The sequence below is a fragment of the Peromyscus eremicus genome, chromosome 19 (genome assembly GCF_949786415.1).
Source record: "Peromyscus eremicus chromosome 19, PerEre_H2_v1, whole genome shotgun sequence".
NCBI lineage: Eukaryota > Metazoa > Chordata > Mammalia > Rodentia > Cricetidae > Peromyscus > Peromyscus eremicus.
In genome coordinates, this window is record NC_081435.1 from 19,445,869 (window position 1) to 19,590,047 (window position 144,179).

The window sequence follows — 144,179 nt, forward strand, 5'->3', positions numbered from 1 at the left end:
AGGTGTCCTTTCTGTACCCAGAAAAAAGATGCATGTTTGTCTCTGAAGACAAGATCACAGAGAGGAATCTTAGTACTCAAGCCTTACTAAATCTTCCTTAGTTTATGAGCATTCCATAATTGTCTATGTCCAATTATAATTCTCAACAGTCGAGTGCCCCACCAATCTACCAGGAAAACCTACAAGTATAACCTTTTCTTTACATAGTCAATACCTTATGAAGGGTCTAGTATCACAGAAAAAAATGATCCTAAATAAGCTTTCCATATTGTAATGTTTTGATATTAGATAGGTTTTTCTTTTATTTATAAATCTTAATTATAAAGTTATCAACCATGAATTTCAGATAGCTAGAGATGTCTTTTCCAACTATAACATGGCATTCCCACTAGTTTTGTCAACTTGAAATGTGGACATACCTGGAAAGAGGGAATCTCAATTGAGGAGTTGCTCCATCAAAACAGACTCTGGGCATGACTACGGATTTTTTGGGTTTTCTCTCTCTCTCTCTCTCTCTCTCTCTCTCTCTCTCTCTCTCTCTCTCTCTCTCTCTCTGTGTGTGTGTGTGTGTGTGTGTGTGTGTGTGTGTGTTTCTAATTGATGCAGTAATGTCATTCTTACTTTTCTACTGTTATGATATTACTTTTCTACTTTTGTGACAAAGCACCATGACAAGGACAACTTATAGAAGAAAACCTTTAATGGGGACTTAGAGTTTCAGAAGTTGAGTCTATGGCCATCATGGTAGTGATTGTGGCAGCAGAGAGGCAGTTTTGGTGCTGGAGCAGTAGCAGTAGCTGAGAGCTTACATCTGATCCACAAATACCAGGCAGAGAGAAAACTAACTGGAAATGGTGTGGGGTTTTGAAACCTCAAAACTCCTCCTCCCCACTCCCTCCAATGAGTCCATACCTCCTAATCCTTCCCAAACAATTCCAACAAATGGGTCTTAACCATTAAATGTATGAGCCTATGGGGGACATTCTCATTTAAATCACCATAGGTAAGCCCCAGTTCACTCTGGGGAATGCCAGCCCTGGAATGGTGGGTCTGAACTGTGTGAGAATGGTAACTGGGGAAGCAAACAGCGTAAGTCAGTAAGCAGCATTGTCCCATGGCCTCTGCTTCAGTTCCTGTGTTGGCTTTAGTTGATGATGGACTTCAATCTGTCAACTGAAATAAACCCTTTACTCCCCAAGTTAGTTTTAGATAGTGTTTTATCCCAGCACCAAAACTTAAACTACAACACAACTTAGTACCAGAAAGTGGGTATTGCTGGGATAAGCCAGATCATGTGGCTCTTATGCTTTGGACCATATTGTGGGAACAAACCAGTAAAGGATTCCTCCACGGTTTCTGCTTAAGGCTATGCCTTGAGTTCTTGCCTAGGCTTTCTGTGAAGAGAGTCTGGAACCTGTAAGATGAAGTAAACCCTTTATTCCTTGTGTTAGTTTTGGTTGTGGTGTTTATCACAGCAACAGAGAAGCAAACTAAAACAATACCAAAATGAATATCACAATGTCCAACATGTACGTTGCCCCACTGATGTCAAACAAAACAAGGCTCCATCTTCTTGCTTCAGATATTATATGCTAAACAAATGACTTTCCTACAGTCTTTTTTTTCCATTTGTGACTTGTTTTGTTTTGTTTTGTTTTTTTGAAACAAGGTTTCTCCTTGTAGTTTTGGTGCCTGTCCTAGACTTCGCTCTGTAGACCAGGCTGGCCTCAAACTCACAGAGATCCACCTGGCTCTGCCTCCCAAGTGCTGGGACTAAAGGTATGTGCCACCACCGCTCAGCTTCCATTTGTGACTTTTGTTGGGTCTTCCCTGTTTGAAATGCCTTCCAAATCAAACACTTCGATGCTGTACTGTTAGGTGCTTATAAGTATAAGAATGTCGACATATGCCTTACTAAGGAAACCCTTATGTTAGGTGGCCTTCCTTCAGGCAAGAATTAATAGTGCTATTTTCTAATAACTGAGCACTACTTAATTGAAAATATATATCAAACAAGTTGCCTTTAAACACAAACACACAGAAAGTGAATTATACATTGGTTAATGAAGATAGTGTGATCAGGGACTTGCGGAAATCTGACTCTGTATATACTGCTGTAGTAACGTTTCTGTGTTTGATAGCTTACTATTTACAATATTTTGTAGCACATCACTTCAACAAATAACTACATCCATCTGTAACTAGCTATGATAAGTGTAGGAAGCACTACACGGACCACAAAAGCTCATCCTTACAGTGCTGATAGGCAGATGAGAAAGGGGAAGAAAGGTTAGGTGGATCGTAGCTACTAAGGATATGTACACATTGCTTAGATAACTGAAAAACACAACTGGTCTGGGTTGGGGGCTGTGTTCTGGACAGAGAAAGCAACTTGAGTTCCTTGAGAGATGATGGTATGATGGAATCATGACATAAGGAAGGACAATTAGTCATTTGGGATAAGTCCACAAATACCACTCATGCTGTGCCTTCAGGAACAAGATCAAAGCCAACAAGGTTAATTCCATCAGAGAACTATGATAAAGAATCTATTTCATACTAATTTGGTTTCTGGTGGTTTGCCTATAACCTGTGTGTTTCTTGGCTTACATGATTCCACTTGTATATCATACTCTCTGTGGTTGACTGAGTCCATATTTCCCTTGTTTCTAAAGACAGCAGTCATACTGGAGTCGGGGGACTTCTGTATGACTTCTTAACAATGCAAGTCTGCTAATATCTTTTGTTCAAATAAGGTTACACTATGAAATGACTGGGAGCTAAGAGTTTAAAATCAAAAATTTTGGGAAAAACACAGATGAAGCCACACAAAGAAAGAAAGACAGAAAACAATGATTTAGAGATTTGGTGCTGGGGCCTGCCTAAGAATTCTGATAAGTGTGGACTTGACTCTAAAGGCAGTGTAGGGGGGAAATGTGCTTTAGTAGAGAACTATACTCTGCCTAGTGATACTTTTCAAGATTATATGATGTTAGTTTCTTATTGTCTTTGACCTATTTTAACATTTCGCAGTATAATTTACAATGCCATATAATTCTTATAGACAAATACAATTGACTCATCAAAATAATGCTTAAATTTGTATTCATAATTTGCATATAGTTATAACAGCTGTTGGATTCCAGTACCTTCGTTGATTAATGAGCAGAAGATAATTATTAACACATGTTCATTTCTATATGTAAATAAAAGTTACTGTTTTTGCCTTGTTTTGAAAACCATCTTGCACAACAATGTGAAGCCATCAATGAGTAATAAGCCAACAAAGGGAAACATGCTATACAGTAGATCCACTATTAAGAGAAAAGAAGGTTTCTTCCTAGTCAATGAGGATGAACTTTACAAGTCTCATGTTTTGGGAGATGAAGGATGGTTGAGAAAATTAGACACTGTGATGAGGTAAATGGCTTACCTTCAAGAGCCATTTTTGCTAATACAAGATTATGCCTTGATGATACAGAGACCCTCTGGCATCTCACTGATTGTCTGAAATGTTTGTCCTCCCCAAATTATCTAGATACGGAGGTGAATATTGTTGTGAAGGTTGACCAAGACCTTATATAAAGGTTATATAATTAGTTCCAAATTAAAAAGTTCCCCCACCAAGCCGGGCGGTGGTGGCACATGCCTTTAATCCCAACACTCGGGAGGCAGAGGCAGACGGATCTTTGTGAGTTCGAGGCCAGCCTGGTCTACAAAGCAAATTCCAGGAAAGGTGCAAAGCTACACAGAGAAACCCTGTCTCGAAAAAACAAAAACAAAAAAGTTCCCCCACCAAAACTTGTCTATTCTTTACTATAGAAGTCTAGTATAAGCAACTCTGCTAACCAATTTTAGTTTGGAGTGTTCTTAGTATTCAATAATTTGAATAAAATGCATTTCTTTAATTGTTAGAATCCAAAGTAGATTTCAAGTGCCTTCAAAGAACTCTGGAAAGATATCTTGGGTTTAGTAAGCAGATTCAGAGAAATTCTTTCCTTTCCCTCCTGTGTTACAATGACAGCTCTATACCTCCCCCACCTCGGCCCCCCTTGCCACTTTTGCAAGGGGTTAATGGATTTAAGAGAGTATAACTGAGCCGGGCGGTGGTGGCGCACGCCTTTAATCCCAGCACTCGGGAGGCAGAACCAGGCGGATCTCTGTGAGTTCGAGGCCAGCCTGGGCTACCAAGTGAGTTCCAGGAAAGGCGCAAAGCTACACAGAGAAACCCTGTCTCGAAAAACCAAAAAAAAAAAAAAAAAAAGAGAGTATAACTGTCTGTCCCAGTATGGGCTTAAATATACTATGCACTGAGGATGACTTTAAACTCACAGATCACAGAAATGCCCCTGCCTCAGTCTCCAGGTACTTGGATTACAGGTGTGCACTCTCACATCAGAAAGTTCTCTTTAGATATATGTAGTTTTCTTCATCTTGTAATTTTTCATCTTTTGATTTTTTTTTATAACCACTGGGTAATTTCTATTGTGATCATCTACAAAAGTACTGGTCTCTCCCTGCTCAACATTCCTGTGATAAAAAAAAAATAAAAACATCTCAATATATTTAATTATTTATAACTTAAGCTAAAAGTAATTTACAGCTATCTAAATAAATGGAAAGAAAATGTCTGCTGGTGACATTGAGCTACATGGTGTTTTGATCTTTGATAGCATTTGGTGTGTAGTGCTTCATGTGATCTGAATATGTTTTGAATGCTTCTCTACACTCATATTAACAGTCAACTCCACAATTCCTGGAAATTCTTTTCACTGTACCAAATAAAAGTTTTTCCTGTGGAAGGAACCCCCTTCTAAAGACTAATCTTCTCCACCTTGATTGAACAGCCCACCCATGACTTGAGAATCTTTCTATGGAACTGGAAACACGTACAGTCACTCAGGCTCAGAAAGGCAAACATCCTATCTCCTCTCTCATACATAGAACTCAGACTCTAACTGTTAAACATGTGTGACCACGTGGGCGTTAACAGAGATAAAAGGACAACAAACGAGAGAGGGTCTGAAGAGACTAGGTTCAGAAGAGGCTTCAAAAGAGGCATTAGAGAAGACAGTAGATCAAAATAGAAGGGGGAATACTGGGGGCTGAAGAGTACAGCAGGGAAAGGGGTTGGGAGATGGTATGAAGAGTCAACCAAAATTCTACGTATGAGCTGGGTGGTGGTGGTGGCAGCGGCGGCGGCGGCGGCGGCGGCGGCGGCGGCGGTGGCGCACGCCTTTAATCCCAGCACTTGAGAGGCAGAGGCAGGCGGATCTTTGAGAGTTCAAGGCCAGCCTGGTCTACAGAGCGAGATCCAGGAAAAGTACAAAGCTACCAAGAGAAACCCTGTCTTGAAAAAAAAAAAATTCTACATATGTGAAAATTCCATATGGAAACCTGTACTTTGTAAAACAACTGAAAATAAAGTCTCAGCAGTCATCTGGAAGATCGGTGTTTCTCTGTAAAGACATTTAATGAAATCTTGCACAAAGATTACAAAAAAATGTAAAATAAAGTATCTTTATAAGTGATTTTTTTCTGTTGTTTATAATTCTTTTTTCATCCTCAGAAACAATCTCATCTCAACAAGAAAGAGACCTCGACTTTTTCCATTTCATTTGAACCAGGGATTTGCATGTTCTATGGATGAGATGATTACAACCATGAAAAGCAAATGTATATTTCAGGTGAGTATTATACATAAGTCATAAGCTTTACTTATTCAGCATCTGTGTGGAACACTTAGAATTCATAAGGTGCACTGCTGTGTCTGTTGGTACTTTTTATTTTATTATTTGCTATTGTTACACATGCATTTGCTTTTCCAGCTCATGCCCTTCAGCATAGGATATGAATCTTGCCTTCTAGTAGTCACTAAATATCCAAGAATAGTGGCAGACATTGACACACAAAAGAAAAATGATTGATGCTAAATTGCTTATCTTTTGAGTAATGGCTTCTTGATGGGTGACAGTGAGAATTTACAAATCCCTGTGTTTATTAATTGTTAATCTTTTAAATAGTGGTCTGAATAGTAAACTAAATAACCTCACGGCATCCCATTGGAGAAAACTGGATTAAAGTCATTTTTTTTCAAAAGAAATACAATGAATTCAATATTTTAAAAAAGCAGTAATCTTAATTTCTATTGTTCTTTATGTGAAAAGGCTGTAGTGGACATAAGAAGGCTGAATTTGAAAGTTCAATAGGTTAAGAGATGGAGCCCAGAATTGGAGATAGGTTTGCAAAGCAGTGGAGGAATTCACACCTACAGAATAATTCTCTGAAACACCAAATTTGATGCAGAAGGAGGCTGGTAGGGCCATTTATGTGATTTCAATCTCAGAGAGACTTCATAAAATCATTTTGTCTTTCTTCCCCTTTCCTCCCAACACTCCAATCAGAGGTTGTATCTGCACAGAGATAGTCTTCAAAGTTGAGAAGCTGGGCTGCTTCTTAGGTGTAAATCTCTATTTCAAAAGAGAGACATATCATTGTAATAATAATTATATCAGAAGAGGTCATGGATCCAAGAAGGAGTTTAAGGGGGAAGAGTTGGAGGAAGAAGGAGAAGTGGAAATAGTGTAAATAGCATACAGTTTACTCATGTATAAAATTCTCCAAAATAATTTATTAAAAATAATTAAAAGGAATATCAAATCATATTTAGGATAAACAATGTCTGCAGGCTATAATGTTAGAGGTGTGTGTGTGTGTGTGTGTGTGTGTGTGAGAGAGAGAGAGAGAGAGAGAGAGAGAGAGAGAGAGAGAAAGAGAGACAGAGACAGAGACAGACAGACAGACAGACAGACAGACAGACAGAGAAACAGAGAAACAGAGAAACAGAGAAACAGGGACAGAGGTTCCTGGGGCTAGGTCATTCTCTGACCTTAAGCAATCTTTCCTCCCTTAGAGGAGTGCCAGGACACAGCTCATCTGCCCCAGCATTACTTTTTAGTCCCAGGTTTTTGCACCTTGAAGGATAGCTTTCTCCTGTACCTACCTAATGATTACTACCTGTCAGTCTCAGACTGGAGTTCATGGTGGAGTTCAACACTGATTGGCCAGTGGCCAGGCAGGAAGCAGAGGCGTGGCTAACAGAGAGGAGAATTGAGAGAATTCTGGGAAGTGGAAGGCGGAGGAAAGAGACTGCCAGCCACCACCATGACAAGCAGCATATGAAGATGCCGGTAAGCCACGAGCCACGTGGCAAGGTATAGATTTATAGAAATGGGTTAATTTAAGCTATAAGAACAGTTAGCAAGAAGCCTGCCATGGCCATACAGTTTGTAAGCAATATAAGTCTCTGTGTTTACTTGGTTGGGTCTGAGCGGCTGTGGGACTGGCGGGTGAGAGAGATTTGTCCTGACTGTGGGCCAGGCAGGAAAACTCTAGCTACAAAGTCTCTATGTCTGAAGCACACTTCCAAAGCCTAGAAAGAGGTCTTGAGCAGTACCTTGGCTCTGAGTGCAGTGACCTGTCCCCTCCAGTCCCTCAGTCAGCTCTAACAGGTAATAGAGGGTGACCAAAGTTATAGGGAGGAAGGGTGTGAATGATGAAAACTCCAATTATTGTTTTGGCTTTGGCCTCAATTGATTGCACTGTTTCTGCCACAGCTCTTTTCATCCAGGCTGATAATAATCCTCCATTGAGCCTATCCTTCCTCAATGCCTGCAATCCTGTGGTTGAACAAGAAGTTCTGTATGCCAATCTTACCCCTAACCCTTTTTTTTTATTGTTTAATTCTACACACATGCACATGTACACAAGCTGCAAGCCACAGGAAAAATGTAATGGAATCCAGCTACTATGACAAAAGCTACTAGTTGTAAAGGTCAAGGACATTTCTGAAGGTCAAGTCATGGCTTAAGGAGTTTTGGTGATATTTTTAGCTTTTGTATATATATTAGCCAGTTCCTACAATGATTTTCTTGTATGCTATGTGTACTTGCAAGAACTCCTAACAGTGTATTTACCTAAAGTGCCTATCAAGCATCCAAGGCCAAAGGATCTCCTGAACTAAGGTTAACACCCTTATGGAAACAACGCCTGTCTCCTACATCAGGCAGATAGCTTTATTTCTTGTGCAATTTAAGCTGAGACCCTCCTTTCTTATACAGCCTTAGTGATATTAATACTAACATTATAGACTTCTAACATTTTACCTAACCACTTCTAGGAATGTAGATTGAGCACATAAATTCCTTTTTTGATTTATCAGCCGATCTTAGCTCTCAGTTGACCTCCTCTTTTACCACTCCCTTTTTGGGTCGTAAAAGAAAGCCCGATAGTCACTGCCTAAGGAAAATTCTTGTGTGTCTTTATGACCCTGTAAGAATTCAAGCCTGGTGACCTTGCTTGGCCAGATGATTGCTATTGCTCGGGTTTATAACTGAATACCTCAGAGACTTGGTAAGAACTGAGAGATATAAGGAAACTTAGAGGAGGATTTTGACTAGAGAACTTGAGGATAAGATGGAAGATGAGGAAGAGTCAGACGGGTAAGATTGAGATGAGAAAGACCAAGATGGGGCAAAACTAAGATGAATTAAGATATAACATAGAGGGGACAGCAGATAAAGGTAGAGAGAAATCAGGCAAGAAAAGAGCTAGGCATGAGAGCAGAACTGAAGCTGCATAGATAGGATTTTGTCCTAGAGGAATAAAGTAGACTGGCAAAGAGCTCGGCATACTTAGATTCTTTTCCCAAAAATAAATCTTGCCATTCATAGCTTCTCTTCTGGGTCCCTGGGAAGAAGACTATTAAGGCTGGTCCTTAATAATATCAAGATACACACACACACACACACACACACACACACACACACACACACACACACCTGCCTTCGCCATTCCAGTATTTTTCAAAACATGATGTGCCAACTCCAGATATTACAGTATAGATTACAAAGAAAACAGAGTGAATGAATCCCAAATAAATGGGTCCTGAATGAAGAAGGGCAGGTTCCTCGTCCTCAGGTGCGTAAGTTAGGGAAGGACGTGTTGACTCTGGTCACAAAGCTTGGAAAGATATAGATGGAGATCTGAAGCAAAGCCATATATGACTCTGGGACCTGTGGCTTATCAGTCACTTCCTTTATTTGAAAACATTGAAGAGTGTAATGGATGAGTGTGTCCTATAAAACAAATACCACTCCAATTGGTTATGGTCACTTTTCTTTTAACTTTAAAAGGAATTCAAATATTTTCCAAATCCCCACAAAAATATAGTCTAAGGCCATGTTCCTGCTGTGGCAGTGGAGAAGCCAGTGCCAACTTGAAGGAGGATGAAGGAGATATGGTTTAGAGGAAGAGTGAAGACCAGGAATATAATGCATCTGCCTCTTTGCTCTCAACTGAATTACAAAACAGCAGAGAAACACCAGGCTATGCAAGGGAGGGATAGTTTTGATCCAGAGACAGACATGCTGCAGAACAGCACAGAGATGAGAAGTCATTCAGAAGTGAGGCAGAGCCTTCGTTCTGATCTCACAGCACAATTCCAGAAGGCTCCTTAAAGGATTGTGAGGGGAAGAAGAGAGAAGCAGCTGGAAGGGAACTGAGTCAGATCGAGGACAGTGCAGCCAAGTGAACGTGAGACTTCAGGTAATGATGGATGTAAGTACTAAATGAAAGAACTTCTGGAATGAAAGAGAGGTGGGGTCAAAATTGTCACTCCAGAGTCTTCAATTTCAGGTATGTATCACTTTCAGAACTCTGAAAGCAAGTTCTCCTACTGTGAAGAAAGGAAGGCTTGTCTAGGGTGGAGATGAGATTTGGTAAGAGAAAAAAAAAGATTCAAATGAAAAATAAAACAACTGGACCTCCATGTTCTTAGAGACACCAAGTCAAACCAGGGTATAACTGTGCAAGTTTGTCTCTTTTGTCATAAAATAAAATGGAAGTATTATTCTGCTTTGGCTCTTCACAGTAACTTGTGTGACATGGAGCCATGTCTTACTTTTGAAATTATTACCTTTTTTTTTTAATGTTTGAGGATGCCAGTTCAGAATAATATCCTTTCTCATATATTCAGATCACACCTTTATCTTTTCTCAGTAGTGATAGATTTCATCTCCCTTTTTGGTAGCACTATAAAGACATGGTGAACAGAAAATTTGCAAAACCTGAACTTGTTGCTGCCAGGTGGAATCAGGGCTATGTTCCTAGAAACCTCTGGCACAATATTGTCATTAAATTATGAATTTATTGACTGCTTGGTCATTGTTTTATTGCTGTGAAGAGACCTCATGACCAATACAACACTTACAAAAAAAAGCATTTAATTGAGGACTTACGTACAGCTTCAGAGTTAGTCCATTATCATCATGGTTGGGAACACAGCAGCACACAGGCAAACAAGGTACTGGAGAAGTAGCTGAGAGCTACATCCTTATCTTCAGGCAGCAGACAAGAGAGAAAGACCCTGGGCTGGGTGTGGGCTTTGCAAATTTCCAAGCCTATGTCCAGTGACACACTTCCTCCAACAAGGCCATACCTATTCCAAACAAGGCCATGTCCTTCTCCAAGAGTGACACTCCCTGGTGATAAAGCATTCAAATACATGAGCCTATGGGGACCATTCTTATTCAAACCACCACATGGACGTCTTCTATATTTCTGCATAAAAGCCTCTTAATTAATATATACTATTGACAAATTAACACTGAGCTTATGGTCACCAGTGCTGTAACTACTGTCTAAAGAAAATTTACCCAACTCAGGAGTTTCTGCATAAAGCACAACGTAGCTTTGAGTTCTTAAGAACCACATAGGAGGGGCTGGAGAGATGGCTCAGCAGTTAAGAGCACTGGCTGCTCTTCCAGAGGACCTGGGTTCAATTCCCAGCACCCACATGGCAGCTCACAACTGTCTGTAACTCCAGTTCCAGGGGATCCAATACCCTCACACAGAGTATATGTGGGCAAAACACCACTGCACATTAAATAAATAAATAAATCTTTAAAAAAAAAGAAGAAGAACCACATAGGAAATCCATTTTAAACTTTGAATGCATCAACATAAAGCACAAAATTACAAGTGCACAGTATCAAATAAAGCACAAAAAGGACACGTTTACAGAATGAAAGCTGAAAAGGGAAAATCCATGGTTTAGCCTCTGCTGAGAATGTACATTCCAGTCTTCATGTTTTTCCACTCTACATTAGTGTTTGTTGTGGGATTGCAAATACATCTAATCATGTAGACAAATTTGCAGTTGTAGCATCCTTGAGTTATGGCAACCAACAGTATTTTTCCTTAGAAGGAAAAAAAAGCTCTATTCTAGGTATGATCCACTTAGAAGTTCTTCCAGAAATGAGGATCATGATCTCACAGGTGTGGATTTATTCAGTGAGCACAAGGGTCTTCATTTTTCATGAAAAAGTCTCAAACTGCCTTGAGCATACTAATCTGGATTCCTCATTTCTTGTCCTTTGCAGCTTCAGAAATTTAATCCTGCATCAAACATAGTAAGTTGCCCATGGTCATGCTCATAGTTATGGAATTATATAGCTGCAACTTCAATACAGTTCCCACAGATTTTACCCAGGTGATGCCTCTCTGAGTTGTTCCAGGCACTGAGTCATTATGGTCCAAGCAGTCAAGGAAACTGTGAGTTGCCCTGGCTACTCCTTGATTCTACTTTTCTCTGTCCCTTTCTTCATATTCTTTGAGGTACTTGAAGATATCTCTAAACTAGGAAGAGTCTTCTCACACTTTTTAAATGCCTTGAAAGTTTTCTAACAAGTTATGATAAGAGATAATTCCATTTTTTCTATCAGGTATATGTTTGACACATTTCACACCTTCTGTGTCCTTTCTGTGCTCAGTGCCTTCCTATGGCAAATCTAATACCCTAGAATAAGCAGAACTTGTGGGAGTGGCCAACCAATGACTGGTCCAACTTGAGGCCTAGCCATGAGAGGGAGCCCATGCCTGACCTTGCCTGGGTGGATAAGAACCAGAGGCTGGACAGCCCAGAGACTCAGGAAAGAACCAAACACAACTGAAAAAAGAAAAATATTTCAATGAAATGATTCCTAATGATATTCTGCCATATGCATAGATCAGCGCTAAGCCCAATTGTCATCAGAGAGGCATCATCCAGCAACTGATGTGAGCAGATGCAGAGCCCCACAGAGGGGGAGGGAGGATTGTAGGAAGCAGAGTAATCAAGGACACCATGAAAACATAGCCCCAGAATCAACTAAGCAGGGCTACTAGGGGGTCACAGAGACTGAAGCAACAATTATAGACCCTGTATGGGTCTCAGCTAGATTTCTGCAAATGTAGTATGGTTATATAGCTGGGTATTCCTGTGATACTCTTAACAGTGGGAGCTGGGAGTATCTTTGACTCTTTTGCCTGCTCTTGGGACCCTTTTTCTCCTATTGAGTCGCCTTGTCCAGCCCTGATATGAGGATTTGTGCCGAGTCTTATTGTAACTTGTTATGCTGTGTTCAGTTGATATCCTTGGGAAGCTTGCTCTTTTTTTGAAGGGAGATGAAGGAGGAGGAGTGAATTTGGGGGGACTGAGAGGAGAGGAGGGAGGGGAAACTGTGATCAGGATGTAATGTATGAGAGAATATCAATAATAATAATAATAATGTCAAGTTTTCTTGTAGGGAATATTCCATCTTCTAGATTCTTTCTTTCTATCTTTCTTTCTTTCTTTCTTTCTTTCTTTCTTTTTTGGTTTTTTGAGATGGGGTTTCACTGTGTAACAGTCCTGGCTGTTCTGAAACTCCTTTTGTAGACCAGGCTGGCCTCAAACTACCTGAGATCTACCTGCCTCTGCTTCCCAAGTGCTGGGATGAAAGATGTGCACCACCACTGCTCAGCTTCCATCTTCTAGATTCTTATTTCTGTCTCCTTTGGACACATTTTTTCTCTGCTGCTTCTAAACATGGACATTCCATTTCTATAACAGCCAATGGTTCCTGTTCAAGATATACTTCTTCACATATCTTCTTAATGCTTCATCCTTTTCCTAAAAGCTCTTCCTTTTTCTCATTGTCTTACACCAAGAATTAACTCATTCCTGTAGGCCTCCTCGATCTTCAGACACAACTGTTCCAAACTTCTAAGTATCATTGAAATCCCTGTACATATTGATATGAATATATTTGCATTCTCATCTTATGTAAGTGGCTAGGAGCCAAAATTAATTTATCTTTGTATTTTCCACTTGCAGAACAGCATGCATATTTATTATTGCACCTGACATCTATTAACAGTTTCAGCAGATATTTATTGGACATCTGCCACAAGCCAGACATGCTGCTGGAGAGAAAATAAATTCCAAAATAGAGCCTTGCCTTGTCTGAGTGCATCTCACAGGGAAGGAAATTAAACAGCAACAACAACAACAAAAAAGTTACAGTTGCATGTCTGTAAGGTGATTGTGTTCTTAGAAATGTAGTGCAATTTGAGTGTTGTCATTGTGAAAACATCATAAACTACAGTTACATAGATCTTCATGATATAATCTACCATTTGAAAACTTACGCCTGATATATATATGGTACACATCCTTTAGAATTATCTCTCTGTATCTCTCTATATCTATTCTATATCTCTCTATATCTATATATTTATTTGCATATAGATATATGTATTGAGAGATATCTATATATAGATAGAGATCTAGATAGAGAGAAATGTTTATCTTCTTATATAATATATTATATATTTTATGTGTGTTTATAATACATTATTATTCCTGGAGCCACAATGAGTTCTACAAAGTGAAATTAAATTAAGTTCATAGAAATGATTCCATTGTCAGATGTAGAAAACACAAGCTCTATGAGACTGCTCCTGGTACAACATACCATAATGTTTACAATGAAATTTTTTATAATTATTATTATACTGGAATAATGATAAAGAATATAGCACAGTAAATATTGGAGCCAATTATAGTTTTCTATTATCACTATCAAGTACTACACACAGTGTGTGCTGTATTCTCACATGCTACCGTCCTTAGCCCAGCCACCAAAAATGTGTTGTGCTACAGTATTAAAAAAATCACAGCATTGCTGGGTACTAAGACGTTATTTACTCCATTATACTCTTCCAGGACCTATCTGTGATCTCTCATTGACTGAAATATGTGTATACAGTATGACCAGAGCTAGTCTTCATTACCCATTAATTTCTTACTTTGTTAATTTGTCTACTTACTAAAGTATGTGTATAATATCTGTTACAGATTTAGTTGTCAGTTTGGCATGCCTGATAAAGACATCATGATTTTAAAAATCAGACTTCTCTGGCTTCCCAACATTTTAGGTATTCATCAAAGAAATCATATATTCTGTATCACAATTACTAGTATTTTTGTTCCCAGCACCCACATAGGGTGGATCACAACCATTTGTAACTAAAAGTTCAAGGGATCTCGCATTCTCTTCTGTCCTTGGCAGCATCTTTCCCCACCCATACAAAGAAATAAAAATAGAATAAAATCTTTCTGAAAAGAGTTACTTCACTAATTTATTGAAATCATTAAATAAAATAATATACATACAGCTGTTTGTCCAGTGCTGCCTCACTTCCTCCTTCTTTATCTTCAGGTGTGTTCCGAGCTGAAGTAGGCAATAGGTTGTTCTAGTGTCTTAGTTCCAAATAACTACTGACGGGCAGCTTAACCACCACAGCTATGGATGCTGGAGATAGGATGTCACCAGGATCGGCGCCAGAGGCGGTTTGTTTTCCAGTGGCAATCTATCAATTCTCATTGTGTCTTCTCATAACAACAGTTCCAGAGAGTTCTTTGGTCTCTTCTGGATTAATTTTTTTTTTTTGAGACAGGGTTTCTCTATGTAGCTTTGCGGCTTTCCAGGAACTCGCTTTGGAGCCCAGGCTGGCCTGGAACTCACAGAGATCCGCCTGCCTCTGCCTCCCGAGTGCTGGGATTAAAAGCGTGCACCACCACCGCCCGGCTATCTTCTGGATTCTCATGTATGAGTTTTCATCCCCTTCATGAACATTCTACTCTCATGGCCCAATTTATTCACCTTTGCATTGGTGCTTTGATTCAGCATAAGAATTTTGTAAATGCAACGTTACTTTCACAAAAATTAGCAAATAAAGTTGACATAAAGCCATTTTTAACAGAGTTTAGAGTTTAGGGTTGGGGGTAATTTTCAACCAAATTTTCATAAAAGCGTATTGAAAGTGCTGTGAAAAACAAACATGTTGAGGGATTGCTTGTATTTTTGATATAGGGCTTTGAACTTATAATCTCCTCCTGAGTGCTGTTTTTATGGGACTGTGCTTCTCATCCATATGAAAGGATAGTTTTTTTGAGTGATATTACTTAGTTGTATTGTGCAAATAATATAGCACTGAGAGGCTTTGCGTGACTCAGTCTACTCATTTATAAACTCTGGTAGGTGCTGGGGAGAAATATGGAAATTACTCCAAGGTGCACAGTAGTTGAAGGGTCTGGTCTTAATGAAGTTTGGAGATTTTCATTAAACTCAAACAAGTACCTAAAGACGACAGTCTGTGCCAGGACATAAAATTTACTTTAATGTTCTACTAAGATTAGTAAGCTCTCATCTACAGTAATAAAAAAAAATTAAAGTAGCCTAACTTCAAATATAATTATGATTTACCTCATAAGGAATCTAGATGGAAACAACTGTACCATTATTTGGTAACTCCATTATGTTGCCAAAGATGCAGGGACCTCATATCCTTCCCTTCTGCCAACTCTAATTTTTAACTTGTATTATCAAATCACATCTGAAAGTCTCCATATGGTCTCCAGACTTCATTTTATTGTGACATCCTTGTATGTGAGAAGGCAGGGTGAGCACAGTTATTTACAAATTAAATTCAAGCTCTACTAACGAAAGAAGGGGGGTACTTAAAACTCAGCAGGGGGTATAAACAGTGAAAACTCTTGTTCACATCATGTCGAGAACTTTGGAGATTGTTCTCATGAGACATAGAAAATGACAACAAATGAAAATGGCCAGACCTTACACAAAAGGAACTGTGACCCACATTCTGCACCAGCCAGTCCAGGAGGCCAAACAAAGCCTCGGTAATTGCCTAATTGAAACAATCATGACTTAGTGACTACCAGCCTTCCTGGCTCCACCTGCTCCCCAGCTTCCAATTTTGGAACAACCAGAGAAAAACAGGTATCATACCAGCCAATCATAAACCATGCTTTTATCCAGCTGGCCTGCAGCTTCTCCCTGCCAACAACTTCCATTCAGGTCATGCTGAAAGATGTCCATTTTCTCAGCCTTAATCCTTTACACTTCTCTGATTTCATTTGATTTTTCTACTAAGCACAAATGATGGTGGTTAACTTTTTTGCTATGTCAAGTGAGCAAATTGCCTTTGTAACCTCTAATAGAGGTTAGACTTCCCTTGCTGCCACATCCTAAAGATTTTTCAGAGGTCTTAATCAGAGAGATGACAGAATGAGGCTGCAGAAGAGTGGACATGCACCAAGTAGTTAGGGAGTTTGTTAGCTAATGTAGCTAAAGATTTCAATAATATAACCCTGAACCTCACTGTTTACCAACAGGAAATGTATTTCTAATTTATATCACAGTCCACATAGGTTTCTGTTTCCCAAGCATTGATTTAGAGACTGAGGGTTTTCCTATACTGTGGCTTGCCCACTTTCAGAGCTTTATACCATTCTACATAACTTCTGTATCCAAGGAGGATTTAAAACAGAGACAGGATATGCTAAATGACACTGAGGTTTGATGGCCAAGACTGCAAGAGCTATACTTCTTCCCTTCTCCAGTTTTCACCTTCTAGGTTGAGTCTCCTGGCTTATAGTCTGTCTATCAGTAGGAGTGAGAAATCTGGTATTCCAGATGCTTCCAGAAAAATGATGAAATTCAGCACTTACATGATGTCACCTTTGCCACAGAAAGCCACTGGAATAGCTCAGGAAAGAAACAGTGTTTCCTGGATGAAAATGAAAAGAACTTGACAGGATCCAATATCTTGAAGACAAGGTATATGGTATATATGGTTATAATGAGTCGTATCATAGTCCATGATACGATCCTACGTTTCTAGTTTATAATGATGTGTGATGACAAGGATCAGAAAACTTCTATTTGTTTAAGTGGAAATGCTTAAGAAGGATGGAATATTGAAAAGTACCTAGGAGGAGAAGAAAAGCCAATGCATGACCACAGATTTCCTAAGGAGATGATAATTTAATAATTAGGAGGTGTGACCATGTGGTAAGCCTGGAGGAAAAAGCAGGCCTAGGATCATGACCATGCAAAGAGTCACAAAGTCATAGAGAAAGTGAAGCAGAGCTTGTAGAAAAAGTGTGGTCAGCAGACTAGGGACCCAGGAATCTATACCAACAACTGCCAGCTTGTTGTGAATTTTCTCCATGAATAATATAAAAACATGTAGTCATACTGCACTTCTCAGAACTTGGATTTTATTGTGTCATTCTATTCAAAGAGAAGAAAGAGGGTACTGTTAATTGTTAGTCATAAATATGCAATGTATGGGATGTAGATAAAACTGGTCTTGCCTCTGGAAGTTGGGATGTTAGATCTGTAGTAAATTAGAAGGTGTGCCATGCTTGAGCCAGAAAGAACACATGGTGAGGAAAACTATAATCACAAGAAAGCTATGGATCATTGTAACAGCAAAAGAGTTATTTGTGTTATGTTTATAGGAAATGGTTGAGTTAGCAATCAGTGAAAATGCTCCTTATTTGTCAATTAACAACTAAGTAAAAAATAAGTGAAAGTTCAATGACTCTAAAATACAGAATTGGGGCCTCGGGAGATGCTTTAGTGTGTAAAGTACTTGCTATGCAAGCATCGGGATTGGAGTTCAAGTTCCTGGGACTTACGTAAAATTGGGCACAGTAACACATGTTTGTAATCCCAGTACTGGGAGGTTGGAGGGAGATGAATCCCAAAGACTCTCTGGCCATGTAAGACAATAAGCTCCAGGTTCAGTGAGAAATCCTGTTTGAAAAACAAAAACAAAAGCAAGGTGGAGAGCAATAAATAAAAACACTCAACCCTGATAACTAGCCTCTACACACACAGGCAAGTACACCTACAAACACATATTCTAACACATACATACAACACACACACACATACACACACACACACACACACACACACACACACACACACGCATGCACCTGCTCAGTGTGTGTGTGTGTGTGTGTGTGTGTGTGTGTGTGTGTGTGCGCGCGCGCGCGCGCGCGCGCTCGCGCGTGCGTGCGTGCAAGTGTAAGTGCATGCATCTTGAAGGCAGACATCAACTTTAGGCACATTCCCCAGAAACACCATTCATTTAGTTTTTCAGACAGGCTCGCTCATCTATGTCTATACCACATTGAATGTGCCTGATTTCATCTGAGCCAAGTGCTCTTACTAATTTGGAGCTCCCCAGTCAGTCTAGACTGGTTAGTTTCATGGATCTTTCTGCCTTCATCTCAACACTGGAATTACAAACACACACCACTATGCCCAGCATTTTACATAAGGACCAAGGCTCAAACTCCAGTCTCCACCTTGCATAGCTGAGCCATCTTCCCAGATCCATAATCAAGGTCTTCTGATTATGCTTTCTAGGAAAATAAGTCTCATCCCATTCCTGCTCTATAGCTGAGATGTTTGACAAGGGTATTATTCAAATTCAGGTTTTCTTTCCTTCCTTGTGCCATGAAGAAGGCAATTTCTTATTCATAATATGAAATGATTGCAAAGAAATTTACATTTAAGTATGATACAATATTTTCAGAATAACCCATTTTTTATCCTTTCCCTTTTATAGCTAATGTAAATTATAGTCTTGAATGGAATCCCCTGAGCCTTGGGGGCTCCTTCACTGAAATGACTGGTGGATATTCATTAAGCCCATGCTTTCCCACATTGTCACTTGAAAAAATTGTCAACATCTTAAATTAGGGTAAGACTTCTAATGTTTCTTAGCACTATTGTATGTTCTATTAAGTTATTGAATTTTAAAATACTTTAGGGTATTAGGAAACTTATAAGGGAAATTTTAATTAGAGAAAAAGGATTTGTGAGGCCCTCTTAATCTTACAGTATCATAATTGTTCATGATAGAAGCCCAATAATAGACAGTTGCTTTTAAAGCTCTAATTGCATTTTTTAAAATTACAAGCTAGAGAGAATAAATTGGATCTTAGAAATGGGAAAAAGCTAAACTGATTATCACTGTGAGTCATGAGCAATTGGAAGAAGAGATCACAATGAACAAATTTCTAAACCATTATTAAAAACTGCTATTAGAATAATTAAACATGAAATTGAAATGAAATGGAAAACAAAAACAAAATAAAAACTGCACCTCCAAAGGAAAATTAAGTGCCAGATCACATAGTCAATGGGATAGGCTATTAAACAAAGAAAGCATTCACAGCTGTGAGCTATTTTTCTACAGACAGGCAATTGTGGTTGCCTGCAGTACAAATTGTGTTGCATTATTATTAGTGTGTGTTATATTCATGAGTGGAAAGGAAAAAAATAATAATTTCAGAGTGAAAATGCCTGAGGCTCCCATATTCCCTATGGAAGCTTCTTGCCAATTAGATGTTAATACTAAAATCCACCAATAATCTGATTTATGTGTCGTCTATAAGAGACACTATCAGTTTGAGTTTTTGGGACTCTTACCATGCATACATGGATTACCAAGACAGTCCCTAATGGTGCCTCTGCTTTTCTTGAATTATTAATACATTTAGTATTGTGCTGTGTTCATGATTACTTGGGGTTCAGTTACTATTATTTTAATTGTTATAAGCTAGTGGGGGAAGGATAGAGTTAGAGTAAAATAAAAAGATACTTTAGAGCCAAGTTAAAGCCAAATAATATCATGATCTTGTTAATCTAGACAGAAAAGAGAGGCTAGAAAAAGGAACTTTCTCTGTATAATACAATGTAGACTTGCTAAATTTCAAAGAGCTAGTTTAGTAAGAAGTCAATGTTGGATTCTGTACATGTTGCAAGCCATAGAGTTTCAATAAAAATTTGTAATTTACTAAATTCCTACTCTGAAGTGTTTATATTTAATTCATATATTTATTTGGTTTTACATACACATATATTTAAAATTGTAAGTTAAATCAAATCATTCCAAAGACAATTTAAGCTCTAAAACCAGACAATTTAATTACTTTTACATGTCAGGATTCCACAGCGTTAGAGAGGTGGTCTAATGGTTAAAAGCATTTTTTGCTCTTTCTAGAAGATCTGAGTTTAGCTCCCAGATCCCCATGGGGCATTTCACAACATTCTATAACTCCAGCTTCAGGGGATATAGCAACCTCTTCTGGCCTCCATAGGCACCTGTATATACATGATAAGCACTCACACAGACACATACACACACTTTCCAAAAAATTACTGATGTTTCAAATACCTGATTTAAATTCAGTTTCTCTGTGTCTGTCGAAAGTATACCAAAAATGGAGTACTTGCCACATTTGGTTACTGTTGCACAGCTCTGATGTTTATAAATTCTTTATTTTATTATTGAAAACATGTTTTCTGTCTGTCCTATTTGGTAGTAGTTACACATAGACAGAACTCACATTTGTTCTTGTTTGTTTAGTCAGTTATAGAAGGGTAATCATCATGGTCTTTGTTAATATACACGTGGCCTTTGTTGTATCAAAGAATAATTTTTAGAATTTACTTTGGGGACAATACCGTGCATTTACCGTTTTCCCCTTTCTAATCTAAAGAGCAACAGCCCCATTCCACTCAAAATTTCTTTGATTTTTTTTGACCACTCAAAATTCTAAATAACTTGTATCTGTGATTATGTGGGTGTTATTGTTTTAAAATGTGGTACTTAGAAATAAATACACAGGCCCAGCAAGATGGCTCAGTAGGTAAAGGCATTGTTTACTAGGACTGACAACCTGAGTTCTGATCCCCAGAACCCACAAATGGAAGAAGAAAACCAGCTCCCCAGAGAGTAGTCTTGTCTCCACTCCACTTGGTGTGCTCACACCAGCACTGCTTCTCACACAATAATGTGTGGGGGTGTGGTGCATGCATACGTGTGTGTGTGTGTGTGTGTGTGTGTGTGTGTGTGTGTGTGTGTGAAATTTGAGAGACATCCAAAAAGGCAGACTTTTTGATAGAACCTGCAGAAAGAAATAGGAATTATTAAAATCAGTAGTGTATTATACTCAGAGGGGGCAAAAAACAGAAGCAAATAGCAAACTATATTTGCTTTAATTTTTTGTTTTGTTTTGTTTTGTTTTGTTTTTTTTTGTTTTTTTTTTTGCTTTTCGAGACAGAGTTTCTCTGTGTAGCTTTGTGCCTTTCCTGGAACAGTCTTTGTAGACCAGGCTGGCCTTGAACTCACATAGATCCGCCTGTGTCTGCCTCCTGAGTGCTGGAATTAAAGGCGTGTGTCATCACAAATTTTTTAAATATACTTGTAAAAGAAGACCAAAATGTTAAGATTAATGTTAAATGTTACAAGAATAAATTACAAGAACTCAGAAGGTTCAGAAACTGAGTTCCAGTTATTATTGGCAGCTTCTAGAAAATAGCTGTAGAGTTTGGTCCTGAATTGCTAATTAGAATATACCCAATAGAAATCACTGAAGCACAAATATTGGAAATGTCAAAACAAAACCCAGATGTTTTTCCGTTTCTTTGTCTAGTCCTTTTTCTCCTCTCCACTACACAAAAAGAACTTGTGCTGGAAACAACCAATTAATAATCAAATCTCTTTTTTAATGGAAACTGGAATTTAAATTAGGCAAAATAGTTTTGTGCTTCTTCTCTATCTGGCTTGCATCAGGCGAATGCTACTACATTATTTTTATTTTTTATTTATTTATTTATTTATTTATTTATTTTTTTTTGGTTTTTTTGAGACAGGGTTTCTCTGTGTAGCTTTGCGCCTTTCCTGGGACTCACTTGGTAGTCCAGGCTGGCCTCGAACTCACAGAGATCCGCCTGGCTCTGCCTCCCGAGTGCTGGGATTAAAGGCGTGCGCCACCACCGCCCGGCTACTACATTATTTTTGAGCCGAATTTCTCTTCTGACTCAATTGGGAAAAAAAAAAAAAAAAAAAAAAAGTTTTGTCAAAGCAGGAAGACTGGCATGTAACCACACAAGCCATGCTTCCTGGTTTTTCCATTTGCCCTTAAGCAAGATGGCTGGCCCTACTTGCACATGCGTACAGCAGCCCGCCGAGGGGCTGTTCCGTCGCATTTGATGGCGTTACGGACGAGGATTGCTAGGTTACGGGCGGAGGGGCGGGACAGGAAGTTTCCGTGTTTTGAGGCACCGGCGGATCCTTGCTGGAGTCTTTGCGGTGTCTGGCTGGTTGTGTGGGTTCTGCGCTCCGGGCTGGCCATGGGGGAGGCGGAGAAGTTCCACTACATCTACAGCTGTGACCTGGACATCAACGTGCAGCTGAAGATGTGAGAGCCACGGCGGGGAGGGGGCGAGGGCGGGGAGGGTCGGGCTGCTGCCCGGGAGAGGGGCTGCTGCCCGGGAGAGCGGCGGGCTGCTGCCCGGGAGAGCGGCGGGCTGCTGCCCGGGAGAGCGGCGGGCTGCTGCCCGGGAGAGGGGCTGCTGCCCGGGAGAGGGGCTGGTCCTGGAAGGGAATCTGCAGTAACCCGCACAGAAGTCCCCAGAGGGCCTCCGAGCAGTTGGCATTTTCGACTTCTGTGCGACCACTGCTATCTGATTTTTACGCAGGAAGAAATCAAAACTTAGGAAACGAATTTCCCCGCCTAAGAAAGAGGAAGAAGATCTTTCCTTTTAGAGCAGGGCTGGAAGGTGGAATGGGGCATTTCACAGTCGGGACGATGGGCTAACTGAGCACATGGGTGCAGTTTTAACTACGTGCGGAATGATGGAGACGTAGATCGAGCCTTTGGGCAGTTTGACGTTTTAAAGGTAGAGACGCTGAGAGGGAATCGGGAACAGAGTCTTTCAGTAAAACCTTGGGGCAGCATGTTTAAAATAAAGGTCAAGAGCATGACATCTTGAAATGAGAACTCTAAAATAGGAAAGAAGAGTTCCCAGAGATGATAACTTCAGAATTGTAGAAATATCTGGGTAACTAGGGAAGCTCACTTTTCCAGGCAAGAGCAGTTTTGCTGTGTAATTTACATACTGTCAGAACGTTGACCTGTGCCATTTCTTGAGGATAGGGAGACAAATTTGAAGGCTGTTCCTGATGAGAGCCTTCTTGATGGTGAAGACTTCAGACTCCTACATTTTGCATGCTGCTCTTTACCTCTTTTGCTCCTATCTCTCCTACGTGTCATTTAGTAGGTTTATTTTCAGGCATTTGTCTAAGAGAGAGAGAGGCCATGTCAGTTTCTCTTGTGATGGGAAAACAGTTGGCTTTGGACTCCTTGCTCTGGCTCTTTTCCTCAGCTATTAACTTTCCCATCTTGGATAATGAGTTTGATCTCTGAGTTTCTACTTCTTCATTTATAAAATGAGAACGTGGTTTTAAAAAGCACACATCAGAGCCGGGCGGTGGTGGCCCACACCTTTAACCCCAGCACTCGGGAGGCAGAGGCAGGCGGATCTCTGTGAGTTCGAGGCCAGCCTGGTCTACAGAGTGAGTTCCAAGACAGGCTCCAAAACTACACAGAGAAACCCTGTCTCCAACCCCACCCCCAAAACAGACAAACAAACAAACAAAAACAACAAACAAAAACAACAAACAAACAAACAAACACAAAAAGCACACATCCGATTCCTAGTGTGATTACTAATGTAATATTGATGTCCAAGACATACTTCTGCTTCCTTAATAATATCCCTGAATATCTAGTATGGCTTACAACACTATGTTTTTTTTTGTTTGTTTGTTTGTTTCGTTTTTTTTTTGTAGTATGAAATGGTGAGATAGTATGAGTATATAGTTTGGAAAAAATGAATAAAAAATAATACCCAGGTAAAAGTAAGTTTGAAGACAGGTTCTTACCACGTGTCTCTGACTGACCTAGAACACACTCTGTAGATCTGACTGCTTCTGCCTCCTGAGTGCTAGAATTAAAGGTGTGCACTAGCACACGTGGCTTAACAGTTTGTTGCAATACTGTGCTGTGTATCTCTTTTATTTATTTATTTATTTATTTATTTATTTGTTTTTTCGAGACAGGGTTTCTCTGTGTAGCTTTACACCTTTCCTGGAACTCACTCTGTAGCCCAGGCTGTCCTCAAATTCACAGAGATCCTCCTTCCTCTGCCTCCCGAGTGCTGGGATTAAAAGCATGTGCCACCACCGCCGGGCTTATATTTATTTATTTTTATGTGCATTGGTGTTTTGACTGTGTAAGTGTGTCCAGTCCCCTGGAACTGTAGTTACAGTTACGAGCCACCATGTGGGTGCTAGGAATTGAACCTGGGTCCAGTGGAAGAACAGTCAGTGTTCTTAACCACTGAGCCATGTCTCCAGCCCATGTATCTTTTCTGATGTTTCTAGTCTATACCTATACATTAAATGTTTGCTTAAAAATTGGGCAAGTAAGTTGTCATTTTAATTCAGCAAAATTTTGTTTTGTTTTGTTTGTTTGTTTTTGAGACAGGATTTCTCTGTGTAATCCTGGCTGTCCTGGAACTCTGTAGACCAGGCTGGCCTTGAACTCAGAGATACACCCACCTCTGCTCCCCAAGTGCTGGAATCAGTAAAATTAACCTTAAGGCCTGGATCAAGAGTGGGTGACAGGGCTTAAAATGAAACTCGAAGAAGAGAAATCTTTCCATGAAGTTAGAATAAGCTTAGCAGTGTTAGGATTTTCAGAGTTCCTTATCATTTGTAAAAGTGGCATTACTTTTAGAAACAGGAAGTTATTATGAGATGGTTTATGGTTACTTTAACTGACATAAACTTCTTGTCTTTATATATATATTCATGCATGCTTTAGAACTATCCATCTGAAACAGTGTTTGTGCTTTCAGAGGAAGCTTGGAAGGGAAGAGAGAAGAAAAGAGCTACAAAGCTGTCCTGGAAGACCCAATGCTAAAGTTCTCCGGGCTGTACCAAGAGACATGCTCCGACCTCTATGTGACTTGTCAAGTTTTTGCTGAAGGGAAGCCTCTGGCCTTACCCGTCAGAACATCCTACAAGGCATTTAGTACAAGATGGAAGTAAGTTTTTTCCTTCGTTGTTGTTATTTTTTTTTATTTACCATGTGAAAGACTATAGACTTCTTCCATAGCCCTGTTGATATTCTGAGTAGAGACAGTTTAGCAGGGATCACCAGGAGTTTCTTAACTGTAGTTGACCCTTGGAAGCGTGTATTACACAGGTGTAGATAGTTCTGTTGATGTGCTTTTGACTCTGTTTGTATTTAATATGTTGACATTTTGCAGAGTAAGTATTTTACTCTTTTACAACATGAACCAGAACACAGCCATGTCTGTGGCCTTTAACACAAATACTTTAGATAGTTTGAAATGGCCAACCTATTGTTTGGACTTTAGAAGTAGATCTTATATCATGTGCTCAGGTAAGATTTATATACTTTTTTTGTTTTCCAAATGAAACTTTCATTTTAGGTTTATGGTTTATTCATGTATTTGCATAGTATATTAGCAATACATTGTTGGCATGTAGGGCCAGAGTAAGATAACATGAAACTGTTTTTTGGAATAGTATTGTGACTCCTTAATCTAAGGTCCCGATATTTCTTATTTGATAGACTTTATGGGGCGTTTCTAGTGTTTAGTCAGTTTTATTCCACAGTCACAAGGGATGACAGATGCATAGGTATTTGCTACTTTTTCTTTTTTCATGCACGTGTAAAGTGTTTTGCCTGTATGTATGTATTTATGCCGTGAAGGAGTGTTAAATTCCCTGGAACTGGAGTTAGAGATAATTGTGAGCTGCCACATGGGTACTGGGAATCGAACCCAGATCCTCTGTAAGAGCAGTGAGCATTCTTGACCACAGAGTTGTCTCTCCAGTTCCAAGTGTGTGCCCATAAGGAATGATCTATGCTCACAGTGTCCTGGAAGACACATGTCATGGCCACATGCACAGTCACACAGCTCTGTTGATATACCGGAATCTGGGAAAGGCTTTCCGAGAGAGGAAGTTTGAACATTACTGGTCTGACTCCATCCAAATTAACTGTTTCAATAGTATAATTTCTCTAGTTCTCTTTTTGGAGTCAAATATGTATAAATATCATATCTATATAGCACACACATATTTACATTTTATTCTGGAAAATTTCAACTATATAAAAATATAGAAAATAATATGGCCAGGCATGGTGATGCATGTCTTTAATCCCAGCACTCAGGAGCCTATAGCAGGTGGATCTCTGTGAATTTGAGGCCAGCCTGGTTTACAAAGTTAGATCCTGACTCAAAAAACAAAAACAAAACAAAGCACAACAACAAAAACATTATTATAGTACTATCATTACATCTAAAACAATGGACCAGAGTTTCTCAGTTTAAAATATATTTAGATGTAGAATGTCATTGTCTTTGGTGAATACCACCTTTTTTCCCCATTTCTCTTGCTATGGAAAACTTTTATTTTCTGTTCTCCACACTGCCCAAAAGAACTTAGAACAAAGACAACTTTGCCTCCTCTCATTTGCTAGTGCATTCATTCTTTGTTTTTGCTATTATATGTTTACAAGGTTGTAAAATTACACAAACAGAAAAAGAAAAAAACCTTAAAACATTGATCACTAAAAGATCTAAGACAGCCGGGTGGTGGTGGCGCACGCCTTTAATCCCAGCACTCGGGAGGCAGAGCCAGGTGGATCTCTGTGAGTTGGAGGCCAGCCTGGTCTCCAAAGTGAGTTCCAGGAAAGGCGCAAAGCTACACAGAGAAACCCTGTCTCGAAATTTAAAAAAAAAAAAAAAAAAAAAAAAAAGATCTAAGACAATTGTAGAACATAGATTGAGGAAATATTTAGGGTATGTAACAAGAGAGTAGGCATTTAAAAAAAATAGACTGAAATAGAGAGAAAACAGATTTTTTGCAGTCTGCTCTTGGTATTTGAAAGGTGAATTTATTGCCAAACTCACCAAAATAAAAACAATGAATAAACATTTTCCACTTCCATTGTCCTATATAAGTAGTTCCCTACCAGAAGTGGTCTATAAACTGGGAGAAAAAGTTATTTTGTAAAAGAACCTCTTACTACTTGAATTGCTACGTTTCCTTGATTTAGTTAATATTTTTAGGGGCATAATACGGTTCTGCATTACCTAAATGTCTGATTGACTTGTGTGAGTTCTAATAATAAGGAATTCACCCAGAATGTTTCCAAGTCTATCTCAATGCGTCCTCCTCTGTCACGTCCTACAGTAAGCTCTCCTAAAGAAGGAGAACATGGCCCAGTGAGTAAAAGCACATCCATCAACCCTGACAACCTGAGTTTGTCCCTGGACTCTACATTTTGGAAAGAGAGAACCTTCTCTTAAAAGTTGTTCTCTGACCTTAATCACAGTTAATGCTGATCTTCAAGGTTTCATTTTTAGTTTTCTGTAATTCAAATTAAGAGATTTGTTATTGTTACTGTTATTAGGATTGTTCTTTAGGCAGGTTTCTTTCTTCCATTCTTTCTTCTCTTTCTCCTCTCCCTCCCCCCACCCCCCTTCCCTACACAAAACTGTGGCTTGAACTCACAACTTTTTGCATGCTAGGTAGGTTCTCCAACACTGAGGTACAACCCCAGCTCCTTAAAGTTTTTAAAATTATTTCGATTCTATCCTGTTCTCTAAAACATATGAAACAGAGACAAAGAAAGAAAGAGAGTGAAAGAGCATGCGAGAGGTGGGAGGAGAGAATAATAGGGTGGTATTAATTTAACAATTTCTATTTCAAAGTGTATTCATCTCTGGAGAATAGTCCAGTGGGGGTCATGATGGGATTGCAATATCCAGATTAAGATCTTGTAATCTGGACAAGGATTATTAGGGATTGGACTAGTTCTGGTGGATGGGGAATAAGATGACACAGTGATGTTGAGAACACACAGCCTTTTGATGTTTGCATAGATCCTTTCATAGGATTTGCAACGTCTAGATCAGCTCTTTCATGTGTTAGCTGGAAGACCATTTTCCTCTACAACTCGAGCTGCAAAAACCCAGCCTGTAAAACATTGAATCGAAGTTACTTTGATTTAAAGAGCTCTTGGGGCCAGGAGTTAGATAGAGGAAGATTTGAGGGAAGGACCACTTGATCAAGGTCCTGTCTCCCAGAATTTAAAGGGTAGACAAAGAGATGAGAGGTTCCACAGATGAGTTTGGATATTGACACTAGTTTTTCTCTTTAGCTTTACCTCTTGGTAATTGTTTCCATGTCAGTCAGCTGCTGTGGTTTCTTCATCCACAGTTGATAACACTGTTCAGTACTTCTTTTTAAGTCTGCTCTGCCATGTGAGTAGTAATTAACTTAGTTGCTTATACTCATCTGTAGAGATAATGACGCTCTTAAATGTGCAATTTGGTTTTTTTTTTAAGAACTTTATATAAAAAAAGATTTGGTGATGTTTTGCTTCTAATCAGAATTGATGGATATCTCTAATTTTCTTGGAATTTCAAAATTTATGGTTGGCCATAAGTACTTTTGTTGAGTCTTTGAAACTTTTGTTGTGTCTCACTGATGATACATGTGTATTTGATCTAAGATAAGCTGCTTTCAGGATAATTGTGAGTGAATAGAGTTCTGTCTGCTTTCTGGTTATTCATGTTATTTGGGATTCTTTTGGGATTTTTAAAAGCCATCTGCTTACGGTAGTGGCAATTATCAAATGAATCCATTTTAAATGCTGAAGAATATCTACAAAGATGAGTATAGAGTAAGAAATTGCTGGTTCTTTCTATATTATTAACAAACACATTAACAAGTTAGCATTTGCAGGCATTCTTAGGAAGCATAGAATGCTAATAGCTAAGTGTCAGTCAAATAAATCGAGGCGCAGTGATCAAAATATAGTGTGAAAATCTTTAATAAGAAAGAACTTAATGAGATAGAACATATGTGCAAGTTGGTAATGTCCACGTGTTATAAAAGCAAGTCAGCTTTGGCTTGGTGAGGTTTTGGTTATTTTGGGTTGTCTTATTACCCTCAGGAATGCTTTAACATGCCATGACTGATTATTTTATAATTGCAATATGATTTGGTTGTTTTCATAATGTAAAATTGTGTTCTAGAGGATTATTAAAGAAAATGACAGCTTGGTTTAAAATTTTTAACATATTGAAACATGTTTCCGGGGCTCAGAGGTTAAGAGCACTGGCTGTTCTTCCAGAGGTCCTGAGTTCAATTCCCAGCAACCACATGGTGGCTCACAACCATCTGTAATGAAATCTGGTGCCCTCTTCTGGTGTGTAGGCATATGTGCAGGCAGAACAGTGTATGCATAATAAATAAATAAATCTTTAAAAAAAAAGAAACATAAATAAACATAAAAAATAAAGATTTGATTATTTATCTTTATTTTTCTGCTGTTCTATTTCCATACATCTTAGTGCTCTAACTTTTTCTTTTTCTCTGCTTTTTTTGGGGGGTGGGGGAGATGGGTGTAGCTGAATTTCTAAGCGGTCTTATTAAATAAAGAACATGGAGCCAAATATAGGAGTGAAAGCCTTAGAGATCAGGGAAATAGTGAGAGCCACCAACCACCTTACCTCACCAGCTCTGTAGCTTCCAAAATGCAAGCTATTTCCTATCTAACCTATGCCTTTATTGCCTTGCTGTTCTGCCCTCTCATTGGCTCTTAGCCCAGCTACCTCACTTCCTTGTCATTGCCTGTCTGTACAGACCTTCATGTCTCTGTAGTTTTTATTGGGATTAAAGGCGTGTGTCACCAAACTTGGCTGTTCCCTAGTGCGTCCTTGAACACACAGAGACCCTGCCTGTCAAGTGATCAGATTAAGGGCGTGTGCTACCACTGCCTGACTTTTGTGTTAATGGCTTGCTATTTCCTCTGATCTCCAAGCAAACTTTATTTATTAACATACAAATAAAGTATCACCACAGATGCCTATCACTTTGTAGCTTGGGCTGGACTCAACCTCACAAATCTCTTTAGGCTGGTCTTGAACTAACAATAATAATCCTTCTCCCTCATGCTGAATTCTGGGATTATAGGCATATGTCACACAGCTCAGCTTGAGTGTCCTGATTAAATGTCTTGATATAACAGTGCTATTTTTCAGGAGCTATATTCAAAATTTATGTGCGTATATTTGAACAAGCAAAAGTGAGGGGGTTTCCACATTGTTTTTTAGCATACAGACCTAATCTTTTTGGAGTCTTCTCATCTGGCTGAACCATCTTTTATTGGTTAATTTGAAAGAAAGATACATATTTATTCTGTTGACTTTGTTTCCATAGTTGGAATGAATGGCTAAAACTCCCTGTGAAATACCCTGACCTGCCCAGGAATGCCCAAGTAGCCTTGACTATATGGGATGTGTATGGACCAGGAAAGGCTGTGCCAGTAGGAGGAACAACTGTGTCGCTCTTTGGAAAATATGGGTAAGCGTTCTGCCCACTAGTCCACAGAGGGCTGTTTCTTGTTCTTTCCTAAAGAAATTTGATTGTTTATGCAGTCTGGTTTTCTCTATGAAAACCAGTTAGGTACACAGGCCTACATTTCTGAGATTGGACCTGAAATGGATTTCCTACAGGATATGCTGTATTAGTTACTCTTTTCACCACTAAATCAGTGACAAAATTCCCAACAAAGGCCACTTAAGGGATGACAAGTTTGAGGGTCCAGTCCATCATGGTGGGGAAGGCGTGGCTGGAGGAGTGTGAAGCAGCTGGTCCCATTACACCTGCAGTCAGAAACACAGAGAGATGGAAGCTGATGATCAGTTTCCTCTGCTCGTGTAGTCTGGGGTACCAGCTTGTAGAATATTGCTGCCTACATTAGGGTGGGTCGCCTGAGTTAACCCAATCTAGACACTGCCTCACAGACATGCCCTAAAATTTGTCTCCTAGGAGGTTCTGCATCCTACAGATTTTATAAGCAGAAGTAACCATCACAGCAGCTAAAGGAACCAAGAAACACAATTTGTATTACTCTACTGTTAAGTGAATGCTACTGTCATTTCTATTAGAATGGAGTCATTGTGAGTGAGAACTCAGGGTCCAGATCTGGAAACTGAAAGATGTAGTGCCTTTCAATGGAAAGTCCTAGTGACTTTAACTGTCTGGCTGTTACCAGATGCTTTGATTTTTGTCCAATTTAAAGTTTAAAAATATTAACTTACACATCAATACATATAACTGAGAATTATCTTAATAGGTTTCTTGACTATTTTCTATAAATTGCTTTAATGATATCTTTTTCCCATTTAAAAAAAAAATACAGTTATTCACACAAGTAGTGCCTTTTTTGATGTTGTTGAGACAGGATTTGACTGTATAGCCCTGGCTCGCCTAGAACTCACTCTATAAATTAATCTGGACTTGAAGTCACAAAGATCTGCCTGCCTCTGCCTCTTGAATTCTAGGATTTAAAGGCATGAACCACCATGCCAAGCTAAAAGTGCCTTCTTTCTAATTGTTATTTTCTTAGTGATGTGTGAGGAGTCTTTGAACATGGAGGAAATTAGCCATTTGTGTTCTGTGTTAACAGTTACTTTAAAAACACTAGTATTTCTTTTGGTTTGTTTTCTGAGATATATATTTACTAGATTAAATTTATGGAAGCCTTTCTTCCATTACACTTTTATTCCTTTATATTTAAATCTGTAATTGATCTAAACTTTTATGAACAGGGTGATGCATTATGAATTGACTTTAACAACAGAAGCCCAAATCTGAATACATTTGTCTCAGTTCTTTTACATAAGCCATCATCTATGACGATTTTAAAAATCCGTCTTTATATCTGAATCTAAGAAAAGCAGTAGTAGAGTGTGTGAGGGAGGGAGGTTGTGGAGGTGGTCACCCAGCTTTAGATGCTGTTTCTTCAGTATCTGGTCTCCTGGGACAAGTTAGTGAATAGCCTTATGCCTCAGTTTCTTCACCTGTAAAATGAAATAATACGTCCACTTCATCATTTAAGGTGATTATCTAAATAACATTTAATGAGCCTAGAAAATGTTTTATTTTTAAGTGTTTTATTTATCAATAGTACATGTGTTGGGTAGTTGACTAATGATTGATGTGGAAGGGCCCAGCTCATTGTGGGTCGTGCCAGCCCAGGGCAGGTGAGCCTGAGTTGTATAAGAAAGCAGACTGAGCAAGTCAGGAGGAGCAAGCAGGTAAGCAGCCTTCCTCCATGGCTTCTGCCGGGTGGAGAGGCTTAATTTGGTGTGGGATGGGTCTGGAGGTTATGGGCAGGCTAGGAGGGTCTTACAGAAGCCTAGAGATAGCTAGAGAATGCAGGGACACTGGATGTTTGGCCTGGGATAGATCTGGGGCCTAGGGAAGATACATGGAAGAGAGGATTAGGCCTAGACCTAATCCTCACAGGCCTAGACCCAGGCAAAACTTGTCTGCAATTCTTTGTATAACTCACTGAGTGAAATTGCTTTTGCCTCCTATCCAAAGGGAGTGGAAAATGTGCCTAAAAGACAAATTAAATCACAAGGTTCTCCATAAAGTTAGTAGTAATAATTAGGAGTTCAATTTGTTTTCTTGACATGAGTTAGGATTCTAAATTTTAGAAATCTGTTCATGCTATTTATCCATGTCCTGTGCCATCACAGGTGTGGGATTTTTGGGCAACAGTGCTTTAGGCCATCATTTTCTCAGATGTTTCTTTAGCAGTAAAATGTCACCAGTGGCCTCTTCTTCTGAAGGACCCTGGCACACACTTAGTAAAGTAGCCTGTAAAAGTGGCCCTTAAAGCTTTTAGTGGAAGGTGGCACAGTGACTACCAACTTGAGCTCTTTGCCAACATCTGTTTGGTATATGTGAGTCAATAAGGGGGAACATTTTAGCCAGTGCTAATAAATAATTTAAAGACTGATCTTTTACTATAGTTCTGCTAAAGCAAACTGTCTTTAACTTGAACATCTAGCTTCAGAGATTTCTAAGTAGCTTAAGAGCAAATGCTGTGCAGGTGTGTGCGAATTCTGAAGTCATGGCAGTGGCTGCTACGGTGGCATGGCCCTGCCAGCTAGAGCCGCATCGGCAGCTGGTACCGAGCCTCTGATGGAGCTGAAGAAGGACCTGCTGTGCCGTTGCCCTGTCTCGTCTGTTTGGCTTAATTTCCCAAGGGGACACAAGGCCGCACACGTCTTCTGCCTCCCCACCTGGGAGCTGTGTAATTTTCGGCAAGTTTCCATTAGTGTCCAAAGCAAGTGGTGTGATCACGTCCTCATCACCAGTACTCAGCATACCCCTCCCCAGCACCCCATTTTAAATTCTTTTCTAGATCTATCCCAAGGTGCCTAAATCATTTATTAGACTGTCTTCCTGCCAGATGTGGCTTTTTGTCTTTAGTAAATTCAGCCAGAGTATCCACTGAGGAGTGGAGTGGCAGAGAGAAGGAAGGGATGCCATGTGCTGTTTCTGAAGGTGTGTGTGAGGGGCCTCACTTTTAGGAGGGCTCAGTTACATCACTGCAGCCAGTTCCTCGGAGCCTGCCTTAAGGTTGTTCTGTGTTTTGTTTCGTTTGAGACAAGGTCTCATTCAATTGCCTGTGTTAATCTAGAACCTGTGATCCTCCTGCCTCTATCTGATCTGTTTGATATTAAAAGAGAAAGAAATTTAACCTTATAAGAGGCTATGTTTATGTGTTTTTGTAATAACTTAGGAAAGTCTTCAATATACAATTTTTTAAAAATTTTTTTAAATTTTTTTCAGTTTTTCAAGACAGGGTTTCTCAGTGTAGCTTTGTGCCTTTCCTGGAACTCACTCTGTAGACCAGGCTGGCCTCGAACTCACAAAGATGCTGGCTCTGCCTCCCGAGTGCTGGGATTAAAAGTGTACGCCACCACCACCCGGCTATACTATTTCTATTAATGAGAAAACTGGTGTAAGGAGTCAACATTATTTATTCACAGTCACAGCCACACATGCCATAGATGGTACAGTTGTCACCCAAACCTAGGCAGGCTTACAGAAAAATTATGTACCTTAGCAGTTTTCATTTCCATCCTGTAAATGTGATAATATTCTCTTGGCTAGAAATTTCGTATCTGCTTTTCTAAGATGTTTGCTGAAGTGGTTGGTGAGTGCTGTTCTCCAAACGTGGCTGACACCATTTTCATCAGAACAACTGTGAACACTTGCAGAGAGAGATCCCCTTTGATTGGCCTTGTTGACTTGCCACTCTTCAGAGAAGGAGGGTGTAGGGAAAGTCACTGGACCCATACATGGGATTCACACTGTTCCCTCATGCATCTTCCAGCCGTTTGTATGCATTTCTGCCCCGACTAAATGCACCTGCATTGTATCAGGAGGTGTTAGTTTATGTAGACTGTGGAAGGCTAACTGAAGTGAGGCTGCATTAGCGTGACCATGGGCAAGTATGTTCTGGAATGAGACTGGCCCATGTCTAACTGCCTTGTGGTCACTTATGTTCCTATAAGTAATTGCTCGCTTATGCTCTGGATTTTACCTTGGTTTGCTACTGAACCATATTAGAAAGAGGTACACATTTGCTTAAGTCTGCCCAGGAATGAGTTCCCTTAACACTGATAACATATGCATTGAGTTTAGATCATTTCTATAGACTACTCTCATTTTCTGATTATCTGAGGGAGAAAGAGTGGCCTGAGGAGAGATTTGTGGATTTTAGCAGCTCAGCTCAGTGCTGCACAAACCATGGGGGACTCGGAGCCTGGCAAGCTTGACACATTTCTTTATGATGAGCTGCCTAAGTTACTTCTTACTCGGAACTTTTGTCCTTATAGCATGTTTCGCCAAGGAATGCATGACTTGAAAGTCTGGCCTAACGTGGAGGCAGATGGCTCCGAACCCACAAGAACTCCTGGCAGAACAAGCAGCACACTCTCAGAAGATCAGATGAGCCGCCTTGCCAAGGTACACAGGCTTCTGAGACAGAGAGAACTCTGACTGGTGCGAATCAGTGGACCTTGACATTGGGAATCCTGTCAGTTGTCTTCTCGGTTTAAATTAAACTTTAGTGGCAGTTTTGAGATATGATTCATGTACCTTCACTCTTGAAAGGTGTATGATCCATATCCTTGTATTCATCCTAGCTGTCTGACTTCAGGACATTTTCACCTCTAAAAGCTCCATGTGCTTGAGAGTCACTCCTCATTCCATCCCCCCTCGCTTCCTGATGGCTGCTGGTCCACTTTCTGTCTGTGGACTTCTGCACCTTTTATCTAGACTTGCATCAGATTGGAAGTGTAGGTCTCTAGTATTTTCGTTATCATGTCTGTTTTCTATATTGTTCTTTTATGTGAGAAGGATAGCATAGCTCCCTAATAGGTATGCTTACTAGTATAGTCTTTCAGATTCCTTTCTCTCTTTCCAAATGAATAAAACTGAAGATGTATTTCAGCTGCTCATTTCCAGGTCTTGCCTGTCTTCTTCCTGGGTGTGTAGGACAGTTCACAAGCTTCTCCTATGTCTGCCCTCTCGTTAAGAGTTTATCAGCAGCGAACTTTGATTTGGCTACTTTCCGTGACTTATACATAGACATTTTATTAGAATCATCTCATATATACTCTGTGGGCTACTAAAATTTGAAAGATTTGGTTTTTCAGTGTTTCAAGGCTTGCTACCAAAGGATAATGGGACTGTGAAATGAGCACCAACCATTAAAGCCCATGAAAAGATGGTGTTGGGTAATTATTAAACAAAGATTGTCAACTCCAAGCTGGAATAATGCTTTTACTCCGATTTGTTGCTTAACTATGGAAGTTAAATTCTAGCTACAATATGAATAATTAGCATTTGAAAGCCCACTTTCTAAGTTTGACTTTTTTTAAAAGTCCTAGTAATTTTAATGGAATGAATCTCTCTAATGATTCAGACTGTTTTATAAACCTGCCTAGTTTTTCTTTGAGGAAAAATGGCTCTGAGACAGAAGTTATACTGTATAGTGCTCAGCCTAGGTCTTGTTTTTTTATAATTTGGATATCCTAGAGTTTTAAATAGGGAACAGAAAAAAAATGTATGTATTAAAATATGCAACTCCCTACATCTTTCCATCTCTAAACTTTTATAATTGGTGCTAATTTCTGTTTCAATGGATTTGTGAACATAGTAAGAGACCAGACTTGAGGGCTGTCTGTTAACTTTCAGAGTCTGGACCAGCCTCTTGGTAGTGATGGACCAGTGTGTACACTGTTCCCTTCAGCTCTATTTTTCAGCTTGTCATACTGTAAGAATTTTATGATGGGATGCATATCCTCCTGGGGCTTTGAATGTGACCACTGGTCTCTGGCGTTTGATTTATACTGAGTCTGTGTCTTTGGACTTGAAAGGTTAGCGCAGAAGCATGCTTTCTCACTGTCTCCTTCTCATTTTAGCAGCTCTGCGTGATGCCTTCACAGTGTGCTTTCCTTCCTGTCAGTTTGATTAAGAGGAGGCAAAGAGAAAGTAGCAAGGAGATGACAAATGTTTCGTGGTCTGTGTGGAGATAGTTGGGAGTGTGGGGAACTGGGCACTCCAGCAGTGAAGAGCGGAACCAGGGAACTTCACAGAGCTCCATCTGGTCACTGTGGGGTGGGGTCTGGACCTCAGGCTTATGGCAGCAGGAACCAGAGGACAAAAGGTGGACATGATACACAGAAACAGGACAAACAAATACCACACTTATCCTGCTGCCTAGATTGGGTTGCAGATTGTGGGGGGAGTACTCATTTTCTTAAATGTTGTTTATACTTAACTATAGTACTACACTGCACATACTGTTCACATTAACATGGCAGTTTATAAAAACTGAATGGAAGGCATTCTGCCTTCAATCAAGCTATTCAATTATAATCTAAGTCATTAAGAGAAAATACAATAGAAAAATGATAGTTGAAAGTATGAACTGTCTAAGTAAGTGAAGACCCAGTGAAGTACAGACATTTCTTACAAAAAATACACATTTTTAAGGAAAGCATAGACATAGAGAAGAACCAATTGAAAGTCCTTTTAGGGAGTTAGTCCTAACTGAGAAACAGTTGAGACTTGACAGCATACCGTAATGAACACACTACAGATACTGTCTTTGCCTTAAAGTAGGAACACCCCTGTTCACATATTTGTGCTTTAGTCATGGACTTTAGTCATGATGAACAATCTCAACTTCTGTTTTTTAAGTGCTTGTCTTACAGAGAAAGAGAATTATTGACTGATTAGAGTTCACAGAGAAACTCATTACTGTACAAATGGGAAAAATATACTCCTGGCCATAACACTGGGTTGGGTGAAAGAGTCTCATGTTGTCTCATTTATCCCTCTAGATGTTTTTAAAGTGACAGTAATTAAAAAATTAGAATTATGATGATTACTGTTGTGATTTGAATGAGAATAGCCCCCCATAGTCTCATATATTTGAATACGTGGTCCCCAGGTGATGGGACTGTTTGAGAAGGAGTAGGAAGTGTGGCCTCGTTGGAGGAGATGTGTCACTGGGGGTAGGCAGGTTTAGAGATTTCAAAAGCCCACACCATTCCCAGTTAGCTCTCTCTGACTCCTACTTGCAGACCAAACTGTAAGCTCTCAGATGTTCTGCAGCCACGGTTTTGCTCCACCATCGTGGACTCTAACCCTCTGAAACTGTAAGCCCCTAATTAAGTGCTTTCTTGTATAAATTGCCTTGTTCATTCTGTTTTAGGATGGCATAGAAAAGTAACTAGGGCAGTTGCTGAAATTACTCAAGGTTATCAGGCTTGTTCAATGGTACCAGTGACATTACCTAAAATACCATAAAGAATAATTTTTGCTCTGGATGACATACCTTTTATAAACAGCTTGTTTGGTTCGATTATGTCTCGACATTGTTTTGTGTTACAGCCAGGGTTTGGGAATCCCTTGTCAATTATTTCCTGATTTTGCTGAGTGGCATCTTCTCAATTATTCACTTGGCTTACTCACAGTTCTCCAGTACTATCAAAGCCTTTAGACTCGGCTTAAAACAAGTGGCACTGAGTAGACTCTGTTTTAATGGCAGTGTGATATTGATCCCTAAAACATTATTGACTGATGTTCTGAAAAATCTATTCTCTATTTTTACAGCTATAGTTTCTGCCTGAGGAAAAGAAAGTAACATGCTTTTAAAACTAGATTAATCTCCAAGAAGTTTAAATGAAACTTTTATATGGCAAATACTAGTCTTCCTGAATAATGAGACTTATGAGTAATGTTCAAAAGTAAAATTGAAGAATTGTGGACAAGATTTCATTAATCCAGAAGATAGAAAAACAGATGAAACTCCTTTGCTTGCTAAGAATTAAATATATAGGCAAAGGCAGACTCGGACATGCACATATGTGTTCTCACAGTTCCTTTAAGTCTTAGTTGTTAAGATGAATTTTATATATGGCTATATTATGTCTTAGTTACAGATTATTTCATAGCTTATGTTGGATTTTGATATAGATAGGACTTATTATTTTTGTTTATTTCAGAGATACATCTTTAAATAATAGAAATCTGTGAGACAGCCACAGTCTGTCTGTCTGACTGACTGTCTTGCATGCCCCTGACACGTATATTAGGGCCAGGAATAAAACTTTTTGTCAGTATTTAGTTACATCAGTTTGTTCCAGGCTTAAGAATAGTGTTAGGCCAGGAACAATGGTACATGACTTTAATACCAGCACTGGGGAGACAGAGGCAGGCAGACGGATTGAGTTCAAGGCCAGCCTGGTCTCTATAGTAAGTTCTGGGTTAGTCAGTCAAACAAACAGACAAAACAAAATAGAACAAAAAGGAAAAGTAGAAAAGAAAGCAAGGTACTAGAGGTGAAAGAGTCAAGTAATGACCTTTTTCCCCCCTCTTTTTCTTTCTTTCTTTCTTTTTTTTTTTTTTCTTGTTTTTTTTGAGACAGGGTTTCTCTGTGTAGTTTTGGTGCCTGTCCTGGATCTCACTCTGTAGACCAGACTGGCCTCGAACTCACAGAGATCCACCTGGCTTTGCCTCCTGAGCACTGGGATTAAAGGCATGTGCCACCACTGCCTGGCAAATAATGACCTTTTAATTTGAGGGAGTGTAGAGTAAAACAGCAGGAATTTGCAGAAGTACACCTGATAGGATTATGCTGAAAAAGTCCTGTCTATGGTACAAAGCAGCGGGGACTGGCCAGCATGGCTGTATTCACAGAGGTTCTGGGAATTTGAAGCTTTTGTCTGCTGAAAAACAATTTCATTTTACTTATTTACGTGACAGAGAAAAGAGGCAAAACAAAACAAATGCCTGCTTTGAATTACCTGTGGAGCCACGTGAACAGTTTTTTGATGGGGATTTGGCAAGCTGGTGAAATAATTAGCACTGTAAACCGGAATGGAAGAAAACCGGTTTATGTACTGTACCGCACGGTGGTGTCAGAAGTACCATCTGACTGTGGCGATGGGTCATGGGGTTTCCATTTTGGAGTAGATCTTACATCATGGCAAACCTCTTTGCAGTTTTCAGGCATGTAATTGTCACTGTGAAAATGAGGGCAGTCCTGGTCGGGACACGTTCCTTTCTGGTGGTTGGTGTGAGCCACTGTGCACGAATCTTGTCAGGCACTTTCTGTGTGTGTGTTCGAGGGCAGCTATGGGACCTGGCTGAGGCCAATTTTGTTTGATCGTGCCATTCTGCTGCTCTGCTCTTTGGACAGGATAAAGCTTTTTTTCCCCTCCATCTTCCTGTTAAATGTTTTTATTACTTTATTCATTTATATGAATTATTATTATTATCATTATTACTATTATTATTATTATTTTTTTTTTTTTGGTTTTTTCGAGACAGGGTTTCTCTGTGTAGCTTTGAAACTTTCCTGGAACTCACTTGGTAGCCCAGGCTGGCCTCGAACTCACAAAGATCGGCCTGGCTCTGCCTCCCGAGTGCTGGGATTAAAGGCGTGTGCTGCCACCGCCTGGCATGAATTATTATATCACTCCCTTCTTCGACTTCTAAGTCAGAAAAGGTCCTGGGCAGAGATCAAAAGTTTGCAAATATTTATTGTCCGTCCTGTTTGTCATCCTTCTACTTAGTTCTTCTCACTCAGTATATATATAAGTAAGTGATATAAAATACGAGGCTCTGCCAGATTCATGGCTTCAGCACTTGAGCTGCTTCCAGCAGGCCTGGCAGACAGGGAGCTGCTCTGTTTCCAGGGTCCGCTATTTGACAGGCCCTTCCCCACTGCTCCTGGTCTGGAGGTGGTGGCAAGCTGGGCCGCTCTAGTCCCTGTCCTTTGCACTTTTATCAGCACCCACTGACCTGTGATCTTGTACTTGAGCATGATATCTTCCATGATATCTGATAATGTGTGATTAGAAATCCAAGGAGTTTCCTGGCCATGTTGCTGTTGTATTGATTCTAGTCAATTCTTTTATTTAAATCGCCTTGACAACTCCTTTCCGTTTAGTTCTGGATGAAGTTAGGGCATAATAATTATTCCATTATTTGGGGGACACTGACCTTCCAACTCTGTCTGGCTTCTTGTGACTCCTTTAGAATCCCCCATATGTGACAGAGTGACACTTGCTGACTCTTCCTAGAATGGATACCCAACAAAGATGATTACTTCACAGGCGTTTTTTAGTAGGGTGCAGATCTTGTTGGAAAGATGTAGGTCACTGACATTTCAGACTCAGAATGAAATGGAAGTTTATCCCAGGAGCACATACAAGTTGCCTACACTCTCCTTTGTTGAAGTCCCTTTTGATCCTCAGCATCGGTAGAAATGGAGGTAACTAGCTGAGACTGGAGGACTACTCTTGTTTGGATGTTGTTATCATCACCAACAAGTGATGCCTAACATGGGGCTCTGAGGAGCTGCTTTCAATGTGCATAATGGTTATAGTTGTGTAAATCTGATACATGTTAATGCAAAGTAACATTTAATTATTAATTATTATTTCATGGTCCTTGAGCTCTGCCTAAAATAAAAGCCGTTACGGTTTGAAGATCTAAAAGGAACTTTGGGAGCTGAAGCGTATTGAACTTGTTGTGTTGAATTTGGATGAATTATTTAGAAGAGTTTCCCACCAAGCCCACACCATTCCCACCATGGTGTGTAACTTCAGAGAAGCCATTCCGAATGATCCGGCTCCAGCTACATGTCTCTCAAGACAGTAGCTTCTTCAGAAACCATGGGAAATAATGAAGTGAATGCTGTAAGCCTCTAACTGGGCATGCTTTATATTGATAGGTAAATAGGGTAAATGTCTGGAAGACATTTTCAGTAGTAACTATTCGGTTCTGCAGAACTTCTGTAACTAAGTTGAGAAATACCTAGAATTTCTGTAAATATCAAGGTGTAATGTAGCAGCAATTGAACAGTCATCATAACATATGTAAATGGCTCTTGATTTTCCACTCACATTTGAATTCTTCATTATTTTCCTCTGTTGAGGCATACAGACATTACTTACTGTTTCTGATTGCAGCATTTTAGAGTGTATGTGCTCCTGTCACTTACTGAACAGCTCCCGCAATTGAAGTCTGAAAGATAATTTATACTTGACCTTTGTGGTGGCTTTACCAAATTTAGTATTCCTTCTGTGACAGCTGTTTAGAAGACTGAGAAAGGTCATATTTGGTATGAAGCTAGGAAGAAAAGAACACCTAGCATGTGCAGGGAGTGACATGTATTACCAGTGGCATAGATTCAGCTGGTACAAATGGCTACAGAAAGTTCCCGATGTATCTGGATATGCGTAATGAAGAAGAAGGAAACCTCACTTCATTTTCCACCAGGAAACAACTCGCCATTGCCAGTGCTTTCCTCAGAGCAGATCATTGTGGGGACCAACTGTTGGATCATAAACACAGAACTGATGTTTAGTGAATAACAGAAACCAGAGGAGCTGAAATTGTGTAATAACTGTGTACCCACCGAGAGTGGACAGCAAAGACAGGCGGGTGAGAAGTGACTGAGTCTCACCCACATCATTCCAAACTGGCTTTGACAGTAGAAAACACAAAAGTTAATCTACCTTTTTTTGTTTCTGTGAGCAGAGAGTACCAGTAAGGATTTATGTAATATAAAGAAACAACAACACATATATCAGCCTTTAGTACCTGTATGGGATGGTACCACTTTCATGCTTTGCATCTTCCTGCATGTTAGGGCACAGATAGAAAAGAATACTTTTTATTGACATGGGCTCAAAAGTGACAGAGTTTAAAAAGAGTTTGTCAGTGTTGCAACGAGGCATCCAGCTTGCAGTGTAACCCTCTCCTGTAAGCCACACTGCTTGGTCTTTGGTCCTTATGACTGCTTCTTATTCTCGCCTTTGTAGTTCACACGTCCGTCTGATGTTCTACCAGAGCCAGCAGAGTATCTAGCCCTTGCTGTATGCGAGTCATTACACTATTCACTCACCGGTGGTGTTGTGCTTTTATTAATTGTTTAAGTTAGCATAAACACCACGTGTTTCAAGGCAGCATCTCTGTACGTTGTGTCGTACTCTATTCTTACCCTGCCCTCTTTCACGTCCTGCCTCTGATCTGTTAATCTCCTTCCTTCTCCCAGATAGTCCCATTTGCTGTCAGGTCCCACGTGTTCCATTATCCTCCCCTTTGTCCTCTCCCTTCTTAAAGATCTCTTCCTAGTTTCAGTCCATTTATTACTTTCATGTTTTACACACACACACACACACACACACACACACACACACACACACACACCACAAATTCACATCTAGATTCAGCCTATGAGAAAATATGCAGTATTTATCTGAATCTGTCGTATTTCATGTAAGATAATGATCTTTGTTCCATAATTGTCTCTCAGGTGTGATTTCATTCTTTATGACTGAATAAAATTCCTGTGTGTGTATGGTGTATGTGCACATCACATTTTCTTTATCCATTCATCCTTAATGGACTTCTAGACTGCTTCCATTTCTTTATAAACATGAGTAGTAGTTACTAAGATCTCTGTATCTGCTTTCATTTAGAGGTTACCATGGGAGAAAAGGTACTGTTTGCTGGTCAAAAGAAAGTTGATTATTTCCTAATTATTACTTTTGTATTACAATGGACCTCAAACTTTTTTAAAAAGGTTTTATTACATATGTGTGAGTGTTTTGCCTATATCTATATCTATATCTATATCTATCTATCTATATATATATATATATATATATATATATATATATATATACACACTACTTGTGGGCCTCCAGCTCACAGAGACCAGAAAGAAGAGAGGGGGCACTGGGTCCCTTGGAAGTATAGTTACTGGTGATAGTCACTATGTGGGTGCTGGGAGCGGAACTCTGGTCTTCTGCAATAGCTTCGAATGTTCTTAACCACGGAGCCATCTCTCTAGCCCCTGAACCTCTAACAGTTTACATAAGGTTGTCACTCTGAAATGCTGTGAGCTCATAGTTGTGGTGGTGTCGAGGAAGATGAAGAGTACTAGTGCTTATGACTTTCAGTTGTGAGTGAGGTGATAACTAAAGGTACTGTTTGATGTCTTTATGGGCATACTGCCCTGTCATGGACAGTGAGGAGGAAATCGATGATCTAAGGGAAGTGGTGATAGAAGGTTCAGATGCCCAGTTTTGCTTCATTCTGTGAATTTGTTGAGAAAGTTTTGATATATAAATAAGGCTGGCGTTTAAAATTTACGGAGTCAATACCAAAGGTAGTTCTAATCTGAGGACCCTGTAGCTTATCTTGACTTCTCTATGAATCTTAAAAGCCACTATGAGATAATTTATGAAACTAGGGCAAGACAGTGTGGAAAACCTCAGTGCACTCAAACATTGGTAATGTGAGAATTTTAAATCCTTTATTGTTGTTTCCTAAAATAAAGGCACACATGCATGTGTGTGTACTTAATTCTTAGAATAATGATTTATTGGTCCCCAAGAATTGCCTGTGTATAGCTCATTTTTTTTTCAGAATATTTGTTACATTATAAATGAGAAGAATAGAGAAAAGGTGGTTTATTTTCCCTTAGAAGACCTTTTATTATAATTTCATGTATGATAATCAAAATATAAGAGCTACAGAACATCTAGATAACATTCAGGTAGGACTATGTTCTTCTCTTGCTTAGTAACCATGGCAAGATTGCAGGCTTGATTTTAAAGACTTATTTTTAATACTTTTTTTCATTTTCAGAGAAAGGTTTGTCTCTTGCCTAGTTTCTTATTCTGATATTGTATGTGGTTTTGATACATGAAAGTGGTTTGTATGTGGGAATCTGAGGTGCAGGAATGGTTCACATGTGGAATCTGATGTTCTAATGTATGGATTTATACATAGTTTGTAATGTGTAGGAGTGCTTCATGCATGTAATTGGATGTATAGAAGGGCTTCTTATGTGAAATTGACAGTACAGGCTCAGGATTCTTCATCTTAGATCTTTGAGCCCAAGTGTTTTGAATTTTGGATTATTTCAAATTTTGAAGTATTTGTACATACTTGATAAGAGTATCTTGAGTGTAGACCCCAAATATAAGGATAAAATTCACCTATTCTAATCTACATTATATTGTCTTAAGTGGTTTGAGAATTATTTTTAATGTACTGTATACAGTGTCCAACCCTATGAGGCCGATGTGGAGTTTTCCATTGTGACCTGCTAAATTGCTCTGGGTTTTGTAGTATTATATATTCTTGATTTTCAAGTCAGGGTTGAGTGATCAGTTGCCATCCTTCATCTTCCTTTTTGTTTGATCTGTGTTGAGATTAACCCTGTTGTACTTTCTGCAGCTTACTAAGGCTCATCGGCAAGGACACATGGTCAAAGTGGATTGGTTGGACAGATTAACATTTAGAGAGATAGAAATGATAAATGAGGTGAGTTGTTTTCTTTCCTATGTCAGAGTACATTCTGTATATTACTAAATTAATAATTTTTTTCTCTGTGTAGCTTTGCATCTTTCCTGGAGCTTGCTCTGTAGACCAGGCTGACCTCGAACTCACAAAGATCCACCTGCCTCTGCCTTCCTAGTGCTAGGATTAAAGGCGTGCACCACCACTGCCCAGCTGGAAAAGAATTCTTTATTGCCAGCTAGCTGGCAAATAAGTAAGCCCTTACTTCATAGCTGTGAGTTTTACATTAATAAACAACAAACCTGGCCTCTTAAAGTTAATGTAACTTGGACCATTAGCAGGGGCTGCCTGTCATATGTGAAGGCTCAGAGGGTCCTCGTTTGTGTTCTCACTCATGTTGTTTAAGTTCCTGTCACTGTTCGCTGAGTACTGCAGTAGTACTGTCTCCTCTCTGAAGTTACCACGTGGCATCTTTAGAAGTGCGCTCTCCAGCCCACACATCTGTTTTATTAACTACTTACTGGATGTTGGACCCTCAGTAAGTCTCCATTGTACATAGTCTACTTTTTCTTGACCTTGTGTATCGGTCCATTGTAAACATAAAATTAAAAGATGACTTCAGTGAGTCTTTTTAAAAGTTATATTTGAGTATTACGTATATTTGTTTTAAGAATACCATATGTTTGATACAAGATTTTGTGTCTAGAAAATGGAAACAACTTTATGAATCAATTCTAAGAGGAGAATATCACTGATAATGGTAATGACAACTGTGATGTACATATTACATGACTTAATTCTTCTGATACCTCCAAGGATTCTCAGCAGTGGAGAAGGAGAGGGAGAGAGGGAGAAAGATGGTAGAGATTGAGTGTGAAGAACCACTGTTCTTGTTTTAAATGAATCTGGTAGTGCTTAACATTTATATTGATTGTAAAATTGAGATCTTTTTAAAATGAATTCATATGTTCTCAACACAAACTACTAGAAGAGTTAACTTTTGCACTTTTAATAATAGTTCCATTAAAAAAAAAAAAGTTCATTCAAAACATGTATGTTTTCTTCCATGTCAGTGCTTTGTGTGTAGAAGTGTAGCATTGGGCTTACTTTACCCTTCCTGTCTGCTTTTCACCAGACAGTAGGCTGTACTTGATGGGAATGAACAATTTAATAACACTGGTGTTGTACCTGCTTATGTCTGTGTACCACCTGTGTGTAGTGCAGACAGAGGCCAGAAGAGGGAGTCAGATCCACTAGCAGCTGGAGTTACAGATGGTTGTTAGCTAATTTACAGGTGCTAGGAATTGAACTCTGGTCCTCTGGCAGAGCAGTTGGTTCTCTTAACCAGTGAACCATCTCTCCTCTAAGTAACCTGTTTATACATTATCATTTTATGTATTGGATCTAAAGACATATGTAAAAGTGTTTTGGGAAGATTAATCAAATCATTTTGGTTTATTTATTGTTTTTGAGAGTACATATTACATACATATGCACATAGATAGATTAGCTAGATAGGTGGATGGATGGATAGAAGATAGATAGATAGATAGATAGATAGATAGATAGATAGATAGATAGATAGATAGGTAGAATCTATTTTTTGTTCATGTCGAAAGAAGCAAATAACCTCCAGTGTATATACACTGTTGATAAAAGTGATTAATGACAGGTTATCTCAGGAACATTCAGAAATTGTAAAAATTTTATAAAAATTACTTAAACCTCTTATCTTTGGTTATGAACTTAAAAGAGAAAAAAAATACAAGGTTACTTTTCTGTACCCTTAATAATTCCTGAAGTGGGTTAATTATGTAGTTTAAAGGTGGCGTTCCTGAAAGTTGTTACAAGCACAAATTGTCATCTTTATTTTTGAAATAAAGTAAAATAGTTCTTAAAACACCTTCAAATTTTTAAAATCATAAAATCCAAAATGTTGATTAAACCCTGAATCTTATTGAGATTAGAGATGGTCTGCCAAGTAACATACTCTTCTAGATAAAACAGTGATTCTGTATGGGCTATAACATGTAGATAACAACAAAAGTTAGATTTTAAGTAGTAGTTGATTGAGTCATATATTGCTCAATTGTGGTAAAAATTCTCATTTAATAAGGGTTGAAAATGATCATTTATGTACATTTTTTTCTTTTTTTTAGAGTGAGAAACGAAGCTCTAATTTCATGTACTTGATGGTTGAGTTTCGCTGTGTCAAGTGTGACGATAAGGAGTATGGTATTGTTTACTATGAAAAGGTATTTTCCTTGGAACTCTTTTTGCTTTCTAGCACCAAGGGCTGGGGTAGAGATCTTCCTGCTGAGACTCAGGGTTTGGTTGCAGAGAGCAGTCAATAGCTTTCAGCAGCATCTGCTTCTGCACAAACAGTCCTGTCACATAGCTGCAGCCCATTTTGCTCATGCAGTTCTGGGTCACAAAATTCAATAAGTATGCAAGTGATTAAAACTCTCTGATTAATTGTTCTGCAAGTTGGTGAGTATAGCACTAAAGTAATAGCATTATTTACAGCTATCCATTTGCACAATAAAGTAGGAAATCGTAGTGTTTTGTTGGCAAGACATTGAAAGTTCAGATGTCAGTTGTTTAACCTGTATGTAATATGTTGGAACTATATATGTGTCTTTGCTTATTGAAAGCCTTCATTGACATGCATTTGTATAGTTTATTCAAATTTTGGAGACCGTGTTTTTACTCAACTGAAATAACAGTTGTGTATTGTTCATATTTACTCATTACAGGAAGGATAGCCCAGTGTTCAGGATAGCTATATCAAAGTATTTGTTTTAAATTCATGTTGAAGGGATTTCCTTTAAATGTTACAGAAATACTTATATATTTAAAGGAATACTTATAGACTTATATGTATACTTACATAGGTAAATGTATACTCATATTTATATGTATACTTATATACGTAAATGTATACTTATATAACTTGTATGTATATTTATATCTTTGTATGTATAGTTTGAAACCTCAAAGTAGAGTTTCTTTCATTACTATGGAAATAGTGTTTAAATCACATAAATGAGAACAGAATTCTTGTATGTAACATGAGATGTAAACACTTGTAGCACACAGTATTTATACATGGGGTCATTTGTTCATTAGAAGTAGTAGCTCTTCTAATCACATTTGCATATTAGTATCACTTATTGATGCTGTTTCCAGTGACTTCACGCTTATATACTTTGAAGATGGTTACTTGAAAGGTTTTCATAAGAAAGGATTTGGGTTTGCATTGTTAATTTGTAATTACTTTGAGATCCTTCTCCAGTTAATGTTCTTTTTCCCTTCATAGTTTGTTCTTTTCACTTTAGTGAAAGATTAAGATAATTTAACTTATTTCAGCCTTTTATATATGAGAACGATTGGGAAAGGTGGAAATGAAGGTTATTTGATTGTGTGTATTAGTTTATTAGAAAACATCAGTCAAAAAGAAAGGAAAATGTTATTGAGTAAAATTTTCACCAATGTATTTTAAAATTACTTTTTGTTTTGTGCTGTACGTGTTTATTAAAGCCGTACTGCTGCTCGTGTGGGGCTTCTGCGTGAAGAACCTGCTAATTGGACGACACTTTCAAGCATTGTGAGGGATCGTTTGAAAGGCAGCTTAGCCAGTAGATGGAAAATAACAGAATAGAAATTAGAATTTTCAATATTTTTGAAAGGTTACTGCTTCTAGGGGGTTGCTGGTGAATTAATGCCTGTCTGCCCATCCTGTCATATTTCCACTTAGTGTAAGGATTGCTGGGCCAGTGCATCACAGCCTAATGGAAACAGACGTTCTTGTCACCTGTCTTGCGTGACAGATGGCCTTAGTGAAGATTACCTGTCACAGTTAGGCTGATAAATGTGTTTTCTGGTGTTGTGACCGAGATCAAGCCTGTTAAACAACAGCTGTGGGAATTTGTTGTTTCCTGTAAGACTCAATTACTGAAGTGAAGTCGTAGTACTTCTTTAGTCCCTCCTGATTTCCTTGCATATATGTAAAATTGAGAATGCACTAACCCCTGGAAATAGCAAAACATAATGCTAGGTACACAGTCCCCAGGGAATAAATTTTGACTATAATTAGCCTATTGCAGTACATCTGCTAGAGACATGTATTATGCTGAGTTCAATTTAAAACAAAAGCTCATTCTTCAGGAATGGTGACACCAACAAGGTAAGACATGTGTCAAGAATTAGTGCTATGCTCTTGTCCCTGGGATGGCTTGTGTTGTCCCCTGAGATGCTGTGTTGCCGCTGTCTCTGACTGGCCAGAAACGTGACCCATGCTTGAGTCCTTGAATAAGCTTTGGTTATGACACCTGGACTGATTTAAGTTAAACAACTGTGGTGTTTTCTTGTCCATTGCCATAATAAACCAAGTTTTGAGATTGTAGCTGCAAACAATAAAAAGTAGACTATTTGTTTCCAGATTTCATATCTTTCTAATTGTAATAATTTTTTTCTTTTTCTTTTCCAAAATGTTTTATTAGTGATAGAGATTAAAAAATAAATATGAAATTTAAAGAAAACAAGAGTTTATAAATGGGACGGTGATTTTTAAAAATAGAATTTAAATATATTAGCATTGTATATTATTATATCTACTTATCATTTGGGTAAAATTTCTCCTTTTTATCTTTTAAACCTTGTACTATATTCTAGGATGGTGATGAATCGTCTCCAATTTTAACAAGTTTTGAGTTAGTGAAAGTTCCTGATCCTCAAATGTCTATGGTAAGCTGTTGTACAGAGCTTTTAAGAACATATTTTTCTCTAGAATGAACACAGCTTAGACCCATGTAATATATTTTAAAATAGTAATCCACATATCTCAATTATCCAGACACAGTTTGTAATACGTGCACTTCAGCTGTTTGGAGTGAAATTCAAATGGGATGCTTATAAGGAACAGTAACATCCTAAAAGAAAGGTCTGATTGATGCAAGACTGAGCAACCACTTTCTTTAAATTGTGAAGAGCTAGTGGAGGGAGTTGTTGAGTAAGGGTTATGTAGTCCAAGTTTGCTTTCTCTGTGATAAACGCAGGACCAGTAGCAACTTGAGGAAGAGAGAATTTATTTGACTTACAAGCAAAGCTAAGGCAGGAACTAAAGGCAGGAACTGAAGTAGAGACCATGCAGGAATGTTCTTGCTTTCTTATATCACCCAGAACTACCTGCCTAGGAGGGGCACTATGCTTAGTGTGCTGGACCTTCCTACATCCATTATGAATTTAAAAATGCCCCACAGGCTTGCCTACAGGCCAGTCTGATGTTTCTCAGCTGAGGTTCCTCTTCCCAGATGGCACATGCTTGTGTCACATTGACAAAAACCAGCCAGCACAGTCATAGAAAGAGCGTCCTACAGAAGATGAACAGCCCTGAGTTAAGATCAGTGGATTAACATTTTATGAAGATTGAGTTTATTATGAGATTGTTGCAGCTGCCAGATCCACTAGGCAAAAGGCTTATGCAAAGAGATGTTAAATGCAAAGACAAGCAATTCAGAATTAAAAATTAGTAAAAGGACAAGTAAGAATGTGTTATTAATAAAGTAAAAATCAAAAGTATCCTTTTTTTCTATACCTGTATATACCTATAGGTAAATTAATTAATTAACTTATTTATGTATTTTTGTATTTATATATTTATTTATTTATGGTTTTTCAAGACAATGTATCTTTGTATATCCCTGGTTGTCCTGGAACTAGCTATGTAGACCAGGCTGGCCTCAGCCTCCCAAGTGCTGGGATTAAAGGCGTGTGCCACCACTTAGTTACAGGTATTTCAGTGGCTCCATAGATAGCATTAATAATACAGTTGATGATTTTGGCCTGTGTCAAGCAGTCAGCAGCAGGAGAGTATAGTCAAGCAACAGGCTTACTGTCCGTACCCACAGCTTTGGAGTAATGTTACAGGTGTTGAGTGGCTGGTGGGGTTTGTCTGGTGGTGGTAGATAGTAGTGTGAAAGTGATGATACTTGATAGAGGATGTAAGGATTTGGGGTATTTGGAAGGTGTAGGAAGTGGGGTGTCATCTGCATATTTCCCTACTGGAGCTACACTCATCCATAGTCTCACAGTGTTATAGTGAGTCCATGGGACTGAAGTGGCACCAGAATCAAACATCAGACATCACACAATGGCTGTAAGACAGGACTTGGCAATTTCTAACTACTGGAGCTTTCTTTTTCTAAGGTTTACATTCTCTATATATTTAAATAATTAATAGGAGAATTTAGTGGAGAGCAAACACCACAAGCTTGCTCGGAGTTTAAGAAGTGGACCATCTGACCACGATCTCAAACCCAATGCTGCCACAAGAGATCAGCTAAATGTAAGAGAATTTACAGACTGTATAAAACATCTAAATGGACAATTTATTATAGCTAGAATTACACATTATTTTATAGTTGATGAATTGTGTAAGTTCATGACTTCAACAGTTTCATGTGGTCTGCAGCATGTTTTTTTTAGTCATTCAGGGCTTTCAATAAATCTGTCAGTGTGGAGACTAACTAGAAAATTGTAAATATTTTCAGACTTTAGTGTTCTTTGAAATGATCCCTGAGGTTCCTTAAGAAGGCTGGTATGTAAGCATACAGGATTATGTGTTGATTTGACAAGAGGAAGGTTCATTTTGTTTTTATGGATTTTGTGGTAAAGGGCATTGCCACTTTGACTTCCTTACTATCTAGTTGAATTAAATAAGCTCTGAAGTCACATGTTCATATGGAGCATGGTTGTCTCATCTTTCCTCATATGTCCTAATGACCTGCCTTTTGGATGGATCCCTCAGCACATTTTTGCCTTAGCTGCCTCTGTATGCCTTCTCCCAGCTTGTATAATAATTATGTTACAGAAATATTAAGCAAATGAAAAAATGAAATGAAATACATATTAAGTGTATAGTTGACAAATGTAATTTTTTATCTTTTGTTTTAGATTATCGTGAGTTATCCTCCAACCAAGCAGCTCACGTATGAAGAACAAGATCTTGTTTGGAAATTTAGATATTATCTTACTAATCAAGAAAAAGTAAGTTTCTTGAGTAGTTTATGTATCAGATTTACCTGTAGACTTTTCACTATGATCAAGGGAAAGTAAAACCACACTACAAATGCAGCTTTGGTCAAGCAACCATGCTACACAGCAGTATACTTGCTACAGCATTGTTTACATACATAGTAAAGGGTGTCTACTCAGAGGCACATATTCCTGGGCTTCAACTCCTAGAAAATGTCTGAATGAATTTTGAAGGTGGATTTGGGTTCAGTTTCTGGCTCTGCAATTTGTATACATTAGACATAATAGGGTGGCATACTTTATTTCTTCTTGTTCTAATGGAGACAGCTTTTCATCATAGATGAGATGACAGTATCTATTCCATAGCATGTGAAGAATAAATCCTGACTCCTTTCTTTCTTATCCTCTTGGTCTCTGCATTCCTTGGTGATTAGAGATGCAGTTACACTGATAAAAAAGCTTGTAAATTCTGGAGGTGATGGGCATAGAGGAAGAATGTGAGGAATGGAACTTGTGATGGGGAAACTGAATTAGTGCAGTGTCATACAGCTGGTTTGCAGGATGGAGGTGAGGTGAGAACTGGACATTTGGTAAGGAAACTGGAGGGTTGGGGCTTCTGGAGGGAGAAAGAGGATGAATTGCCAGGAGTAGGTCCAATTCTGAAGACGTGTTGTGTCTAAACTGTTAACACTGCACAGCTTTTAAACTGTAGGACAGTTGTTTGATGGATTGAAGCTGTAGTTTACTGTGCTTAATATGGGATGATTCCATGATAATGAATTTTGTGTTCTTGCAGCTCTTCTGTCTTAGGCTGAGGGTCAAAGATTAATTAATTTTTTTAATTAGATTGATTTATTTTATTTTATGTGTATGAATGTTTGACCTGCATCAATGTATATGCTCCACACACATTCTTAAACAGCTGATGAATCCTAGGGACCTTTAAATCCTTCAGCAAATCACTGTGTGCATTGTACATCACTGTCACACAGATAAGGATGTATTACAGAGCCACAAAAGTACACATGCTGCTTCTTGAGATGCTCATGTTTATGGTTTAGAAGGGAAGGGTCTGTGAAGGTACAGAGAATAGAACATAGAAGATTTGCAGCAGGGTTTCTGAGTACATCAGGGGCACAGCAGAGATGCATTAGGAAAGCTTTGCATCAGAAACCTGTCATCTCATGGTGGAGATTGAGCCAGTGTGTTGCAGTCTCATGACATGCTCTACTTGCCTTGGTTCATTTTTCTAAGGTAAAAGTAAAAAAGGAAGTTAGCGATCAGCTTAAGCTCCTCAGCTTTCCCCTCTTTCATTTATTGATGACTTGGAAACCGTCTGTGGATGAGTCTTATCTGTTACCTTTTTATCTATGAGAAGGGGGAGAGGATTTTATGTTACTCCAGCTTTGCATGCCTGTTCCCCTCAGTAGCATGTGGCTTGTTAGCCTGTATTCTCTAGAGCTTGAGTTAGTTGCACCATGCTGTGCTAAGTGAAGAGTCATGTGGTCACAGAAACCATGGCTTGAATACTGTAGTCATGTAATCTGCATGGCAAGATGGGGAATTTAATGTGAGGATGTTCAGAGCCAAAGCATAGGTCAGCCTCACAGAGCAGAACTTCCTTAGACAGAAAGGCTTGTAAGAGAAATCCTTTGTTTTATCTTAGTAGTCACTTCCCGCTAAATTCAGTCACTTCTCAATGCACATGAAAGCTAGCATGATATAAGATGTGTGTCACAAGTCATTTAGATTCCAAAGCTGCCGATGAAGCCTCTGTTCTTAGACATTAAGGATCTTAGGTCACTGCGTGGAGTAAACAGTATTTTTCATGTTCAGGAAGGGCTGTTGAGCAAACCAATGTAAATTGGCCTTGAAGTGCCTGGAGTAGTCATCACACAGCAGCCTGTGGATCCTATGGTAATGCAAATAGCTGTGTAGGAAGCACATGTTCCTGTGCCCCAGCCCTAACTGACACATGGGCATTCTTTCAGTCTGGTTCTCACATTGGGATGAAGTTGGTTGGCATTTGGGCTTCAGGAGAAGCAATCCTGATCTCAGGAAGGCTCTAGAAACAGTTTGGTGGAAATTAGTTATTAGGAAATGACACTTTTTACTACTTTCATTAAATTTATTTTTCACTAAATGACCTGTCTAAAGAGTGTTGGAAGAAAATCTTGAAGTCTTTACTTTATTTGCTACTAAAAAGTTTACAGTCATAACTGTTTGATAAGACCATTAATTTTTTTTAAATTTACTTAAGTTTTTGGTTTATATCAGACAAGAAGTGATTCATTCTTGTAGAGTCCAAAGTGTAAATTTTGTAATTTTCCGAGCTAGTTTGCATGATGAACTTTCTTCAAAAAATTGTTAATTAATAGTAAATGTTGGACTGTTGTGATTGCTAAGTGGGTACAGGTGCTTGCCACCAAGCTTGATGACCTGAGTTTAATTTCCATGGTCCACCTGGTGGAAAGAGAGAACCAACTCCTGAAAGTTGTCCTCTGATCTAAACATACACACACACACACACACACACACACACACACACACACACACACACACGTACAAATAAATGTAATTTTAGTAATTTTAAAAAGTTTTTAATTCCTTGTCTTTTGATTATGTCTGGCGAAAAGCAGTAGGGAGATCCTTTCTCAGTGGAGATAGTAAAGATGTACTTGTTGTTTTTTAGAAAGCAGCATCTGACATGGCTACATCAGGGCAGAAGTTATCTCTGTGTTGCCGACTAGTTGATATTGAACCAGAGCAGAAGTGGACTCAGCTTAGATGCGTGTATTATCTGGTTGGCCTAGCTGACTCTGAACATACCATGTCTCTGCTTACATGCATTACAATTGACAAAGAATGTTGCCATCCAGTTGAAGTGGGGTAGTGATAGACTGCTTCAGTAAATGTAGGTAGTTGCTGTAATGAAGTGTGAGGGACGATGCCAGCCTGTTGTGGATGCGGGTGGCACTGGTTGTCAGTTATCATTGTAAGCAGGTGTTTAGGTTCAGGCAGGAACAGTGGGATGAAAGCAGCCTAGATTTGTACCTGGGAATTAGATTTCACTGGCAACTGGAAACCCCAAATCAGAAAATGTGACTCAACATGCAGTACTTTAGGGAAGGTGAGCTCAGGTACATTGGAGCAGAGCTGAAAATGAAAAGAAAACATGATGAGATCTAAGAGACCCAAGTACTTACTAATGGAACAGTGCTAGGGTAGGGAGAGGTGGGAAGAGAATGCTCAAAATAAGCTGATTGGCTGCCATTACCTGGGTGAGGTCTGACAGTCTGAGAAAAGGAGGATGCCTGAACTGGCCTTCTCCTGTAATCAGATTGGTGACTACCCTAATTGTCTTCATAGAACCTTCATCCAGTAACTGATGGAAGCAGATGCAGAGATCCACAGCCAAGCACTGGAGTTTAGTTGAAGAGAAGGGAAGAGAAATTATATAAGCAAGGGGGTCAAGACCATGATGGGGAAACCTACAGAGACAGATGACCCGAGCTAGTGGGAGCTCACGGACTCTAGATCTACAGCTAGGAAGCCTGCATGGGACCCACCTAGGCCCTCTGCATGTGGATTACAGTTGTGTATCCTGGTCTGTTTGTGGAGCCCCTAGCAGTGGGACCAGGATCTGTCCCTGGAGCATGAGCTGGCTTTTTGGAACCCATTCCCTGTGGTGGGATGCCTTGCTCAGCCTTGATGCAGTGGGGAGGGGCTTAGTCCTTCCTCAATGTGATGTGCCATGCTTTGTTGACTCCCATGGGAGGCCTTACCCTTTCTGAGGAGTGGATGGGGGAGGGGGTAGGAAGGAAGTAGGGAGAGGGATAGGAGGAGAGGAGAGGAGGAAGGGGAACCTGTGGTTGATATGTAAAATAGATTAAAAAATTAATAATAATTTTACAAAAAAGATTATCAAAGTCAAAAAAAAGAGAGAAAAGGAAATGTAACCAGAAAAGCGGAATGAGAAGGTGGGTTTCTCTCTCTCTCTCTCTCTCTCTCTCTCTCTCTCTCTCTCTCTCTCTCTCTGGGGTGTTTGTTGTGTGTTGTGGGTGTATATGTGTGGAGGGGAGTTGAGTATGCATGTGCAGTTGAAGTCAGGTGTCTTCCTCCTTGATCACTCCCCAGCTTATTTTTTGAGACAGGGTCTCTCGGTGAACTTGGAGCTTACCCATTTGGCTAGAGTGACTGACCATTGAGCCCCAGGGGCCCTTCTGTCGTCACCGACCTTACTAAGTTCCTCATGCTGTGGAGTTGGCACTTCTGGGAGAATTGAGTAGAGTTTTGTTGAAACAAGATTTTAAAGTGTTAGAACTGTCTTTCTTTAAGGGCTAATCCTTAGATGATACATTACTAACAGAATGGCCAGAGCTGTGCATTCTGCCAGGAGACCTGTCTGTCGGGCTCACCTTGAGGACAACAGGAGTGTGCCTTTCTGAAGTGAGCATGTGTTGATTGTGCAATCAGGAGTGATCTCTGCAGGGCAGCTCAGGCAAACTTGGGGACAGGGCATAGCCAAAGAAAGAAGCTTCTAGAAAGAAGACCATCTGCCATACAGACCGTTTGCGGCTGGTTCTGGACCTAGCTGTCTTGGTGTTTGGATTTTAGTGTTTTGTTTTGATTGTCTTAATTGCCTGTCTCTTTAAGGAGTTGCTTCTCAGAGTGACATCCTGGTTTCTGTTTCATCTTTATTTGAGAATATGAAGCAGAGCTAAGGAACCCACCCTGGTCAGATACTGAGTGAGGCCAACTGTGGGACTTTCACCATGGCTCATGGGGGTTTCTTGTGAGATGATGTTGATATTGTAAAGCTAAGATGGTTTCCAAGACATGTTAATGTTCATGGGATTTGTGTCAACTATTTCCTTGTCTTGAGGCCCCCAATATTTTTAAACCACAAAAGCAAATTTAAAAACTTATTGTGTCCTGCAGTGTTTTTTATCTTGGAAAGTATAAAGTTACAAGGAAAATGCTTCTGTTCTGTGTCCTGCGCTGCCGCCCTATGACCAGGACCCTTCTGTTAAAGATCCTCCTGTCAAGGCCACATAGACCTCAGCCTTCATCTTTCACCTGGCAATAGGATATGGTTCTGAATGTCAGCTCTTTTCTGATTCTAGGCTTTGACAAAGTTCTTGAAGTGTGTTAATTGGGACCTACCCCAGGAGGCCAAGCAGGCACTGGAACTTCTGGGAAAGTGGAAGCCTATGGATGTAGAGGATTCCTTGGAGCTGCTCTCCTCACATTACACCAACCCAACAGTGAGGCGTTATGCTGTGGCCCGCTTGCGGCAGGCCGATGATGAGGTAGGTACATTACCGTTCATTACCCCCGCTTGACTGTCTGACAGGTACATTTAAAAGGAGTCCAGTGTAAGACAGGTCACTAGTTACAGGCTTGTACATGTGTGTGCTTGCAAGACAGAAGCAGACAGAGATAGAGACAGAGAGAAAGAGAGACAGAGAGAGGAGGAAGAGGAAGGAGAAGAAGAATTAGAAGAAGAAGAAGAAGAATTAGAAGAAGAAGAAGAAGCAGAAGAAGAAGCAGAAGAAGAAGAAGAAGAAGAAGAAGAACAAGAACAAGAACAAGAACAAGAAGAACAAGAAAAAGAAGAAAAAGAAGTAGTAGTAGTAGTAGTAGTAGTAGTAGTAGTAGTAGTAGTAGTAGTTGTTGTTGTTGTTGTTGTTTCTAAGGAAAATATATACAGATGTACTAGTTAGGTTTCCAGAAGTATTTCCACAAGGGTGCTGTGAGAGGAAAACTGAATTCCAGGTCTGTTACATGATGGGACCCTCTTCCTCCAGTACTTTCCACTGGCACTCAGCTTGTTAATCACAAAGGGCATTTAATGGACTCCTTGGGAGATGTCCTGAGCATGGAGTTTCCATTCCCATGGAGGTTCAGGTGTAGACACAGTCTTCATGCTATTATTTTGTATTCTGGGCACTTCCTCACAATGGCATGATTAATGAAACTGTTGGCCATTGGTAATGAAAACTGCACTTTTGGACAGGCAGATCTAACTCTTAGACATTGATTCCTTCCATAATCTTTAGAATAACTGTTTTATGAAACTGTCATAGGAATCTTAATCTTAAGTCCTTAAGTTGAAGTAAGAGATGATTGACAGTTTTATGAAGTTCAGCCTTTTTGCATGGCAGTGTGAATTTTTATTCACATCTCTTATAAAGTCCTATGTATTTTTTAAATTAAATGTATCATAGGGCAGTTACATTGTTACTATTACAAAATACTCATTTCTCATATTATGCATTAGGTAAAATAAAAAGCTGTCATTGTACAGTGCTTGTTTTTGGTCACCTCATTGTCCTTCTCTCTGGTTCTTATGCATGTTTCTTGAGCACTCACATTTCCTAGGTGTAAGATGATACCAGAAAAGCTACATCTGCTTTTCAAGGCTGTGTTGCTCGCCTCTCATTGCAGTTAAGCACAAATAATATACATCTTTGCCTTGCTTTTATTAGTATGAATGCCTTTAGTATCTTGTCCTCTGAAGTGTGTTTTGTTGTAGTTTTATTCAAATCTTTCTTTGTTTAGAATGGTTCTTTTTATGTATGCTTGTGTTTTGAGTGTGTTTGCTTGTGTTTTGAGTGTGTATGCTTACATCAGGAAAGACTCTGATATGTTCACCTTTGGCTATTGCTCTGTCGTGTCAAACCGCATTGTGATACATCTTCCTAAGACTTGACCACTCTTATAATTGTAAAGTAAATCTCTTAATATGTGTATGAATTTAATTTTTTAATAATTCTGTTTAGGAATTTTTAGGTATTGATTCTTGCTGTTACATGGTTCAGACAGGGAAGTTCTGCATGAGAATTGAGAGACGATGGTGTTAGAGACACATTGGAGGAAAGGTGTTTATGTTCCACATAGAGAGCTCGGCATGAGTAATGGTGGGGACAGCAGTAGAGTGTGGGAAGGGGAAGCCAGAGTTGTACGTGCTCGCACGGACAGTGACTCCTGTCTGCAGGCACAGGGAAGACTGTGCCTCTGACCGCAGCCTTGCTCTCTGAAGCACGGAGTAAACTGTTCTAGCGAAAGGTGGTGGTCACTATACATACTTGTGGTTCCTGGGAAGTTTCTGTTTCATTGACTTGTGTAAAAATCTGTTTTTCCCCTTCTTTTGCTTTGTTTTACTTAAAACTTCCATCTTCCATGTGTAGAGGATTTTTTTTCCCCCAACATGTGACTATATAAGGAGAAAGCAGGTGGTTTACTTGGTGTTCCTGTTGATTTATTCCCTTACAAATGGGAAGAAAATGTGTTGTTTGAATGTAGAGTACCAGACATCCAGCCAATCAGATGGTGATATGTGACCTAAATGGGGGATGTTTTCTGACATTCCCCCTTTACTGGGCAACTCAGTGAGAAGCAGTACTTTGCCAGTGGGAATTGTCTTTGAATCTTGAGTCTTGTCCAAGGTTTTCTTTTTAAAAGTAAATTTTTTTTTTTTTTTTTTGTGCTTCCTTAATAGTGCTGGAAAAGAGCACATATCTACATTAATGGAGAAACACGTCATTCCCTCACAAACGTTAGACTTAGAGACTTCACATTAGAGAACATTCCAATGAGGAACAGCTCTTGCCATGACAGCAGTTCCAGACTCCTGCTGACTGCCAGTAAGGAGCAGAAGGGCTCAGGCTGAGACACCAATGCTTCAAGCCCTTCCTCTGACCAGAGTGTTAGCATCTGCTCACAGTCTCTCCCATGTATTTGTTTGAAAAGAAGGACATGGGGTTGGGAGAGGTGTGGTGGTGTGATCCAGGAGGACATAGAGAGGTCTGTGGATATGGTAAAGTACATAGTATACATGAATGAAATTCTCAAAGAATAATTAAAAAGAAGAAAAAACGGCTCAAGGTTCTTTAAACTCTGGCTTTTAAGGGAAAGAAGAACAAAATTTGTTTCAGAACATGTCCTGAAACAGAAATCCTTTTGAAAATGTGAAGTGCGTTCTCCAGCAGTCTTAGACATGGGATGCATTTGACTATCTGCTGATAACAAGGCCCTTCTTTAATTCCTTAGGAGCCAGCTCAAGCTCCCTCCTTACTTTCCTGCTTTCTTGTTTTGTTGTTCAGTCAGCCCTACTTACGGGAACTCATCCGCTGGCCACTCACTGTGTGCCGCACACTCTCCAGTCTCTTTCTTCGTCTACTTATTTAGTGATTGTGTCTGTTTCTGCAGTCTTTGCTGTCCTGCTCTTTCTATAAATAAAGACACAGGATGCAGCCAGCAGTGACGTAGCTTAGTAACATGGTAATGGCAACAGATGGAAGAGGTAGACATTGCAAGTCGAGGGATGTCCTGGCTCTAGGAGTAAGTGTGCTGGGCTCTGCTAATACCAGTTTCTTTGTCGTTCATTGGTTTCTAGGACTTGCTGATGTACTTACTGCAGCTGGTCCAGGCTCTGAAATATGAGAACTTCGATGACATAAAGAACGGTTTGGAACCTACCAAGAAGGACAGTCAAGGTTCGGGATCAGAAAATCTGTCCAATTCTGGAATCAGTTCTGCAGAAATAGATAGGTATGGCTCTCCAGGGAAGATTGTTTTTACATGTGACACTTTGTCCCTTTTCGAGTTATCCTCTTCTTTCATTTATATTGTTGTCTTCTTTCCTTTCTCTCTCATGTGCCAAACAGACTCTGGCTTTTCTCATTTTGATTTTGACTTTGGCATGGAAACTCATCAAGTGAACTCAAGAATACATATGCACAGATTACTAGAGACCAGTCTTGCCTTCTGCCTAGTCAGAGAACCAAGTCTCAAGTCTGCCTGTTTGCTGCGCAGACTCCCTGTTACGTTCTCGATTGTGTGACTGCTTTCTCCTCTTAAGTCAGGATGACAATAGCAGCCTCTTGCTTGCAGATAAAATGGTTACACAGGATTCACATCTCGGTTTTCTCTTCTGTTCCGTTTTCAGCTCCCAAATTCTAACCAACCCTCTTCCTCCGGTGTCATCTCCTCCTCCTGCATCTAAAGCAAAAGAAGTTTCAGATGGGGAAAATCTAGAGGTGAGTAAAAGCTTTCCAAAATTATGGTGCAAGAGGTCCTGTCAGTCGGCATTCTGTGTTGATCTTTATGACCTTGGTTTAATTAATAAACTAACCATTGTAACTTTGTTCAATAACTGGCTTTATGGTGCATGTTATGACCTTTTCCCTTGTGTAATATGCTGGATATTGCTTGGTTCACTTTATTGGTGTTTGGGACATATACATAGGTTTATATATAACATGAAAATAAGCTAAGTTCAAATATCTTATAAGGGAGACTCAGGGATGTTCATTTTAATATATTAATGAATGTTAGTGCAACTGTCAGTATTTGTAATTGTACCACAGAAATGTATGGTTCTATAGAATCATATACTAAGCAGATGTTTTTAATTCATATAGACAGGTAAACTCATTTTTTAAGGGAAACAGCTCTCCTAGACTAGTAGTTATCTGAAAAGAATACACCAGCTCTTGTGTGTGTGTTGAGAAACAGCAGGGGCCAGTCCTAGGTGAGCACATGAACATGGAAAAGATGAGGTGTGAGGGAGAAGTAGGTGTCTTTGCTGTAGGGCCTGCAGGTCATCACATGAGTTTTCTTTAGAAGTTGATGAAATAATTGAAGTGAACATCTTGCGATCCTTATGCTGGGAATGTTGTGACGTGACCAGGTTGTGAATGTTGTGTTCAGAATGTCACCCTACTTACCTAGCATACAAACTTTAGCTTTAACAGTTCTATCTATTTCTGATCTTTTTTTCTTGTGACTGATGAACCAACATTTTTGGGGCTGACTGCTATTCACAGTGTTCATATAATCCAAACCATGAGAGAGATCTTTTTGAGTGATGACCCTCCCTCTTCCTCAGCCTCAGAGAAGTAACAATATACAAGCCATTAGCCCCTTCAAATTGGTACTCACCGAGGTTGGTCACACCACTTTTCTCTGTATCATAGACTGAGATACCTAGTCTTTCCTTCTCCACACCGGAGCCATGTCTTCTGGCCTTCCTTGTTTCTTTCTTAGAGATTCAGACATCAGTTTATATGAACAGCTAAATGTAAAAACATGATAAAAACCTGTGTTTTCTGAGATCTTGGCTAGATGTGAGGTCCAGCATTGCAAGGAGTCAGTGACAGGAACTCAAGGCAGCTAGCCTACAGTCAGTAGCAGAGAGCACTAAATTCATACATACATGCTTGTGTTTACCTCCCTCCCTCCTCTTTCAGTTTAGAATCCCCTGCCCAGGGAATGATGCCACCCACAGTGGGTGGGAGTTCCTTCCTCATTTACTATAACCCAAGATAATCCCCACAGACATGTCAACAGCCTGAACTAGAAAACCCTTCATTTAAACTGTTCCTACATGATTATGCAAGTTTACAATTAAGTCCATCACATAGAGTGAAAGTTCCCTGTAAGATAGGGGAATTGTGAGGGTTTCTGTTGTTATTTGTTTTGTTTTGTGCATGCCTGTAGCTGTATCCTTGAAATATTTTTGAATCTCTTTGTTAATTAAATGCATCATATGTTTGTAGCCTTGTATTTCAGGCTTACCACCGAACAGCCCAGATAGTGAAATCTCCATTTAAATTTTGTTTAGCATTCTGTCTCACTTGTTTTTTGTTTTATGTTGTTGTTGTTTTAATAGAACATCTTATATAATATAGTACTCTCCTTGTTCATCTTTGACTAAATCCATCTTCCAACCCTCTCTACCTCCCTAGTTTATAGGTTCTGTCATGATTTTTTTTTTTAACTAGTTAACTTGGGTATTTTAATTTAACCTGTGTTCTTAACTTTCATGTTTCATAATCATTACTTTTCTTCTAAACAATATTGGAAGCAGTACAGACCTTGCCATCACTGGTATGGCATTGTTATCAAGTGTCTTAGTTCTGTATTCTTAACTTCTAGTTTTGGTTGTAAACCTAACCTTTAATGGCTAAGCCATCTTTCTAGCCCTATTCTTAACTTCTAAATCAGATGAAATTATTATTATTATTATTATTATTAGACAATTGGGAAATGCATAGAGAGATACATGCCTCTAAGAGTACCTGTATCCTTACTATTTCTTCTGTTGTCTCTGATCTGTTTCTGTGCACAGTATGGTTGTTTCTTGTTATTGTTGTTTTTATTCAAAATTTTTAAGCATCATCTAAATTGAATTTTAAAATTTATAGGATAACATTGTATGTTTAACAGTTTTAAAAATTTAATCTTCCATATTTATAATCTACTAGTAAATTTTTAAAGAAAAAATCTTAGTAACAGATGAAATATATTAATTGCATGCTTCATTATAAAAATGTATCTCCAATTGACAACTGCTTACAAAGGAAAAATTAGTTCTTTCCAATTAAGTCTCACTGAGGATATCAACCACACCTAGTGTAGGCCCCATGCCCAACAGTAGATGGCCAACAAAAAGGAACTCAATGACCTTTTTCTAAGTTTTTTGTCTCATATTAATTTTTTTTGACATCTTTTTTTCTCATTGGTCCTTTGTATATTATGCTTTCTGATTTTGTATTTTTATGGGTTTTGTGTGTGTGTGTTTCTTGTACTTTTTCTTTGTTTTATTTTCTTTTTAAAATTCTGGTTTGTTTGCTTTTTTATTTGCCTGTTTGTTTTCTATGAGAGGGAAAACAGGAATGGAGTTGGAGAGGTGGGGAGAATCTGAGAGGAGGTGTGAGAGGGGAGAAACTATTATCAGAATATATTGTATGAACAAACGCCACTTTCAGTTGAAAAAGAAAAGTAATGTCTCCATAGTCCGAGGATAAACCTTGAGCCTGGATTTGTATCTGTTGAGCTTATGCACTGAACGTTACTTCATGACTGTCTATTTGAGAGTTATCTTCATTGGATTCTTGATACATGTTAAAATGTAGATCTAAACGTTGTTCATGGACTGGGGATGTGGCTTGATAGCAGAGGTCTTTCTTACCATACTTAAAGTCCTTTCTTCTCTCCCCATTGCCTTCAATGGAAAAGAAACTCCCTAGAGTTGGAGCTATTGTTATCACCACTACCGCGTCAGCACATCTATTTTCTGATAGCCTCTGATGGCTCCAGCTTTCCTCTTAGGGAGCTCTGATACACCGAGACCTCTGACCCCTGTTTGCTTGCTCTCCTTTTCTTGGTCCATCTGCTCATCCTCCTTCAGTATTTGCTTCCCTCTTAATGTAATTTTCATCCTGTGCCTCATCATATTAGGCATTCTTTTATGAGCATCTTCATTTCCCCTGGAAAGATCTTAACTCCTGGTAAGCATAATTAATCACATAATTTCTTCATGCCTGAATGTTGCTGAGGAAAACACTTAGCTTAATGTGTAGTGTCAGTGCACATTCATATACCTCAACTTGAATTAAGACTCTGCAACCTACTGTCCTGCATTGCCTAGGTGGGCTGATCTCCTTTGCCCCTCAAGGACCTTCTCTTTTTGTTCTTCATGTTCTACCTCCCAGTCTCTAGGCAACAATTGGGCTTCATGGTTGCTGAACACAATAGAAACCACTCAGAGGAGTGATGAGTTCTGTCTCCAGATCTATAGGAACAGATCTCTCCTCATCCTTTCCTTCTTTCTCTTACAGAGAAGAAATGGAATGCCTTACAGGTGATATTTTGTTCTTTGTAGAAATAGCCAGATGTGCATTAGTCTCTTAGTTTAGAAATTCAGAAAATGCCCTGTCGTGCCCATTCCTTCCGACACCTAGTTCCTTATGTGCCTTCAAGACCAACTCAGTGATTTTTATATCTTGACTCTCCCCTCCCTTCATTCCAAGGCTTTAGACCCCATCACTTTGGTTTTACTTAAAACTTACTTTGTTAAGTTTCTAAAGGGCTTTGACATGGTCACATAGTGTCCAGTTCTATTGAAGGCTCCTGTCTTGAGAAGCTGTGGCTTCCTAAGGCTTTAGGCAGTAGGATTCATCTGTTTTACTTTTCAACTGTAGTGTTTGTTTTTGTACAGTGCCCTTCATCAATATCTGTATTTGACATTGTATTGTTCCCTAACGTCCTTTGTTACCATTTATGATTTCCCTGAGCTGTACTAATACACATACACTTCAGTATCTAGCTCAGATCTCTTGTCTGAGCTTCTGATTTGTGTATCCGAATCCTCACTTAATCTCCATGCTCTATCTGACAGGCATTTCAAAGTTAATGCTTCACAAATGCTGTTCTCTTTTCTGTTTTCCATCTGTGATGTAACAAAGCAATCTATTTACTGAATCCAGAAATTTGGAAATTACTGTCAGTTCGATCTTTCTCATTTCTTCATCAGAAATCCCTGTTAGTTATGATTTCAAAACATTTCTTACCTTGTTTCACTTGCCATCTTCACTTTCTAGACTATTGTTAAAACATCCTAACTGACCTCAGGTCTGCACTTTTCAGACACCTGAACTAACTAACTGTCAGTCAGGCTGTCACACACTCCTGTCAAAATCCTTTCTTGGGTATGGATAACCTCTGCTTTTCGTATACAGTTCACACTCTAGATTGTACCCAACAGTTGTTAAATAATTTGACCATTCATTGTTTAGCTCTTAAATCTGTTCTTTTACTGCTCACTGCAGTTGAGCTTCAGGCCGAGCATAGAGCCTTTTTATACACTGCCATCTTGGGCTGGCCTAGATGTGATGGTTTCACCATTGTCTTTTCAGATCCATCGAAACTATTTCTATGATTGTTTTTTCATTGTCTTTGTCAATTACCAATTACAGCGTCTCAAGTATTGTCTTAGTTTGAAGTCAATTTGAGGTGGGTGGATTGTGGGAATGGATGGGAGAGATAGATGGCTAGATGAGAATCTGCACTGTAACCTCAGGTGAAAACTGATGGGCTGGCTTAGGACCTCTCATTTGCCTCCTGTTAATAGCAGATGGTGATACGTATTTCTTTTAATTTTTTTCAGCAAGATCTATGTACCTTCTTGATATCAAGAGCCTGTAAGAACTCAACACTGGCTAATTATTTATACTGGTATGTGAAAACAATTTTGTTTGTTTCATATCACTTCTTTGAACTACTTTTCTCATGCTGTAAAGTCAGAAAACTTACTATGAAGGCCATCACCAGATGCCTGGGTTCTGTGCTTATGTCCCGTCCGTCCGTGTCCGTCCGTGTGTCGTCCCCCCCCCCCCCCCCCCCCCCCCCCCGTCACTGTCATAGCTGTTTCTAGAAGTCGGTGTCATCGGATTCTTTCTTCTGCTAATTTTTCGAGAACTAATGGCTTTGGTTCCTCCCTCCAGTTGGGTCTGTTTTTCTTTTTTGTTATTTCAGTAGTATAGAATACTTTATAACTTTTTAAGAGTGTATTTTTATATTATTTACCAAACAGTTAAATCCTACAGTAATAGAAATTGAAATTAAAAATTATCTTCGCTCACTTTAAAGAAGAAGAGGCTGAGGCAGAAGGATGCTCTAACTGAACGTGACAGGTACTGATTAGGATAGATTATCTGAGAGGTGTCCCAGTGACTATTTTCCACTCTTCCCTGAGTGGTTACATGAAGTAGGGGTAACTATCGTGGTTTACATGAGAGCAATGTAAAACAAAGGTAGAGAGGGGCAACTTCCTGTACCAAATTAGTATGAAGTGTGGCTCCCTCCCTGTCTCAGAATCTTAAAGTGGAGGCCACATTGATAATACATTGAGTCAGTGGGGAAAAAAAATCATTGGGTTTAAATGCTGACAAATGAATCCTGTCCATTTTTGCAGAGGATCTTGGGGTACAGCCTGCTGGGTGAGCTCTACTGGAAACATGGGTTTTTTTTTAACTATAGAAATGATTTCCGATTTAATCTTATATTTAATTTATGGTTTTAATTTAAATAGCACAAATCAATAGATGTTCATTTTGAAAATTCCTTGTTTTTCAATAATCATAAGACATTTTACTTTTCTTGAAGAAATTAAAATGCTGTCTTATTTTAGACAGGATTTGAAAACCCTGTTGTGTGGGTTGAATCAAGCTTCAGCTCATTCTCCCTTTTTCTTTTTTTTTTTTTTTTTTTTTTTTTTGGTTTTTCGAGACAGGGTTTCTCTGTGTAGCTTTGCGCCTTTCCTGGGACTCACTTGGTAGCCCAGGCTGGCCTCGAACTCACAGAGATCCGCCTGGCTCTGCCTCCCGAGTGCTGGGATTAAAGGCGTGCGCCACCACCGCCCGGCTCTCCCTTTTTCAAAAAGGAAGGGAACCAGAGCACTTGTAAAAAAACACAGATGCCTGGCCTGCATAAACAACATTGTCTAAGCCTTTATGGTTTTCTCTACCACAAAGAAAAACTAATACCAGTGATTTTTTTTTTATAACATGAGCCATTTTCTCCAATGAGACCTATGAGTTTTCCCTTTGCCCAATGACTGAACTATTGGAAAGCAAAGTATCTCCAGGTGTCTAGTTCAGCAGTTGAATGTATTATTCATAAAAATATATTTCTTTCACACTAAATGTTAGGATGCCCTTGGAAATACATTACAGAACATTTTGGCTAGTTTTAATTACCAGTTTTCCATTTAAGAGTTTACTTACAAATTCTCAGATTGCCAAATTGCTGTTTTGATTTAATAGAAACCTATAGTTCATGTTTCTTGCTTTCCTATCTGAATGCTTTAGTGTGCTTCTGTTCACACTATTACAAAAAAGCATTTTCTTGTGAAAAGCTGAGTAAATATTTAAAAAAGAAAAGACAGAAAAATTTACAGGGAGCACAAACCATGGGCAGCCCCACTTGACACTCTTCAGAGCATCCCATCAGACTCAGACTCCATGTGGGTTTCTCCACTGTGAGTCACTGAACTGTCTGTTCATTTTAAGATTAAACTTATTAAACTCTACATATTATGTATTTAGAAATAAATATTCATTAGTGAAAAAAATGTTGATAGTAATGCCTAACTTTGGTAGACACTGCTATTTTATGAGTGTAGGATAATTGTATGAGAAATAATTTCTTAGTTTTCTTAAAGTGATCAAGTTTCCTCTGAACATGAACCAAATGTCAGGGTGTAGAGCCTCTCACCAAGCTTCCTCTGTCCTAACAAATGAATTTAAATTTCAAGTTTAACTGATTGTACTGTTTTCTTCTGAACACCCTGGGTTTCTTTGCCATTTTTCTCCCATTTTCAGTGGTTTCAATAGGATTTCTGCTGTAGCCAAATCCTTGAGGGGCCAGTAACTGTGCAGACAGCCCCTTTAAAATGAGTAGTGTCAACACTTTAATCCACAGAGGGGAGTTATGTCTCTAGTCTGTAAAATGTTGGCATCAGAATCTATAAATCCTTGCAGTTTTTTATTTTTATAGTCATTGCGGTGTGTTGAAAGGAAAGTCAACTTTGGATGCTGTGACATGTTTTCTCTGACTTCTAAGACCTTTGAAAGTAGTGAAAGTTAGTTACTCCACAAAACGAAATTGTCAGAGAAGAGTGAACCTGCTGATGTCATTTTATGATGAGTACCTGGACAGATGATCACTTTTCCCATTTAGATGATAGCTTTCCAGGAAATGCCATGCAGGGCTCTGTAGAATCTAGTTGATAGGTGTCAACAGCAAGTTGTGAAATGATTAGACCCTGGGTCTTTTGGTCCTCATCTGTCTGTGGAGCTGATGCTCATTTGTATTTTAGATGACTCATTTTGTTTTTAGCAGAACACTGACATGAAGTACTAGAAAGGTGTTTAATTATGGAGATCAGCATGCACCTTCAAGTTCTGGAAACTGCTGTAGCCGTTTACGCTATAGTTAGCGGGTAGTGAACACAGTGGTGAGGCCTGCGGACATGGTCATGTTTGTTTGTAGATGAGTTTGCTACTTAAGTACATAGGAAAAGAAATGAAATTATAATGGTGGTGGGGGCCGTCAGTGAGTTTAAGCAGCCAGGCTCAGATTTGGTGAGGTCCCATTGATGATTTTGGAGTTTGCAAATACTCTTGTTCTGACATTCTTATGGGTGGTCCTCAGGTGACCACACATTCTGAAATGCCATAATAAAAAATAGGAGTTTATCTTGTTTGGGTCCTGGCTGAATCCTCTACAATAGAGCCATCCTCTAAACCTTCTTTCTTGGTAAATGATCCTCAGAGCTGTTCATCTGCTCTCTGAGCACCTGAGATGTGGGCAGTATGAAGCACTGAAGTTTGAATTTACTCTGATTTATTATTGTGGTTTTCATGGTTTCTTGAAACAAGATCATGTATGAAATACATGGTGGTCTAGAAATCAAGTTGCTCCTGCCTCAGCCTCCCAAGTGATGAGATTATAGGTGTGCATCTTAATACCTGGCAAATTGGAATTGATTTTAATCTAAAGAGAGTCTTGTGTCTAGTGGTGGTGTAGATGTTCTATAAAGCATCTCTAGTCCTTCATGCTTTCATTCGTTTTTAGTTTACGACTCTCGTTGAGAATGATGTAGTGTATCTAGGGTCATGCTTTAACTCCTCACAGCACTTTCCAGGAAACATCAGACCTCAAGAACATCTGTGCTTGTGGTATAGCTTAGCTCTGAGAAGAGGGGAGATGACAACTCTTACCTCCTTTAAACAGTTATCTGTCTATAAGAACATGTCAGATGAGAGCATTTGAGGTCAGGCACTTACCTCAGTGCCTTTACAACCTAGGAAGGTGCTGAGAGTTAACCATGTGGAGCAGTGACAGACAGCTGTTGTCAGGACACGTCATCTGAAAGAGTCCAATTATAAAGGAAGTCCAGAAGCAAGGTGCATAGACTTCGGAGAGAGATGGGCTATAGCTGTGACTGAGTAGAGTGTGGGACGATGGGGAGATGGGGAGGAAGGTATCTTTGGCAGATGCTGCCATATGTGCTGAATCAGAGAGTTGGTGCTTAGCAGCGTCAGAGGAGACTGACCTGCCTGGAGTATGAGTTCATATCTGGGTGATGGAATGGACACGTCAAGCTCAGGTAAGCACAGTCTGTTTTAAAGGGGAATGCTGATGCTTCTGCTCTTATAGGGAGGACATAATTACAGTGTTTGAAAGAAAATTTGAAGGTGGTTAAGTTGAGGAATAAGAATTTTCTTGTTAGAGTTGAAGAAATGTGGTATTAATTTGGAATTTCTGGTAGGGCTGGGCTGGCTGGTGCAGAGGCATCATAAGCATTTAATGGAAGCAGTTGGCAGGCTGCATGGAGTAACTCGGCACAGGCATGTTAGGGTAGGAAGAGGACCACAAGCTGAACATGCCTCTGGACATGTGGAGCAGCGCCGAACACAGGCAGCACAGGTGTTAACCAGGGCTTGTTCTCTAATTTGGCTGTGTCGTGTCTCACCCCCTGTTCATGTGATTGAGACACGCTTCCTGCTTGACTTTTGAGAAAAGTCTTCATTAATTTTATTTACTACATGAAAAACAAGTTCATCTTAAAAGCATGGGGGATTTATTGATAGGGTGTTCAGTAGTTAAAGAAGAAAGATTCCGGTTAGTTTGGTAAGTTCAATTTTATATATTTTGTTTAAAAATACTGCAGTATGTTCTGGTGCTTGAAAAAATCACTGGACGAATATGAAACCAGATAATATAGTAAGAAGGAAATTATACCTTACATGAACAAAAGATATATAGATTCATATTGTATAGTTAGTTACCAATACTGAGATTTTATCTGAATCCAGAGCATCCGAGTCATTCAGCAATGAAGATTGTCTTCTACTACAAGGCAGAAGCCTGCAGGGGTGTAGTGGAGAACAAGACACATGAGCTCTCTAGTCTTAGACAGTTTACCCTCTAGATGGCTGAATGTATTCTTCAAATAACAGTATAGGGGACAACAGTATGTGTCTGTGACTTGACATTCGGCAAATGTTATCAATTAAGGAATTTGTAAGTTTCTTGTGGGTTTTGAAGTTGGAGTAGAATTGAGTAACTTAGCTGAATAGAAAGCCAGGGTTGTAGAGAGATGCTCTCAGGACAGTGCATTTGCTGTTCAAACATAAGTTTGGTTCCAAAGTACACATAGAAAGCCAGGTGAGTAGAGGACATTTGTAATTGCCTTCCTTGGGGTGACAAGAGACTAAGGCCCAGAGTTCAGGAGCCAGTTTGCCTAACAGATTGCTGAGCTCCAGATTCAGTGAGAAATCCTCTTTTAAGGAAAACAGTGGAGTCAACCTCTGACCTCCATAGGCAGGAGTACATATACATACACATGCATGTCTACTAATACATACATGCGCCCCTGAACATACTTGTGTGTGCGCGTCTGCGCACGCACACACACACACACACACACACACACGCAGGGTGGGGGCAGGAGAATGAAGATAAATACATGGATTCTGACTTGGCAGCCATCTCCTGAATCAACCAGATGTACCATCCTGAGAAATACATGTAGTCTCCCAGTTTTCACTGTTTCGAGTCATGATCTCATGTAACCCAGGCCAGCACTAATAACTTGGCTTCTCAAGAGCTAGAATTAGACTTGCTCCACCACCCCCTTATCTCCACATTTCACTGTTGGTAAGACAAGCAAGTCAGTCTAAATGTGTGTTTATCATGGCCCACTGAAAGTGCCTTAAAGCTGCTTTACCATTTAGCATTGTTATTTAAACAATGTAGATTATAAGAAATATTAAGTGCCATAAGGTTCTGCTTTCTAACTTTCTGCACCTGTGTTATACATTATGGTTTGTTCCCATCAGAACATTTAAAAACATTTAAAAAAAATTATCTCTCACTTAGCTTATTTATGTATGTGTGACTTTTATAATCATACAAAGAATTTAGATTTAGGAAAATAAGGTCAGCGTTAACTGTCTAAAACAAGTTTTATAATAGAAAAGTTGTAGATTTTATAGAGTTTTTGAGAAATGGGGGAATTGGATTGGAGAGAGAAAAATCAATTCAAACTTTTAATCATCTTGTGAAAATATGTCAGAGAAAAAGGTAGCTCCAGAGGGGTTTTCAGAGTAAGACCTACCGTTTGCTGTGCCAAGTATGAGATGGGGAAGTAATGTCTTTATTGTACAGTTACTTGGTGGATGTGCAAGCTTCATTGACAGAGGAAGGCATTAGTAGTATTCCAGGTATTTCATAACATAGTGGAGTGTGTTTCTGTGATATCACGTAGGAATCATGAGGCATAGTACAGATTGATGGTAGCCTTGTTGATGATTGTGATTGATGGCTGCTTATATTGTTGCTTAACCTTCACTTCTAAAGGAATGGACATGAAAAACTTTACTCCCGCTTAACTCTTTTAACCATGTTTTAATCTATTTAATGAAATGATATAAGTATTTACTAGATAAATCTGAGTTTCATTTCTCATCATATGAGCATCTTAAATGTGTTTTGAAGGTATGTGATCGTGGAGTGTGAAGATCAGGACACGCAGCAGAGAGATCCAAAGACTCATGAGATGTACCTGAATGTCATGAGGAGATTCAGCCAAGCCTTGCTGAAGGTACTCAGGAGCTGCAACTGGGTTGGCTAGTAACCTTGTGAACTGAGAAAAAAGTAAAAGAGGGGACTAGGAGATAGTTCAGTGGTGAAGAGCACTGGCTGCTCTTCCAGAGGCCCTGGGTTCAATTCTCAGCATCTACATGGCAACTCAAAACCACCCATAACCCCAGTTATAGGGGATCTGATACCATACCCTCTTCTGGCCTCTGTGGGCACCAGGCATGCCTGTTGTACACAGATTTACACACAGGCAAAACACCCAGCCAAATAAAATAAAAATAAACCTATTTTGTTTTTAAATAAAGGAGATTAATATTTGTGATACATGAAGATTATTTGAAATCCCAAGTTCAGTGTTTATAAACAAATTGCTGGAACATAGTTATTCATTTTCTAGTGTGTGTAGCTGCTTTTGTTTGACACGAGTGGGTGAATCATTGGATAGGAAACTAGACAAGACTAATATTTTTATTCTGACACTTACACTAGGTTTTTGATCTTTATTAAATAAACCTTACATGGACCAAGCAACGAGCAAATTCCTGCTCTTTTAATTTTACGTTTTTGTCCTCTTTTCTCATCTAGACTCAGTACTGGTAGTTCTTTTGTAGATATTTTACCCGACTTCAGCAACATCTTCCAGGGCCATTTTTCTGCTGCTTTTGCTTCTTTAAAGAAGCAGTGTCCAGGTCCGGCCAGCAGAGGGCTCAAGGGTAAAGAAAAGCAGCTGACATGTTTCCTGGCAGCTTTTTACTGTGTCTGCTGTTTCCTGTCTCAGGTTCTTGAAAAGCTAAACTTTCAGACTAAGCTTGTGTACAGCTCTCAGAGCCATGTGAGGCTCACTAAGAGGTGAGCGTTCGATTTCACCTCATCACAGCCTGGCTCTCTCCCTGAGCCTAAACATCCGGTGTGGGTTTTTGTTTTGTTTTGGTTTTTGGTTTTTCAAGACAGGGTTTCTCTGTGTAGTTTTGGTGCCTCTCCTGGATCTCGCTCTGTAGACCAGGCTGGCCTCGAACTCACAGAGATCCGCCTGGCTCTGCCTCCCGAGTGCTGGGATTGACGGCGTGCGTCACCACCCCCTGGCTTGTCTTTTTCAAAGAGATTTCTTCTTAAAGCTTCTTTGGAATCGGGATCTTTATTAACTCAGTAAGTAGAAGCATTTTAGGATGGATAAATCCTGTCCTGTCACATGGTCTTTATATTATGGATTGAGTAATGATTGCTCAGGACCCAGGGAATTTTCTGCCCCAACCAGTTGGTGGTGTTTACCCTGGACAACAGTTTCTCATTACTTCTGAATCAAAATAATTAGTCTGTTCCAGTCTCACTTTGTTTTGAAGTTCATAGCTTTAGAAGGGGAAGGGAATGATCACACTGTTTTGCTCTCTCAGGGTGACAAGTCCGTCAGAGTCATGCGCTCCCTCCTGGCAGCTCAGCAGACCTTTGTAGACCGCCTGGTGCATCTGATGAAGGCAGTCCAGAGGGAAAGTGGAAACCGCAAGAAAAAGGTGAGCCCCGGGGTTGCTTCCTGTATATGGCTAAAAGTGGCTCCACATCCTAAAATCCTGAGTGTTGACAGTTGTCTTGTTGGATTGGCGTAATGTACAAACTTATATTGTTCACTTCCTTTTTAGAGACAGTTTCTTACTTGCTTTGTAGCCTAGACAAGCCTTGAATTTATCCTCCTGCCTCAGCCTCCTGAATGCTAGATTTAAAGACATGTACCACTATGGCTTGCTTTCTATGAACTTCTTCTGGGTAATTAGAGTTCCAGGAGCCCAAGACACTGATGCCATTGGGATCCCTTTGTGTAGGTTATCATATGTTAATGTAAGGTGGTGGGGTTTCCTAGCTGTGAGGAATGGCGGGTTTAGAGGATTAAGAGATCAGTTTTCCATTATCACACAACTAGTAAGTTTGAGAACTATTTATCCTCATGCATAGTTTCATCTATAATGCATTACTTTCTCGCATCTTAGAACCTTAGTTGTTTAGAGACTAGATCACTTATGTAAAAATTTTGAGAAAACAAAGGACCAGAATAGATTGCAGAGCCAGTGTGACCTTTATGTCTGCTCTGGTAGCAGCCATCTTTCAAGTGGAAAACTTCTACATGATAAACAGAATAACTAGGTATCTCCTCTGCAAACACTGGTTTTTTTCTGGGCTGTAACTTTAATGACATGAAGGACTCACACGGTGTCTTCCTTTCTCCTAATCCTGTAAGATGACAGGCAGATGTTTCTTGGTGGCCTTTGTCAAACACTACAACCCACCTGAAGAATATAGACATATGAGGGAAAAGTTAAAGAATCGAGTCAAAACTTAAAAGGCAAGAGATAATTAAATTAAATAGATGATCAGAACAGTTGTTTCCCTGACGAGAGAAGAAAATTGGCTGAACAGAAACACGTTTTTATTGAGTTGGCATTATTCAGAAGAATCATAGACCGTGATCCAGTAAAGAAATCCCTAATACCGTTTGCCCACCACCACAGGCTCCACCTGTCCCCGAGTGAGAAGCAATCCCTAGCGTCTCCCCAGCAGTGGGTGCATCTACAGCTTGGACCTTTGGTCTTCACAGCAGCACTCTGCTTAGTCTGATGAGATTGTGAGGGGTGAAACCCCAGGAGACAGTAAAGTGATGGCAGGATTTGGATTTCATGTGAGCAGTCGCCATCCATTTTGTGAAGGAGTCTTATTCATGACCTTTACTGAGATGCATAAATAGATCTGTGCCAGTGAAGAATTGATTTTTAACTTCAGAGGCCTTGGAGTATTGCTGAAGGAAAGTCATTTTGTACTTGGTAGTCCTTAAGTACCATTCTTTGACCATCTAGTTCCTAGTGATTCTAAGACTTCCTCCTCTGGTGCATGTATCATGCCTGAAGTACTTTACAGCTCTAGATACGTAAGTCAAGTCGTCCCTCTTTAAAGCATAGGTTGCCTATTTAAAGACTACAAGATTCTGCTGGCTTCAGAGAAAATGGGTTGTTTTGAAGCTGGGTAGATGAGCTTTAGTGGATGTCAAAGATGACTTGGATTGCTCAGATTCTGAGATCTGTGTTCTATTCAGTTTGTCTACAAGCTAATGAAAATGAGAACCAGGGGTAGTAGGTAGGTAGCAGTTTCCTCCAAATTAATTAAATATTCCTCTTAAAGTTAAAAGATGCACTGGGGTAGCATAATGTAATACTTGTCTAATATTTGGTCATGCAAAATTAAGCTTCAAATGAAATTACACTTCTCTGTGGCTTCATAAATCCTTCAGACAAAGAAATTGAACCTTTGCGTTCCACTCAAATGTACACTCCTGGTTCTTCCTCAGCTGCAGTAAGAAAATACATTCTCTGTCAATCTTGAAGAAGTCTAGCTTTTTGTAAGATGGTACTTCCTGAAGGCATGCTGCTCCTTGTACATAGTGGGTCATTTACTAGAGACTGTTGCTTCATGCTTGAGTGAAATACATAACATTACATGTTCTTGTGCTTTCATACACTTAAACATTTTTTAAGTGAAATAGGATTATATCACTTCCCACTTCCCTTTCCTCCCTCTAGTCCTTCCCAGTTACCCTCACTTGAATCCTCTCATGCCCCCTCTCAAGTTGATAGCGGCTTTTTCTTTGATTATACTTGTTACATATACACATCCCTGTGTATGGAGATATATATGTATATGTATATATAAAAACCTGCTGAATCTGCCTTTGTTGGTGGTGTGTATAGGGATGACCACTCTGCGTTGTACAACCCATAAGGGGACTCATTCCTAAGAGGCTAATTCTCCTTCTCCCAGATGTCAGTGATTGCCTGTAGTTCTTTGTCTAGGCCTGGGCGCTTGTGATCTTTTCCTTCCATGTTAACATGTCAATTGATATTGCCATTGTTTCAGTCTTGTTTATACAGCCATTTCTAGGAGAGACTGTTTCATAGCAGACTTCCTGGGGTCACAGCTCTAGAAGCAGCGGGACCTGGGAAAATGGAGCTAATGAATGAGCTGGACTAAAGTCACATGAAATAGCCAACTTTGTTCAGGTCCTCAGACAGATTATACTCTGAGGGTTGAGAAAGTCACCTGAGTGAAGTTCTCGTGGTTTCAAACTGTTTACAGTCGTAAGAACAAACTGAGTGTGGCAGAAACATGTTTTTCCATCAAGGCATAATTGTATAAAAACAGCAAGCAATAGTGAATAACCTGAAATAAATCCACTTCTATCTGCTACGTGTCTGAGGAGCATGAAAACACATTCCAAGAACAGTTCCGTGTCTTGAAGAAACTGAGTTCACAGGACTCTTGTCTGGTTTTCTTACAAATACTCAGAATTCTCTTCACAGGACTCCATTCCTGGACCATCTTCCAACATCTTACAGTTTTTTTTTTTACCCCCTCTTCCACTGTGTTCACTGAGCCAAAGATGCAGAAGCTATGATGTAGATGTATCCGTTGGGGCTGGCTCCCCATGATCTGTTGCTCTCTGCATTGTGTCCAGCTGTGACTTTCTGTGACAACCGCATTGGCTGGAAAGGAAGCACTGAGGACGGATGACGGCGGGTGGGGGATGGCAGCTGTACTTCTCTGTGGGTAGAAGGAGAAGATATAGAGTGTAGTAAGGCATGAAGCTGGCCTAGCAAGTGGAGGTAGTAGATTCTTTTCTAGGGCCCATGACCTCACCAGCCCAGAAGGTTGGCTAGGTTTCCAGTACCAGGCATGGTTTCCCTCCTTTGGAGTGGGCTTTAAGTCCGATTGATGAGGGCTGCTGGTTGTTGCCAGTGTGTAAATGCAGCTTCTCACCTTTGTGGGCCTTTTGCTGTGCTGGCAATCGTGGTTCCTAAGCCTCGCATCTTCTTGATTGCTTCTGTCCCTTGGCAGCTTGCATAGTGTTTCCTGGAACCATGAAAGCCAGACCTCAAGATTTTAGGTCAGATCCAGCTCATGAGTCACGTGTCCTAAGTGCGTGATATCTCCAGCAATAGGGGCAAAGAACACTAAAGTTATTTGATAAAGCCTCAAGGAATCCTATTCTTTTATATTTACCTAAAGTTACATACCATATATAGATATAGATATATTTATCATGTATAATGTGCATACACATATTTGCATAAACATACTCATACACATGTATGTGTGTGTCTTAAAGGAAATTAAGTAACTTGGATCGACAGTGCTCCCTCCAAGTTCCATAGACTAAAAAAAACTCCAGTGCCAGGAACAAGAAACTGCCTCGTTTGTGAAAGGGTGAGGGTTGTCCAAGTGACTCCCCAAACACTGTGGTTTATCAGTACAGCCCTTGGTTGCCTCTTGGGTTGAGGGAAGGCCTTTGTTGCTGCAGTTTTCAGATACTTTTATGTGCTTTGCAAATAATGTTACTAGAATCAGTTTAGGCCTTTATTGTGTGCTTGTGAACTATTTTTTCATTACTCCTTTATAATTTGTTCTAGAATGAGAGGCTTCAAGCATTGCTTGGAGATAATGAAAAAATGAATTTGTCAGATGTGGAGCTGATCCCATTGCCGTTAGAGCCACAGGTGAAAATAAGAGGAATCATACCAGAGACAGCCACACTGTTTAAGGTAAGTCTGGTGGGTTGTCACTGTGTTTAGAATCCGAGCAGAATCGCCACCTGGGAAAGTGAAAACATTTCAGGGAAGAACCGCATTTCACTTGGTAAATGTTACATTAAAAGAGGCTGCTTTATTATTTTTCATTTGTATGTTTTGTTATTCATATTATTGTGATTGGATTCATTTATATTTATATGAGCATTATGCCTGCCTGTATGTATGTGTACTGCCTGTGTGCCTGGTGCCCTCAGATCCGAAGAGGGTATTGGATCCTCTGGAACTCGAGTTGCAGATGGTCGGTCGTGAACCACCGTGTGGGGGCTGGGCCCTCTGCAAAAGCACCAAGTGTTCTTAACTACTGAGCTACCTTTCTGGCCTGTTATTATTGTATCTTTTGTGTTACAATTATAGAGATATTTCTAATGAAAATATGTCATATTTTTGTCTCTGAAACTTTATTTTTTAATATTTACTTCTTTGAACAGTATTCAGAGCCACAGTTACTATTCATATAGGGTAGTTTTTAAAGGCGAATTTCAAGGCTTACATTATATATTCAGTTCATAAGTTCAAATGGCTAGATGTCAGGCCCATTTACCATTTTTTTTTTAAACTTAGCACAGTCCTCATTCCTGTGTACTTTATATTTCTTGGGTTACATTTTTAAGTGGCAGTTGTCTTTATTCTTAGCAGTGTGCCACATGTTCTCTTCCCTGGCTACCGACTGTACAGTAGAGTTTGAATCAGATTATCAGGTGTCATGCACCAGGTATCATCTGGGAGGCACTGTGGGTAAAGTTTGGTGATTGTAGGAGTAACAAATTCCCCCTAAATGCCTGCCTTGAGGAGATTTCTACCAGGGTCCAGAACAGAGGCTACAAGCAGCTAAGGATGCTATCTGAGGGATATTCATTGAATCTAAACACACCGAGTTTGTTAGTCCATTCACTTTATTCTTCTAAGTCAATTCTATCTACACTGTTTCTTTTCTGATCTCACACTTAGCTCCTCTCAGTTCCTTGTAGCAGGAATCTTAAAAGTTCTTACTAATAAAATCAAACCCGAGGCCAGTTATTGGGGTCAATGCTGGTAGATCAGAGAGACAGAACAAGCCACAGCTATCTCACCTTGCCGGATCCTCAGCTGGTCTTATCTCCTCAGACTGGAAGCTTCTGTGTCCTCATCCCAATGACTCTCAGCTGAACTGCTGCTAGAAGCCTGAAAGCTTAACCAGCCAAATGCTTCCAGTTTCTGGTCCTCACGCCTTATAAACCTTTCTGCTTTCTACCACCACTCCCTGGGATTAAAGGCTGCTTTCTGGGATTAAAGGCGTGAGTCACCATGCCTGGCTGTTTCCAATGTGGCCTTGAACTCACAGAGATCCAGAGAGATTTCTGCCTCTGGAATGCTAGGATTAAAGGCGTGTGCTACTACTACCTATCCTCTGTTTAATATTGTGGCTTTTCTGTTCTCTGACCCCAGATAAGTTTATTAGGATACACGATATTTTGGAGAACACAATACTACCACAGTCCCTCCTGCTCCCAATCCCTCCTGCTGTTCTCTCATGTCTATCTAGTTCTTTCTGTCTCCATCCTCATCTTTGTTCTTCTAAATCCATTCCCCCAGTGCTCCCTGAGAACCAGTATATATAAACATGCAGTAATTCTTTGGCAAAGCAGTGCGAGGCTTGAAGTTTTCAGGGTCAGAGGTGATAAGGATCCATCCACACATAAAGCAATAAATGTCAGCTTCCAATTACAACCCCCCAAAAAGGGAGTTCTGGTAGGGTCAACTGAAGGCTAAGATCAGTTAGGGGATCTAGGAATAGCACCTGGCTGAGGAGGAATTAAAACTTAATTTGCACAAGAAAGAAGCTTGGCACCTATCCCCTGCCTGGCCTTGACAGCAATCTCCTTGGGTCAGTGGGAAGTAACTGCCTTAACTTAATATTTAGCAAATGGCTAAAACATCATCCCAGGAATGTGAGCAGGAAATCTCTTAAGTTAGGTTCTTGTGTAAATAACCTGAGGTGAAGGTAAGAAGTTGAGGATTTAATTGCTTGTGGCTATTTTCTCTGTTTGTGAGTGAGATGAGCTAATGTTTATCTATGAGCAGTTTTGTCCTTGGAAAAAGTTATCTTTGTTGAAATACTTTTGTCTGGAGAATGGCCCTAGCCAGATATATGTTGATGAAAAAATAAACACAGCTGGGGACAGTTATCTAAATACCCAAATGTATAGGTAAATTGTGCCCAAGATTGAGATACAATCGTGATATTACATGTACACATAACATGGAGATGCACGGTAAATGGGGAGACTCATAGCTGTTATTGCACAAGAAGTTTACAACAAGAGACAGCCAGTTCATTTGAAAGGCAGTAATTCCATAAAGCCTTGCGTGATGGTTTCCTCTAACAGAACCCTTAGTTCTAATAGGTTGACCTTCTGAACTCTAGTTGTCACTGATGTACACTCTCATGGACTTTTGCTACCAGCGGCTCTCAGTATAGGAACACACAGCCATAAGCTTCACTGATATCCTTTCCTATCAGGTAAGGAAGAGCTCCTAGAACATGATAGATGAGACCGTCTAAGGCAGAACAGGAGCTTTCTAGTGGTGTACTAGAGCATCCAGTCCAGCTGAGCTCACACAGCTGCACAAGAGCTTCCTCATACAACATAACCATACTGGAAACATCTATTGTTTTAAAATGCTTTAAGAGTTTTTGTTTTATTTCTTTCTTTGTTTTTGTTTTTTTAAGTCTGAGTTTTACTGTGGCCTTGAAGTTTTGAGTCTCCTGAATGTGCATCTCCTCACCATGTCTGGTGACCCATCATGGTGGACCAGTGCTCTACCAATGAGCTACAACAATAACCTCTTGATTGCCTTCAGTTTTAAATATTTCTCTCAGCTCATTTAATTGGCTTTGAAATTTGTTAATAATTTAACAATCTGCAACTTAAAAATACTGATTTTATAACCTACTGTTGGATAATACTGGTATAGATATACTGCTACACACATTGCTTTATTCTTACATTCTGCTGGGGGGTTGAAATACAGAAAAACAATACGTGAACAGTCTCTGTGTGAACTGCATTCATTTGGAATAAACCTGCAGGTAAAACCCAATGTCCCTTTTTTCAAAGAACCAGTCAGGAGCAATGTCTTAGAAAGGTATCTGGGATTTCTTTTGGTCGGGGTAGAAGAATCCAGGAGCTTTAGAATAGGAGCTGGTGGCATGTGTTTGACACAGGTATTGGATGGATTCCCAACACACGTTCTCCTCAGTTATAGACTATTATAATATTGTCTTCTGTGCACAGAGTAACGCCGGTAGAGTGTCACAGGACATCTTTCTGATTCAAATATCCAGTCCTGTTAGTTCCCCCTCCTCCTTCATTCTGATGTGTACAGGCTTTCTTGAAAATTATGAGTTTTAGCTTAGGCATAGTGGTTTGAGGTAGTTACAATTCAAAGCTAATGAGTAGTGACTGTTACACGAAGCGCTAGAGTAATTCTCAGCTACTGCAAATCATTTGGGTCATCGATACCATGAACTAGAAAGTGATGATTATATTCCTTAGACTGGCCCTGTACTAAGCATATGTTGAGGCTTTTGCATTTTGGGCGAGGAGGGGGTTAGGATTCCTATTATATTGTTATAAAGTCTTTTCAGCTGCAAAGGGTAAGAACTTCTTTTCCCAAGGTTTTCAGTATTTTGTAGACCTCGTCCTGGTAGCCAAAGCTGCATCCTGGTGTAGTGTAGACTACCTCAGGCACTGAGATGGGTGCCGTGCAGTACAAGTCCTCTGCCTGCCGTGGGTGTCATGTGCTCTTTCCATTTCAATTTGGTTTTACAGCAAATGAAGAGCACAACAGAGGTCCTCTGCTCCTCCTCTGCCCACTCCTTTGGAAGATGGCTCTGGGTCCTTTGCTTTCAGGCTGTCATGGAGTCAGCTAGAGCTGATTTACAAAGACATTTCAGCAGGGCTGATAACAGGACACCCCAAGTGAAGGTGGTTTGAAGTTCAGATTGCTTCTAGTCCACTGGTGTTTCTGTTGCATAGCTTCTCGGAAGTGGTTTTTGTGACTTCCCCCTTATTTTTGTAGGTGGTCTTCAAGCACACAGCCAAGCTGGGTTTTCACTGAAGAGCCATGTGTCCTCCGCTCCTTCTGTCTGTCCCCAGCACTTTGCAGTTTGCTTGTCCACTTGTCGGTTCTTCCTTCTGATTCTTTTTATGATACTTGAATTGTATACCTCATTGAGTACATTGGACTCATTGTGTTATAAATCTCTCCAAATTTTCATTTTATATATTTTTTCCTCTTAGTAATAAAGACCCATAGTCTCTCTCAGAATGGTCTCGTCACCAGTTGTCTCCACTGTGGTAGTCTTGGGATGCTTTGATGTGAGGTGTTGATGATTCTTCCATTTAAGTTTTGACTCATGTTGATTTAAGCATATAGAAGTTTTGCCGCAAGGTTCACAGATATTTATAATATCAACTTACAAATGGATTTTGAGCCTCAGAGATACCGAGTTAGTGGTATGTAATTAGCATTAAAAACTAGCATTCTTGAGGGCTGGAGAGATGGCTCAGAGGTTAAGAACACTAGCTCTTAACTCTTCCAGAGGTCCTGAGTTCAATTCCCAGCAACCACGTTTTGTCTCAAAACCATCTATAATGAGATCTGCTGCCCGCTTCTGGCCTGCAGGTGTACATGCAGGCAGAACACTGTATACATCAAAAAACAACAACAAAAACTAGCATTCTTGACTTAGATCTTGCCCATTTTTGAATGGCATTCTTTCATATTATTGCTCCAGTAGGTTTTTGACACCAAAACAACATGGGGACATATATTCCAAGTCAGCTCTGTACCTGGCACCAGAGATGTCAGGCTTGGGCTCCTGAGGTTTTCTGCTGTCTTAGTGAGGAGTAACCTTGGTTTCCAGAGGAGGAACAGTTTAAAGAATCCATATGGGTCACTCTGCTGCTACCTGTGTGCATTCCTGTCCGTTCTGGTCTAGCTCCAAAACTGATCTTTCTACCACATACAGTCTCCTGGCTGTTGCCTTGCTTGTAGTTCGTGGCCTGGCACCCTGCATTTCTTTCTGACAGCCAGTTCGTTTTTTAAGGCCCTGCGCCCCTGTGTGTGTAGCGGAGTGGCAGCATTTCCTTCTGTATGTAGTAGATCTTTGTTCATTAAGTTCCAGCCCATTTTTCAGGCAGTATCTTTGTTTTGCAGAGTGCTCTTATGCCTGCGCAGCTGTTCTTTAAGACAGAGGACGGAGGCAAATACCCAGTTATTTTCAAGCATGGCGATGACCTGCGTCAAGATCAGCTGATTCTTCAGATCATCTCCCTTATGGACAAGGTGAACGTCACTGTGTGCTGGTGGGGACAGTGCCTTGTTTTAGAAACTGCAGTTTACCATGTTCACAGACACAGAAGCATTTGTGTCGTTAATCACAATGCTGCCATGCTCAGCACTCTCTACTTTGAACGAGCTTGTTTTCGTCACTTCGGAGAGGTTCTCATGGGAAGTGGGATTGCACATGTTCCATACACTGTTTTTGCCAAAGTTCTCATGGTTTCAGACTCAGTCGTCTAATGAGCTAGATCTTTGCCGAATGCCATCCCAGTCTCCAGCTTTTAGACAGACATGGGTCCCCTTTGTCTTTGCTTCTGCCTTCTATGTTACTGTGTCCCGGAAGGTCAGCGTGAAGCATTAGGAAGAAGAGTGATGTTTATTGACAGTGTATGACATATTCAGAATAGATGAAAATGTGTCTTATCACCCAAACAAATGAGTTCATTTTGACGCTGAGAGTTATATAATGTGGTACCTGTAAGATTTCCGTCTGTGTCTTCAATTGTAAATCTGTGCTCTGATACGTGTCCATGAGCCTGTTTCCAGTCTAACATTCACTTAATGTGTTTTATTTTTCAATCCAAAGCTGCTACGGAAAGAAAATCTGGATCTGAAATTGACACCTTACAAGGTGTTGGCCACTAGTACAAAACACGGTGAGTTCATTTTACATCGTGATCGCTTTCTTCAGCTTCCAGTCAATACACTTTGCCTTTGTAAACTGAAAATCCTTAAGAAAGTTAGAGAGTGACTTAGCTTACTCAGAACCCTGAAGACATGTTGGGTTGTCCTTCCCATCTTCCTCTCTTCTCCCCTCTGCCCTTTTCTTCTTTTCTTTCTTCTCTTCCCCCTTCCTCTCTGTGTTCCTCTCCTCCTTGTTTTATGTGTTCACCTACTTCTTTCACTTCCTCATCCTTCTCTCCTTCCATTCCCCACCTCTTCCCTGCTGTTTTTACTTTTCACTTGGAATAACACATCTCTCTGCCTTCTGATTGTCTGTAGGTCACAGTATTTTCTCATATCTGTCTGCATAGTCCTCTGGAGAGTTTCTGAGGCCCAGAAAGGCCCTGAACCGCACTCGGCTTACAAAAGCCACTCAACAAGTGCATTTGTTATCTGCTGCATTTTACAGTATGTACGTATGTCTGCACATGTACACCTTTGTGTACACACAGAGTGCGCCTGTAAGTCTTTGTGCTGTTGGATAGTGTGAGACTGGCTGATGTTCAGTATGAATTATAGAGATCAGCACTTCCTGTATGTTTTACCTCTCCATTTCCACTGCCATGTCTAATGGTGGTGATGTCGTCCTCTTCTCATTTTCTCCTCAGCGATCTTTCTGAAAATACAATTACGTTTCTGTGTGCCTTTTTGCTTTCCTGCATAAGTTTATTTCTAGCTTTTCTTTGCTCTTGGGACAAAGACAGAGAGGAGGCCACCTGACTGAGTCGGGCCTTGCCGACAGGCCCCTGTAGCTGTGTCCAGCCGTCTAACCTGCCCCCATTTGACAGTCTTGGTTGTAGTGGGTCCCTCACGTTTCTCTGATGCTCTTTCCATCTCGGGTCTTTAAGGTTTTGTGATCAGTATGTGACGATCATTTCCTATAAGCTTCACCTGTTAATGCTCTACTTTTAAAAACGTGGCCCCGGTGCCTGGTGGCTTTGGATTCTTGTGTAACTTACATCTCCCTCCTCGACTTCATAGTGCCCTTTCATTTATAATATTTATTCCAGTAAAACTTGAGCTTTAACTGTATGTATAGTTGGGGATAAACCTTTTTTTCCCACATATGACCTAGTTTATACTACACATATGACCTAGTTTATACTACATGATAGAAAACTAGTAAATACTTGTTGAAGGGAATGAATGTAGGTTTTTTTCCCCCATATCTGTACTCTGCAGGAATATCCTTTGTCCACAAGTTGTTAGAATGTCAGGGCCACCAAATCCAGATGGTATTTGGTGAATCCAGAAATGGTGCTGCCTCATCACTTAGTTTTTCCACGTGTTTGTTGTTACTGCTCTTGTACCAGGTTGGCTGGTCCTCTTCTTACTCTGCGCACTTTGCACACTGTTGCCTTTCCAGTTTCTTTGCTCATCTAGGGAGTTTGCACATCCCTTTCTCTCGTTTTCAGGGCATCATAGAAGGTGCAGTGCGTGGACAGGACTGCAAGTTTAAAATGATTTTTAAATTTGCACTGTTGTTTTAAAGGTATGGAAGGTTGCTAGGTTTGAGGAATATAGTCTATTACTTTGTGTTCTTCATGTTAACTGATAGAAATTCTTCTAGGGAAACGTACAGATGAAACTAATTGAAAAAAGTTACCTAGTAGTTCTGTGACCAGCATCAAGTTAGCGCAGTGGCCATAGTCCTTCTTTCTCTGGGAACAGAATAGAATGTCCACTAACGGGGAAGGTATGCCCAGCAGAGCCTTGGCTTCCTCTGGCTGACCAACCTACACGGTACAAACACCGTGTGTCAGACCTTCCTGACAGGCAGGAGTGTGCCCAGTGTGGCGCTTCATGCCATGTACCAGACTTTCCTGATGGGCAGGAGTGTGCCCAGCGTGGGGCTTCATGCTGTGTACCAGACCTTCCTGATGGGCAGGAGTGTGCCCAGCATGGCACTTCATGCCGTGTACCGATCTTCCTGACGGGCGCCTGAGTGTGCCCAGCGTGGTGCTCATGCTGTGTTTCTTTCCACGTAGGCTTCATGCAGTTCATCCAGTCAGTTCCTGTTGCCGAAGTTCTTGACACGGAGGGAAGCATACAGGTAAAGACATCCTAAGAAATGCTCACAGCTGATGAAGAAGGACTCTGTTAAGATTAAAGTGTCCTTTTCTTATTCTTCTTTCTGTGAGTCTTAGTTCTCCTCAGAAGTAAGAATTATTGTTGTTGAAAGTTATGCTCTTAGTCGTTTGGATGCTCAAGCCCTTACACTGTGTGTGGCACATAACTGGGCTCAGTATCTATAAACAGACAAAATAAAGCTCACTCCCCAAACATACTATACAAACTAAAACTTAGAGTTGCATTCTGCTCCAAAATATAGAACAAGTGCAATTTAGCCATTAACTGATGAACATTTTAGTTATTTCCAGTTTTTGTTCTTAAAACAAAATTTTTTCTTCAAACATCCATTGTATAGTTGTGCCCATATTATGGCAAATTTTTAATTTGGGGCATTTTTTTTCTCACCCCCCCACCACCACCACCACCAAGGAAACCATGCTTATTTTATCCCCTTAGAAGAGGTCACACATCTACGTCATTTTCCCCATTTTTCCATCTGGCCCATTGTGTGTCTTTTCACTGTAGCAAGCACTGGTATGCCTTGGCTGCCTTGGTTCCCTTAGCCGTCAGATTGTCCAGAGGTGTTCAGGGCACCTGTCCGTAAAGGTGTTGGTTGTGGATGCTGCCTTTGATGACAGTTTTCTCAAGTGAACATTTCCTCCGATGATTCCATCCTAGCAGCTCATGGCATTGTTTTTTCAGAGTCAGTTGAATTCAAAAGTTATTTTCACCTTTTCTATCTCCATTCCAATTTACACACATGAGCCTCCATCAGGAAGGTCCGGCACACTCCTCACGATGAGGTTTCTACCTTTTGGAATCTCAGTGTTGCTTTCCTTTGCATTTTCTTGCTTGAGTAGAAGGTTGAGCATTTGAAGGTGCACTTGGTAGGCTTCCTGTGAAGCGCTTCTTCACATCACGTGCTCTTGTCTGTATTTGTGTGCTTGTTGGTCGGTGTATAAGAATCCCTCGGGTACTCCAGGTCCAGATCCTTTGACAGGTTCCTGAGGTGTCGGGAAGCTGAAAACAGAAACCCATGGCTTATGTGTTCTGCGGGATTTCCACTTCTTGTACTCAAGCTCCCCCATACAAGGGCGGGTCCACCTGTTAACGTGGAGGAAGTAACCCAGAGGTCTTCAGGCTCTTGCACCAGCATGGATTACAGAACGCTGCCATTGCTGTGTTTACACAGACTCAGACTGTCTTCTGACCCCATTTTAGACTTGACACTTGGCCATCAGTCATGATTTTGTGATGCCTTAACTGTTCACGTGTGTTAAGCTTGTAAAGTTGCACACAACGTCTTTTCAGAACTTTTTCAGGAAATACGCTCCAAGCGAGACTGGACCCAATGGTATCAGCGCAGAGGTCATGGACACTTACGTCAAAAGCTGTGGTGAGTGTTTCTGGCTAGGTTTCTTCATAGATGTGTGAGTGAGGAAAGCTGGCCATACTGATGATGCTGTATTGATTCATAATTACAACATGTTAAGATCAGAATGTTTCACCAGAAAACAAGTAAAGGGTGGAAGGTGGTAAAAGAAATCCTTGGGATTTTGAAATGATAGAGGTGACAAAGCATGAGTGCTATTAATAGTAATAGGTTCAGGCTTCCCCTCGGATCAGTTTGCTGCTTGGCCATCTTGGAGCCTAGTAATTCCTGCTACAGTCTCCCTGTTTTGAGTCATCATTAAGTAAAGTAGTTAGTGGGGAGGTCAGAGGCAGGGGTACTCAAGGGCAATCATGACTAGCTGAACAGGGATGCCGCAGCTTCCTTGGTTAGTGGGGAAATTGCAGAAGCTAAAGGAGTGCAGATTACTTTTGTGGTCAGTGGAGTGTGTGACCTGGTCCTGAATGTGTCTTTCCCACTTCTGTTGTGTTCAGCTGGCTACTGTGTGATTACGTACATTCTTGGAGTTGGAGACCGGCACCTGGATAACCTTCTGTTGACAAAAACAGGTAACAAGTCAGTAACATTAGAAGACAGAGTTTCAGCCGGGCAGTGGTGTCTCATGCCTTTAGTCCCAGCACTCGAGAGGCAGAGGCAGATGGATTTCTGTGATTTTGATACTAGCCTAGTCTGCAAAGTGAGTTCCAGGACAGCCAGGACTGTTACACAGAGAAACCCTGTCTCAAAAAACAAAAAAACAAAAGAGAGGAAGAGGGAGAGAAAAGATGTACTTTTGTATATGGTGATTTTTCTTTTATCCTAGAATCAATTTAAAATAAATTGCATACTTATTGATAAAGTGTAGGTTCTCTAAAAGATTTGTAATGCATTTCTTCATTTCTGTATGTGTATGTGGTTGCACACGTGCCATGGTGTATGGATGGATGTCAGAGGACAACTGTCCAGAACCAGTTCTCTCTGCCTGCCGTGTTGGTCCAGGAGATCCAGCTGAGGTCATCCTGAGGGTTCATGTAGAAAGTGCCTTTAGCTGTTGAGCCGTCTCACTGGCCCTGGATTCTTAAGTCCCTTAAAATGGGGCATTGGAAGGACACAGGGAGAAGCCCAGACTGAGTAAGAGCACTTTAGCAGGGAGCCTGTGAGTGACCCTCTAGTCCCATCCTGCATGCAGAGCCTCTGTAGAAAGCGATGTATGTAGGCAGCCAGACTCCTCTTGAGCATGTCTAGCTAGTGTTCCCTCTCCTATTCTCACAGGTTTCCTCACTTTAGCAGCCATCTGGTGGTTTTCTTTCTCTATGAGGCACGAGGAGTGATCATTCCTTCCTCTCGTCTTCGTGATAACTTAGTAACCCGTTTGTTGGTTGGTTCTCAGTTTTCTTTCCTCAGCCTTCTAGTCCTGGGATTCCAGCTTACCCCACCTCCTGATCTCTAAGTACCGTTGTTGGTAAACCTCCAGCTCTAGACATCCCTCCATTCCTTTCCTTCAGCCGCTTCCTTGACGTCTAAATCACACAAGACCAGCTACTCTCTTCAGTGATGCCTCCCTCCAGCCCTGCTCCTCCCCTCCCTTCCATTTCAGCAGGTAGCAGCCCAGGCCCAGAAGCCCACTAACGTCTCTGCGGGCCTCATATCACCATCTCCCTTGTCCGTAAGTCTGTTCCTCAGCTCCGGGACCCATCAGTAACGTGCCAGTTCTGCATTTCCCCTTATTGAGGCCACCAACCTAAAATCTGCCTGCATGTCACATCACTCCTGCCACAAGACAAGTGTCCTTGTTTCCTCTCTCTGGACAGGTCTTTGCTGAGATCCTTACAGGGCAGACTTTGGTTATTGTCTGAGCTGAGTTAGGATGTTCTTAGCGAACCCGGAATTATTTGCTCAGTAGCAGCGTGTGCCTTACCCTCTGTCACTCCGTATTTATTACACTTCATTCTGTCGTCTTTATGTTGGTTGAAGGTGTTTGTTACTCCAACAGGGATTTGTTAAGTACTTGCTAGAACCAGGGCACTTTCTGAGGACTCCTCAGTCATCTCCCAGTCAGGGTGCAGGACCTGTGAGAACAGGGGCCTGTCTGTCAGTTAGCACCATGACTCCAGAGCCACAGGCAGCACTTTGCTAAGTGACAGGAAGTCAGGGTTGGAGGTAATGGGTAGCTAATCATCTCTACTCTTCCCTGTAGTCCTTTCTTTGAACTAAATAATCCCAGTGTCTGGAGCTTTTTGCAGAAACTAGGTTTTCAAATTACTGTTTAAAGCCATCTTTTCTTACATGCAGATGTTTTTCTGTCTTTTTGCATTTCTCTGATTAGAATAGCCAGAATTTAATAGAATAGTTGAATGTAATCTGACCAATTGTTAATATTCTAACCCTGTTAACTCACTCACTAATAGGATTTCCATATTCATTTTGAATTATCGTATGTGAAATTTATTTGATTGAATTTGTGTCTGGGAAACCATGTTCCTGTTTTGACCAGTCTCTGTAGTAGCCAAGACAAAGGACACTCTCTGGTCGTGACAGAGATTCTTGACTAGTTTAACACTTTAGCGGAAGGATATGTGTAAAGTGTCGTGATGTGTTGGCGAACATTCTCATTTGGAAGACGTTCTCTTGTGTCTCTTCTCTTGCTCTCTCTCTGAGCTCGTTTACACCCATGTACTTACTGTACACTGCACAGCACCCGTCTCATACTGCTTCTCTCCGGGTTTATGTGCTCTTTGTTTCCACCAGAGGGCGCTTCAAGTTTGCCTTTAGATAACAAACTTCCATGAAATATTCATGAAGAACATTCTTTTTTTTTTCCCTAAAATGCAAGGTGTTTTTTCTTTTGTTTTGTTTTTTTCTTTTGAAGGGGGCTGGGTTTCGAGACAGGGTTTCTCTGTGTAGCCTTGGCTCTCCTGGAACTTGCTCTGTAGACCAGGCTGGCCTTGAATTTATAGAAATCTGCCTGCCTCTGCCTCCTGAGTGCTGAGATTAAAGGCATGCGTCACCACTGCCCACCTGTGGTTGTTTATTTGTTTGTTTATTTAAATTCATCTGCCCAGTAATTCATCCAGTTATATCTTGCAGTAAGCATTTTAAGTCTTCCTTACTAGGGAAATTAATTAATTAAAATATAAGTATAGATAAGCATAAGTCTAGCTGGGGTATGATAACTCACACCTGTACTCTGAGCACTGGGAAGACTGAGGCAGGCAATGGATCGCTATAAGGCAAGTCTGCCTGGATTGCAGAGTAAGTTCTAGGCCAGCCTATTCTACAGAGAGATGTCTAAAAATATTAAAAAATTAAATAAAATAAAAAATCTAAAAGAAAAAGAATACCAGAGAAATGTTTTCAAAATTCTCAGTTTAGAGGGTAGATGGTAATGTTTCAAGGCAGTTTCCAGTTACGTTATCTATAAATAGTGCTATGGCTGAGTCTTAACAAAGTGAATCTTGACTGCTGGTTCATGCAGGAAGTATATTTCAGTTCTTTTATTTTAAAAATGCTTCATTTTAATCATCATTCCTTGTTTAGTTTTGGTCCATTATGCCATGAACACAAATCTTAGATCATGTTAGAAGCTGAGAACTTAGGGTTCTCTTGTGTAGCTGCCATGTCTCAGCAGCTGATGTGGAATGTCTGTCTGTTCTAGTCTCTTTTGCCAGCAGAGCAGTGTTCAGAGTGAGGCTCTGCTTGGATGGTGGCGGCTATGCAAAGGAATCAGAGGTCGCTTGTCACCTCTGAAGTTCCCTGTTATGAGAGGTGGAAGGCGTCCCAGGGAATATGGATGGGCTAGGAAAGAACTGGCTAGGAACTCTAGGCAGATATGAAACAGGGTGCTTCGGTGAATATGGATAATTAAAAATATGTTTAAAGGTAATGTGCTGAAATGTAAGCCATGAGTCTCAATTACAGATCTCCCTAAATTTTTATTTCTTGGTTTGAGGACTTTTAGCTTGTTAGGTCTTTCCTTAGTTGAGCAGCAGAGGGCACTGTATATCCACCATAAAATCCAAGGCCTTTATTAGAAGACCTTATAGTCAATTAATGAGATTTTTCTCTTTTAAGGGATTTGGAATGATGTTTTACTTGTTACTGAATTGTTATACCATCCTGGAGAAAGCAGGAAGCTACAAATTTAAATTGGCATGAGATCAAAATGGAGATTTTTGTTATTCAGAGTTGATGTATATGGATGAAACCATAGCTTAGTCAGGGAGATCAGTTGTAGTAGAACATGTTTTAGTTACTGGTCTGTTGCTTCAGAACACCATGACCAAAACAACTTTCATAAAAGAAAACATTTTATTTGGGGCTTGCTATAGTTTCAGAGGCATCGTCCATGACCATCAGGGCAGGGAGTGTGGTGGCGGCAGGCAAGCAGACAGGCCTGGCCCTGGAGCCAAGAACTTGCATCCTGATCTGCAGGCAGCAGGCATAGTGACTGGGCCTGGCATGGGCGTTTGAACTTCAAAGTCTACCCACAGGGACACTCCTCCTTCAACAAGGCCACACCTCTTAATCCTTCCCAAATAGTTCCACTGACTGGGGCCCAAGCATTCAAACATGAGCCTATCAGGCCAGTCTCATTACACCACCACAGGACTCAAATGAAATGAGACCTGAATTTATCATAACTCTTGATAAAGAATTATTTTTTATTTTTACTTCTGGAAAAGTAGAGGAGAGGTAATCAAGATAACTGAAGAATTTGTTCATTGCTTATGATATATAGTCTGTAAATAAACTAACTTAAAAGTGGACATTGGATGCTAGCAATCTTAGCCAAATGGGAACTTACTTGTAGGTCCTAAAACAGCCCTCCCGCTCCTGAGAAGCCAGTGGTTTCTTTGTGTGTCTGTCTCAGATCTTCAGAGTGACCTGCTTCAGGGCTTCTGTCAGAAAGCTCAGTTAACGCTGGTCACTGCTGACGTAAAGGGACAGTTTTTCAGAATATCTCCCGTCCTTACCTTCCCTATTACGCTTTCGTTCTATGTGTAATTAACTTTGTTAGAAATTCTGAGGAGAAAAGGCTGACTTAACAATGAAGGTGTCTTTCTCTAAAGTAAAACTCTAATGCCTCTGGGCTACTTACCCAGTCTGTCTCCTTTTCTGGACACAGTAAGGTTAGAACCCTTGTCCTGGTTGTTGTGTGAGGCTGGCAGATGGCATGGTCCAGGTGTGCTGGTTCTGTTAACACCGTGGGCTTCCCTCAAGGGTGAGCTGCATTCTGACTGAGATAAGAATGACCCTGTGGCTCCCACAGTTAGTTGGATTCACAGTTTTAGAGATAAGAAAATGGCTCATATATTTAACAGTTCCTTTTGTCTGCTGCTTTTTGAATGATGCTTCAACAAGAGCTTGATAGCTTATGAGAAAATCATTTAATCTGATGACTGATTTAGTGTGATAATTTCTATTCATCAGATAAGGTATACTTTGATATTTCAAAACAAATAGAATGTGTTTAATTTTCCTTTTTTCAGAGTATAGTATAATTTTTAAGATTCCCCACCCCCACACCGGGCGGAACTTGATTGTGGAGTCAGGTATACTGCCATTGTTACGGGTGGTTTCATTAGTTTAATTTGGTTCCTGTTCATAGGAAGCTCATCTTACATTAAAGGGGAAATGATTAGCAGATAATTAGGACGTCTGTACTAACTTGAATTTCTGTATCCTACCCTTTCTTAGAAAACCATTAATGCTGAAGTGTTTCCTTGGCTTTAACTGTGTATGAGACTCCACCTAAGAAGAAACACTGGTGTTAGTACATCAGCTGCCCTCGGAGTGCAGCTGGCCTGAGCCTGTGTCTCATGACAATGGCGTAGTTTTGGGCTATGTTTTTGTTTCTGAGTTTACTGATAAAACAACAAGAACAATATAGTCACATAGGAAAGAAATGAAGGAATTAAGGGAAAATGATAAATGGTTGCATGCAAAAAGAAGTTCAGCTAACCATGGAGTAAAGTGATAAGGGTAACTCTAGAGCTGGGATTCTATAGGATCTTACAAGTTAGGATTTGGTAAGCAGGCAGCCGAAGAGCTGGGATTCTATAAGATCTTATGAGTTAGAATTTGGATAAGCAGGCAGCCAAAGAGCTAGGGTTATATAGGATCTTATGAGGTTAGAATTTGGATAAGCAGGCAGCCGAAGAGCTAGGGTTATATAGGATCTTATGAGGTTAGAATTTGGATAAGCAGGCAGCCGAAGAGCTAGGGTTATATAGGATCTTATGAGTTAGAATTTGGATAAGCAGGCAGCCGCACAAGATGGGCAAATAGCAGGGCTGTCAGGCAGTGTGGGACAAAGTGCATATGATTTTGAGATTGTCTACCATTAAATGTTTGATTTTAGCTGTGTACGTTTAATCAAAGAACTACAATAAACTAGTCCTAGAATAAGTTCACATTACTCAAATAACATTTAATTAGATCCTCATTGACTGTCTTGTAGGGATAGAGGAGATAGTTACAGTGAGTAATGGTTTGTGTTTACACACTTTACCTCTTGGTTGTTTCATGTGATAGATTTCTTTATGACCACACTTCTTTAATTTCTTAATTTTTCATTTTATAAGGTGCATTTTTTAAATCAGTGTAAGTTTATTTTATAATAGTTATAGATTAACTTCTAAAAGAATTTCCTCTAGTATGTATGAGGATGGATTTTCTTAAAATTAATAGCTTCTTTTTAAAATACATGGCTCTTTGATTGTGAAACTTAATGAGATTTCGTTGTTAGAACCATGTGCCCCTTACAGTTGAGCCATAGCCTCATTCTGTGAGAGTTTTCTTACATGAGGGATAATAATATAACCTTCATTTACAAGCAGTGATAAACAGCAGGCCTTGGAACTCCAGTAATGCTTGTAAGGAAAGGAAGAAAATTGGACACGGTTTCCTGTTACAAGTGTGGTGCTCATTAGCCAAACCAAGCACGATGGAGTGTGTTGAGAAAGGCTGATCAGGTTGGTCATCTGCCCCAGTGCGGAGTCTCAGGAGAAAGGACACTGGGAACAAGGCCGTGTGTACGTAGTTCAGGACAATGAGGGAGAGCTTGTCTACATCTTTAATGTTGTAAGCTCATTCTTCACCATAGGTAGCTAGCATATGAACAAGGGCTTGGAGAAGTGCTCATCTTAAGAGGGTGATACTTGGAGGGAAAGCTGTGAAATCCTTATCATGATTACCTGTGTCCGTGGATTGTAAGAGATTAGGAAACATGCTATTTCATCTAGCACTACAGATGCCAGATTCCTTATTTTGAAGTTTATTGTCCTATTGTTTGAAGAGTAGGCATCTTTAAGAGTTTACCAAACCTTGTCATCCTTCTTAGAAGGGAACTAAGCCTATTGTGGGATTCTAAAAGGGAGATATCTTTTTATTTTGTTTTATTTTAGTGGTGGATTTAAGCCTTAGGTCTTTAAATCTCTATGCATACATTCTACCACTAAACCCCTAGACTCTAAAAACTCGCTTTTCAATCCTGAGAGGTATTTCAATCTCTCAAGTGGAAATGAAGGCTCCATGGTTGTGATGGTTTGAATAAGTATGGCCCTCATAGATTCATGTGTTTGAATGCTTGGCCCATAGAGAGTGGCCCATACTCTGTTAGGTAGTGTGGCCTTGTTGGAGGAAGTATGTCACTGTGGGTATGGGCTTTGAGGTCCTATGTACTCAAGCTATGCCCAGTGTGGTACACCTACTTCTGCTGCCTGTGGATCAAGATGTAGAAATCTTAGCTCCTACTCCAGCACCATGTCTGCCTGCATGCCACCATGCTTCTTGACATGATGATAATGGACTAAACCTCTGAAACTGTAAGCCAGCCCCAATTAAATGTTTCCCTTTATATAAATTGCTGTGGCCATGGAGTTTCTTCACAGCAATAGAAACCCTAACTAAGGCACTGGTGTACAGTACAAACCTGATGATGACTTCTTATGTGAACCATTTTTCATAACTATAAAACGAAAATAGATTTATTGTTTAATCACTATTATAAACTCATAAAATTTAATGTAATAACAAATATGTGTCAATGGATATACCATTGAAACCATGTGCCATTCACAGTGTGAGTGTTTGGGTGTGGATTTGGGCTGTCCTGCCCCTGTGAAGATGCTTAGGTGTGTTCCATCTGAACTCCTATAGATCTGCGGTTTGTTCCAGATGTCACCAAATGATTCAAAGTGCAGGCTGTCTCTGACTGTATGTGAGTGATGTGCAGTCATTAACATCTTCATTTTGAATGTTTAGTCGTGCAATCCCCTCATTTGCTGGGCAGCAGTGAGGGGCCATAGCTCCCAGCCGTCTGTGTGACCCTGAGAATCAACAGCTGGCCCTCTGTAGCAGTCTGTGATTGCTATGGTGTGAGGTTTGGAGGGTTGGGTTCAGTGAATGAATTTCTTTATGCTTCGTATTTTCATTTGATGGTGTGTTTGCAGAGATGTAATTCCCATCATAATTGAAGGAACATCTGTACAGCCAGCCATTCTGTCAGTACCATTAGCTGGGAACATTTAGAAAGGCTGTGCTGTCTGAGAAATAAGACCCAGACCCGGCAATCACAAGGATGCCAAGGTTAGTAAGCAGGACCATGGCATTCAGACGGCCTCTGCTGTCTGTTTACTACAAGATCAAGGAAGGGAAGAGGGAAATTAAAACCAGCTTCCCTACTACCTCGCCAGCCTCGAGAAGAAAATGTACTGTATCAGCAGTGTTAAATGGTGTCTGGGCTGTAGCTGGAATGAAGAGGTCCTTGGCTTAAGAGATGTAAAGCAGACATGTGAAGAGTTTCTGGTGCCAGGAATTCCCTGGCCTTCGGGATAGTAACAATAGAATATGACTCTGAATTTTGGATTGTACTGGCTCAGTACAAGTTGAGTAGGGGAGAAGGATGAAAGAACACATTTTGTGTAGTCTTTAGTGTGGCGGTAACAAAGCGTGCTCCCTTCTCTGATGGTGTCTGGGCTTCTCCCTCTGTAACTCCTTTTCTTTCTTCCATTGGCATCATCTATACCAGACATAGGCATAAAAAACAAACCCAGTTCCTACGTGATTTAACCACTTCTTGATTTGGAAAAGGTTAGGGCGGCAACTCAATAGAAGAGAAGCTGGCTTCTCCGTGGAACTGTTTCACTGTACAGCATTTATTCTGAGTCTTTTAGGAGAGACATGCATCTGCCCATGGCCTGCACCCTGTGCTGTGAGCTCTGTTTTCCAAACCTGATGTTTACGGCTGAGCTGTTGAGTACACTTTCCTCACTCTTCCCTGAAAATGTCCAACCTAATCATTTAGTTCGCTCTTCTGATCGAGATGTCTAGAAGTTGCAGAAAGGAAGGTGGCGTCTCTGTTTAGTGTTTAATTGTACGAATTCCTGTCCTCTGTGAGTCTCTAGTACAGTCAATTCCAGATGCTCAGGCATCTTTAAAGTGGTTGTTGTTGGCATTTTCTTGTCATTTACTTGTTTGTTTGTTTGCTGGTTTGGGAGAGGTGCGTGTGGGGATCAGAGGGCCTCTTCTCCCCTTCCTCCGTGGGCCTCAGGATGAACCTTGCATCACCAGCCTGGCAGCAGCAGACACCTTTTCCTGCCCATCATCTTGCCAGTTTTAATTTTTACATGTTATTTGGAATATTTAAAATAAATATTTATGAGCTACATTAGGGGACCTGATTATTGAGTGGTAAATGGCTTGATTTAATTTTGAATAAATCCTATCGTGTTAAATTGTTTTCCCCTCTTCAGAACCAGTTAAGACATTAATTGTCCCTCCCTCAATGTTTTTTTTTTAAGATTTGTTTATTATATATACAGTGCTCTGTCTGCATGTATGCCTGCATGCCAAAAGAGGGCACCAGATCTCATTACAGATGGTTGTGAGCCACCATGTGGGTGCTGGGAATTGAACTCGAGACCTCTGGAAGAGCAGCCAGTGCTCTTAACCTCTGAGCCATTTCTCCAGCCCCCCTTAATAGTTTTTATTTGTTTGTTTCTTAGTTTTTGTTGACCATCTACCGTGTGTGTGGTGTGTGTGTGTGTGTGTGTGAGAATTATGATAGTGACAACTGGCCTTTTGAACATTTACTGTGAGCCAGGTACTGTGTTACAATATTCTCTTTTGATTCTGCATCTGAGGTAATCGTCAAATAAAATGTAGAAAGCGACACTAGGGTTTCAGCAAGGTTGCATGGAGATGTGAGTTTCTTTTGTACTTGGGTTAATTGCGCTCCTGATTCTAAGGCTTCCTCCACAGTGACAGAGACCCCAGGGTTTATAAGCGTAGAGGTTGTGTGCCCATCACTGATGCATGTCTCCCAGGGACATAGTGACTATGCTAGCACTCAGGAATAGCAGTGAACAGAAAGGCATAGCCAACATCTTAACGAGGAGTCAGTGTGGAAAATTGGTTCACACAGCATCACTTGTGCTCATAAACAGTAAATTCAGTCCTCCAAGGCTGGTACCCTTGATGGGAAAAAAAAAGGTGAATGATAAATTTCTTTGTGAAACAGGTCATAATGGATTGCACGACAGAATAGGTAGGTTGCCCCAGAGAGGGTTTTAGTTAGCTTTTTAAGCCAGTTAGTTCCTTCCCTCAATAGTTGGTGCTTTCTGTGTGCCCAAAGCTGTTCTGAGGCAGGAGTTAGTTAACAGCAAGAAGTCCCAAGTCTTGTCCCTAAGAATTCCCTCTAGAGCATCCTTGCTTCATGGCAACTTGTAAATCACTAGGTGCTTCATGGATTCCATGATGAATCACCACTAAGCGGAATGATCCCATTCCTGTGTGTCTGCTCTGAGATTATAATGTAAGACTTTTCTTGGAGGAATTGCAGCTGTGTTCAGCTCTTGGTAGTCATAAGTACAGTGTTCGGATTCCCAGCCAACAGCTAGGGAGCAGATTGAGTAAGTCAACAATATAGTTTGAAATTTGAAGGGTTTTTTTTTTTTACAGTCATAATTTCATAACAGTCAGGGTTTCATTTTAGGAGTACTAAAATCAAAGAAATGGCTATCTGCTTCACAAAGAGCAGTTGATTCAGCTTAACAAACAAGAGATTCTCTGCTGATGCGAATCCCTTTCCTAGTTGGCCAGATGTTTGCTCCTTGATTCTGCAATTCTAATATGAGATAAAAAATTTAAATTAATATTAATTGGGATGGTTTTAAGCTTGCTTTTTTCATTTCCAAGAACTGGACTACACTGTGTCTTGAAGGGCATATTTGAAGATATAGATTGATTTAATGAATTAATCTTTTTCAAAGAGACACTTTTCATGAATTGTATAAAATATCTCCTTCCTGATTTGTGGAGATAATTGTGGAAATGACTGAGTTTCTTGTTCACATCCAGGCAAACTCTTCCACATAGATTTTGGGTATATCTTGGGCCGAGATCCAAAGCCTCTTCCTCCTCCCATGAAGCTGAATAAAGAGATGGTGGAAGGAATGGGTGGCACGCAGAGTGAGCAGTACCAGGAGTTCCGCAAGCAGTGTTACACAGCCTTCCTCCACCTGCGAAGGTGAGGGTTCTAAGTGTGCCTCACGGAGGGCCAGAACCAGTGTGGAAACGGGTGTTTCTCGGAAAGACATAATGGCATTTCTCAATATACACTTGCTGCACATAATGCTAAACCCAGCATCAAAGGATATCTAGCTTTCCCACTGATTATTACAGCTATAATCTACCAGTTAAGAAGCTGGCACTATGTGAGACTAGGCTAACCAGGGGGAGTTTTCCTCCATCCTTTCTCCCTGGAGACTGACGGAACAGTATAGTAGCCACTGCACTGGCTTATTAGGTACAGTCAGGATAATTCAACCATTTTATTTTCTAGCACTTTCTCCACCTCAGTTTCCGATGCCATTCAAGATAATTCAGAGTTTTTTTTTCCCTGTCTCTTCAGTGACTCTCGACTTGTTCTCCCTTAAACAAGGTTGATTTTACTCTGTCCTTCTTCAGTGTCACTCTGTGCTGCTTTCATCATGGTTTGATTAAAAAGACTGGGTGACTTAAGTCATCAGGAAAAAATCAAGTCGTGTATTTGAACATGAAGAGAACTCTGACAGTTAGACAAAAGTGACAGGACCACTGGACTCTTAGAGAATTTTCCACCTAATTATGCAAAAGGCATTTTCCCGGTGCAGCAGAAAGCCAAGTGTAAGCCATGCCTGCATCCCCTCTCAGGGTGGGGTGAAGGCGGTATGGCCAGCCTACAGGGCCTGTGCCTCTAACCTCACCACCTACTACGTCATCTGCACATAGCAGCAGTTTTAGTTTTGATTCGTATGTATTTGTTTCTCTTGCCTTATTCTGTTTGCTAGAGCAGCTAATACTAATCTAATACTAATTTTAAAAGAGCAGCAAGAGCAGACTTTCCTGCCTTGGACCTTACCATAGCATTTATTGTTTTATAATTCATAATGGTGTTAGCTGTAGGACTTTGGTAGATGTCTATCACACAGAGGGCCGTGTGCTAAGGTTTTGTCCACAGGGTGGCGCTCCTGGGAGGTTCTCTAGACTTTTAGGATGAGAGGTCCTTAGAGGATGAGTGCTATGCCAGGGTGCCCTGAGGAAGGGGCAGGCAAGAGGTTACAGATGGATAGTTAGAGTGTTGCCCGAGGATGCCAGTCTCACTGAAATCAGAAGGAAAACTGTTTTATAAACTGCTGGTGGAGCATTGGTAATCGGTAGAGTGAGAAAATAGGAACAAGTTCTTAATGGAGAGCTGAGGTTCACAGTCCTAACTACAGACAGCATCACATAGTGACTTAATAACTTCAGTGTGAGTGAATACACACGGCTCCAGGAAAAGCTGGGGTCTTCCTATTACAATTTCTAGGTCTCATACTATGGGATGTTAACTTTTAGAGTTTCCATCTAATAATGACATTCCGCTCGTTTTCAGAAAATATATTCTTTATAAATAAGAACAAAGAGGAATACACTCACGTTCACTAGAGTTTTACAACATTGAAGATCTGTCTTTTTAGATAACAAGTGTATACTTTCTCATGACTACCTAGGTTGCTGTTTAGCCATGGCTGAGTGAGTAGAAGGGAAATAACATCATCCCATGGTCACTCATGAGTGACTCCAAGGAGTCCAACAATAACTTCAGGAAGTACAGTGACTAGCTGCCCATTTACTTACACTAGCTCTTCCTTTGGATTAATAAGGGTCATAAAGTTACAGTTGCCACCACTTTTGAGAGTGTTCTTGATAAGGCAAAGAAATCTGAAATTCTAACTCAGGCTTCCTTTTCTTTCTTGTTCCTTTAGGTATTCAAATCTGATTTTGAACTTGTTCTCCTTAATGGTTGATGCAAACATTCCAGATATTGCTCTTGAACCAGATAAAACTGTAAAAAAGGTAATTTTGTACTTCTTCTTGTATATAACACTGTCTACGTTTCATATATAAAAATGGGTAAAGACTTTAACAGTACATGCTCTCTTTGTGTATCAGCCCATAGATTAATTACAGAAGCTAAGGGTGTGTGTACTTTGATTCACATTTCAGAAACAGCAGACTCTCAAGTCTTCTCTGGCCCTCCTGTTCAGTTCCTTCTGTACTCATCTCTGTACCCACAGTATTAGTCTAGAGAGAACTAGCTCAGTGTGAGAACTGCTCCTCTTCATCCTCAGAGGGTAACTCTCCCTTTAACATTGCCAGCAAGGTGCCTGACTCGGGCACAGGTGGACCATGCACTGGATGCCCTATCACGTAGATGTTTCCTCTGTCGCCTTCCCATCTGTCCCCTCTGTTTCGGATTTTACTGTGTCACTGTAGAGTCCTGCCTTTTGTTTTCTTTGTAAACAACCTATAGCTAACTAGTGAAAGCTACCACATGTGAGCGGTCACTCAGCTGTCCTAACTAGAATGTGAGCAGGAATGGAAGGAAAGGCCGTGGATTGGAATACTTGCCCTTAATCTACTTTCTGGTCGCGGCTTCTGATGAGAGCAGATGGAAGAGAGCTTTATGTGTCCAAAGGCAAAAAGATAATGATGCATATCAATATTCATCCTCAGAGAAGACTGGGCAGTGTTTTAACTCGTAGAAGTATAAAATCTCTGAAAGACAGTAAATAGTGTTCTCCAAGATAGAGCTGCGGGGCATTAAAAGTGGTGACTCACACAGCAGATCACAGCTGACCCAGTGGACTTTGGAAAATTAAGTTCAGCTGTGATTGAACAGGAAGGAGACCAATTCTTTCCTTGGTTTAGCAGGCTAGGAGAAGAATCTGAATAGAGGTATTTCATTTAGTCATTTAAGAAAATAAACTCTTAAAGGGTTCCTGTTTTATTCAGACAGATGATACACTGGCCTTTCCATTTCTTCTTTTATCCGGTCAACAATATTCAATGAAGTTTCTTTTTGTTTCAGAGGAGATAAACTGATTATGTGTCCTATTTTTGTCTTTTTATTTTTACTTTATTGACTAAAGCTCATCCATCAGGAAGTATAATTGATTGATGAAAAACTCCTGAGCTGTGAAGGATGCCTACACCAGGCTTCACGTGATTCCCGTGTTCTGTTTGCATCTGCTCCATTAAGGACCTCTTTTGTAGTTTCTTTGAAACTCATGTATCATGTCTCCTTCATGTTCAGTCTTCCCTGGGTGTGGGCGTTCAGAAGTTATTTGGGAAATTTCTGGCAGTGTTTTTCAGACTTGCGATAGACAGTGGTTTCTTGGACCGAGTAAGCCGGGCCCTAGACAGCGGTTTCTCTGGCCATTTATGCTGTGCCATAGACTGGATTTTCGCTGCCCATTAAGCCGTGTCACATGCAGTGATATCTTTGGCTCTTCAGCCATGCCATCGGCAGTGGTTTCTCTGGCCAGTTCTTGTTTTTACTGCGTCCTCTGTTTGTACCACCACCTATTTCAGGGAGTCATGTGGCTCTCTTCCCGGCTGTCCTTGGGGCACTCACTGTTTGAAAGCGCAAAGCAGTTCCCTTCATGAAAACTGAGCCAGCAAGCAAATTTGATAGATTTTTTTTAGACTAGTAATTCCTACCACTTTATTTCAGTTGAAAGAACTTTAAAAGGCATTTTGCCATGTTTTCTTGAAACTGTATTTCATAACAGATGTCTTTGCTTTCTGATCTTTTATCAAAATGTGCAGTATCCAGTTAAATGTAGACTTAACACTGTCATAACAGTACTTGAAATGGTTGTTGTAGTTGACTAAAATTTGTTTCACATTAGTTGAGTTGCTCTTTCCAAAGAAGTAGATTTTATACTTTGGTAAAGTAGTGGTTCCCACCATTACTTCGTGTTGCTCGTTGGACAGCACACCAGCTAGGAGAATACAAAAGTGTGTATGAGGCTCTCTGTTCACAGGAGGGCAGGTCAGATTGCCTGATAGGCCCTAACATTTCCTGTGTTTGACCTCTTACAGTAAGTAACAAGCTTTATCATTCTTTGGGAAATGATTTCTTGCATGTAACATTTTGTTATTCAGATTCATTTGCTTGAACACACGATTGGCCTAAAATGTGAAATGGAGTTAACAGGGCTCAACCCCTAAATGTGGGCTTTGGCCTTTACTCAAACAGCAGCAATAGGAAGTTCTCTCTGGCATGGACCTTCAAGAATTCGCTGATCTTTATCTAAAGTAAATCCTAAGACCCCCCAGTTCAGAAAGCCTGCTACAAACTGGGGGACAAGAATGCTGTAGAGACAGGGAACATAAAATAGGTTTGGTTACGTTTCCTTAGGCTGTTCCATGCCTTCACAGACTTGATGAAATACACACAAGTTCCCTGTTCCATTGGATCTTTGCTTTCAGAAGGAGAGCTCTAATGTTACCTAAATACTCATGTTATAGATGAATGTGTGCACCTTTCTGTTAAGGTGGGATATGCACAAAGGTCACCACCTTGAAGCTTGTGTTGGGGAGCTATCCCTCCCTACAGGCCAGGAGTTAGTGGACCATCATCAGCTGTAAACATCGCAAGTTACCTAGTAGTTGTGAGGTCAGTGTGCCAAGCAGAGTTCAGTTATATGAGAAGCTCACTCAAAACTGTCATAATTCTTTTAAAGCCAGTTACTTGGAACAAAGACTGTCAAGTAGTTTAATCAATAAAAATATACTTTGATAAAATTAAGTATTTTGTTATTAATATGACCAGGGCATAGTGGATTAAATAAGTTCCAGTAATGAGCAAATTGATCCTATTAGTTTATTACCTAAGTATAATATGTGTTTTTATAAATATTGAAATGTATGTGTTATTACTGAAATTATATGAAAAGCACTTTTGGATTCGCAAGACAGTTCAGTAGGTAAAGGTGCTTGTCACCAAGCCCTATGACCTGAATTTGATCCCCAGAATCTATATGGTAGAAGGCAAAAATTGTTTCCCGAAAGTTATCCTCTGCCCCCCCCCACACACACACATATGTGGGAGTATGCTAAATAAGAAATAAGCAAATGAACACACATACACATTGGAAAGCTGAGGCAGGAGAACTTTGAGTTCCAGGCCAGCCTGGGTTATGTAGCAGATTCTGTACCAGTGTGTGTTACATAATGAAACAATATCTCAGAAAAAAATTAGCAAATTAAAAACTAAAAGTACACAGAACACAGGCGTCCTCACTGCCCGTTTGATGCGTGTTAAGGACCTGCTGTCTGTAGATCTGCTCTGCTTAACTGAAAACACCAATCCTGCGCTAGGCTGTGCTGCTGCTTTTCTCTCCCTGAGCGGCCTCCATGCTTTCCCGTCCACTTCTTGCTCACTGCGGAGTCTGTGAGCTGCTGCTGGTTTGTAAAGCCATGCCTTGCTGTCATTAGGATATTAGGAGATATTAGGAGAATCCATTTCCTGTGCACAGATACCGTAGTAAGAGAGACAGACAGCAAACAGGATAACGTGAGTAAAAGTCCAACTTACTAGATAATGGTGAATGATAAGGGTGAGAAAAGGGAGTGGGGGTGGCATCTTGACCTGGCCGTGGAGTTGGTGATTTTAGCTGTAGCCAAGAAAAAGGCTCCACTGGGAAATATAGAATCTTGATGAGAGAATTTGGAGGAGACATTTCATAAGCCTGCAGCGCTGGACTAAGATTTCTTACTATAGACATACGTGTACATTACTTGAAACAGAACGTATGCTCCTGAACAGTCCTTAATTTGGTGACTAGAGATGGTGAGTTGAAAAGATGATCTCATCTTCTCGGCGTTTCAGATCTTCCTAGCTCTTTAAAATGTCTAGCTAGGCCGGGCGGTGGTGGCGCACGCCTTTAATCCCAGCACTCGGGAGGCAGAGCCAGGCGGATCTCTGTGAGTTCGAGGCCAGCCTGGGCTACCAAGTGAGTTCCAGGAAAGGCGCAAAGCTACACAGAGAAACCCTGTCTCAAAAAACCAAAAAAAAATAAAAAAATAAAAAAATAAATTAATAAAATGTCTAGCTGTCTTCGGAGGGTTGGGGGGAAGGCACTAAAGAAGATGTTTAATGGATCCACATATAAACACGACCACTTAACAGCCAGTACCTTGTCATTCCTCTTCCCTTTATTTCAGTAATTAAAAAGGAACCTCTAAACTTTGATGCCAAGTTTATTCAGCAATTTAAGGCACTGTTTTCTATTGGAGAATTTAATGGACACATTCTTTAAATTGATTTCCTACTAAACTTTAAAACAAAAGAAATTATATATATTACAAGAAGCTATAAAAAGCTGACTGCATTTGAGGTACCTTTAAAATTAAATTACCCGTGCTTCCTGTTGGATTACCCATGACTCCTGTTGGATCAGCCTGTAGACATCAGATATCCACTCCTGTGCAGTATGGGAGACACTAGGCTTTGGTTTGCTTCCACAACAGCTTGTTTAAGCAGTTTCCAGTGTGGTTCTCCTGTAGCCATGGTTGGGTGGGGGTTTGCTTTTCTTCTGTTTTTAAAGTTACTCTTTTAAATCCTCTTCTATTACACTAAGGAATTTTGGTTTTGTATTCTAATGCAGCACAAATAAATGAGCTCATGAAAAAAAAAACATAAGTCAAGACTTTTCCTTTCATCTGGATGAATCAAATTTGTTCCTTTGTTGTAGTTATTTTTGCGATTACATTATTAAGAAGTTGCTACAGGGAAAAACATTCTCTCTGCTTTATTTGTTATTTAACTTTGAGATAGGATTCTGTGTAGTTGAGGCTAGCCTTTAAGTCATGATTCTTTTGCCTTCATCTCCCAGAGTAACATGAACTTATTCTAGCTTTCTGAAAAGAAGAATTTAGTGAGGAAAGTCTATAGTTTATTTAATTGAAAGTTGCTGCTGTGTAAGAGATTTTGAACACTAAATTATTTTTATTCGAAGGTATATCTACATTAGCTTGTGTAAAATTGAACACTGAAAAAATACTTACTTAAACAAAACCATTGTGCTTCTTAGTATAAAAATGTGTTTCAGTGCTTTATTGGAGAAATTATCCTGCAAATTTAAGAATTGTTAAGATGTATATATATGATTAAATATACCAAACTTAGGCTGTATAATTCTGGTATGGTGCAGAAACTTTAGGCTAATCCATGGTTTTTATTTTATTAAATTCACATTTAGTAAATTGTTCTCTGTAAGGAGAAGACTAAATTGGATTGTTACCAGGAGCAGGGAAAATTATACCATTGTTCAGAGATGGGAGTTTGTATTGCCTGATGCAGGTTGCGGGGGGTGTAGAATGGTTTTGGGGTTGCTCGGTGCATCATTTGGAGACGGGTGTGTGCATATTACATTCAGTGAAAGCTCTCGGCTGCCACGTGCATTACAAGGAGGGCGCGAGCGCATAACTCAAAAACAAATAGAGGCCCCAAGCAAAACAATCTCCTGTGCTTTCCCTGCCTGAGACTGTTGTGTCTGGATGTTAGGACTTTCCAATATTACGGTCACTAGGGACACCATCGCATATGTGGCCCATTGGTGACTAGAATGTCTGTGCAGCATATAGCTGAACCTATTTTGGCTCAAGTAGGCTTTTAGATCATTTGAGCATCTGGTAGTGGTAAAGTAGACTCCTCAAAATATAATTACCCACTGTGAAAATGTTATTGCTGGCTAAGTGACTCTTTTGGAGAAGCTATTTCTTGAAAATATAATGGTTGAAGTGGGTCTACTGTGGTACAAGATTGCAAGTGGATCTTCAAGAAACAGACAATTTGGGCATTCCCAAAATGGGGAAATATTCTGAATGTTTGGATATCTTTTAGATGTTCTTTTATAATGCCTGTACTGAGTGTTAGAGTAATCTATTTCACAACAGTGACCAAGAATGCAAGTGGCACTTGTAAGGCAGGGTACGAATAAGTATTACTGGGTTTCCAGCATCATACATAAGCAGAGTACCTGTGTAACTTTGAAAGGCAGATAGCAATGGATGAACTTTTCGGTTTATGGCTTTTTGCTTCAAGGCAGTTTCCAGATTGTTTGTGTAAGTATAAGTAAACGTGCCTAAAACTGAGCCAAGTGTTCAACTGTGCTTAGTGTTTGATGGAACCTCAGCCAGTTTAACTGCCTACCTGCTAGGATGATTCTTAACATCAACACAACAGAATTTGCAGTCTCTGTTCCATACCATCCAGAATGTGTATGTTAATAGGTCTGTTAACAGGTCCATAAATGTGATGCGAAGCCAGTGAACACAAAGGCAGTGAGTGGAAGCACACTGAGATGATACATGCGCCATGGACCCCTAGGAAAGCTGAGCAGTTGCTGGTGCACACGTGAACGAGCTTAAGGGAAAGCACATGAGTAGTGTCTGGACGTGTGAGTACAAAGGGAGAGAAAGGCAGAGTGAAAGCTGTAGAGCCGGAAGTGTGGAGAGAAAGGCAAAGTGTTAATGTATGTATTGAATGTAGTGCCAGTTAATGGAAGGTATGTAATCTGAAGAACAGAAGCTGCAGCTTGGTGAACTAGCAGACTCTTAGGAAGGTAGAGGGCAATGCCCGGTGGCCTAGCACGGGTCAGGGAGAGCAGTACTAATTGGCTGCCTTCGTGTAAACCTCATTAAAGAAAATGGTTCGTATTTGGTAAGGAACACTCTATGCCAATTATATACTTTCTTCCTGCAGTACAGGGACTTGAGGTAACTACACAAACTTGGTAACTTAGGCTAGAATTTTATTTTGATCCTTATGCTTTTTGATTTTTTTCTTACGTTTCTTGAAATAGTACCATAGTTGTCAGACATCCTGCCACAGAGACATCTGAAGGAGCATGGTTGTCATTGTGTGGGGTCCAAATGAGAGAATCAGATCACTGAGGACAAGCCCTCTGAAGTGCCACCCTGTCCTTCAGTTCACATGTGCTTTTCTTTTATGTCTCTGTCCTGGGCTGTGGAATCAAGCCACAATCTGTACTTCCACACTGCAGCTTGCTGTGGCTGTGTGCTGCGTTTCCTCTGCTTTCTCCTATTCAGATTGTGTTCTGTAGATAATAACTCCCATAAATAACTCCCTACTCATGCTTTTACTAGCAAACCTAATAAACTTAGCAAGGCACCAAAACCCAAACCAAAGAAACAGGAAACAGGAAAGTAGATGCAGGGTTAGGGGACTAGCTGGGGGAAAAAGGTAGTTTACAGGAGTGGGAGGCAGCTAATCGGATAATGGAGGGCGAATTTGATGACTACAGTATTGTCAAAAATAAAAGGAAATACAAAATTAAGTAGTTTGTCTACTTGGAAATCCTACTTTCTTCCATTCTGCATTAAAACAGTATATATGGGTCATTTACAATAGAGGATTTGTGCAGGGACATAAGACTATCTGGAAACACACACCTCTTCACCAATTAAGGGTTCCTATGGCAGCAGGTCATCACAGGGTCAAATGAGAGACTTTGTGTACTGCTTATAGGTACATCCAAAATAGTTCTTCAGTCACACTGGCTTTTATATTTGAGGAAAAACACAGATGCATGTATATGCATTCATGCATACACTAATTTTTCTAGTACTCAGTACTGTTGAAAATGAACTATGCCTTAAAATATGAACTAAAAGATACGTGTCTTTGGACATTATAGACCCATTGAAATAATCCCTTACCAAGATCAGGGGGCTGCTGTGGAAAAGGCTTTTTTAGATAGAACATCTCTTTATTTTGCCAGTGATTGATGCGCTTCTCGTGAACTATGACCATCAAGGTGTGTGTGGGTCGGGAGTTGTTAATGTGATCTCACCCTGCAGTGTCTATTTCTGTCACTCAGTAGCTCTTGAGCTAGAATGCTCAAGTATAAAGTGCAACTTTGAGCTAAAGTAATGGCATTTCTGTTCTTCAAAGGAATCAGTGTCTGTTAGTGGAAGCAAGGCATGAGGAGCTCCTTATTGGCATAACTCTTGGCATCTTACTGATGTCTGTCAGGTTGACTCTTTCTCTGCAGAGCATGTTCCCGACATGTTCCATTGAAAGGTTGATGTTGTCTGGGGTTCTCTCCAGGTGCAGGATAAGTTCCGTTTGGACCTGTCGGATGAGGAAGCTGTGCACTACATGCAGAGTCTGATTGACGAAAGTGTCCATGCACTGTTTGCTGCGGTGGTGGAGCAGATCCATAAGTTTGCCCAGGTAAGTTCTCCAGTGCTGTGTGCCCGTTTCACCCTGCCAGGTCCTAAGGAGTCATCAGAGATACTCACCTGCTAGCGACATTCTTATCCTTCCGGGTTCTGTTTTTCCATTGAGCCTTAATGACATCTTGGCAGTAGGTGAAGAGAGCATCTTGAAATCATATCATTTCTCCATAGAGGAGCATTGTAGAACCCCTTCCTAGAAATCTTTTACCCATGTAGTCTATTACAGCTCCCCTTTGAAACTTCTAGGTTTGACAGAAGTCTTGGCACGTGGACTTAGATACTTTAGGGTTTTGGTAAATGCTGCAGAATAAGGAAAGGAGTTTAGAATCCAGAGAAAGCCATCTGTACCCATCACAGAAATGGAGAAGTATCTCTTGTGTATAAGGAAACTTGTTTGGCAGCCCTGGATGATAACCTTCAGATTTGATGTCTTGTATGAATTTCATAATGAAGATCATTATGAAAATGGCTGTCAGAGAAGTCAGGCTACTTCTCTTGTGAAGTCTTTCCTTCCTCTGTGTATTCACTGAGTCTCTGTTTTTCTCTCTCAAGTTCAAGGTCTTTGTGCAGATCCAGCAGTATCTAGTATGTCACCAAGCCTTTCCTGTTTCTTTAGTTATTTCTTTACTACTCCTTTTCTGTTACTTCTTGAAGAGTGTTTTAATGTAGGTTTTCTTCGTTTGATAATATCTTGAATAATAAAAGCGCGCTTTTTTTTGTGAGCTTTCTCTGTATTTCAGTCTGTTTCTATTGATTCTCCCCTTTATTCTAAATTTTCTGGTCAGATATGCCCTGGCATCTGTGAAGATTGTGTATGATCTCTTCTGTGTTGGATTTGTGCACATGTTCAGAATACCTGTGGCAGGCAAAAGTCTGACAGTGTACTGCTAGTAACTTTGTATTTTTTTCCAGTTGTTTGAAAGTTGCTGTGTCTGGTTTTAAGCATTCACAGCAGTGTCAAACATAATAATATAAATGCTTGATTATTTCCTGAACTTGGGTCCATCAGACGATGAACTTGAGCTTTAGGTGTCATTTGGTCTTAACAAAATTCTCTGATGAAGCCAGCTTAGGTAGAGGGACCAACATCAACTAATGTCCATCCAGAAGAGAAAATCACCTTGTGTAAGGATTGTTGGTATTTATCTTTAAAGCTTTAAGTCTTAGACTTAGACATGTGTTATCATTTTGAGTTCTGTCAACAAATAAGTAGAAAATAAAATATATACTAATTTTTGAGCACCTAAGTAAATGTCCTAAGTAATAGAAATTTCCACAAAATCCCTTTATGAATTTATGATTTTCTTCTACAGCTATTAAGTGGCCTTTGCTCTTCAGCTGAGTATGTGAGAACAGAGGTAGCTGGACTGTTGAAGCTTTGCTGTTCCTCTTACAATAAGTAGCAGAGATTTTCTAATGTTTGTATTTTGTTTTTACTGTGTGACGTGGCACAGTCGTCCCTCCAGGGTCCATACTTTTGCCTCATGTTCTGTGATTTTGAAGTTTCCTTGGCCAGTAAAACTCAGTTCTACTGGCTGTATTAATCATGCTTACCATAAGTTCGAAGCCACGTAGCTGTGACTGTTCTTAACTAGCCACATTCTAAGCCAAGCACTAAGATCCTTCGGGGTACCCAGTGCACGGACTCCGTATGTGTAGTTACTACTGTCTTGCCTCTATAAAGAATGTGCCTCTTTGTGTATAATAGCCAATCTGTTTGGAACATGAAGCATCAGCCTACTTTCTTTTCTAGATGCAAAATAACTTTAAAAGAAAAAAAAGTAGATGCTGTTCAGAGTTCCCATTATGTAGTCCTCATTTCACCATTAGGCTTGAAGAACAGCAGTGTACAATTTCTCATGGAACAAAACAAAACACTGAGTTCTGTTACCGGTGAAAGTCTTCTCTAAAAACCATTTTGTTTTAATTTAGAATTTTTCTGAAGAGCCAGATGATTCCCTAAGCAGCAGTTTAAATAACACATTATTTAGAAGTCTGATCATTGTGTCCCACAAACAGTGATGTGTCAGCCCGTGTCCCACATGTGTTCCTGATCCATTTAGCTTATATGAGGAATAAACAGACAACAGTCGTAATAGCTGAGAAACAGTCACAAAAGAGGCAATAGCCGCCTGTCAGACGCCTGTGTGTACCAGCGCTGATGTGAGCTCGCTGCATTACCTCACGTGATTGTGATGCCTTGTGGCATACATTCACCATCTGGAAAATTGAGGCCAATAGGTAACATGCTCCAGGTGCATACCTGTCAGTAAAGGTTTTTTGTGGCTGTGTACTCAAGCTTTACTTTATTAGACATGAGTAGAGTTTGTTAGGAATAGGGTTATTTTTATTATTATTACTTACTTGTAAGTAAAAAAAATATTTTCATCTTTTCCACCCTCATTTTCTGACCATCAAAAGTAAAAATAAATTTTCAGGCATGAATTTGCATGCCTTTAATCCTAGCACTTGGGAGGCAGAAGCAAGTAGATTTTTGTGAATTGAAAGCCATTTGGTCTATGTGTAGAGAGACCCAGGACAGCCAGCACTACATAGAGACCTTGTCTCAAGAAACAAAAAATTAAATTAAAAATTTTAAAACTGCTCAAAAGCCACAAGAAAAAAAATGTAATACAGAAAAGAGCTGCTCGTATAGTTAATCAGAAGCAAATACTGTAAATGTGGGACAGCACTGATTTGCCTGTTGGCAAAACCCATCCTGAATGTCTCTGGCCCATGCAGCTCTACCCATCACTTGCTACATGGCCAAGGCATTGAGGTCCTCCACCTGCTTCATTACTGTGAAGGCAGCCCCCTGCCTGCCTGATGGGTGCCAGCTAAAATCTCCTGAATATTTTTCTTTTATACAGGTTCCACTTACCTGTATTAGAAAGGTTTTTAAGCACTTCTGTGTGATCCTGGGAGGATGTCTGTCTGTCCCTGTTTGCCTCCTCACCTGCCTTAACTAAAACCAACTTCTACTTGCTGTTCTCTTCCCCAGACTTGTATCACCTCAAATTCTTTTATTTTATTTCTGAGATTATAATACTATTACATTTCTTCCTTCCTTTGCCTCCCTCCAAACCTTCCCATATTTCCCTCCCTGCTCTCCTTAAAATTCATGACCTTAAAATTAATTTTTTCATTAATTGTTATTATATGCGTACATGTATATACATATATATTCCTAAATACAACTTGTGCAGTCTATATAGTGTTAGTTGTATGTATGTTTTTGGAGCTGTCTGTTTGGCAATGGGCTCTTCCCTGGGGATGTTTCCAGCATCCCTCCATTGAATATAGTTCTTTGTGTAGGTTGAGGCCTCGTAAGCTTTTCCCTGTCAAGGTTGGCATGTTCATTGGTTCCATCTTGTTCAGCTCATGTTTGGGCAGTCATGTTGGTGAGACTGTGGATGTAGCTTCTGATGCTACTAGGAAACACAATCTCAAAGCAACTCCCTCATCCTCTGGCTCTTAGAATCTTTGTGTTTCCTCTACTGCAATGTTTCCTAAGCCTCAGGTGTGGGGTTGCATAAGTCCTTTTTAAGATGGCTCTTCAGGACTATAGGGAGTTGAATGCTTGGAACCAGCTCTCATGCTTAGTGTTCTTAATCTTTTTTTTTTTTTTTCATCAACAGACACGTTTGAAGTGTTTTAAAAAATCATTTGAGACCATCTGTTCAGTTACAGAGTTTTTCTCACACACACATAAAAACATACATAAACACGCATGGGGATTCATTTCTGAAGTGCTTCCAGGATCTTCAGACTGTTAGCATGTCAGTGTGGGTCTTTTACAGTTTGCCTTTTCCCAGCATTTTCAATATTTATCATGTGAAAGCTTTTAAGAAGAACCTTGTAGATTTCATGACACTCCCTCTCCACAGTGTTGCTCTGACCCCAGCCTTTGCTGTGCTGGGAGTATGCTTCCTGCTGGTTAGAGGACTCTTGAGTTTGAGTTAGTTCCAGTGTGTTAGGACCTCTCTATTGGATTGGAAACGTCTGTGTTATTACCCATAGAGCCCACCCTGGTTCTTGCCACATGGTAAGTTCCAGATAATGCATACAATTCTGTTTGTATTGGGGACCATCCTTTAGAGAGTTCATTTCTCTGATAGAACCTTTAATGAAAATACTTAAATTGCTTCTGAAAATATAAATTATTTCTTTTATTAGTATAAATAAACATTTTACATATTCTTACTTAAATTGATGCTTTAAGTTGTATCCGATTAAATTTAGTCAGAATGTTGGCAGTTTCAAATCTACACAGGCGTCTATGCACTGCAACGCTTGACAGTAAGATTTCTCTGTCAGTTCCTGGGAGATGCAGTCCATAGGCACTAAAGGTCTGAGGGGTGTGGATGATACTGGATGCGTCCATCTTGAACACAGCTGTGCACTGGCTTTGTTTTTTCAGGACCGCATTAGGTTTGGTTTGTAGACCAATGCAGAATTCAGCACTTGCATTCTGTAAGAAATGGCGGGTATTCAGTTGTTTCAAAAATATGGCCCTGAGATTAAGCTAAGCATGCTTGCTGTTTGGAGTGTAATTTAGCATGGGTTTGCCTTCCAGTGCTGGGTGGAATTTTTTTTTCTCCCACATTATAATTTGTCATCTTAATCTTGTGCTTACAGTGAGTCAGCAACTCCTCCCCCAAACATTCTCTCACATAAACCTATTTCTCAAGCCTCAGGAATCCCATACATGGTCAATTACATCCTGATCCTCTTTCGGGGTATTTAGCAAAGTGATTAAGTAATTTTTATTAATTGTTGTTTAATCTTTTCTCATGAAGAGTGAAGTAAATTGTTTTTGTTTGTTTTTAATTTTAATAGTACTGGAGAAAATGAAGGTGGATTTGGCCCATCACGATGCCTGGCTCAGTACGAAAACACATGAGAAGCCACTGCTGTGTATGCTAAAGACATCGGAGAAGTGAACAAGGAGGAGACGTGTCCGGAAGTTACATTGTCTTCTTGGACGCCACTGTTAAATCTTGGATAGAGGGTTTGTTTAAAGCTACTGTGTATCAAGCAGGAGTAGCTCGCATCTGTAATTCCAGAACTCTGGAGGCTGAGGCAGGACCGTTTGCCACATATTTGAAGCCAACCTCAGCTACATAATGACTTCTGGGCCTGCCAAAAATCACTGTATATATTTGTCTTATAATGTATAAAGATAAGAAGAGAATTATGTATATGTTTTTAAAATGACAGGGAAGTTCTATTATGAAACAGTAAAGCATTTAGCCTCTGAATCTGAAATGCCATTTTCCTTTTCCATATGCATATGGATTTGTTTTCCAGTTTTGAAGCTGGTTTTTCTCCTCTCTTCTCTCTTTTCCTCATTCTCTTCCTCCCTGTCCCCAATTTTGTTCATTGGTTTATGTATAATTTACATAATGTTTTGCTTTTACATTTTCTCCAAGTTTTATACATTACAGCACATTCTTTTTACAGTTGAATAATTTTTTAGAAAGCTTTTTGTGGACAGGGGGTAGTGAGAAAGCAGGACTCCAGTAGGCAGCATTGGCCCGGCCCTGGCCCTGGCCCTGTGTCCTGTGCCCTGTGCTCTGTGTCCTGTCTGCCCCTTCCACAGGCAGCACTGAGAAGGTGATAGAGTGGGATATGAGAACGCAATAGGAACAGTTGTGAATCAGTTGCTTCTGCCTATAGACAGATGGAGAGAGGTACATGGTCAAAGGAGTAGGGTAAGGGCTGGGGAGAGGGGTGAGGGAAAAAAAATAAGAAAGGCTTGTTTCTCTTAGAACTATAAATATTGAGGTTTTGTTTTATAAACTACAGTTCACAGCTCTCCTGAGTTGTACATATGTAAAGTGGAAGGTGAAAATGTGGGGTGACTGTAGATACTATTACTCAATGGGAGGTTCTATCACAATCATGTGACACAATATACATCTTCTTCTGCAATGAATTCTGAAAGGTTTTTACATGTATTTGAGTAATGTAGAGATGGGAGCGCATGCCCTAGCACTTGTGTGATGGTTAGAGGGCAGCCTTTAGGAGGTGGCTTTCTTCTTCTACCTGTGTGTTCCAGGGATCATACTCAGGTGGCCAGGCTTGGTGGCAAACACTTTTCTTTATTCAATGAACCTTCTCTCTAGCCCAATAAATTATTTTTCTATGCAAACTGAGATTTGAAATCTTTTTTTAAATAGCTCAAGCATGTAATGCATTCTTTCAAAGCAGAATGTTTGCCTTTCAAGACTAGAATTCCCAGCAATCTATCCAGCTTTTTTCTGAAGAATTTTGAAGAAAAGGAGCATCCACGGTGATAGAGGCCCTCAATTGCACCTACAAGTTCATGTATTGTAGTCAGGTGCATGTGTAAGGAAAGTGAGTATTTCTTACTTAAGACCCAATAAATATTAAGTATCCAATAACAGGATGTATAAAGGTTAAATTACTACAGTTTCTGAGAATTCCATTAATGATTATTTCTCACAGTTGTAGAGCAAGCATCCAGCTACATGATCGCTAAGACAGTGTCCCTGCGATTCTTTGTTGTATATTATCCTCATCATCACAATTTGTATAAAACACTCGTGCAGATTGGAAAACTGATAAAGAGGAAAGGATCGTTTAAGTCATCATTAGAACTTGTGCCTAAAGTCATCGGCCAGCTCCCCCTCTCCTCTCCTTCATGTATCAGTGCTGTTTTTCATCATCAGGAGTCTTAACCCTTCTGTGGTCCCTTCTGAGCCCTTGTCTCCTCTGACTGGCCCTGTTGATAATGAAGGCTCCACGTCTGGACAAGATTTCCACAGCTTCATAATTAGCACATTGGAGAGCTGGACATTTTCATTATTTTTTTTATATCTCCTGTCTCAGGGTTGTTGGGCCTTTTCTGTACAAGGCCAGCCATCATGGTAAGTATCTTCAGCTTTGAGAAGTTCATGGAGGACTTATGCCTGCTATGGCACAGGAGACCACAAACATGTAAACAAGTGGCCATGGTCAGATACTGAGCTCTGGCTGTAACCTACTGAGCATTTTGGAGTTGATGGTCAGATGAAATTGTTTCATCTTGCTGATCTTTACAAACTCAATATTGTATAGATAGAAGCATGTGCCAGGCAGGACTCAGGAAATGATTTTTGCACTACTGTGGAGTTCTGTGCAGGCGAACAGTGCTGAGTGAGACTTGCTTAGGCTTGGCTCTACCTGGACTGCTTCCCCAGTGCCTGGTGTTTGGTGCAGTAAGCCAGACCTGATGAGTCATGTTTCTCTCTGATGTAGGCTTACCGCCTACCACCCGCAGCCACGGTCTGTCTTCAGAGAAGCACCTTCAATTCAGTACCTGCCCTTCCTCCTAGAGCCCAAACAACCTGTGAAACATCATTTTAAAAATTGGGTTTGGTATTTTTAAAATGTAAACTGAACATACAGTACTGCAGTTCAACTCTTTGTTATTTCCTTGTGCAAATATATCTACATAAGGACTTGCATGTCAATATTCTTTTTCAACTTCCTTTACTTCAGATATATATATATATATATATATATATATATATATATATATATATATATTAGATTTTTGAGACACAGCCTCACTATTAGCTGGAGCTGGCTTGTAACCTCCTTTATAGTGTGGGCTGCCCTCAAGCTTTCTACCTGTCTTCATTTCTTTTCTGTTGCTATGACAAAATAGCATCAGGTACAAAAGGTGTGTTTTAGTTCACACTTCAGGGCACATTCCATCATGGTGGGAAGTGAAGGCAGCAGGAGCTGCAGCTGCAGCAGCTGGTACTGCACCAAAGTCAGCAGGATGCCTTGAGTGCACCTGCTAGTGCTCAGCCGGCCTGAGTGCTCCTGCCAGTGCTCAGCCGGCCTGAGTGCGCCGGCTAGTGCTCAGCCGGCCTGAGTGCGCCGGCTAGTGCTCAGCTGGTCTGCTCCGCTTATCATCCAGAACTTAATCAAATCTTTGCCTTTCTCCAGAACGTAAGGTTTAGAGCTTCACAGAACACTGACTCGATTGGAACAGCTGGAGGAGTCTCACTGTACCAAGCCATCAGAGGATGAGTGCTGAGGATGATGGAAGATCTTAGTAAAGAGGTGGTGGCAGTGGTCTGCTCTGTTAGTCAGTCTTGAATTTCCTGAGCAGGGAAACCAGGGTAAAGGAAAAACTGCCTTTGTGGAGGGCTTCAAAAAAAAAAAAACCTCAGGCCAGATGTGGCGATGTCACCGCCAGGTCCAGATTGGACTTGGCCTGTCAGATATTTCTGGATTTTCTGAATTCGATAGTGCATGTTGGAGAGACCCTTGATGAGGAACGGGTGGGATGTATGCTGAGGTCCTTTCAGAATAAGCCAACTTTCACGCTAAACTACACACTAATTTTTAACAACTGAAATTTCAGATGAGTGAAGAGATCAGCTGTTGGAAGATCACATACTTTCTTGGTCAGATGGTTTGGTAATATGGTAAGAAAGCTTGACACTGATTAACTTGAAATTTCTGGGTTTTCTGCAAGGTGTAGAGCAAGCATTACAGCCCAAAAAGCATATTGGTTTGTTCCGTGTCTTTACATTGATTGAAGTAATTTTGACAGGAACCTCCCAATTATATTTGCAAAGAGTATTTGAACACCTAAGACATTTGATAGGAAGTGTATTTTGGGGTTAGAAGAAGATCTTTTCTGCTAGAATTAGAACTATAGTCCTCTAAAGCAACAGAGTGACTTATTAGCCTGTAAGGCAGTTTGCTTTTTCAATTTGCAAAATCAATTACTAGTCTACGTTTAAGAATTTCTACCAAAGTGACAGTTACCATTAATTTTGCCTTTTATAGTTTTTTAATGTGACAGTTATCTATAATTAAACTGTTATGTGAGATATTTACTACTGTAGTGTTAATATAATGCCCTTAAATATTTGCATAAGGTACATAAGCACATTTTCCTTAGGGTGTAACCCCTTTTACATTTCACTGAAATGTTCATTTATATTGTTTTTTTATATTTTTATTCTTTGAGAATTTCACGCATGTATATAATGTGTTTTAATTATATCCACTCTCCCCTCCAGCTCCTCTGGATTCCCCTTCCAAATATGTTGTCTCCTTATATTTTATGTACTTCTGAGTCTTATGCATGCATACATGCATGAGTGTTGGGCCATCCATGGAGAAAGGGCAGCCTGCAGTGGCCACAACCTGAGAGAAAATGACTTTCCTATCTAAAAGAACCATCAGTTCCCAATAGCTCCTCAGCTCACAAGCACTGCACCACAATCCTTGATGGAATTTTGGCCGGCAAATCCTGTATAGGTAGTTGCAGCTACTGTGAGTTCATGTGAGCAAGAGCCATGTCCTGCCAGGAAGATGACATTCCGTCTCATACTCCCAACTCTTAACCTTCTTCCCATTTCCGCTTCCAAAATGTTTTCTGAGCCCTTGGAGATAGTGATACAGATGCCCCATTTAGGACTAAGGACTCACGGTCTTTTATTCTCATCAGTTTGTCCAGTTGAATATGCATTGGCTGTTAAAAAAAGAAAAAAAAAAGTTTCTCTGGCTGTGGTGGAAAGCCCATACTTACGAGTATAAATGACCATTTCACAAAATAACAGTAGTAGACCCCACCAGGATCTCCGGAGCCTTGGGCTTTTTTGCCAGGTAGAGGACAGTAAAGAGATCATTCATTTAAACAGTCATAGATAGTGGTAATGATACAACCAATGACGCAAGGTGTAGGGCAAGTGCAGGAGGGAAATCCTGTAGATGAGAAAGTGCCATGCCAAGAGGATTAATAATTCTCCCATTGTAAGGAGAGGGCTTCTGGGCAAGGCTCCCCAAGTGAAAAGGAGATGCAGGGGGTATGTGGAAGAACGAAAGCTCCTGGAATGATCAAAAGTATTTCCTTGTGGCACCTGGTTAAATGCTGTGTCAGCCCCCACCACATTCAGATGTTTCATGAATTTCGCCTTCTGTCCAGTTTCGCCCAATAGAAAGCATAGCAGCTCTGCTCATGGGCCCAGCCAATCCAGTTTCCTGTGACATAGTCACATACACAGTTCCTTTCAGCAGTGACACGTTCCTCTTTCCCTTCTCTAGCAACCTTGTTTTGTACATACATGGACACACACAAACACACACACACACACACACACACACACACACACACACACGCACATTCTCTCTCTCATGGTGGGTCGAAAGAAAGGAGCTTAAGTGTTCACATGCACCGCTCTCATTCATGTCTCCATGTGAGAAGGTCTAATACTGGGCTTCATGTGGGTTTTCAAGGCACTGCCTCTAGTACCTTTCCCTTCCCTTGGTACTTTTCCTGCAGTTAACACAGATTGCCCATTTCCCATATTCTAATTATTGGAGAATGTTTATGATTATTAAAAATAACTTGTCACTGAAATCCATCACATGAATGAAGCTTTTCCACAGATTATTTAGAACTTAACCTTTGCTGTATCATTGAGATTTTAAGTTTTAAAAACTCATAAGCACCTGGGAGAGGAAAGGGGGACATTTGAACCCCTAATTTATAAATGTTCTGAAGGCTCTTCCTAGTCTTCCCAGTTACAGCAGACAAAAGTACACTTTAGGCTTAAGCTAATTGGTTTTCCATCACTTTTTTTTTTTTTTTTTTTTTTTTTTTTGGTTTTTCGAGACAGGGTTTCTCTGTGCAGCTTTGCGCCTTTTCCTGGAACTCACTTGGTAGCCCAGGCTGGCCTCGAACTCACAGAGATCCACCTGGCTCTGCCTCCTGAGTGCTGGGATTAAAGGCGTTATCTGAAAGACTGATGTAATTGCCTATACCCAGCAGGGGACTGGAGCCAGATCAGGAACAAAGGCCTCTAAATAAAACCAAAGGATCCTGGTTAACAGCCCCCAGCTATTCAATGTGACCTTAGCTATTTTCACTTAATCGCGTAAGAAGCCCTTTCCACTGCAAATGACTCATCTTAGGTAGTTAAAATAATAACATGAGGAAAATGAAGCAATTCAACAAATGCAGATGGTGATGCCTGAATGGCATCCGCTTAGTACAGTGGTCCTCATCCTGTGAGCTGCAACCCCCATTGGGGTCAGACATCAGATATTTATATTACAATTCGTAACAGTAGCAAAATTACAGTTATGAAATAGCAGCTACATAGTTTTATGGTTGGGGTCACCACAGCATGAGGAACTCTATTAAAGGGCCACAGCATTGGGAAGGTTGAGAATAACCGACTTAGTATCAGTGGGAAAAGTTAGAGAAGTTTGAGGAATTTGGGGTGGAAATAATTTGGTCAAGTATGAAGATTCAGTGGGGAAAAGTGTCTCTTAGCAAGGACTTCCTATAATAGGTAATTGATGCCCCACTGGCCAGATTCCTAACTTCTTAAAAGGTTTTAAGCATTTTTCTTTCTGCTCCGAGTTTGTTTATAATCTTTTTTTTTCTCTTTTTTAATAAAAATTTCTTCAATGGCTTTTTTTGGGGGTAAAATGTAGTTTTAATCTGCTTGTTTAACAACAAATTCACTAAGCATGTTATAGGCAATGTGTGATAAATTGCTTAATCCCTATTTTTAATTTTGTTATTTTGGGATTATAATTTATTTTCAACATTTTTCCCTTCCCTTTCCTCCCTCTAAACTTTCTAATATACCTCTCCCTTCTCTCCATCAAATTCATGGCCTCTTTTTTCCTTGTTATTGAATGCACACACACACACACACACACACACACACACACACACACACACATGTATGTATGTATGTATGTATGTATGTATGTATGTATAATACATATCTATTCCTAGGTAAAACCTGCTCGGTCTGTGTAATGTTACTCATATGTAAGTTTTCAGGGCTGGATTTTGGCACTGCATAGCCCCTTGGTGTGGTCTTCCCTGGGGAGGACCATCTCTGCTGCTCCTGGCTTTCCTCAGTTTCCTCTGGTTCTTTGCATAGGGTTGAGGCCTAGTGGGTTTTCCCACAAAAGCAATATATGTCCAAAGGGAAGGAGCTAAGCAAATATACAGCAATGTGGATCCAAAGGTGACCAGGGGTATGAGCATCCTGGAAGATCTTCATTTTATTTTATTTTTTTGTTTTTATTTTGTACCTTGACAAAAAAAATATATCTAACTTTTGTAACAAGAAAGTAGTAGCTAGGAAATCTTAAGCATGGAATAAAAAAATCAATATTAGCAAACTGAGCAGGAGCACAAGGACTAGATTAACAGAGGCAGGAGAACATCTTCCAGGAAGCCAGAGTGGCCCCAGAGCAGCGCTGGGATTAGAGGGATGAGAAATCCAGCAGCAGCTTTCAGCAGAGCTTTGGAGTAGGACCATTTTTTTAGGTCATTAGTCTTTTAAACAGCATGATGAATATTTTGAAAGGGAATTTTAGTGAAGAGGTACTAGTAACAAGCTATGCCTTGGGCTAAGAAAATGATTGAAACTTAGATTTATGTATTTATTTTTACATCCATATAGATGCATATTTTTTTCAGATATAGTCCATTGATTTTTAAATATCAGAGACTGTTGAACTCTTCGTATGCAGATGAAGGGTTGCATGCTCAGGCAGCGGAAGAGAGAATAGTTTACATAAGAACAAGCCATAAACTGAAGAAAGTGTTACTACTGACTGTGTTATTTTCTTGACTTTGAGCAAAAGAGGAAACACCAGTTTCCAAGACATCAGAGACTGTGTGACAAACAGAAGCGGCAAACAATGGGAAGTACAGCCAAGGATTCGTTAGGAATTGAGATACCAACTGTGTGTCACCAGGAGCTTGAAAAATTAGCTGGGCTGCTGGAGAGGAACATTTGTCGGAATATGATGGATGGAAGGGATCAAAACGCCAGAGTTAGCAGAGGTTTTTGAATCTAAATAAGCTGCTTAATATTGCTGAGCAGAAAAATAAATCTAGGTGAGTATTTTAAGCTTTCTCCTTAGAAGGTTCAAACAAAAGGGAAAAGATGAAAAGCAGTGACATTCTGTGACCTGAATCTGGCAAGGAAGAGCTGGAGAGTTTCCATGGTCTTATACATTTGTGTGTGTGTGTGTATACATATGCATACATACATACATACATACATACATACATACATACATACATATACACACACACAAAGTATTTTGATCCTTATCATCTCTTATCCCTCTTTCCCCACCAAAACTGTTCTTCCCTACAAGCCCCCCACTCCCTCCTACTTCCATTTCTTTCCCTTTTAATCCTACTGTTTATCAGTAAGGATATTTCATGAACATGGGTTGGGGTTATTTACTTGAACAAGGACATTACCTGTGGCTTCACCACAGGAACATGATCCCCTTCATTAATGAGGCATGAACTGCCTGTAGTGCCTCAATAAGAAATGGGACGTAGCGAGATCCTAATTAGTCTTAACAATAAAAACCTGGAGTCACATATTAATATGAAAGCTGGAAGATCAGAAAAGCAGAGCAGCCAGCCACCAGAGACTTCTTTCCTTTATGAAATCTCAAACCGAATGGTGAGGTCCTGTCTCCACCTGCCGTATATTCCTGTCTCCACTTCCCGATTGTACTAGGATCAAAGGCATGAACCTCCCAAGTGCTGGAATCAAAGACTTGAGACTCTCAAGTGCTGGGGTCAAAGGCTTGAGACTCCCATGTGCTGGGATCAAAGGCATGCACCACCACTTCCCTGCTCTGTTTCTCTTTTAGACTGGATCAATCTTGTGTAGCCCAGGGTGACCTTCAACTCCTGATCTTCTTTGTCCTCCCATGTGCTGGGATTAAAGGTGTGTGCCACCACCGCCTGGCCTCTATGGTTAACTAGTGGCTAGCTGCACCCTCTCATCTCCAGACAAGCTTTATTAGTCAGAACACAAACAAAATATCACACAACGTTGGGACTTTGTGCTGGCTAGTCTTCTGTCAACTTTGAAATGAATGATAAGTGGCACTGGTTATGGTGCTGGTTACCGGCGGAAAGGTCGCAGTCACGACAGAACCCGGTTGCTTAGTAGCAGAGAGTTTTATTAGGAGGAGGGGGGTGGGGTACAAGAGAACCAGGCCTGGGAAGGAACATGTGTGAAGAGCAGAGGGAAAGATGGTGGGGTTGGGAAAGAGAGCAGAACAGAGAGAGGGTGGGGTCCGCATCCAGCTTTTTAAGGGCTCCCAGTACAGAGCTACACCACGCATGCACTGATTATGTGACCATGCCGCGCACATGTACTTACCAGCACACACTGATGATGTAAGACACAAACCCTTTGCTTTAACTCCTGAACTACACATGTGCAGTCATGTAGCTGGAGTGAGGGCAGAATTCTAACCAACCCGGCACACAAACTACAGTTATCTGAAAGGAGGGGACTTCAATTGAGCAAATGCTCCATAAGATCAGGGTGCAGGTAAGCCTGTAGGATATTAGTGATTGATGGAGGGAGGGCCCAGCCCATTGTGGTTAGTGCTATCCCTGAGCCGGTGGTCCTGGGTTCTCTAAGAAAGCAGGCTGAACAAGCCACGGGGAACAAGCCAATAAGCAGCACCCCTCCATGGCCTCTGCATCAGCTCCTGCCTCCAGGTTTTGTCCTGTTTACAGAGTTCCTTTCCTGATTTTCTTTGGTGATAAACAATGATGTGGAAGCCTAAGCCAAATAAATCTTTCCTCCCCAACTTGCTTTTTGGTCTTGGTACTTCATTAGAGCAATAAAACCCTAAGACTGGCCTCATGAATTCTACTCACCCATGATGGATTGCTGAGGGGCCCAGACCTCCAGTGTTTACCTTCTCTCAGCACCCTCTCTGGTCTTATTCCCTGAACCTTGGAGAAGATGTTTTAAGTGTTCCTGTTAGCATCTAGCACTGACAGCTACTGATTCTCATCGCTTTGACCTGTGATGAGTCTCTACATTCAGTGCTGCTCACTGCAAAGAGAAACTTCTCTGACCAAGGCTGTGAGTAATGCTAAACTATGGGTATAAACATAAATATGTGGAGGACAGTTGACAACTTGTTTATTTAGCAACATATCAGTGATAGCTTCCAACCTGGAACCTAGGGCCACCCCATTCACGGGCTTCTGCTCAGGTTTCCAGTGTAAGGCATTCCAGTGCTGCTGGCCTAAAGTCCACTGAGAAAGCAGTTACCCTCTTAACAGTTACTCCATCATTTCACCAGTGGGAACATCTTATCTGGCAGTTGGTATCTTAGCACACAGTTTCCATAGCTGAGTAAAAACTGTTGCTAACTTTCTCCCCCACAAAGCCTGAATGGTACCTTCCTTCCAGCATTGGGAATGCTAACCATCAGGAAAGACATTTCCAGATCAGTATAAGCTTGTTTCTCTAGGTCTTGGGACTGAGGTCTGTGGTGTCTTCAGTTGTAGGGCCTTCCCATCTAATTCTGGTTGGCAACCAAAAGCAATGTCAATAGCCTGTATGTATGTGGAACCTTGGCCTTCCCTGACCAATACCTCATAGGGAGATCTGACACCTGGCACTGGGATTTCTGTTTAATAGACAGTGGTTTCCTGGAGCGCCATTATCCACTCATGCGGCGTATTTCTGATCACACTTCTTTAAATTTTACTTTTTAATTACCTTCCAAAGTAGTAGATTCCCACAGGTAGGACTTTTCATGCAATATTCATTGTAGTTCTCTCTTACCTCCTCTCCCACGCCACCCCCTCATAAAACTTTCCACCCCAGGTATTTTCTCCTATTCTCATGTCACATCTATTCTATGTCCCTCCCTAATAACCCTATGCCCCTCTCCTGTGTTCCTTGCCTCTATAGCAGTCTTGCAACTTTGAATAATGCTGGGTTTTGTTTGCTTGTTTTTCGGAAAGCTAGGCCCCATAGGGCAATTGCTCAGTGGTAGCAGTAGAGTACTTGCCTAGCATGAACTAGGTAGGCCTTGAGTTCCATCCCCACCCAGCACAAGGTAGCAGGGAGGGGAGTGAAGCTAAACTCTGGAATCACTGGCTCTGTTGTTAGTATCTTTTGGAACATGACATGATGAACACAAAGCTCTGCTGGCATCTTTGCAACCTTTGGGGGAGACTCTAGACCTCAGTGCCTCTGGCTGCTGGCGCTTCCCCATTTCCCATTTCCTCCACATTATGTCTATCAGGGGTGTTCGACCCTTTGATATTGTGACATGACATCATTTGCAAATAAATGTGTTAGGCCCCATTCAAAGACATCTACACTGTTAAGACTCAACACGTCCTCTTCAGACTCTGCTTGAACTGTTTTTTCATGGCCATGCCCTATTGCATCTGGTCCATCCCATCGGGGGAAGCTCAAGGCTGCCTGGCCCAAACCCCTGGTGTCTGAAGTTCATTCTGTACACCAAGCCTAGTGTGCGTGGACATGATGGTGAGACTTCCTCAGTTCAGATTGCTGCTGTTCATAGGGATTTGTTTTTAAGACCCTGGGAGTGAACTCCTGTCTCTTTTTTTCACCCAGTAGATCAGAACTGCCTTGCAGTCTCAGGCCACTGTCCTGTCATCATTGGATCTTAGAAACCTACTGGCTCCTGTGTCTACTTCTACTCTGTTCTTCATAGCTAGAAAGACACAACTCTGGATTGTGGTGCACACTCACGCACACCACATCTGTAATACACACACACACACACACACACACACACACACACACACACACACACACGCCATTGGAACACCCCACATGGCTGTTAGCATCTGAACATGAAATGTCTCCCATATGCGCATGTGTTTGAATACTTGGTGTCTAATTGGCAATACTGTTTCAGGTAGCTGTGGAAAGAGGTTGGTCTTTGCTGTAGGAAACAAGTCACTAGTGGATATGCCTTCAGGTTTATAGTCTTTCTGTGCTTCCCACCTCTTCTCTGATCCCTGGTCCTTAGAGATGTGAGCCAGCATCTGGGGCATGCACCCATTGCCAGCCACCATAGAGGCTCCCTTCCACTGCCTCCCCTGCCATCATGGATGTCTTCCCTCACACCATGAGCTAAAATGAGCCTCTCCCCTCACAGATTATTTCTTGCCAGCTGTTTGAGCATAGTGAAGGAAATGTAGCTAATATTACCCTGAATCAAACCATCTAGAGAGACTGAGTGATTCAGTCTCTTCGTTGGAGAGAGCCAGGTGTGGTCAAGCACTGTTAATATTCTGACCCACCCCTTGGGGCCACCCTGCATAGAAGCCTCTTCTTAAGGAAAAACTCTGTCTCTCTCTCTCTCTCTCTCTCTCTCTCTCTCTCTCTCTCTCTCTCCCCATTCACTCTCACGAGGTGTGCACCCCTCGACCCCTCTCTCTTTCCCTCTCTCTTTTTCTCGTTTCCTATCTTCTTTTCGCCTCTCTATTATAATAAACCATTTCCATGCAGATGTAGCATCTGGGCTGTGAATGTCCACCTGCCTCCCCCCCACTCCATGCCCATATGGAGTGGGCTGCCTGCTGCTGCATTTGTCCAGCATGCCAGCATGGTTCCATGCACGCACAGGATACCCTCAGGCTCCCCAAGTATAATTCATAACACACACAACACACCTATAATCCCAGCATTCAGAGGCGAAGAAAAGAGGATCAGATATGCAAGGTCATTCTCTGCCACAGCAAATCCAGGGCAACCTGGGATACGTGAAGGCCTCTATCAAAAGAGAAAAGAAGAAAATTGTTGGGACTGAGTCACTGCTGTAAACAGCCTAGAACTAATTATTCGTAGTCGGTATGGTTTCCTGTGGTGCTCTTGCTTCACCCCCACTGTTTCATGCACTTGTACCCCTCCTTTTTAAAAGCGCAGGCTTTCCACACTGATTGTCACAGTTTCTGGAAGGTCTTACCTTTGCCCCCGTGTTTTCTTCGAGCTGGCTAATGGATGTGCAGGCCATGTATGGTCCACATTCAGCCAAGTCTTCTCCCTCACTAATTCCACAGCACATGGGTCACCCTCAGCAAGCAGGTAGTATAATAAAGTATTCCTCTCACCCACAGGTTACTGGATTGGAGCAAAAGTAGGCACACGTTCCTCATGGACCCCTGCCATTACATTCTGCACCTGAAATACCAGTCAGACTTTCTATCCTTGAGCATCTGCTACTGCAGGCCATACCAACCCTTCAGAAAAACCAGAAAAATATTTTATTATATATATATTTTTTTTCAGAAATTATACATGAAAAGAGAGTGAACAGCTAAATCCTGGAGTACAGCCACACAGGGAAGGAGAATTGGGAAAAAAGAGATGTCTCCACAGGAGATGAGAAACTTGACATCTCCAAAGACCCAGTGGGAAAGGTTCGGAATATGGGGGAAAGGAACTTTGGTCACCTGAGTTCCAGAAGCTCTGCCCACCATGGTGACTGGCTTTTCCTCCTGCTCTGCCACCTTTCCAAAGACCCTCCACCTACCCTCTTACAGTTTCATATGTTCGGTGACTCCTTGAAAATAGACAACAACTTTCTGGCAATTTGCTAAGAGACAAGCTAACAACCACCTGTTTAGTATCGACTTCATTCCACCGAAGAAATTCTGCTAACAAAGAGAGACAGAACAGAGGGGAAGTATAATGTGCTGTATTAGAAAGTGAGAGGAGACAAAGGACTAGGACAATGATGAAAGATGATTACAGAGAATTCCTCTTGGAATCCATCAATCCCAAGAGAACTGGGAAGAGCCAAAATGAAAAAATTTCATATTAATCCCAGCCTGGGCCTTGGAGGAGCTGAACATGACATTTTGAGCAGCAAGAGCATCAGAGTTACATGAGATTACATCAGCAGATCTAGCGAGAGCTTTCTGAGCATCCGTGGTTGATCACGTCCACACACATAGGCACCAGATCAGTGGGACCATGGGAAGGAAGGTGACTCAGTTCCGAGTGGCCTGTGGAGTCATTCTGCCTCCTCACTCCATGACTCTGAGCTCTTATTCTAAGGCAGTTTCTTCCAAATTTAAACACTTCCTCAAGGAAGCAGGGATTGGGTGAGTGGGCAGTTTATGAGTTTCAGGAAGTAAACAAACTTCACATGTCTAGATTTAGTTCTGAAAACAGGATAAACACACATACTATTAAAACATTTATAGAAAGGGTATTAGCACAGGTTCTAGAAATTACAGCTTTGAGTCAATACAGAATTGATTCAATCCCTTCTCTAAGCAATGATTGCACTCTAATAACCATTTTTAGTATTTTTGTGTAAAAATGAAATCCATTTTTCATGTTTTACTCTGATTCTACATTTAACCGAATATTTCATAAATACCTCAGGTGGCTAGGAGTCTGCCCCTCCTGCACTCTGTGTAAACGGGAAAGGGAGAAGGAAAAGAATGGGCAAGAGTTTAATTCCAGCTCGGCAGGTCTCTGCTCTGCCTTTGGGGGCCTGGCACCTTGTTCTCTCAGCCAGTGTTGAGCAGGCAAAACTCCCGGGTGTGATCAAAAGGGTGACTTCGTTTGTCCCCATCATCCCCTTTATTCTTGCTCTCTGGTTAATTTCTCTGCCATCCCTTGATGACAACTTGATATACCTCTCTGGTTTTCATGTCCAAGTAATAACACTACTTTCTAAACACACAACTCCCTTCCAGTTAAGACTTAGATGCAGGAAGAAGCTATAACTTCCATCACCACCCAGAGTCCCAGCAGCTGGTCTCCCATGGGGCAGCCTGCCTGGCAGATAGGGAGTGCTTGGTCAGTCAAGGGAAAAGTAGGAACATTGTGTCCAACTTCTCTTACAGAATTTGAAAGTCGAAAAGCTGGAGAAAGGGGGAGAGATTTGCTGACGTAAGTGGTATTGCCGTGAGACTGCTTTGGTGTTTGCCTGCAGAGGATCTTTGAGGCTAATCCTTTCTTTTACAAGTGTTTGAGTGAGCTTTGCCTCTACCAGTGGATCTGTTTACCCTACATCTTTGCCTCAGGCCTCTCCTTGGCAACCTACTTCACAGACCCTCTTTGTTGGAACCTATCACCCTTCCCTGCACGAGATTTGACATGTCTCTGGGCTGGTGCTCTTGTGCTTGTGTTCTCTCTGTCTCTGTGTGTGTGTGTCTCTGTCTCTCTGTCCCCTCCTCATCTCTATCTCTCTCTCAGTCTGTTGCTCTCTCTCTCATCCAGGAGAAGCTCCTGTATGCTTTGCCCCAACGCCAGTGACTGTCTTATACTTCTCTAAAGTCTCACACATTCCTCTTGGTCTCTATGTTTCCCAGTCAGGAGTCTGTTGAGCACTGTCCTGCTCTAGGGGATCTAGAATTTCCACTGTAGCCTTTTCTGTGTTGCAGGGTAGCTGGACCAGAGAAAACCTGAGTAAGAAATACAAGCTGACTAAGAATCTCTGCTTGCCTTCCATCCTGAGCAAATGTTCTAGAATTAATTATTCCCCATTTCCTCAGACTAGCTATAGTTGTTTTTTTAATTAAAAGATATGTGTATGCATGCTTTGTGTGAATGTCTGTTTCTATTTGCATGCCTGGTTCCCCAAAGAGGCTGAAAGATGGTGTATGATCCCTTGGAACTGAAATTATAGACAGTTGTGAGGCACCCTGTGGATACCAGGAGTTGAACTCAGGTCCTCTATAAGAAATGTCAGTACTCTATCTCTCCAATCACTAGCTATGGTGTTCTAAGCAGAGGACCACAGAAACCTTTCAAGATATTTACAAGAAGAGTGGCCACAGCTCTACCTTGTAAGACTCTGGGAATGTTGAAAGGCTTGTTGGAAAGCTTGGCACGTGGAAGCACGCAACTGTTATCACACATAGCCATGCAGTTGAACACCCTAGTCTGTAGTTCTACAGAGTGGGCATAGTGGTGCCGGGTGGTGGAGAAACAGAGAGGAGATGTTGGAGGAGGAGTGCAGCCTTCTGCTTCTCAGCTTTACTGCTTAATAGAATGTGGCCAAGGAAAAGCAGCAGAGCTGCAGTTTCTTTGCAGTGGGTCTCAGCAAGAGGAAACACTGAGAAGCAGGATGGTGACATACTAAAACCATACACTGGATCAAACTGAAAGAAATAGTCGATGGACCACACTACCTTGTTAAATAGTGGCCGTAACTGATACTTTGGTCATCAAAACTAGTGAACTTCTAAAATCCATGTGTAAGTGATTTGGCTGAGATTTCATATGGAATTTGAAGATAAATAAGAATGAAAACACCGAATCATTTGCCCCCAGACTGTATCTGCTTGTCAGCACTTAGGCTGTTGTCCATTTCAGACATGTGTCTGTGTTCTTAGTGTGTTCCAACCCTGAGAATGCCTGATGGTTAAAGCTCCATGAAACTGATGCTAACATTTATAGTTACCTACTTGGGTTTGTTGTCCTTATTCAACAGAGGTTCTGCCATATTTTAGGGGTTCACATTTCTCTAGGTTTTATAAAGCTTTCTCAACTAGAAGAATCTTCATTAAGATAAACCCACCAGCACAATTACCCAGATTCACCTGCCTTGCCAGTTCTTCCCACGCATGTGCAGGACTGGCTCTCCCCAGCTCAGCTGACCTCCCTGTGGGCTGGTTCAAGTTCTTGCTGGCCTGCTCAGTGATGTCTTCTCTTTCTTCATAGCTGCATGTGACCCCATATCACTGTACCCACTGTAATTGAGCCACACTGATGTCATTGATATCCTGTCACATACTCTGGAACTGAACCACTGTAATTTAGCTGCACCAATATCTTGTCACAAATCCTGGAGCCCCAGGCCTCCTCAGATGGACCAGATACACCATACACTGGCCCTCTGAGCCTTTGACCCTGATCATCCTTTCTTTGTATATTTATTCTCTCTTGGTTCTGTACAACGGTGTGGGGAATAGCCTCAGGAGGGGAAGAGAGGAAGTGAGGAGGTAAGAGGAAGTCACTGCTCACAGAAACAAGAACTATAAACCTGGACATACTCTGTAGTTAGCCTGCCTTTGGAAACAGGCAGGCTAACTGTCAACTCTCAGCTGAGGTATCCGACACAGCCTAGACCATGTAAGAGTTGCCTGGCCAGCCCCTTGTGTCGAACCTACTCTAGACATCCATGCTACAGACATGCCCCCCACTTCTGTTTTCACTTGCCCCCTGTGTCTCCTGGAGTTGGAGATAAGAATTATAATTTGTTAATAGTGGATCAAATCGGTTTTTAGAAAGCGTTATTCCAAACCTTACCTCCTCACTTAAAACTGTCACAATGCATCCAGCTATTTTCTTTAATAATCCCAGATGAGACTGTACACTGCCTGCTGAACCTTACAACCCAACTACTTATCCAGGCAACAAAAGGAATAGCTGATAACATCTGGGGTTGGGTAACACGAAGTAGCAGTGGGCAATTGGCGCAAGGTGAGCTTTGGCTGGTCAAATCTTAGTTTAGGATTATTTTATTATTTTTAATTTTTCTTTTATTTTTTAAAAAAAATTTAGTACATCCAATGATGGTATGTGCCCTAATTGCATTCAAAAATTAGTCTGATAATCTATTTGTTTTTAAAACTCAAGTCTTAGCATTGGAGCTTCCAATTATATTTAAGTCTGATTTGCACATGAATTTAAGTTGGGGTTGGGATTGTATGAAAAATATAAGCAATTTGTGGCCGTCTGTGGAACTGAAAATAAAGTGTGTGTGTGTGTGTGTGTGTGTGTGTGTGTGTGTGTGTGTGTGTAATGAAGAGGTAGAGGAGGAGAGAAAAAAAGAGAGGTCTTTGTATTTGCATCCTGTATTGGGAATTTAAAGTTTCAAGTGAAAGTTGGTGTTTTTATCTGACTTGTCAACATTATAGATGATACTGTATATTTATAAACATATTTGCATATCTTTTATCAGATGAATGTTCTTGGCTGATTTAGTATTCCTGATATTACTTGGAAAATAAACTAATATTTTAAACTAAGATGAAAGCTGAGGGTTTGGCTCACTGTTAGTTCTGGGTCCTCTTGACATTTAGAGCTGTGACTTTTAGAGTAAGGGTTCCATGTGGTCAAATAAGTGAGAAGGGGGCTCCTTTTTCTTCTTTTTCTCCTTCACGCCATCTGTAAGTCTACAGTGTCACCGAATTACCCTGGGCTCTGTTGTTACAGGGTAGCCCTTAAGATGCTGATCTCTCTTCTATCTGTTTTAAGTGGATCCCACTGAGGACCTCAAACGTGCAGATTTAAAAGGAGAATGCTTTAGGAATCTGGGCAATACAAGAAGTTTGGTAAAGTGTTTTTGCGTATTTTATCATTTCCTTCCCCTTCTCTTTCAGCCTTTCCTTTCCTCCCCCACCTGTTCCTCCTGCTCTTCCATACTCTATTTCCCTTTGTCTCTCCCTCTCTCTCTCTTGCCCTCATGCTGAAGATGAATCCAGGGTCTCACACATTATAGGAAAGACATTGACAGTGGTTTTGTTTTCTAAATCACAAAACTTCCATCTCATGGGTGCTCCAAGCCACAGGAAAATGTAATGGAATCCAGCTACTATCACAAAAGCTACTACTTGGAAAGGTCAAGGACCTTTCCAAAGGTCAAGCCATGGCTTAAGATGTCTTGGTGTGATATTTTAGCTTTTGTATATATATTAGCTGGTTCCTACAATGATTTTCTTGTATGCTATGTATGTTTCCAAGGACTCCTAACAGTGTATTTATCTAAAATACCTATCAAGCACCCAAGGCCAAATGATCTCCTGAACTAAGGTAACACCCTTATGGAAACAAACCCTATCTCCTAGGTCAGGTAGATAGTTTTATTTCTTGTGTAATTTTAACTGAGACCCTCCTTTCTTATACAGTCTGACTAACATTATAGACTCCTAACTTCTTACCTAACCACTTCTAGGAATGTAAATTGAGCACATAAATCCCCTTTTCTTGATATACTAACCAATCATTAGCTCTCAGTTAACCTCCTTTACCACTCCCTTTTTGGGTTGTAAAAGAAAGCCTTTATTTTATTATTTGGGATTGTTTTAGTTATCCTGGGATTTTTGTGTTTCCATGCAAAGCTGAAAAATTGTCCTTTCTAGTTCTGTAAAGAACTGTGTTTCTTAATGCCTGCACTTAAGTCTAAGCATACACTATCTTTTTCATAATAATAAACTCTGACTTTGCTTCACACTGACTCATCCTGAACTTCCCTTCTATGGCAGAAGATCCCATCTGCACCTGGACAGAGTCCTCCGCAAAGAATTCTGGTAAATAGCAGCAGTGCTGAGCCATGCTGCCTACTGCCTCTGGCACTTGGTTTTCCTTCCTCGTCAACTGGCCAGACTTTATAATTTTAAAGATTCCCACTTCCTGCCTATTAAAAGTGTCTGCCATTATGTAACTAGTGTTTGAGAGCAAAACCCTGGGCTTCAGCACCCCAAAAGGCTAGGCTCAGCCACCCATCACAATACGTCAATCAAGGAGAAGTGCAATGGCGAGGAGAGAGAGAACGTTTAAACAGTGGGAAAGAGCACATAAAGGTATTCATGACCCTGAGACCCTCATCAGGCTACTGACAGGAGGAACTCCAAAAGGTTGGGACAGCAAGAGGTACTCATTAAGCAGTCTCAGTCAAAGTGTGGTTTCCGTGATCATTATCTCAGTTTGGGTTCTGCAAGGTGATCCAAGTGGGGTCAGGGACTGATTCGCTTTCTGCAGGACAATCACTTCTGCTCTAGTCTTCCTCACCCTGCTCTCATCTGTGAGGCAGTCAATCCGATGAGGGTCGGTTATTCCCCCAATGTGAGGCGACTTCAAGTTTAGAACAGAAGTTTATCTGCCTGCCTTCATTCTCAAAGGTGGTGGGTGTTATTTATTTGTGGTGCTATTTACCAGGCGCTTGCGAGAACGTGAGGTACAATGGAACCCCCTATAAGAATTTTATTAGAGAGGGGAAAGTATAAGAATCTGAATAGGGCCGGGCGGTGGTGGTGCACGCCTTTAATCCCAGCACTCAGGAGGCAGAGGCAGGCGGATCTCTGTGAGTTCGAGGCCAGCCTGGTCTCCAAAGTGAGTTCCAGGAAAGGCGCAAAGCTACACAGAGAAACACTGTCTCAAAAAACCAAAAAAAAAAAAAAAAAAAAAAAAAGAATCTGAATAGGCCTACAGGAAACAAATAGTGCGGGAGAGAGAGCAGGGAACCGGTGGAATCTGCTTTGACAGCTCACCTCACACATGCGCATACGGCTTATGTAGCTACACATACGCATAGACTACATGACCACGCTGCGCAAGGATTATGTCGGATGGAAGGCCCTGGGGGTGACTAAGCTTTTTGCCTGACTGCTGGACAGCGCAGGTGGGGTCATGTAGCTAGGAAGTGGCTATGAATTGTAACAGTGGGTAGGGTAGGGAGGCGACAGTTCTTGAATGGCTAACCTGCCTATTAGGTCACGCAGGAAACTGATAGAACCTGAAGGAGATGTTTACCTTTCACCTGGGCCGTTACCTTGTTGGTCAAAGCTGAAAGCCCTCTTCAGCAAGAGCAGTTTCTAAACACCTGGTGTAAGTGAGCCCTCAAATTGATGCTGTTCATGAAACAAAGACACAGGATATTGTGTACAATCCCTGGGCACTTCCCTGATTTGTGTCACTCAGTTATTAAAGGACAGTGTCTAACAGACAGAAAACTCATGACTTTGGTCACATCACCCACAAGAGACAGTTCTTCATGCCCTTACCTGCTGCTGCTGCTGCTGCTGAAAGTCTAGTCACTGGCTTCATTTGTTGCTGTTTGTGTATGTATATGTGAGTGTGTGTGTGTGTGTGTGCGTGTGTGTGTGTGTGTGTGTAGATCTTCATGCGTGTATAGTGTTCATGTGTATAGCAGGTATGTGTGTATGTGTTTGGAGGTCAGAGAATGCTGGGGTCTTCTTCAATTTCTCTCTACCTTACTTTCTGAGATCGAGTCTCTCACTGACTGTGGGGCTCACTCATTTGGGTAAACTAGCTCACCAGGGAACTCCAAGGATCTACCAGTCTGCCTCCTCAGCATTGAGATGGACACATCCAGCTCTTTACACAAGACCCGAGGATCCAAACTTAGGTTCTTATGCTTGAGCAGCACTGTTTGATTGAACTCCCGCACCCCAATTTCCTGTTGCTGCTCTTTCCTTCAATCTTACAGATGGAGAAACTATAGCCCAGGTGCCAGTGAACTTAATCAGAGTCACATGGTTGGCTAGTGGGCATGGGTGACTGAAAGGTATTGGGGTCTTTCTAATCTCAGCTGACAAAACTGTTAAGTCTCAAATCCTGGGGAAAATGGCTAAAGTGCCTATTTAATATAACAAAGCAGATCTGGCCAACAGCTTCTCTCAGCATCCCTCGGTCCCTACCCCACCCTCTATCCTGAACTCTCTAGCCCCGGGGTTGGGTTGCCCTTCCTCCGGAGGCTCTTCCCTATATAATGCAGCCATTTTGGTTAGCCGCCATTTTGTGCCTTTGTCCTCTTGGATGCTGTACCTAGTTTTCCTTTTTCATTTCTCCCTTCCCCTTCTCCCCCCCACCCCCTGCCCCGACATAGCTCAGCTCTGTCTGGTCATGTCCACTCTGGAATCTCCCAGATGTCTCTGACTCTGTCTATGCTTTCCTTTTGATCTACAATAAACTTTCTCCTACACCATATCTAGGAGTAGTCATGTCCTTTCCTTGTCTTTCTCTCTCTTTTTTTTTTCATTCAGAAAGAAAAGTAAAACATGTCATTGATACAGCTTTTTCTTTGTAAAACATAATCCCCAGAGAGTGGATATTTGGGTACAGATGGAGCGGGGAACATAGGAGCAGAGACTGAAACCCTGGGATAATACCCTTCCTCTTTTATGGTCATCATTTAGGCTGCTAGATATACAAAGGGTGCTTGGGGAGGCTATAAAATAATTAATAGTGCATGAGAGGAACATTTATATTTCAATTGTCTACATTTAAGAAGCACTTTGCATTTCTGTTCAAGGCTTCTAATCATGGTCTTGAATATGAATGAGAGAGGAGGAAACAGAAGAGGCCCGGAGGCAGAGAAGCAATTAGAGGGCCATGGACAGGACAGACACGCCAGTCTCCCAGTCACTGTGGAATCCAAGCATGACCTCCATGTCTGGTTTTATCTGGCTTCTCCCTGAGAATGGAAGCCTCCGCAGAGACTCATCGATTGCCTCAGAACTCTGCTCCTTACTTCCTCTCCTAATTGGCGCGTGTGGACCTCATGCAATAAAGGCTGTTTGGCTCCTACTAGCCACTGCTAAACTTTCAAATGCTCTAATTAGGTTTGTAAGTGCCACAATACCAAATGGAGAGAAAACCAAAGGCTTTTCAGCCAAATTGTTCACAGGGCCTTGAAAATTCTGCTTTTACTGAGACCAAGAACTAACTTGCGTCTTTGTAGTGCAGCTATGGCCAATAAAGATGTCTGAGGCTTTGTGTTACATCACTTTGATTAAACCCAGGAGCTAAAATGGTAGACTCTTCCTCACTGTTACAGAGGCAGCGAGCTGTTGCTGAGTTAGATTTGGAAAAGCTGGTCAGGGGACGAAATAGAGTAGATACAGAATCTTTCCACTAGATGGCAGTGCACACTAAGCCAGGGGCAGGAGTGTGGCGGCTAGGCCAACTGCCCACAGATTCTGTATTGTAGGTCAGAAGCCCTGTACAGTGCCTCCTCCATGTGCCCCAGTTGTGTGCCCTAGGGGCTTCTAGGACATGACATCTGTCGACCATAGTTTAGTCCAGGATCAGAGGGTAGAACTTGGCTTTCCTGGGATAAGCCTTTGTGTTATAAATAGGTGATCCTTATTTTTTAGGCAACACAGTTTCTTGGATTCTTTAAAAAGACTTTGATTTGCATGATTAAAGAGGATATGGACAAAGATACCCCCACAACAGACTGCTGGCAATGATCGAGCGACAATCCGAACTGACCTACTCTGGTGATGGGATGGCCAAACACCCTAATTGTCGTGCTAGAAACCTCATCCAACTACTGATGGACCTGGAGGCAGAGATCCATGACTAGGCCCCAGGTGGATCTCTGGGAGTCCAATTAGCGAGAATGAGGAGGGTTTATATGAGAGAGAATTGTTGAGACCAAGGTCGGATAAAGCACAGAGACAAATAGCCAAACAAATGGAAACACATGAAATATGAACCAATGGCTGAGGGGTCACCAACTGGATCAGGCCCTCTGAGTGGGTGAGACAGTTGATTGGCCTGATCTGTTTGGGAGGCATCCAGGCAGTGACACAGGGCCCTGTGCTCACTGCATGAGTCGGCTGTTTGAAACCTGGGGCCTATGCAAGGTCCCTTGGCTCGGCCTGGGAGGAGGGGACTGGACCTACCTGGACTGAGTCCACCAGGTTGATCTCAGTCTGTGGGGAAGGCTTTGCCCTGGAGGAGATTGGAATGGGGGGCGGGCTGGGGGGAAGGTGAGGGGGGCGGGAGGGGGGAGAACAAGGGAATCTGTGGCTGATATGTAGAACTGAATTGTATTGCAAAATAAAAATTAAAAAAAAAAAAAAAAAAAAAAAAAAAAAAAAAAAAAAAGAGGATATGGAAGTAAGAAATGTGGCTTCCTGAGCAAAACATACTCTTATAGAAACAAGACTAAGGACTGAAAATAATACTTGATCAGAAAATCATACCACTTGGGTAAGGTTTGGGTAACAAGAGTAACAACTCAGAGGACAGCAATATTGCTTTGGAGTTTCATTCTGTCAGATTTTCTTCCACCAGGAACAGTTCAATAGCACACAGTATTCTGCTTTCTCTCTGTTCAGTTAATATGTTCTCTATTTCTAATTCAAAACATTGATTCTTTGTGTTTCGTTCCTTTCTCAGAAGCCCTACAGCCATGGTGGACAGAGGATTTAATTTTTCATTTGTATGTGTATGCGGGGAAGTTATATGTACCTGTTTTCATAGACGTGTGCATATGGAGGTCAGAGGTCAACATCAGGTGTCTTCTTCAGTTTCTCTTGACCATATTTTTTGAGACAAGAATCCTCACTGAATATGGAGCTTACTTATTCAGGCCGACTGGCTGGTTCAGCAAGACCGGGGATTCTTTCGTCTCTGGTTTCCCAGGATTATACGCACTAACAGGCCTGTTTTTTATGTTGGTTCTGGGGATCCAAACTCAGGCCTCCTTGCTTGTGAGATAAGCACTTTCATAACTGAACTTTCTCCCACCACTGCTAAATACAGACGCCGGTTGTAAGCTGTTTAGTCTACTGAACTGCTTCCTCTTTATTCAGGATCATGCATGGAACAAATGCCTTACATTAATGTATTATGTTTATAAAATCGATGAAAGAGGAGTACTGATGCACATTAACTAAAACTCCTAGTGTAAGTGGGCTTCACTGTTTGCATTGTTTTATGAGTTCTAATTAATACACAGTGACATGTATTTGCCATGGTTGTACCGATGCAGATTTCCTTCCCTGCCCTAAGTTCTTAGCATGCCACATAAGCATTCTGCGTTTCCTCTGAAAACTAAATAACAACCTTTAACCATGTTGACCTCTCCTAGGTTAACAGCTCTATGCTGTTGCCTTATTGAGGCTATCAGGCAGTTGGAATAATAGACTATTTCATCCTTTTAGATTGGCTTACTTCATTGACAATTAGCTTTACAATTTTTCATGTCTTTTCATGGCTGATAGTTCATTACAGAAATGCTGACTTGGGCTCTGTCACATGGATGTGATGTGCTACCGTTTCTTTATCCATTCACCTTCGGAGGGATAACTCAGTTGCTACCAGTTTTTAGCAACTCTGAGTAAAGTAGCTGTAACCATTTACATGCAAGTGTTAAAGTGAACATAAGTTTCCTACTCATTTTGAGAGTGGCTTGCCAAGTTGTATGATATCAGCATGTTCAGCTTTGCCAGGAAACTGCTGAACTGTGTTCCCAAGTGTCTGTACCATGTATTCTCCGTAGTAATGAGAGCTCTTGCTGCTACATCCTCACCAGCACTTGGGGTTGCCAGTGCTGAATGGTGGCCACCCTCATGACTATATAATGGTATCTATCTGTCTGTCTGTCTATCTGTCTATCATCTATCTATCTATCTGTCTATCTATCTATCTATCATCTATCTGTCTACCTACCTATCTATATCTATTTATCTATCATCTATTATCTATCTATCATCCATCTATCTATCTATCTATCTATCTATCTATCTATCTATCTATCTTCTATCTACCTACATATCTATTATCTATTTATCTATCATCTATCTATTTATCTATCATCTATCTGTGTGTCTATCTATCTATCTATCTATCTATTTATCTATCATCTAACTGTCTATCTACCTACCTATCTATATCTATTTATCTATTTATCTATCGTCTATCCATTGTTATTACTGGTTAATTGATAAGTAACTTTCTAATGCTGAGGATGAACCTAGGTCCTTATAAATACTAGACAAGTGTTTAAATTTGTATCTGTATTTTCAACCTCCCTCTCCCTTTTCCTATTAACTCTGAGACAGGGTCTCCTTAAGTTGTGCAGGCTAACCTTGGACTCAACGCTGTAGTCCAAGCAGGATTTGAATATATAATCTTCCGGCCTCATCCTCCAGACTAGCTGGAATTACAGGCCTGATTCCCTGGTTTTAAATGTCAGTTCATGAATGGCATATAATGTATGAAGCTGAAATCCTGTCATTTGAACATTGGCTGCTTGTATATCATCTTACTTGGTTCCTGGGGCATCTTTACAAATCTCAAATCTTCGTTTCATTTTTTAAGTTTAGTTACCTGTTCTCTTAGTGATAAGATAATGTCTTTTGCAAATATTTCTCCCAGTCTTGACTTGTCTTTTAGTCCTCTTTGAAGGACTTGCTTCTTAGGAGCTATCTTATAGCTAACAAGAAAAGTTGATTTCTTATCTTCCTTCTTCCTTCTTATAGTGTCATGTGTATGTGCATTGTGTGAGTGTGTGTGTATGTGTAGTGTGTGTGGTTATGGTATGTGTGGTGTGATATGTGTGGGAGTTGGCAGTTAATGTGTATGTGGTATGTATGTGTTCCTATATGATGTGGTGTGTGTGTGTGTGTGTGTGTGTGTGTGTGTGTGTGTGTGTGTTTATGTTTGTGTGTGTGGTGGGTACGTGGTTATGGTGTGTGTGTAAAGGTGTGTGCGTGTGTAAAGGCCAGAGGGTCAATGATGGATGTCTTATTCTATTGCTCTTCACCTTCTCTTTTGAAACAGGGTCTCCCTAAACCTGAACTCACTGATTCAGAGAGACTTAGTGGTCAGTGTCCCTGGATCTACTGTCTCCACCTAAGACATGCAGTGCTGGTGTTACAGACAGTATGCTTGACCTCTTTGCATAGATACTAAGGCATCAACATCAACACCTCACACTTGTTCTGTGATTGTGTTCCCGCCAAGCCACCTTCCTAGGTCCCAAGACTTCCTGCTGTCTTAGGAGTCTGTACGTGAACACATGAATATGCACTCTGCTTCAAGATACAAAAGGCGCTTTATCCCTATCATTGCCCCTGGCGTCAGTGTTGATGACTCCTTTTGATGGTTGTAGATTCTCAACACACTTGTACCGTAGAAGCTGAGTGTCAGTGTGGAAGGAGGGGTTCTGCATAGAAACTGATTCTCTGAGTGGAACCTGAGATTCCTTGTGTGGAAGCTGAGATGCTGTGTGTGCAACCTGAGATCCTGTGTGTGTGTAAAACCTGAGATGCTGTGCATGGAACCTGAGATGCTGTGTGTGTGTGGAATCTGAGATTCCTTGTGTGGAACCTGAGATGCTGTGTGTGTGTGTGTGTGTGTGTGTGTGTGTGTGTGTGTGTGTGAGAGAGAGACCTGAGGTGCTGTGTGTGGAACCTGAGATGCTGTGTGCATGTAGAACCTGAGATTCCATGTGTGAAATCTAAGATTCCTTGTGTGGAACCTGAGATTCTGTGTTCGGAACTTGATTTTCTATGTAGTAGCTGAGTTTCGATGTGGAGCCAATCACTGGGGACCTTTATGGTTCTTCACATAAACTGATTACAGAAATGGAGAATTCAGTCTTCCTTGTATTGGGTTTTATTCAGCCTTAATATATTTACAATTCTCAGAGAAATCCTGTCTTGAAAAACCAAAAAAAAAAAAAAAAATTACAATTCTATATGCCAAAAGGGAATTCGTTTTTAGAATACTGCTCAGAAAAACTATCACATTCAGACAATGAAATGGAACCTATATTAGTGAGGCTGAAGAAGGGAGCTCCATGGATACCCAGAAACCTAAAGTTGGGAGGGTTTTCTGACATTTTAGAAAGAAAAGAGCAAGGCTTTCTGTCCTTCACACCAGTGAATGTGGGTTTGCACATTATAAGGAATTTCGGGATAGAGTTGGACCATACTTGGAAGTCAAAAGACAAGAGGGCAGCATCTAGGAAAAAGGAGATGTACCATGTATTCAAAGGTCTTTGGCTTCCATGCTCTACAGAGTTCTCCAGGATCTCTGTGTAGCTGACCTCAGTGCTCACCTGCTGCTTTCTCTTTGCCTGGGGTCAACTTCCAACCCACCCTCTTTGATTCTATCTCAGTGGGAAGATTTTAGTTTGGGGAGATCCAAATGTCTTTTTTCCCATTTCATATGTGTGTACACAACTGTTTACATGAGTGTGGACACACATGTGGGCGTACACATTGTGTATATAAATATTTACGTGTGTGGGTACCTGTGTGTGTGTGTGTGTGTGTGTGTGTGTGTGTGTGTGTGTGTGTGCATGCACATGTGCTCAGAGTTGATTGATGTCAGGAATCATCCACCATTACCCTTCTTTACATCTCATTCCTTGAAGCAGGGTTTCTCAATGAAACACTAAGCTAGCAGATGTGGCGTGATTGCTCAGCAAGTGGCTTAACCACGGAGCTATTCCCAGCCCAAGAGGTACGTAACCAAGAGGTACGTAATATCTTTTACCTTTCTTAGCATGTTTCTTTGACCTCCTTTTCTACACCTTTCTTCCCTGGACTAGGCCAGCCAGTCATAGTTGTTTGCTGGGGCTTCTGCCATAGCTCTTAAAAATATATGGAAACTGCCTCTCAAGTCAGTTCCTCAGCTAGAGTTTTGCAGGCCTCAGGAGTATTGGCCATTGAAATTGCAGCAAGTATCTCTTCTTTGCTGAAGTTTCCAATCCATCAGCAAAAGCCCAAAACTTTTTTCTCTTCTGTTTTACCACCTCTACACCTTCTCTTGACTTTTGTGAAATTTCAAGATGCCTTTTTTACCCACACTAGTGTGGAATTATCTATGTGATTTTGCTTTCTGGTATTGCCATTGTATTTTAAGTATGCACACTTAATTTAAGACAGATTAAAATAGTGTTGTTGTTGTTTTTAATGGTCCTAGAGATCGAACCCAAGGCATCCACATGTTAGGCTACTCTACCCTGAGCAACATTCATATCCAAAGTGGTGTCATTTCCAAAAGGCCCACTCGGTTCTATTCATCACTGTTTTTTTTTCTTTTTTAAAGCTCAATACATATTTATGCTGTCGAGGCACTGTTTTGTTAGTTGTTTCCTACATTCTGCTTCTTCCTCCGGAGTTTGATCTCTCTCCTGTTTCTTTCACAAATTCATTTTATTAGGGCTTTGCAAGTAGTTTGCCCTCGGAGGTTTTGTATTTCGGAGAATGTTTTGTTCTGTATTTTAGTTTCTTTCAAAATCTGTTCTGCTAGTTCTTTCCTATTCCTCTGGGGATATTGGATTTTGTCTTCTAGACTTTATTATTATTTATACAGATATGTAAGACCAATCAAATTATTTCTTTTTAGGAAAACAATAGTAGTGGGTTTTTTCCCTGATAATTGTTGGAATTTCTCTTTTTTCTGGCTTAGATTTTGTAACTTCACTAATAATGTCTAGTAATTTTATGTGCCTTGATTAGAACACATTGTGCTTATTAAATCTCAGAATTTAGTTCTTTCATCAGTTTATACTTTGATCCCCCCTCTTCTGCTTATATTTTGCTTCCTTTATTATCCTTACTTTATGGTCCTAAGATTAAAGCTAACACCGTTAATTTGAAGCCTTATTTTTTTCTAATATAGGTGATTGGTGCTACAAATTTTTATGTACCCCTTTCATCATAATCTCATAAAAATTTACATGTTGTTTTTGCATTTTCATTCAGCTCAAAATAGCTTCAATTTTCCTTCAAATTCTTGTTTAATTCATAGCATAGTTAGTATTTAATATTATTTAGGGTCCTTCTCTGTCTATACGTGAGACATTGAGACATTGGCGTTGCTGCTTTCTGTGGTCTCCATGTGTCACTGTTAGTTTCAGTTGTCAACATGATACAGACCTAGAGTCAACTGGGAAGAGCGAATCTCAACTGAAGAATTGCCTTGATCATATTGGTCTGTGGCCATATCTGTGGGGCATTATCTTAATTGCTAATTGATGTAGGAGATCCAAGCCTACTAAGAGCAGTACCATCCATAGGCAGGTGGTCCTGAGCTGTGCAAGAAAACTAGATGAGTAAACCACAGAAAGTAAGCCATTAAGCAGAGTCCCTCTTCTTTAGTTCCTGCCTCCAGGTTCCTGCCTTGACTTCCCTCAATGATGGATTATCACCTATAAGGCAAATATACTCCATCCTCTCCTGGGTTACTTTTGATCAGTGTTTTTATCACAGCAACAGTTAAACTATGGCATCACTCTTATGGTTTCCATCGTTTCCAGGCCTCTGGTTTCCATGATCACCATGACTCTGCCTTCCGTGGTCTCCTTGACTCTGGCTTTCATGGTCTCCATTCTTTCAACTTCCATAGTTTCCATGCCTCTGGCTTCTATGGTCTCCATTTCATCTGGCTTCCATTGTTTTCATACCTTTTGCTTTCATGTTTTACATGCCTCTGGCTTTCATGTGCTCCTTGATTCTGGCTTCCATGGTCTCTATTCCTCTGGCTTCCATGGTCTCTATTCCTCTAGCTTCCATGGTCTTCATTCTTCTGGCTTCCATGGTCTCCTTGCCTCTGGCTACTGTGGTCTTCATTCTCCTGGCTTCCATGGTGTCCTTGCCTCTGGCTACTGTGGTCTAGGTGCCTCTGACTTCCATGGTCTCCATTCTTCTAGTTTCCATGAACTCCATGCCCCTGGCTTCCATGATATCCATGCCTGTGAAATTTGAGTGAAATTGGCCCCCATAGACTTATATATTTGAATGCTTGGTCACCAGGTAGTAGAACAGTTTAAGA

General features: G+C 40.6%; 1 protein-coding gene and 1 long non-coding RNA gene across 2 annotated transcripts; one reads left to right on the forward strand and one right to left on the reverse strand.

The window, feature by feature from the left end:
• The first annotated feature begins 22,267 nt into the window (after positions 1-22,267).
• Positions 22,268-114,098, forward strand: Pik3c3 (phosphatidylinositol 3-kinase catalytic subunit type 3). Its single transcript, XM_059245889.1, has 25 exons — positions 22,268-22,453; positions 24,957-25,145; positions 30,367-30,510; positions 34,851-34,980; positions 44,788-44,874; positions 47,010-47,105; positions 49,525-49,596; positions 51,092-51,196; positions 51,805-51,897; positions 57,012-57,197; positions 60,287-60,441; positions 60,839-60,929; positions 65,843-65,910; positions 72,241-72,346; positions 73,737-73,853; positions 77,790-77,921; positions 83,172-83,300; positions 83,884-83,953; positions 86,009-86,073; positions 87,405-87,489; positions 87,978-88,052; positions 98,845-99,013; positions 100,773-100,863; positions 108,932-109,057; positions 113,902-114,098. The coding sequence occupies exons 1-25, from the start codon at positions 22,386-22,388 to the stop codon at positions 113,914-113,916; spliced, it is 2,664 nt and encodes an 887-aa protein (XP_059101872.1). The 5' UTR covers positions 22,268-22,385; the 3' UTR covers positions 113,917-114,098.
• On the reverse strand, positions 59,777-64,371 carry LOC131895473 (uncharacterized). Its single transcript, XR_009375194.1, has 3 exons — positions 64,278-64,371; positions 61,834-61,966; positions 59,777-60,891 (listed from the first exon to the last, which is right to left on the reverse strand). It is a non-coding gene; the product is annotated as an uncharacterized LOC131895473 (long non-coding RNA).
• Positions 114,099-144,179: the final 30,081 nt, after the last annotated feature.

Coding starts and splice junctions, on each gene's coding strand:
- Pik3c3 (XM_059245889.1), top strand. CDS start 22,386: ATGGGGGAGGCGGAGAAGTTCCACTACATCTACAGCTGTGACCTGGAC. Junction 30,511..34,850: donor TCGCTCTTTGGAAAATATGG/GTAAGCGTTCTG, acceptor TTGTCCTTATAG/CATGTTTCGCCAAGGAATGC. Junction 60,930..65,842: donor CAGATGGGGAAAATCTAGAG/GTGAGTAAAAGC, acceptor AATTTTTTTCAG/CAAGATCTATGTACCTTCTT.